The sequence below is a fragment of the Phoenix dactylifera genome, chromosome 15, assembly GCF_009389715.1.
Source record: "Phoenix dactylifera cultivar Barhee BC4 chromosome 15, palm_55x_up_171113_PBpolish2nd_filt_p, whole genome shotgun sequence".
Lineage (NCBI taxonomy): Eukaryota > Viridiplantae > Streptophyta > Magnoliopsida > Arecales > Arecaceae > Phoenix > Phoenix dactylifera.
In genome coordinates this window covers 8091064-8219881 of record NC_052406.1, presented here as the reverse complement: position 1 = coordinate 8219881, position 128818 = coordinate 8091064, and the positions used below count along the sequence as shown (strand labels likewise).

The 128818-nt window shown below is 40.1% G+C and overlaps 10 protein-coding genes, 1 long non-coding RNA gene and 3 pseudogenes across 12 annotated transcripts; 7 read left to right on the top strand and 7 right to left on the bottom strand.

Moving 5' to 3' along the window:
* Positions 1 to 1148: 1148 nt before the first annotated feature.
* Positions 1149 to 6025, bottom strand: LOC103714834 (pectinesterase-like). Its single transcript, XM_008802260.4, has 2 exons — positions 4104 to 6025; positions 1149 to 2048 (listed from the first exon to the last, which is right to left on the bottom strand). Exons 1-2 carry the CDS (start codon positions 5161 to 5163, stop codon positions 1351 to 1353), a joined length of 1758 nt encoding a protein of 585 aa, XP_008800482.2. The 5' UTR covers positions 5164 to 6025; the 3' UTR covers positions 1149 to 1350.
* Positions 6026 to 9513: 3488 nt separating this feature from the next.
* Positions 9514 to 10972, bottom strand: LOC120113280. Its single transcript, XR_005515163.1, has 2 exons — positions 10361 to 10972; positions 9514 to 9689 (listed from the first exon to the last, which is right to left on the bottom strand). It is a non-coding gene; the product is annotated as an uncharacterized LOC120113280 (long non-coding RNA).
* A 15654-nt stretch (positions 10973 to 26626) lies between these two features.
* On the bottom strand, positions 26627 to 28458 carry LOC103714833 (RING-H2 finger protein ATL3-like). The gene has a single exon (XM_008802259.4). It carries the CDS (start codon positions 27963 to 27965, stop codon positions 27039 to 27041), a length of 927 nt encoding a protein of 308 aa, XP_008800481.2. The 5' UTR covers positions 27966 to 28458; the 3' UTR covers positions 26627 to 27038.
* Positions 28459 to 31777: 3319 nt separating this feature from the next.
* LOC103714836 (GRF1-interacting factor 2-like) lies at positions 31778 to 43396 on the top strand. The gene is made up of 4 exons (XM_039134329.1): positions 31778 to 32201; positions 35379 to 35455; positions 42566 to 42650; positions 42732 to 43396. Exons 1-4 carry the CDS (start codon positions 32124 to 32126, stop codon positions 43143 to 43145), a joined length of 654 nt encoding a protein of 217 aa, XP_038990257.1. The 5' UTR covers positions 31778 to 32123; the 3' UTR covers positions 43146 to 43396.
* Positions 43397 to 48288: 4892 nt separating this feature from the next.
* On the top strand, positions 48289 to 60003 carry LOC103714837 (annotated as a pseudogene).
* A 1091-nt stretch (positions 60004 to 61094) lies between these two features.
* Positions 61095 to 63386, bottom strand: LOC103714862 (annotated as a pseudogene).
* Positions 63387 to 64376: 990 nt separating this feature from the next.
* LOC103714845 lies at positions 64377 to 69703 on the top strand. The gene is given in 4 exon segments (XM_039134489.1): positions 64377 to 64528; positions 67438 to 67676; positions 67679 to 68437; positions 69336 to 69703. Coding segments are annotated over 4 exon segments (1158 nt in total). The 3' UTR covers positions 69344 to 69703.
* A 560-nt stretch (positions 69704 to 70263) lies between these two features.
* On the top strand, positions 70264 to 71535 carry LOC103714846 (putative pentatricopeptide repeat-containing protein At1g74400). Its single transcript, XM_008802275.4, has one exon. The coding sequence runs from the start codon at positions 70264 to 70266 to the stop codon at positions 71533 to 71535; it is 1272 nt and encodes a 423-aa protein (XP_008800497.3).
* A 2200-nt stretch (positions 71536 to 73735) lies between these two features.
* Positions 73736 to 83808, top strand: LOC103714848 (annotated as a pseudogene).
* A 4779-nt stretch (positions 83809 to 88587) lies between these two features.
* Positions 88588 to 93149, bottom strand: LOC103714847 (fructose-bisphosphate aldolase-lysine N-methyltransferase, chloroplastic). The gene is given in 8 exon segments (XM_008802277.4): positions 88588 to 88919; positions 89907 to 90001; positions 90004 to 90310; positions 90490 to 90559; positions 90561 to 90610; positions 91735 to 91946; positions 92339 to 92367; positions 92563 to 93149. Coding segments are annotated over 8 exon segments (1551 nt in total). The 5' UTR covers positions 93135 to 93149; the 3' UTR covers positions 88588 to 88703.
* An 893-nt stretch (positions 93150 to 94042) lies between these two features.
* LOC103714849 (spliceosome-associated protein 130 A) lies at positions 94043 to 103494 on the top strand. The gene is given in 21 exon segments (XM_008802283.4): positions 94043 to 95981; positions 95983 to 96030; positions 96032 to 96258; positions 96260 to 96302; positions 96304 to 96376; positions 96379 to 96431; positions 96433 to 96465; positions 96467 to 96596; positions 96599 to 96705; positions 96708 to 96953; positions 96955 to 97026; positions 97028 to 97132; positions 97135 to 97260; positions 101857 to 101917; positions 101920 to 101981; positions 101983 to 102018; positions 102020 to 102058; positions 102060 to 102224; positions 102226 to 102315; positions 102317 to 102352; positions 103039 to 103494. Coding segments are annotated over 21 exon segments (3645 nt in total). The 5' UTR covers positions 94043 to 94226; the 3' UTR covers positions 103177 to 103494.
* A 463-nt stretch (positions 103495 to 103957) lies between these two features.
* Positions 103958 to 107383, top strand: LOC103714850. Its single transcript, XM_026807602.2, has 2 exons — positions 103958 to 106456; positions 107262 to 107383. Exon 1 carries the CDS (start codon positions 104308 to 104310, stop codon positions 105511 to 105513), a length of 1206 nt encoding a protein of 401 aa, XP_026663403.2. The 5' UTR covers positions 103958 to 104307; the 3' UTR covers positions 105514 to 106456; positions 107262 to 107383.
* Positions 107384 to 108683: 1300 nt separating this feature from the next.
* LOC103716376 (cystathionine gamma-synthase 1, chloroplastic-like) lies at positions 108684 to 116896 on the bottom strand. 2 transcript variants are annotated; one of them, XM_039134328.1, is made up of 12 exons: positions 116453 to 116896; positions 116287 to 116413; positions 115882 to 115985; positions 115733 to 115806; positions 115473 to 115641; positions 113250 to 113309; positions 112948 to 113151; positions 112775 to 112861; positions 111581 to 111688; positions 109731 to 109826; positions 109512 to 109630; positions 108684 to 109233 (listed from the first exon to the last, which is right to left on the bottom strand). In XM_039134328.1, the coding sequence occupies exons 1-12, from the start codon at positions 116780 to 116782 to the stop codon at positions 109110 to 109112; spliced, it is 1602 nt and encodes a 533-aa protein (XP_038990256.1). In that variant the 5' UTR covers positions 116783 to 116896; the 3' UTR covers positions 108684 to 109109. The 2 variants fall into 2 exon arrangements, with proteins under 2 accessions (XP_038990256.1, XP_038990255.1); XM_039134327.1 differs by having other exon boundaries at positions 116287 to 116896.
* A 2378-nt stretch (positions 116897 to 119274) lies between these two features.
* On the bottom strand, positions 119275 to 126941 carry LOC120113335 (peptidyl-prolyl cis-trans isomerase NIMA-interacting 4-like). Its single transcript, XM_039134488.1, has 4 exons — positions 126917 to 126941; positions 126126 to 126253; positions 120856 to 122331; positions 119275 to 120677 (listed from the first exon to the last, which is right to left on the bottom strand). Exons 1-3 carry the CDS (start codon positions 126939 to 126941, stop codon positions 122167 to 122169), a joined length of 318 nt encoding a protein of 105 aa, XP_038990416.1. The 3' UTR covers positions 119275 to 120677; positions 120856 to 122166.
* Between the last annotated feature and the right edge of the window lie 1877 nt (positions 126942 to 128818).

Below are 128818 nucleotides of genomic sequence, written 5' to 3'. Positions count from 1 at the left end.
TTGGGATAGTTGATCTTGTCATGATCTTATCTTTTACCGGGTGTCAATGAACCAACATAGCGTTTGACCAAGCGTGGAGCTCATCAAACCATCCAAATTATCTTATCTCATGTCGTGGTGTCAATACACCAATATAGGTTTTGACCGAGCGAGCACTCTAATTAAGGAATGTGACAACCCAATTATCCAAAGGTGTCGCTCATCCTCAAACACTAGCTTGAAACAAACTAATGTTCACTCGCGTGATGATCTTTCCAAAGTGCAATCACTTGATTGCCCTTTGAGATGGCGATCAAGTCTAATGATGCTGGATGATACGCGATTGCATAGGATGACACATCTCTCAAAGCAACTTAAGATATGATTGGGCAATACATTATGGTCTTTCATGCGAAAAACTTGACTCTACACCTTCAATATGGGAGACAATACGATTACTCCAAGGGGGACAAGTTTTGGAAGAATGGTTGTGGTCCCATTAATCATCTGATGGATGACTATGGGCTTTGGATGTGTATTTTCTCTCATTTATTTTAAATTTTTTATGATCAAATGGAATTTGTATAAATTGATAAATGTCATTGCCACCTTCAGTTAGTTCACCTTTTCTTTTTCTCCGTAAGAGCTCTGAAACTAGAAGATGCGCACATAATGAAGCAGGGTGCGTTTACAACATACCCTAAAATGTAGGGTACGTCTACCAAAAAAAAAGTAGGGTATGCTTACAAAAGGGATAAAATTAAGCAACATGTTGGTAATAACTGGTATTTTCTTTCCCAGAATATAATATCGATACTTCTGTAGACGAGTTATGACCATCCCACCCTAAAGCAAAGATTTTATTATAATATTCTTGCTACTCTGTAGGATTGAATGGAGTTTTTGTTTCTGAAATTCTCACATCAAAGATGCCCAAAACGGGCCACATTGGGCCTTGGACCGTCAACTGGGCCTTCTGCTCCGGGTTACGAGGAAAACCAGAAAAAATTCACATGACCGTCGTCGCAGAGGAAGAGGAAACGTCAAGGTAGCTGGATAAAGCACGGAAGGGACAACAGAACTACGAACCTGAGTTTAATTGTAACCGGCCGACATTGTCCACAAAAACTGAAAATAATTCTCACGGAGATTGAAGAAAGGGAAAAAAAAAAAAAAAACTGAAGTTGACTAACTACAACAGATGCAGGTCAGATCAATTCCAACCCGACTACAACCTGTTATACATACGATAGAACACCATAAAAAGGATATATAACGCTCTTAATTATTGTCATCAAAATGGCACGTAATAGATATATAGAAGAAAACGCTGGTACAGTGCATAGATAGATGAGACACCAACACAACCGATCAAGATGATAGACCCAGGGAGTAGGGAAATCCAGTGGAATCCAACCAATTCGAACCCCCGAGAAGGTTCCCGGGAGCGAACTGCTTTGCTTCTTGGACATCGGTTAAAACCCTGTATCCCTTCCACTTGACCCGGTCTGCCGTCCCGGCACCGGCACCGGTGTTCTTATACTCCCCGTAATACAATGTGTCGAGCCCGAAGGGTACGTTCCACTCGTGCCACCCGGCGGGATCGATCACATCGCTGATTTCCGACTCCATTATCACAGCCCTTGAGTATTCCTTCCATGGCCTCCCGAGGTACGACCGGAACGAGCTCTTAACAGGCTCGAGGTCGGGGGCGGCGGTGATGCGGGAGCGGTGGATGGCGATGCCGGTGGGTTCATTGGGGTCGTCGCGGCCATCAGCGGTGACCATGTTCTTTTGGTTGGCGTTGGGGCGGCGGACCTGGATGTCGCAGTCCTGGAGGACGGTGGCGGCGTTGCCGAAGATGAAGTCGACGGTGCCCTGGATGAGGCAGCTGCGGAAGAAGTGGCGGAGGGAGTGGAGGTAGAGGGTGTCCTGGTAGCCGATGATGTCGCAGTCGTAGAAGGCCGAGAGGTCGGAGCCCACGCGAAGGGCCACCGCCTGGTGCTTCGACGGTCCGGCCGTGTTCTGGATGCGGAGGCCGCGGGCTAGGAACCCTTCGCCCACCACGGCTGCATGGCCAATGCAACATATGAGAGATAAGGTCTAAAAGAACAATAAACAATAGGCAACCGCCATGTATGACTGGATTCAAGGTATGGATAGATATGGTGATAGCCATTCTCTCATCAGAGAGATTCATAGGCTGGCTCAGGAGATAGGTGGCTTGCAGGCAGCAGCCGCAGCACATGTGTTTTGAGAGGCAAACATGGCAGCAGACTAGGTCGCTTCCTTCATCGCCCGGCATTTCAGAGATTTTCTATGGACATCTATAGAAGACATTTTCTCTTCTTTGTACTTTTTATTTTTTCGTGATTTGGCACGATATACTTAAGTTAGAGCTATATAAATTGCCGCATTTACCACCAAAAAAAAAAACATGTTCTCTTATCATTCCTCAACCGCTAGAACAGCGAGGTGGGGTAGGAGGTCATGAGTGGGTGTCGGTGACTCGGGTGTTATAGAAAGCTAGTGAAGTAAGCATTTTTTAACATAACAACTATTTAATGATTTAATTGATAACAACTATTTATTTGATGTGGTTTAAGCATCCATGATGTAACGGGTGGATACTTGCTGCACATTATGAATCACTTATTTTCTTTTTTAAAAAAAAGAAACTTAGCTTTTAAATTTTTAGATGCATGCCTTAATTCCATTTGATGTTTAATCCATAGACAATCAACATGTTATATTTGGTCTCTATACAGTTAAGCATCCTTTTGTAGTAGATGATCATATTTATATTTTTTATATTATTATACAGCAGCATACTTGATCAAGCACTAAATGTAAAGTATCTATCAAAATTAAGAGACAGGAACTCAATCCACATCATGAGTCACCATTAATTGCGATCACTGCGTTGCGGCGTAATCAGCTTTCTTATATAATACACCGACTTCCCACACAAGAATGTAGGACTCGAAGCAGCGTGGCTTTGTCTTTTTTGAGGAAAAATTGGATAAGCAAACGGTTCGGCACAGCAACAATTTGTTGAGAGCTTTGGTATCAATATATTGCAGCGTTGCTTTGTCAAAAGTGGAATAGCTAATTCCTGGTGGTACGTACATTAAAGCTAACAATCTCTCCGGAAATCATGGACTCATGCAACCTAATCTGTTTCTCTCGTTCACTGTTGAGTTGACAAAGGCACAGCATCCCTATTTCTGATTGGGAGCTGATGACGAAAAGAAAAAAAACGGCCTCATTATATAATGAGGGGTAATGAGTAGTGCTTGTTAGCTGCAAATGCATTCAACATACACTGTTTATTATATTCTACGCCGTATAATGCCACAGATTCATGGCATCCTCTCGCAAAACAAGGGCTTGCTATTCTTCCTGAACTTTATTGCATGGTGATCAGCACTTTCTTCCAACCTTCTTTTACAGGGAACTTTTCTAGTTTCTACGGTTGATCCTGTGTAAGCGTAAGGCTTATACAAATGCTACTACGTAAAGCAAACAGTGAAATTGAGTCACGAGACAGAACTGACCTTGTGTCATGGTTGAAAAAAGGATTTAAACTTTTTGAAGAGAAGAAGACGCACCGTCACATGGAGGGATCCACAAAAACATATCGCGTAAAGAGCGGACAAGAAACGTGGAACACGACCGTATGCAAAAAAACAAACAGACCACCTTACATAGAAGACATCACCCGCCCCGAGTTTTCGCCTGCATGCTCACGTCCAGCCCCGGATCTTTAATGCATAGTTTAGCAATTGTTGGGAATTATTGACGTCTGATGCGACAAAACAAGTGCACTGGCACTGGCAGTACCACATCACACCCATTCTAGATCCATCATATTCTCAAATTCCACTGCCGGATCAACTCAATTAAATCGGTTTTTCCCTTCCCCTCTAACTCGGATGGGAAAAATTTTGCCCCCAAATTATCAAATGCAAGTTTGAAGATTCTATAATATGTATTTAATGGTATGGAGGGACTAATATAAGATCTAACGTTATGAAGGACTATGAACAAAATGTAAGAGACGTCAATCAAACGGAGAGATGGAAAAGAGGTAGATTAAAGCGATGGTTAGAGGAGTGACTGACCTAAGGTGGCGGAACGGAAGGTTGTGCTCCCATCCACGACGTTGCGGCTGCCGGTGATGATGGTGGTTTTCCTCCCCTCTCCGATGAACATCAAATTCGTCTTCTTCTTCGGCACCTCCACATTCTCTTCATACGTCCCCGCCGTTATTTGTATCACCCACCTCGTCTTGCTCTTTGCCGGCGCCGCAGCCACCGCCTCTCCCACTGTCTTATAATCCCCGCTCCCGTCCGGTGCCACCACCGCATTCGCTTTCACCTCCCCCGTGGCCTGCAGCAGCCGCCTCCTATCCTTCTTCTCCATCCAATCCGGGAACCCCTCCTCATCGATGTCGAAACCCAGCATCCGCCGTCCCCGGCCGTCCGCCGCCACGTCCGCAGCTGCAATGTCGGCGTCGATCATGTTCTTGATCATGGCGAGGGCGTTGCGGCACATGTGGGTCACGTGCGTGAGGCCGGAGAGGATCTCGCGGCGGAGGCGCCTCTCGACGTCCTCGTAGGAGAAGCCATCGGAACACGACTCCTGGTTGGTCATGGAGGCGCTGACCAGAATCTCAAGGTCGAGGGCATGCCGACGGAGGGGCTTGCCGGCGGGATAGGCCCGGAGGTCGGCGTCTGTGAGGCGGAGCTCGTCGAGTGATTCGTCGAACATCTCGAGGCAGTCATGGAGGGCAGTGCGCTCCCGCGTGGTGAGGTTGGCGTGGGACGCGGAGAGCCTTTCAACGTGGCGGAAGGAGCGCTGGATGGCGGTGATGGTGAGGTTGATGGAGGCGTGGATAACGTCCTTGGGTTTTGAGATGGTCTGGACCAGTGCCGGGTTGGCGGCGACGGCGGAGTAACAGAGGTCGGGGTAGCGAGCGGAGAGGCAGGAGGACCGGAGGATGGCATGGGAGACGGTGGCCTCGTGGGAGGTGACGGCGTGGCGGGCGAGGAGGGTGGAGGCCGTGGCAATGACGGCGGCAATGAGGAGGAAGGAGGTGACGAGGAGGAGGAGGAGCTTTCTCCTCTTCTTTGAGTTATCAAATTGGGAGGTAGTGGAATCGGAATTCTGGTGGCTTGTCATGCTGTGGTGTCTCCTTTGTAGAGAGGAGACTCGGGAATGGGAGGAATGCGAAGGAGAGAATGTGGCTATTTAAGCTGAGAGGAGGGTGTTGCTAATTGAGGACATAGATCCTTGGTTGTTGGGCAATCGGGGTTGTATCTTTCGCGAGAAAGAAGGGTTCGGCTTCTTTCGAGCGTATCCACCGCTGGATCACCCACCGCGCTCTTCCTCTGTCTCTGTCTCACGTCTGAAAACAATCACGTGTGCTAGTGCCTGTTCGCTTGGCTTTTCGACAGCGTCTGGAATCGCTGTGACGAGCAGTTGGTAACTCATATTCTCTTTCAACGCGGACCACGGCATCAGTGTCGCACATTGGACTTATCACATCCGGCCCGTCACGAATGGTTCGAGAAGAGCACTCAACCACCGAAATTTACGGTCCGGAGCCGTGCCCAAGGAGGGGCTTTGGCAGAGCCTCCACCTCCTGAGTTTTTTCAAAAAAAAATTTAATAATAGTATGAGCAAGAAGGAACAAGGTTTGTGAGTATAAGTCCTAACTCACATCTAATTGCTGCAGGCAGGAACCGGATCTTTAATACCACTATCTCAGGAGCTGAGTTGAGAGTGATCAGGGTAGAGAATGGTTATGTGAGATTATGCTTGCAGGTGGATTCATTCTTTTAAAAGATGACTCAGCTATCATAATAGGATGGATTCATTGGCATACCATGGCCACGGACAGACACTTTTTGCTCCAGAACATTTGGTAGTGTGCGAAAGATATTATACCACTTTCAAGGTGAGTCATATCTATCTCGAGGTAAATAAAATTGTGGACTATGTTGCATCTTTTTTTGCCAATTATTCTAGTGAAATATTGTGGATTGGGGATGCAGCCTTGTCACTCTTTCTGGGATATTTTATTTTCTAACTTCTGTGGATGTACTCATACTAGATTTTGATTCATCCGTCCTATTAAAAAAAATAGAAATAGAAATTCTATTCTTTCTTTTTTTTTAAATTTTCGAGAACGGAAAATATGTTTGAATTTTTTAAAAAAAATTTCAATGAGGGTTGACGATGTGGCTAATGACAAGGAAGAGGGAGGGAGGGAGGATGGGACCGGCGATATAGTCGAGGATGAGGGAGAGCTCGATTTTAGGAAGAGAGGCAGTCGATGGAATAGCAAAAAGAAAAAAAATGTGGAAATAGGGCCGGCGACATGACCAGAGATGAGGGATAGACCGACATTGGGTGGAGAGATAGCTAGCGAGGCTCAAGGAGCTGGTGTGCTTGGACGGCAGTGATGGGACTAAGGGCGAGATTAGGTAAAAGACTAGGGGTTAGAGGGAGAAAGGTGAAAACCCACCTTAAAAAAATATGGAAGCAAAATTTTTTTACTCACTTTTTCATGAAATAATGAAAATTGTTAAAAAAAATAAAAAAGCAGGATAACCAAACATATTTTTTTGGATTGGATTATGTATTCTATTTTTTTAAAAAAAGAAAAAAACCACCAAATAGGTCCTCAATCTTTTGTTTATTAGGTGACTTTTCTAAAAAACTTTTTTCACGGTCGATTTGCAAAAATTAGATTGGAATTTCTTACGGTCCGATTTGTATTTAATCTTTTTTAGACAAAATTACCCCTATGTATTTCTAACATCATGCTTTTTTGCATCGGTGCCCAAAAAAATATGGAGCATGATTCTTTTGTGGTGCGCAATTTGTACTGTAGAGAGTTGTGTAGGACTTGATGGCCGCCATCAGAAGATGGACGGCCATCAAACAAGATGACCTTATGTATCATATATGGCGCATCTTATTTGATGGCTATCCATCTTCTGATGATGGTCATTTATATGCTGCACAGCACTCTAAGATGCAAACAGTGCACTGTAGAGGATCCCAACTAAGGCATCCCAAATTATGGTTAGCTTCACATGGTGAGAAAGGCTCGGGAAAGAAGCGTTCCGGAAAGAAGCATCATCATTGTTGGAAGAAGTTGCAACAATGAGGCTTGCGGATCATGAGGATGTCATCCCTAGTGGCGACAAAGAGAAGGGTCGACTCGAGCCTTAGGTGACTGAGGCGGTCGCCTAAAGCCCCCAGCCCACGAAAGGCCCCGCTTTGCCCAGTGCCCATGAGCCCATCCCACTACTGCACAACTTTCACATCCGAAAGCTAGCAGGACAGTGAGCTACCACCTGGCTACACTGCTACAATGCGTTTCCGACAACAGACAGGCTACGAGGCTATAGGTGACTGAGGTGAGGTAACAGGCGGGCAGTGGCTATGAGCCTATGGTAATTGACAAACAACGGACATTTCCTCCCCCTTCTCTCCCTCCTTCTCTACCATTGCTTCTTTTTTTTTTGCCGAAGCTTCTTGGCTTCTTCAGTTCTCCTCTCCCCTCAGACTCTAGTGCTTCTTCAGTTCTTCAGCCCTTCCCTTCTAGGCCGCCCCTGCTCCGGAGTCTGGACCTCCTCTCCAGCTCATCTCGACTCCTCCGACCTCCGGCCTCCGCTCTGGAGTCTAATCCTCCTCGGCTTCTCTCGATCTCGTCAGCGGTCCATGGTCCCACCGTCCTCCAGCTTCAAGAAGCCTTATTGAGTGGCAGCTACGGCATAGAGATACGGTTTTTACTCCTTTGGTGTCGAAGAGATTGATGAGGTTTCTGCTCTCCTTTGTTCTTCCCTCTCTTCCCTTCATTTAGGTGTTTGAATCTTTATTCTTTATGCTTGATAAAGTTTTTGTAATACGAGCAGACTCCCTGTCTCGAGAATCCCCTGCTATGGAAAGTTCTTGATTTTTTTATTTGGTTGCCATTCTTTTGGTCGGTTCCTCGAGATTCCATCTGTTGTTTTATCCTCTGTTCCCTCTCATCTGTTCCTCAAGTTCTTGATTTTTTTTATCCTCTGCTGTTTTTCTTCTTTGTCGTGGGTCCCTTCAACCTGTCAATGAAATTATTGTAGCGTTGCTTCGGCCATTGTTTAATGTATAAATTATTATACTCCTTCTGTATCTTTGATTTTAAAATTTAGGTTGAGTGGGCAAACATCCCCTGATTCTAGTGCAAGATAGAATAAGGCGTGACCTGGATTGTTTAATGTATAAAGGAGCCTTTTTCCAGCTGGTGTCTGTTTTAATTGGTAAAACATTTGTCTTATTTGTAGTTCATGAATATTTACCTCTCCCCCGTAAGCACCTATTTTCCTTTTTCACTATCACCTTGTGTCATTCTGTCACTAGTGTCGTTTTGTGTCATTCTAGCTCTATAATAATTCTCATTTATATGCACCGTGTTCTGTTTTCTGTCCAGTTTGTGGTATACCCATATTCCTGAAAACTACCTTGCTGGGAGATACCTGCCCATTTGTTGATGTTTATTGTTTTGATCAATTTCAAGGTATGTTGATTTTATGTTCCCTTGAATCAGTTCTGATTGGGCATCCTTGTCATGTATGATATTGTGAGGACCCGTGCGGGCGTGTGTTTAGTCCCACATCGGTTATTCGCTGGGTAGATCTTGGGTATTTATACAGGATCAAGAAATCCAAATAATACCTTCCAGCTAACCATTTTGGGTGAGGTCTTGGGTTGTTACAAATGGTATCAGAGCGGACCTGGCCCATAACCTATGTGGACTAGGGAACATTGCAACACGGATCCATTGGGGCTGACCACGGGTCAATCGTGGTATTTGTGATTTGATTTGAATAGATATGAACCCTTAGCCTGACGAGGACGTCAGGACTTGAATGGAGGGAGTCTGTGAGGATCCGTGCGGGCGTATGTTTAGTCCCACATCGGTTATTTGCTGGGTAGATCTTGGGTACTTATACAGGATCAAGAAACTCAAATAATACATTACGGCTAGCCATTTTGGATGAGGTCCTGGATTGTTACAGATATCATTTTATATTATACTAAATTTGTTTTTACTTTGTATAATGTGTTTACAAGTATGTATGTGTTGGGGCCATAAAAAGTTGGATGTGGAAATTCCATTACGAGTTGTCAGAAGAAGGAATAACAAGCCAGGAAATTAACTGATGTTCAAAATCAAATCCTAGGATTTAAGCTGTGAAATTTGAATAAAATCAAATTGGCTATGATGTATGTAGTTAACTTTCCAGCTTTACTTTTTTCATCATTTAAAAAAAAAAAATCTTAGTGAGTTCGTTTTAGGCCTCCAAATATATTGAGCCGTCCTGACAAAAAGAAAAGAGGTGGATTAGAGAGAATGTCACGCCCCGAACCCGAACCTAGGCCCGGGACGCGCCAGACGCCGCACACCCGCACGGCGGACCGCACGGGCGTGCAAGGCTGAATAATCAGACACTCAAGTCACAACATCAGATCACAATATCAATACTAAAAATCTATCATTTATGATAATCAAATCAATAATTCAATTTCAAATGTCTCAAATAAAGTTGATAACATTTATTTACAAGATCAATTACTTATGACAAAATGAATCTAAATCTATCTATGTCCAGTGTCATAAGTCCTCTCCTCCCGAATCCCCCATCAATCATCTCCTGCAATTATGTCAAAAACAGGTATGAGCTACAACAGCTCAGTAGGTAACAACATGCATAAAGTCACGATAACATGTATTAAAGCATATGCAATGTAACTACAGATCATGTGCACAAAATAAATATGATGATCCGCAAACCAATCCGATACTCAAGTAATATATATATACCATCTCAGTCTATCACATCACGCATAACATAATCCACAGATCAAACCGCATGACTACGGCCACATCACCCAGTGGCATGGTCACACCGAAGTGTCAACACTCTGCTCCTAATGGAGCCCTGCACCGCAGTGCTGCACCCCAGGGTGCCCAATCTCTGCTCCTCAGAGCATGCTCCGCAGAGCCAAAACACCCCATAGTGCCGAAACTAGTTCCTCATACAAGTCGACAGGGCCAACGTTTCCACCCCATTGGCGGGAATCCTAGACAATAGTCACGCGGTCTCCAAAATCACATCCACAATTTCCAATAATCAAACTTAATATAAACATAAGTTTTCAAAACCAATATCTACATAATAGATTTTCAGATGATCGATTTCCAGTCAAAAACATGCTTCTAAATAATAATGATGCCAAGAATATAAAACATATCAATATGCTGGAAATAATCATACACATATGCATAATACATGTAAATCATACTTTGAGCAAGGTTACCTACCTGGGCTCGCTTAAAAATCCCTGCCACAGATATCACGAACCCCTGATTAAACATAAATATTAATTATTTAATTAATTAAGAAACATAATTTAAACTAATTCCAATCCCCTAAACTCCTAAGTTCATAGATCCAAGAATAAGTAAACTAGATCCCAAAAATCAGAATTCTTTAGACCCAAACCAATTGTGGCCCAACACAGATTAGGCCCAAATGAACCAAACCAGATTACAGGTCCAAATCAGATCTCGGGCCCAAACCAAACCAGCCCACAAATCCAATCAGACCCAACTCAGCCCAAAAACAGGTCCCTAGCCCAACCCAAACCAGGTCTGACCAGACCAGATTAGATTAAATCTTGACGAACCAGATTACACTCAAATCAGGCTAACCCCAATTTCTGACTCAGATCCAAACCATAACCCAAACCTATTCACTCAAATTCATATCAAACCCAATACAAGGATTAGGTGGAACCGGTTCATAATCTAAACCGGTTCATGGTCTGATCCCCACTTGAGGCACGGAAATCAAAGCAAGGACAAGCACCCAGCCGGAAGAAGAAGAAGAAGAAGAAGAAGAAAAAGAAGGAGAAGAGGAAGAAGAAGGAGAAGAAGAAGAAGAAAGGAAGAAGGGGAGGGGGGGGGGGTGGCTGGTGGCTCCGGTCGGCCCTCGGCGGCCGACCGTGGCCCTCGGCGGCGGCGCTCGGCCAGCCGCCGTCGGCCATCCCACCTTCACGGGTGGCGGAAGAGAAGAAGAAGAAGAGGAGAAGGAGAGGAAGAAAAAGAGGAAAGAGAGGGAGCTCGGGCTGGGAAGCCCGGCCCCCCGTTCGCCCATCTCCGGCCGAACCCGTTTCGGCCGGATTGACCCCGGCCGGCCACCGTCGGCCGGTCAAATCCCAAAAATAAAACTTCTGAAACAGGGGAATGGAACCCGGTTGGCATCCCTCATTTCTCTCCCCTTAAATCCCAAAAAAAAAAAAAAAATAGGTTACCTTTCTCACCTCTAGTCGTCGACGTGTGGTTCTCCGGCGGCGTTGGCGGCTCCGGCGGCGGCAGTGGCAGCTGCTCTCAAGGAAGGGGAAGAAGATGAAGGAAGGGAAAAACCCAATTTTTTGAGGGGTGGGCTCTCAGGGAAGAGAGAAAGAGAGAGAGATAGAGAGGGAGAGGGAAGAGGGGAAGAGGGAAGAGGGAAGAGGGAAGAGGTGGGGGGTGGTGTGCGGAGATCCCGCTGGCCGTTCGGCCGGCGGGTTCATCGTGGGAAGACCACGATGAATAGACTGAAGTCGGCATCCATTGCCGACTTCAGTTCATTGGGCCCAAGAACGGGCCTAATTTCTGGTCTTTACAGAGAAGATGTGGGATTTCAGAAGGGCAAGCATGGTCGGCGATCCAAGCACAGATGTAGTTGAATACAAGGCAATCATCCATCTTCTTCGCCCACCATCTAGGATTTCTTTTTTCCCATGAGCCCTACCATGCCTTTGCAACGAGGCCACTACTAATTTCTCTTGTAAGCCACTCGCACCGTGTCAAGCTTACATTGATTTTGGGCGCCATACACGTTTTGAGTACTATATATTGTTAGCAATATATCTCCTAACTAAATAAATAAATCTATAAATTCAATTAATAAAAAAAAATCTTAAAGGAAATAATATACATGCATATCATTCGGCATCCAAATAATTCTATTTTAATACAAAATAAATCTATTCTAGCACAAAGTAAATCTATGCATTTAATAAGTTTATATCATAGAATTTCAAATCCTACCAATCTACTAATATTAAATTAAAAATAAAGGTAGAAGAAAGTAGCCTGATTGAAAGCAGGTCGAAGCGCGTAGACGCTGTCCCAAAGAAGTATTTGCCCCCACGTACGGGTCACCCGGCAATCCTTCTCGGAGATACGACGACCCTACAACCTCTTCTTCGGCACGTCTCGGAAGAAGTCAAAGCGAACCCGATCGAACTTGCAGATCCAGCAAAGAACGGAATGAAAAGAACTAAATAAACTGAATAAAAATGTAAAAATAAAATTTGGAAGTGGCTAAGAGGGAGAAGAATTTTTTTCAGAATTTTTCCACTATTTTTCTGAAATTTTTCGTGCCTACAAAGAGATGAAATCAAGGGGTTTAAATAGGGGTTTTTACAGGGGCCGTTTGGTCATTTGCGGACGCGTTTTCAAACGCGTCCGTTTTCAAATGCGTAACGCCCGCTGGGCGTTACCTTTTTCTCAAACGCGCACGCGGCCCGAGATTTTGGCCGCGTGCGCATTTAAGTTTTTTTTCAACAATCCCCCACAAAAAAACTTAAATAATTTTAAAATCAAAATAAAATGCTGGATATCTTATATTATGTAATAGATGTAGGTACCTTTCGGTTTGAACCTTCACTTAGTGACAATTGATTACATCTGTGGAGCCAAGGTGGTCTTAACCTTGAACCTCGGTCCATGGCTCAGATTAAATCAACAACACACATAATATAGCCCGATCTGGGTTCTAAGCGGGTTGCGCTATTATGGCCATGCGCAGGTATCTATCATGTGCTTTTTAGGGAATCGCCCATTTTCCATAATCGCGGCCTCACGATTGCACATATAGGTGAGTCCTAATAAGGAAGCTAGCAAGGAAGCTCCTGCCTCTTGGGTCTCGGACTCATTAAGAGTTATACAAACGAACTCATCCTACCGCTTGCTTTTATGAGCACTAGCGCCATAGGGATGAGGAAAACATGAAATAGTGCTCCTCTTAGTCACACTCCGGTTTGTTTCTACCCATTGAACCTTTTAAGGTTGGGTTCCCACCGTGGTGATCTATCTTTATGGGCTAAGCCCCATCCCCCTCGACGACCCTAGAACCACTGTTCTAGATAAACCTTTTGTAAGCTGATCAGCCAAATTATTTTCTGATTTTACAAAATTCAAGGCAATAACATTATTTTTCAATTTATATCTCAATGATTTATGACGTACTTTTAAGTGCCTGTTCATTTTTACATTGGTATTTTCTTGGTTGCACTTATCTATTGCAGATTTACAGTCACAATGTAAGGAGACAGGTGGTAAAGGTGACTCATCTACAGGAAGGTCTATAAGTAGATCTCTGAGCCACTCAGCCTCAGTGCTAGTAGTGTCTAAAGCTATCAGTTCAGACTCCATGGTACTCCTAGATATTAAGGTTTGTTTGGTGGATTTCCAAGACACAGCAGCACCTCCTAGGAGAAAGACGTATCCTGTGGTGGATTTAACATCTATGGTATCGCTGATCCAGTTGGCATCACTATAGCCTTCTAGAACAGCAGGAAACCCACTAAAGTGCAAACTATAGGACTTGGTACCCTTAAGATACCTAAGAATTCTCTCTAATGCTGTCCAATGATCTCTATTTGGATTAACAGTATATCTACTAAGTCTATTTACAGCATATGCTATGTCTGGCCTAGTGTAGTTTGTTAGGAATCCTAGTGAGCCTATGATTTGAGCATATAGGCTTTGAAGGATAGGAGTTCCTAAGTTCTTCTTAAGATGTGTAGAGGGATCAAAGGGAGTAGAGACAGGCTGACAATCCGAATAATTAAATTTATTGAGTATCTTGTCAACATAATGACTTTGGGATAACTCAATTCCATTTGCACTTCTAATTATTTTGGTATTTAAAATTAAGTCAGCTTGTCCCAAGTCTTTCATATCAAACTTATGACTTAAAAATTGTTTTACTTCATCAATTATCTGAAGATCTGTCCCAAAGATCAGTATATCATCTACATAAAGGCACAAGATCACAAATTTGTGTCCAACTCTCTTATGATATACACATTCGTCTGTGCTATTGATTTCAAATCCAAATGTCATTATAGTTTCATCAAATTTCAAATGCCATTGCTTAGGTGCTTGTTTAAGACCATAAAGAGATCTGACTAGTCTGCAAACTTTATTTTCTTGGCCTGGGGTTTTAAATCCCTCTGGTTGGTCCATATAAATTTCTTCATTTAAGTCTCCATTTAGAAAAGCTGTCTTAACATCCATCTGATGAATCACTAATCTATGAATGGAGGCTAATGCTATAAGGACCCTAATAGTAGTTATCCTAGCTACAGGTGCATAAACATCAAAGAAATCTACCCCAGGTCTCTGAGTAAAGCCCTTGGCAACTAATCTAGCCTTAAATTTATCTACAGAGCCATCAGGCCTAAGTTTCTTCTTAAAGATCCATTTGCATCCTATTGTTTTACAACCAGGAGGAAGATCAGTCAATTCCCAAGTATGGTTTTGGATAATTGATTGCATCTCATTGTCCACAGCTTCTCTCCAAAAAGGTGAATCCAAAGATTTCATTGCGTCCTCAAAGGTAGTTGGAGAGTCTTCTATTAGGAAGGTATAAAAATCATCTCCAAATGTTTTCTCTATCCTGGATATTTTACTCCTCCTAGGTTCTGCTTCTACTTCTATTGTTCTTGTCCTTATTCTACTAGAGCTACTAGCTTTACCGCTATCTACTCTAGTCTTAAGTGGAAAGGTGTCTTCAAAATATGTTGCATCTCTGGCTTCTATGATAGTGTTGTTACTAATATCATTTATTTCTGAACTTATTACCAGAAATCTATTGGCATTACTATTGGCTGCATAACCTATGAATATGGCATCCACTGTTTTAGGGCCTATTTTCTTTCTCTTAAAATCAGGTATTTTTACTTTTGCCAAGCACCCCCACACTTTTAAATAGCTAAGATTAGGTTTTCTATGTTTCCAAACTTCATATGGGGTTAGATCATTATTTTTAGAGGGAATTCTATTAAGGATATAACAGGCTGAAACAAGAGCTTCCCCCCACAAATTTTCTGGTACTCCTGAGCTTATAAGCATGGAGTTCACCATATCCATTAAAGTCCTATTCTTCCTTTCTGCTACTCCATTTGATTGGGGAGAATAGGGTGCAGTCACTTCATGAATGATTCCATGATCTTCACAGAATTGAGTTATGTCATTTGATGTATATTCACCTCCCCGATCTGATCTAAGAATTTTAATTTTCTTTTCCTGTTGGTTCTCAGCTTCAATCTTAAAAATTTTAAATTTGCTGAGCACCTCATCCTTGGTTTTAATTAGGTAGATGTAACAGAACTTCGATAGATCATCTATAAATGTTACAAAGTATCTGTTACCTCCCCTAGAAGTTCTACCAGAGTCACAAACATCACTATGAATCAACTCTAATAGATCAGAATCCCTATTAACAGATTTAAAAGGCTTCCTAGGGAGTTTGGCTTCTACACAAGTTTGACATTTCTCATGGTTCTTGAGATCACTTTTTGGTATTAGATTTAGGTTCATAAGTTGCTTAATTGAATTATAATTTACATGACCTAATCTACCATGCCAAATAGAAGGAGGCTCTATATTCATAATCAAAGGATTTTCATTTATTGAAGGAGCTATTACATTCAATTTGAACAATCCTTCACTAAGGAATCCTTTTCCAATAAACATAACACCATGAGAAATTACAACCTTATTGGACTCAAAGACAAGACGAAAGCCTTGCTGGACAAGCAAAGAACCACTAATGAGGTTTCTCCTAACAACTGGAACATGTTGGACGCCGTGCAGTGACAGGACTTTTCCAGAGGTAAGCTTTAAGTCCACACGCCCTACTCCTAACACACGTGCCTCCGAGCTGTTTGCCATGATCACAGCTCCTCCACTTGAGATCTGGTAAGAAGAAAACCAGGAACGATCCGAACAAATATGAATACCAGCTCCGGTATCAATCCACCAATCTAGTGCTTGTAAAGTCATGTTAACTTCAGGAGTGAAGGAAACAGACCTGAAAACTGTCTCAGAGGAGCCAGCGCCGGAAGTCACCATGTTGACTTGAGCACTGGATGTGTGTGGACCCTTCTTCTTAGATTGAAGAGGTGCAGTCTTCTTATAGAAGCACTGTGGAGACAAATGGTTGGTCCGACCACACACATAACAGAAACGAGCACCACCTTCCTCTTTCTTCTTCTTCTGCTCCTGGGATTGAATAGGCTTCCCATTGTAGTGGTGGTTAGGGTTTCTAGGGTTGTAGGGTTTCTTCTTGAAATTCTTACGGAAGGGTCGGTTCTGATTTTTCTTAGGAGGAGCTTCTACATTATATGCATTATTTTTAGATCCAGTAGAGGTATTATTTCTGAGCCTATGCTGCTCTTCAATCCTAATGGAGTTTAAGACTTGGGTTAGGGTGAGAATTCCTTGGGTATGGCTCAGGGTCTTAGCAAAATCAGACCAGGAAGTAGGTAGTTTATCTATCAAACAGGCTACCTGGAATGATTCATCCAAATTGGTTCCATTAGCCCTAAGCTGGTGGATCAGGGTTTCAAATTCATGAATTTGGTCATTCATAGGCTTTGAGTCCACCATCCTAAACTTATTGAAATCGGAGGCCTTGAACCTCTTTACCCCAGCATCATCAAGACCATATTTGCTATCTAGGGTGTCCCAGAGTTCTTTGGCACTCTTGGCTGTGTAATAGATATCATACAGCCTCTCAGAAAGAGCACCTAGAATTCTATGGATACAATGATAATCTATCTCATCAGGTGTCCTAGAGGGTGTGCTAGTGGAGGCAGAATGTTCAGTGTTGGAAGAGGTAGTTGGGTTGGACCCGTTATCAACTTCGATCGTACTTTCACCTATGGCTGAGATTAACCCTAATGTGGTGAGCCAGAACCGCATTTGGTTCTGCCACCTCCTAAAGTTATGGCCATCAAATTTTTCAGGTTTGGCACTAAGATGGTCATTAGTGTTTGAGGCCATAGGATCAGGGTTACAGAATAGTGACAGAAACCTGATTGAAATCAAAAAAATCTATGTCAAAAGATTGCAGTAATATTTATATTGAACTTTGGATGTCTAATTGATATATCCAAAAAACTAATAGCCAGATCAGCTCCAGATCGGTGGTGGAGCACTAGGCTCACTTAAGTACCAGCCTTTCTTAGGCACGTATGCCTTTTTGACAAGCTTTTCTTAGACACTATTAGTTAGTGGATATAATCACTAGAAATCACACAAATTCAATATTTAAAATAACCTAAATGCAAATTTAAATTAGATATTGTGGATTAACTAATTTCAAAATTTTTCGTTTGAATTTTCCGAATTAGCAATGATTGATTACTAATTTAGTAGTAGCAAATCAATTATTTTAATTGAGATCTAAAATATCAATTTAATGAATTATATGTTAGATTTGAATTATTGCCTTATTGAAATAATTGATTACTAATTTTATGGCAAATCAATTATTGTAATTAAGATCTAAAATGTCAATTCAGCGAATTAAAATATTTATTCCTTTATTAGAATAATTTATTGAGATCTAATAAGTCAATTCAATAGATTAACTATTATGTATCAACCAATTTCCGAATTTCCCGTTTGAATGGGATCTGGAAATTACTCCTTGAGAAGTCCAAATGGAGGTATAATAAACCTCTTGGAGGTTAACCAAATTATTAACTCTTTAGAATAATTTATTATTGATGATGTGCTAGCAAAAACAATTATTGCAATTAAAATCTAATATGCCACAATTGTAATAAAGAATTTAATTAATTATATATTACTAACAAAAATAAATACTTCTTTGGATTGTTAGCAATATATCTCCTAACTAAATAAATAAATCTATAAATTCAATTAATAAAAAAAAATCTTAAAGGAAATAATATACATGCATATCATTCGGCATCCAAATAATTCTATTTTAATACAAAATAAATCTATTCTAGCACAAAGTAAATCTATCCATTTAATAAGTTTATATCATAGAATTTCAAATCCTACCAATCTACTAATATTAAATTAAAAATAAAGGTAGAAGAAAGTAGCCTGATTGAAAGCAGGTCGAAGCGCGTAGACGCTGTCCCAAAGAAGTATTTGCCCCCACGTACGGGTCACCCGGCAATCCTTCTCGGAGATACGACGACCCTACAACCTCTTCTTCGGCACGTCTCGGAAGAAGTCAAAGCGAATCCGATCGAACTTGCAGATCCAGCAAAGAACGGAATGAAAAGAACTAAATAAACTGAATAAAAATGTAAAAATAAAATTTGGAAGTGGCTAAGAGGGAGAAGAATTTTTTTCAGAATTTTTCCACTATTTTTCTGAAATTTTTCGTGCCTACAAAGAGATGAAATCAAGGGGTTTAAATAGGGGTTTTTACAGGGGCCGTTTGGTCATTTGCGGACACGTTTTCAAACGCGTCCGTTTTCAAATGCGTAACGCCCGCTGGGCGTTACCTTTTTCTCAAATGCGCACGCGGCCCGAGATTTTGGCCGCGTGCGCATTTAAGTTTTTTTTTCAACATATATCATGTAAGTACATTGTTAATTATTTATATGCAAGGACAATTTGGTTCAGCGAGGCTACGTATCGACCGGACTTCAAAAAATAGTCTGATTTTTTCTAGCAAAATTAATTATGAAGTTTCGACAAGACCCATCTTTTCTAGTTATTTATAATATAACTTTTTAATATTGTTGCTGGATTTGTTGCTAGAACTGTGGGTTCTAGCCTTCTAGGTTCCAGCCCTCTAACATCAAAATTTTAGCTGTCTCCTCTTTGAATGTTACATATTTTTTTCTCTTTAAAGCAAATTTAAGTTTTGAGTAAATTATAAAAAACTCTTTAAAATTAAGCATAAATTATATCATTCAATAGTATTAAAATATATACTTACCCTTCTTAAATTTTTTTTTATTCAATACTTTAACCAATAATTTAACAGAACGTTAGTCAAACCGTTAACTTTTAATGAGACTCAAATATAATATTAAAATTTTTTTAAAAATAGCTAAAATAATCTTACATGACATAACAACTACTTAAGAATATAATATATATATATATATATATCCTCCTTCTCACTCCTCACTCAAGAGTAATTTTGATTCTTCATATGAAGTAAATAGATTCACTAACGTTGTTAATTTAAATGAGGTAAGTATATGTTTATAAATTATTGGACATAAGTGTACCAAATGTAAATTTTAGAGAGCTTTTTTTTATAATTTACTCTTAATTTTGTAACTTTACATGCTGTTGCAAGTTCCAACATTTAAGTACACCTAAACATGTATAGCCAGTAATTATGGACAGTTAAGCCAGCAACTCTTAAATGAGTTGGTTGGCACTTGATCATTGCAAATGCGAGTAAACACCTCACCTAATTTAAGACCATTTCCTTATTTGAGCATCCAAAGATCAAATGTTCCTTGACCTGCAAAGGGTTTTGTTGCTGTATGACGACCTTAAAATGCGTCAATTTAAAAACACCTTTACCCTTCCAAATCCCATAACAGTATAAGTAGACTCTGGAGTTTAGTAGGTTTGCTACGACAAGAAAAAAAAAAAGAAGGAATACAACTCTCGCTGAAGGATCACACGCAAAAAAATAAAAGAAAACAAGTCAATACAGCTTCATTAAGAGAACAGTTTCCGATTTCGCTACCTTCAGGACTTGCACACGAGGATCCCAAAGAGATCCGCTTACACGGGCTTATAGGTCCGCATACGCGGCCATTATAAGTCCTATTCATTTCGTAGTTTAATAAGAAGCCAAACTCTACAAGATATAAAAGTTCTAACCAACTGATTTGTCTTTATAAAGCTAAAAAATTGACCTTCTTAACTCCTTGTAACTCACATCGTTTAATCTGCAAATGATACTAGTTCTACGCCTTAAGCTCCTTTGATGAAGCTAGCTTCAAGTTTGAAGCCTTCAACTCTACCTCAGTCTCATGTTCAAAGCTTTAATTAGCTCCAAGAACATGAGATCATTCCAAGGGATCATGCTCATCCCTCATGTCATGATTCCTTTAACTCGTATCAACCACTCGATGATTGGAAACCAAGCATGACTTAAGTGCACGTATGGAAAAATACAGAGGCAACGACAGGTAACAGGTAGTCTCTCGTTAGCATGCTGTGTTGAGGGGGTAGAGGTCCATGCTAGTTCCAAAAGAGTTCACTCCTTGGCTAGATTACGTAGCAGCCGGGGAGAGGGAGGCCGGGCCACGTTATGAAAGCCTCACATCACCATTTCTGAGAAGAGCAGCATTGAAGTCCTAGAGGTCAGTAACACTCGGGCCCCCTTCTTTCTTTGATCTGCACACCGTCTTCAATGGACCAAACAATGCCCACTGCAACATTTTCTTTGCCTTCAGAAGAAGCTAATTCTGATTCTATACAATCTGCATCTAACCCATCTAGGTAAGCAGAATATCAAAGAGGTAGTAAAGCGGTAAAAGAAGTTAACAGCATTGACCAACACCAGCTGTGAGGACCCGTGCGAGCATGTATTTCGTCCCACATCGGTTATTCACTAGATAGATCAAGGAATCTAAATAATACTTTTCGGCTAGCCATTTTGGGTAACGTCCTGAATTGTGACAGATAATATCAAAGCAGACCTGGCCTACAATCTGTGGACTAGGAGACACTGTAGCACGAATTTATTGGGGCTGACCAAGGGCCGATCGTGGTGTTTGTGTAGATTTGAATGGATTTTAACCCTTAGCCTGATGAGGACGTCATAGCTTAAATAGGGGGAGTATATGAGGACATGTGCGGGCGTATGTTTAGTCCCACATCGATTATTCGCTTGGTAGATATTGGGTACTTATACAGAATCAAGAAACCTAAATAATATCTTCTTGCTGACCATTTTGGGTGAGATCCAGAGTTGTGACACCAACCTCCCTCCTTTTTAGAGAAATTTACTTTTTCAGCAAGCCGGCTACTTCTCGAACTTTTCAGTAACGGGCAGCCAAGTCTTGATTTTGAAGGTTGAAGTGGTAGAGAGAAAGACCAAGGCAGGTGATTGGTAGGGAAGAGATTTGGCACCCCAAAATTGAGTCACATCTCAAGGCCTTCTCAAAATAACCCACCAGATGGACCCTCACAGTCACAGATTTGCTAAGGTTAATTTTCAGCCAACACTAATTCGAAACCAGGCACAATGAATTTGATGAACCTCAAATTAGCATCATCATCCTTGCAAAACACTATAGCATCATTTGCATGCTGAAGGTTGACAATTCCTTGATATTTTCTCAAACCGTCGGCTCCTTTAAGAGAATTGGACTCCAAAGCTCTCTTGAAATATTTGCCTGCACCATCAGCCACCAACACAAATAGATAGGGAGAGAGCAGATCTCCCTGCCTAAGCCCTCTCCTGCAATTAATCCATCCTCCAGGTATTCCATTTATCATGACTGTCATTCTTGCAGAGGGAAGGCAGATATGAAGCCAAGCTCTCCACTTATCACTAAAGCCTCTATTTCAGAAAGCTCCATCAAGAAATCCCAGCCGACCATGTCAAAAGCTTTCTCAAAATCAAGCTCATATAACACAGCATTCTTGTTTCCCTTTTTCCATTGATTGATGGTTTCATGAGCAAGAAGGAAACTACCCAGAATACCTCTATCAGAAATGAAAACATATGCACCTTTTCAAATGGTTGGCAGGTAACTTTTCACAATCAGAGCCCCTCTCTTGTTAGGGACTAGGGTGAATAAGAGAGGTCAATTCTAGCTAAGTTTGCACTCTCTTTATTATAATCAGAGAACTTCAGAATGTCAGGTTTTAAGGGCTCCCAAAATCTTTGAAAGAACAGTTGAGGGAAGCCATGAGGGCTTGAAGCCAATTGTTATCTGGTTCTGTGGTTTTCTTCTGTCGGTTTACAGATGCACCATATACAAATCGAGTTCGATTGCTCATCAATTGAAATCATGTGCAAACTACTTTCTAGCTATAACTCAAGTATAAATTTAGAAAAGGAAGTTTAATATTGTGACTGGTTATTATTCTTGAGAATTAGAACCTAGAAAGGTTAAAGACTCGCCAACAAGAATCCAGCAATCCTGAACAGTTGAACTCTCTGTGAATTAAAAGATAACAAATTGACCTGGGGGAAGTCCTCGTGTTGCAACCCTAAGCCAAAAAAATATGAATTATCAAAGTCATATGTACCTCTGCCCATGTCGAATGGCGACTTTTTATATTCTACTAAAGTTCTACATTTCAGTAGCATTGTTTTAAATGACATTTTAATTTGCTTGGTAGCAAGCCCGTGATACCAATTACTATACAATGCTCCTCAATATTCTTCTGGGTCAAAAGAAGGTTTTTCTTTTCCTAACAAAAAAGAGGGAAAAAGGAAGTTGCCAGATATTTTTGTGACAAGTCGGTTGCTTACCAACCTCTCTCCTGGGCAAAGGCTCAGCGGAAACGCAACATGAAAGGGAGACAAAATCCAGCTACGCAACATGAGTAACCATAACAATTGGCAGTCCCACTTGGAGGTGAAAAAATTAGTATTTTTTTTATATACTACAGAAGGCTCATACATTTTTAATATAAATACATTCAAAAAAGTCAAAAAATATTAAGTTTCAGAGTACTTTAGGCAATTTCCTCTCACCAACCCAAAGAGCTCCTCTAGAGTGGTCGGCCACGCAGACCCTCCAATTCTCAGCTTCATTGGCCTCTCTATAAACATCTTTCTTGAGGTCAATTCAAAGAAGAAAGAGAACCGCTGCAACTATCGGGTTTTGCTTGCGCTATCACAAAATTAAAAACAACAAATACCAAACTAAAAATAGTAACTGCAGGCAAAGAAATAGGCACAAACACAACCATTGGCAGCTACCAAAAACCCAATTTCCATAACATGGGCAAGCCCCTGACCGTAGGTGGGGCAACAGCAGCCGGGGAAAGAAAATCCTGCAAAAGTTTGAAGGAAAGGTGGAAATTTTTGAACGGAGGAAGAAAAGCAATAATATCTAGCTTGAGAGATGACGATATTACTGCATACCCGCATTAGCCTCTGTTGCTGGTGTTTTTCTTTAGAATGGCCTTGGAGCAATTTTCTCCGCCAATTTCGATCTCATGCTGTCCATCTCCTCTCTTTGTCCTGGAAAAGCTTCGGTTCATGGGGTCCATTGGATGGTGGGCATCTTCGAGTGGAAAAGGACTGCCTACCCTTCGAACGATGGGACCAGTTCGAAAAGTAACCTTTCCGACGTGAGACAATTCGCTTTGCCCACATATCAAGACATCTACGGCATCGTTTGCACCGCTCCATGCCAGATATTGACCGATTTCAGAGCCTGCATGCGTGCACCTGCACCGCTCAAACTCCTCTTCAATTTTATTTTCCATCCAAAATGCATCTGCAGAATTTGGAGACACCTGTATTATATGCTTAGGCTCACCACTCCCTATCAGATATGTCCGATTTCAGAGCCTGCACGTATGCACATGCGCCGCTCAGATCCTTCTTCGATTTTATTTTCCATCCAAAATGCATTTGTAAAATTTGGAAACATCCGTTTTATACATTCAGTCTCTAAATCGAGTCTAACACCGATGCGGAATTTTTCAATAGCTATCAAATAGAATGCATTGCAACGCAAAGAATCCGTGCTCGGACACTGTACCGTACCTCTGTGACTGCTTGAGACACTTCCTTCCATTCACCGTTCGTTTGGAGTGTCCGAGTTGTCATCTGCATGTCATATATAAAGTTACAAATAAAGAAGCTTGTACCCATTGTACGTATTGGTTCCACACAGACAAGACCCAAGATTGGCTGAGATGCCTGAGGGCCATGCTCTGTCTCCAGAAAAAGATCGTTACCAGAGACATTAAAAATCTTATCTTTTTCATTGAAATGGATCCGTCTTCCAGCTCAATGCTGCACAAGTCGTCCCACCTGTCTCAGTCATCATATTAGTTTGCGTAATGGATTTGATTTATTAAGACGTAAGGATTATAAAGCTGGTGTCATACTACAATCCTTTGGCTGCTGTAAGAATAAAGAAAAAGGCTTTATATGCGACATTGTGGACAGATGGTATCGAGTGTAAACGGGTAGATGCACAAGACAATGAACAGAAACCATTTTCCCGGACAAAAATCCAGTTCATGATGAACAAAAAGATTGAACAGAGACCATGAACTACTGAACTAGGTGTCAATCTTGTGCATCGTAGACTCATTGTGGATGAATGATAAATCGAATCATCTAAGAACAGTGATGGATCTAACCTTACGATATTTTACTTGTCAAGGAAGACCATGACATGCTGTAGATGTCACACCCTCTTCATGTCCAGCTGAGAGGAGCTGGCTGTGATCCTTGACGTAAGAGAGGCATGGCTGCGTGACATTGCCGGAGCCCTGCCCACTCTGTACTTTTCGGGTAGCTATTTTGGGTAAAGTTCTGAGTTATTATAAATGGTATCATATTGGACCCGGCCCGTAATCTTTGTGGAGTAGAGACACTACAACACGGATTCATTGGGGCTGACCACGGGCCAATCGTGGTGCTTATGATTAGGTTTGAATAGATTTGAACCCTTAGCTTGACGAGAACGTTAGGGCTTAAACAGAGGAGTATGTGAGGACCCGTGCGGGCGCTTCGCTAGGTAGATCTTGGGTACTTATGCAGAATCAAGAAACAAAAATAATAGATTTTGGCTAGCCATGTTGGGTGAGGTCCTGAATTGTTACAATAGATCTCTACATCAAACTATATGGCTATTGGAGTGGTGTCATATTTTACGTATCTTCAGTTCAGAAGAAGGTAAGATAGGTGCTATGCTATTGAGACATCCTCTTATCTCAATTTCATACATATCTTATGATGCATCCGGTTGGTCAGTGGATGACTGTTCTTCGGTAGCACAAAACATATTTCAACCCTTCATGAACTAAAGCTTCAAGATAAAATGATGCTGCTGCGAGAAATTTGAAAAGAGATTTGTTGGAGTATTTCAAAATTTCAAGCCTACCCTTCTTTTGTCTTGTGTACTTTATTTAATCCCATATTGAAAAGAGATGAAACTCAAATGGTCTTTATATAGTCTTCAACCTCTTTAACTTGGTGAAGTAAAGAAAGTATGTAGTCCACATGCGCACAAACCCAACCTCTTCCTCTTCTCTTCATACTCTTCTTTATTTTCTGTTTTTCCGAGCGATTATGGGTTGTTCGCTAGTCACTGCATCTGCGACATTACCTGCTACACCGAGATTCGGTCGGTGTCCGAGGGGCGCGATCTGATATGGATTTGGCAACAACATCAAACAACAAATCCAGTTCTAAAAAATCAGCACATGTTTGAATTCTTCTCAAGACTACATGCCAAAAGAGTATGGATTTTCTGAGAAATTTTTGGGTTCGGTGGAAAACTAAGAATGCAACGGAGGCTATCATCAGTCAAGAAAGCTCTAAGTCATCACCAAACTCCCATCCACATCAAAACTTATCTTCCGTAGCAAATACGGTTCATCGGCATGGATGGGAGCAAGAATGTAAAAATTGGACCACACAACCATATGGAAGGCCATCATCAGTCAAGGAAGCAAAGGACCCCATATTAGAAAGGTAGATGGCATCCGACCTCATCAACAATTCTTGTCAACAACAAAAACGAGAATCTAGGATAAGCATAGATAATCTTGGGCATGGCAAAACATTAATTCAACTTATTCTTGATTTCCATGCTCATCAGATAATCTTAAGGCTTGAAGACTGAAGCAGCACATCAATGCTCAAGCAGTGGAAAATCCAACTTTTTTTTATATTTTTTTGGTACAACGTCGACTTACACACAACAGGTATCGGTGCAGCCCATAAGATCAAGAAAGATAAGAGAATACAGAGGAGACAAAAATCCAACTTTCGCTAGGCTTGTATACATAATATCTAATCGTAACTCCAACGCAATCTCTTCCATTCCCTTCTAACGAACCATTTTTGGAATAATGCAGCATCAGCACCAACCAATCCCGGGGATATCCGAAAAGAGAAGTGAACCATTATAAGCAGTGAGTCGAACAATGTTAATACTCATTCCTTGTGTGCTTTGTGCTTTTGTGTCACTTTCATGTAGTGAGAGGTTTCAGTGCTCTGTTTGGTAGAGGCGTGTTGGAAAGTTACTCTCAAGCATGAAGCCAATAGTGAGAGAATAGCAAAACAAATTCTAGTGCGCTTCTTCAAGTGGTATCTACAAGCATCGCAACCAAGCAAAACAAGTCACTTGAGTTTTTAACAACAACACATCCTTCCAGACAAAACCATCTCAACAGCAAGAAAGATCAAGGGTATCATGCTCATTGTATCAATCAATGCAGCAAGTATATGAATCAGAATAACAGATAGTAAGAACAATAGCATGGATACTGAAAACCTGGCAAACAAAGAATCCAATATAAGACATTGTAATGATGGAATTAAATCAATTGATTTGAATATCCAAGATACATTTAAAGAAAATACATTTTCTCCCAAACTCCAAAAGCATCAATTGATTTGAATATCCAAGATACACTATAGACTCTCAACAGTGAGTGACTCTCTACGGACCATGAGATGGATTTCTGAATTGGATCTAATGAAAACTAATTCCTATCTGTACAAATTCTTTGGCAGACGAGCTTCTCAGTCTTCTTCATCTTGTCAAGCAAGCACAGGAAAAAATGATCTCTAATACTTCCCAAGCTACCACTTCATCTCAAGAGCCGAAATCCATGACTTTTCAAGCTGCTATCAATATTTTTGTTACTCCAGATTTTGTTCCACTCCAATAATTCTCGATTTCCAAAAGCAATTCATGAAACCTGTTTACGAACTCGTTGATGTTTTCGGAATCTGAAGATCACCACCTACTGTAACTCCAAGGCCTGCTACTCCCTGCTCAATATCACTTCCTCTGGGGCTGCAGGGAGAACCAATCCCGCAATTCCCTCGGCTCAACAGCCTTCTCAGCGATCTCAACCTCGCCGATGTTGGAGACTTAATCTCATCCAAGGGTAGCCTATTTAATGGCAGCGGCAAAACCGGAGATTGGTATCCCTCCATCACTCGTCTTGGTATCTCCATCACCAGCATCCCCTCAGGCTTCCCTGACGAAGTGCTGACAGAACTCGAACTCCCTTCGCAGGAGCCCGCCGCCACAGCCGCCCCCAATCCTCCAGTACTGACTTGCTCCTGGGATCCCCAGAACAGCACATTCGTCGGGAAAGTTGGCGACTCCGGCAACCGGCCATCCGCCAACGCCGCCTCCACCGGAGAAACTTCCGCCAATTCGACAGCAGAATCAGCACTCTCCGGCTTTACCTCGGCGACAAGCGGGCAGCGGCAGAGCGGGCAGGTGGAGTGAGAGTGTAACCACATATCAATGCACTCCAAATGGAAGCCATGCTTGCAATTGGGGAGCAACCGGGCCTCCTCACCCTCCGCCAGCTCCGAGAGGCAGACGGCGCACTCGAGGCCCTCCTTGAATTCCTCCGGCCGGAACACCAGGGAAGGCAGGGCTTTGACTGTGGCGGGATCGACAGTCCGCCGGGGGACCGCAGCTTCGTCGGCGAAGGCGGGGCGGGGGCGGCCAAAGGTGGGGTTGGCGCCCCAGTAGCGCTTGGCGCGGAGGTAGAAGAAGAAGACGAAGAGGAAGGCCATGAAGATGACTACCACCGCGGCCACCATGATCTCGGTGGTCACCGTCGGGGACAGCCCGCTGCTGCTCTTCGCTGCCTGCTCTGGCTGCGACATCGTCTTCGAAAAAATTGAATTTTGGATTCTTGGAAGAATTTGTATACTAAAAACTCTCCCTAACTCAAAAGAAAATGTACAGAAGTTATAGAGTGGGGAGGGGAGAGGAAGAGGGAGAAGGATGGGGAGGAGTTGGGTCTCTGAGGTTATATAAAGTGGGAGGAATAGTTAACTAGTACATGGAAATTTCGGGAAAGGAGAGGACGGTGTACTAAATTGAGATCGAAAGGGACAGAAATGGTGCGGTTTGTCCGAGATCGTTGTACGGGTCGGAGGATTGAAATGCTCGAAGGGCTGTCGCGGCTGATAAGAATGCGGCTTCTCTTGGAAGTATCTTTGGGACGGGCCTGAGGTTGCTATACCAACGGCGGCGCACTGCTTTCTGGAGAATCTGGGGACTGCACGGAGTCAAGATGGTTTCTGGTTTCAGCTGGACCTGGAAATTGAACGGGCAGCACCTGGTTCTAAATGGGATCCAGCCTTCCGATCTAAATGTGCCGAACAGCTGGCTTGAGTGCGGACCGACCCAATCATCTCTCGCCCCCATCATTCAATGTATGTGGGGGCAGCAGCGGTGACGTTGGGGATGGTGGCGGCGGCAATGAGGTACTAAAGATTAAAACGATGAAAATTAGGAGACAGACAATACCATACTTTTAATCCGAGATCGCAAGTCAGAAGTTTTAAAAATCGCTGCACATCCCTAGAAAATTTTCTTTTTTATAAACGTACAAAATATCTCATCATAATATCATAATCAGATAATAAAAATAATTTAAATAAAAATATTTCAATTTTAATTAAATAATAAAATTAAAAGTTTCGTAAAGCTAATAATATTTTAAAAATTTGCATCAACTTTAAAATAAAATCTAATCTAAACAAAGTTATTAAAATTTTGTCTCTAATCGCCTTCACATTAAAGTGCCACCGCGTAATCCTCAATAACAAGGTATTAAAATACCAACGTACAATATTTACTGACAGGGTATCGAAGTGCCCACATACAATCCATACTGGTAAGTTATCGAAGTGCCAGCATACAACTCCCACTGGCAGAGTATCTAAGTGCCAACGTACAATCCTCACTGGCAGAATATCTAAATGCCAACGTATAATCTCTACTAGTAGAGTATCGAAGTGCCAACGTACAACCCCCACTTGTAAGGATTCAAAATATAATTAGGCTGTGAGTCCAAATCTGATTCAATTCAAAACTTTTTTTTTCTCAAAACATATTTAATATTCCAAATCATAAGATGCGATATCAACATCAATCAAACACAATCTTTATCAAAACCAATACGTTTAACGAAGAATCATACAATATTCTAAAAAACATATAAATATTAAAACACCATGCATCAAATTCATAAATCAAGAATAATTTGATTCATAAAATATTTACAATTTATTGATAAATCTAGAAAATGGATTACATTACTTACCTTACGAATGCAGTCCAACTAATAGATCCAATTAATTCCAAAAATCCTTCTTAGAGACTAATATTCCAAAATTATATTTTTTATTAAAATTTTATTATAATTATTTTAAACATAGAAATTCTAAATTCCAACATTCTCACTGGCTGACCAAGCAGGAGTGCCGGACATCCCATTGTCTAATCAAGGTGATTTCATCGAATTATGCTCAGATTAGGGCACGGATGATTCAACAAAGATAAGAGGTGATCAAATATAACAGTGTTTGGCAAGGGCCAGGGTGGGGCTGGCTTGCCGCCCGACGACCCTAGATTCAGGACCATTCACCAAGGTCAATCCAAAAATCATTGAGAAGCAGGGTCCAACAACCCTAAAGAGAGAGTCCAAACAAAGAGATAAATAAGAGAGAGAAAGAATGGGGAAGAGAGAGAAAAGAGATAAAAGAAAGCTTCTCTCTAACCAATAAAGAGGAAGGAAGACGGTAGCTGCAGGTGGTGCTCGGGGTTAGGGACCCACGGTCGGCCATTGTGGATAGCGGTCGATGGCAACTAGCGATGAGGGAAAATCCTCCTAAAATAGGGGTTCCACTCCCTTATCTCAAGGAATCAATATGTCCCAGCAGTCGGAACTCCAACCAAGGCTATAAGCCACCACAAGAAACAACCGGAATCGAAAGAGAAAGAGATTAGTTTTCCGAAAATGGGGGAGGCATAGCATCTCCTTTTTTTCTCCAAATTCGACGATCACCGGTTAGAATCAAGGCTCTAAGGAGTTCAAAAGAAAGAGGAGAATGTAGATCAAACCCGAGACCTTACCTAATTTCCGGCGGTGAATGGCAGTGATAATAGCATTGATAGCAACTGGTGTTCAGAGAGAAAAAACAAAACAATCTTCAGCAAAGAGCTCTGTTCAGGCCTGGATCTCCAACGAGTGTGAGAGAAGAGTTAGGGAGAGTTTCTAAATAGAATTGGTCTTGACCGGAATCTGGCTTAGAGTCGGATTCTATTCAGTTATCTCGTGGAGGAAGAAGACTCTCATCGGAAGGCATGTGCATAACACATGCCGATTTTTTTTTTTTGGTCTGGCCAAAAGGACTGGGCCGGTCAAGTTGACCGGGCCCAGTTGACTGGGTCTTACAGACAAGTTGTTGTCTAGTCTCAAGTATCAGTGGGAGTCTAGGAGAGTGAAGTAACGCTACAATTGCCACCAAGGTAGTAGCCTGGTGGTAAGGGGGCGATAATTCTGCCCAAGTTGCCCGGGTTCGAAACGCGCGGGCGTCGATTAAATGAGGGGACCGGATGCCCTATGCCCGGCTGGCTTGTTGGCGGTTACGCTTTTCTTCCACTTGTACCATGGTGGCACTGGGGTAACGTACCCACACGTGAGGTGGTGAACCCAGTGGGGTGAGCCCACGGGTCGGGGAAGGCACGCGAAACCTGCGACCTGTATCGAACATTCCCTAGTTGAAGGAGGGCCTAGTAATGGGGCTGCTACGTGGGTGGGCTAATCCCTCCCTCTCCCCTCCTATTCATTTACCAAAAAAAAAAAAAAAAAGTAACGCTGCAAATTATCCCAGCTAAGCTTTGAGCTGCTTGGCTTGGCTGATAGAATTGATTAAGAGTTTAAGCTGGCATTAACCCAATTACTTGAGTTGGACTCCTTTTTTACCAACCAACTTCTTTAGTTTTTGGTACTTTCTGTTCGGGTTTTTTTTTGGGGGGCATTCTACTAACGAACTTTGAACGAATCTGTTATTGAATGAAGCCTGAGCTGCTCGTGGGGAAGTTGATTAGTCTGCATCCCTAGGAGCAAGGTATTTAAATCTTGATTATCTCGACCCACATAGCAATTAGGAAGATTCCAAGTTTACAAACTATGTTTTTTAAAAGTATGTATTGATATACTTGATAATATTTTAAAAATAAAGGACCCTCCAAAAACAAATAATAAATATTTAAAAACAATTAAGTGAAAATAGATTAGAGGAGATAAGATTTTTGAGGAAAACAGAAAGATTAATATAAATAAGGTTATATTCTACGAATTGAGAAAACTTAGGATGAAGGGAATGATCAACTTCTTGGGTGAAGTTAAAATCTTTGATGAAATTTTACATTTAAGTTGATTTTTTTTTTAAATTTCAATTATTTTTAAAATACATTTATAATTAATTACTAATTACATACTTACTTATGAATTTGACTCGGATTGTCCATATGATCCGGCTCAATTTGAAAGATGTTCGATCCGATCCGGTCCGATCCAAACATCTCCATAAGTTTATTTATTTATTTATTTATTTATTTTTTAAGAACCTGATATCGGCTTAGGAGGGCTGCACCGTTCCCATCTCGTCGGTTCTCGGTCCAGCTCCATGAATTCCATCTGCCCTTGACTCAGGCTTTAAAACAAGCGACCGCGTCGTCAACCGCACCTATTCAATTCATCGCTCGGACCAAAGAATCTTACTTGGTCTGCTCCTCTCTTCCCTTCTTCTCCATTCTCTCGACCTTTCTTCCCTTGTTCTGCCGCCATTTCTTTCTTTTCCCTTCTATCCCTCGATAAAGAAGACCTTCCATCCTTCCTCTAGGAAGATATCCTGGATATAGATACATAGAATAGCAAGGGAGAATAGGTATCAGAAAACAGAGAGAGAGAGAGAGAGAGAGAGAGAGAGAGAGAGAGAGAGAGAGAGAGAGAGGTGGGATAAAGCATGCAGCAACCTTCGCATCCGATGGCTCCCATGCCTCCGATGTCCGCCAAGAACATCACCACCGAACAGATTCAGAAGGTATTCCATTTATTCCTACCTCCCATTTCCCCTCCTCGACACTCCTATCTTCTTGATTTATTACGAATCCTTTTTTTTTTTTTTCTGCGTACGTGCCAGCTACCGCTAGGGGTTATGGTTTGATGCCCTCTCTTTGATTTTATTTTTCCTTTTTGATGATTTGAACCATATATTATGCTTATAAAATTAACTAGGGTTCGTGTTTGTACATATACCGCGTGGAATGATGTCGATTTTGTTGAGACTTTTATGCTTAATCGAGTCATTGGTTTTGTTAAAAATTATCTTAACTCCGATTGGTTTCTGATGAACTCGTACTGTCTGTGCCCAGGTCTTTTTTAATTGAATTGCTACTTGTCCTCGAGAAGTACATGTTTTAAATGGAAAATGAATGCCATACGTGCCCTGAGCATACTAGAAAAGGCCATGATTCAGGTTTCTTGATGAATTGCTGTGGCGAAATAGGCGTTTAGGCTCTGAAGCCACCTTTGATTTTTTTTTTTTATTTTTTTATTTTTTATTTTTTTGAAATCACCTTTGAAGTTTCAGTTACACTCTTGGGCACATGTTGCGGCCCTCTCAATTAAAAATGACTTGATGATTGTAGAATAGTTGATGCAGGGAATTAAGTTGGACATTTTAAACAGGGGAAGGATATTCCTTTTTTTTCATCAAACTGCCTTCTGGGAAAAGTGATAGAGAGACAAGAGAAGCCTGAATTTGGGGGATTACAGAAATACTGTACGAATACTTTTTATGTTCTGTACAAAAATACCCGTACCAAAACTTGTCATGTTTTTAGATTTTCGTGTTTCATGACTATTATTTTTAACCATTGGCAAAACCAACATGCCCAAACACCGAAATTTGCTTTATAATTGTAACATAGATAAGGAATGTTCAGATTTAGTAATGGATTGAATTACTTGAGTTACGGCTTGCTGTACTTTGGGATGTTATGACCTGTGTTGGTGGGGTAATCAAATTTGGGATAAAAGTAAGGGGGATGAATTATTTTTGATTGAAGGGGAATATACTTTAAAACCTTTGAGAAGTTCCAGGGGATAAAAATTTTATGCGGAAGGTTATTAAGATATATTTTGCTGGTTGACTGTCTCTAAACTGTGATATAACATATTTGAATTGCACAATTAGGCTCATAGCTGAAGAAACTTAATTATATGTATTGCAGATCCTAGACTTTGTTAAAAAGGGGCTTGGAACAATAGAGGTATATTAGAACCGTTGTGAAAAAAGAAAGGGTAATATGAACAGATTTGTTCTAATTTTGGATGTATAAGGTTCGATATGTAAAGTAAAAGAAAAGAAAGCAGACATAGGGAAATCACATGAAAAGAAAAGGTCCTATCTCCAAATGTTTATATAATCACCACTAATTTATTAATAACCTTAGAAGTTCGCAATCCCCAGCATCCATCCTAAGAAAGGATTTGGTCATCTCTTCGTTTGTGCTACTTTTGTTTCAAGGAAGGAGGGCTGGAGTAAAATGCGGATTCTAGCTTTACCTCATTCCAATTTTTGGTTTGTGCAACAACTAAATCATCACACCTTTGGAATTACCGTTCTCTTGAATAAAGGACATGTGATTCTGCTTGGGAGGGATGATAATTCTCATAGGAGTGAAAATGAATGACATTCTTGCTATGAACTAATTATTTATATTTGTTGTATAAAATGAAAATAAATAACATATTTGGTATAAATCACTTAGCGGCATCTTGGGTATAAAATAGAAATGAAAATTTTGTTAACATTTGAAATTAAAAGATGTTGCTCTATTAAGATGAATTGTGAAAATTGTAATGGCCGTTATAACATTATAATGACTGTTACATTGAAGTCCATTATAATAACAGAAGCCTCCAAAACAAGAGTGCAGATTAGGTCTGCTGCACAACAGAAATATCCACTACACCCCAATCTTGTCCATTGTCCTCCTTGAGATTTGTGTGTCATTGCAGCAGTTTGGGCCCCACGTGCTGCGCATGAATCACAGGATTGGGGTGTGGAAACACTATTTCCGCTATGCATTGGAACTAAACCACATCCCAAAGCAATTATGATGCTTGTTATTCTAAAATTTGATGCTATTCCTTGGTCAAGAATTTAGTAAAAATAATATAAAGTTAAATTTATTCTAAAATATAATTAGCTAGATTAAATGTTAGAACTGACTTATTATACCCTTTCCATTCAATCCTTCATTTTGTGCTCAAAAAATAGAATAAGAATGACAATTATGATTCCCTGTACTCCTTAACTGTTCCATTATGATTCCTATTTTTGTTTTATTTCATTCTCATGAACCAAATATAATGTTAGAGTGCAATAGCGATCGTAGATTTAAGAAAACTGTGATCTCTGGTATAAAAAACATCAGGTTGAGCATATGACTACCCCCCAAAAAAAAGGATAACCTACATCTGGATGCCCACCACCAGCACATCTTTCTCTTCCTGTTTGGCTTTTTCTTGTTTGCTCCTTCATATTCTTTCATTTTCTTTTTGGCATCTAACTTCCCTAAAACCTGAAATAGTTATTCAGTTCTAGTGCTGTGGTGACATGCCTTTATCATATTTACAACAGAAAATCCTACAAAAGTTTGTATTTTTTGATCCATTAGAATGGATTTTAAAATGTGAGCATTTGGTTAAGTTAGATTGTGAAAAACCACATATCGTATGAACCAAAATTAAGATGAAGTAGGCACTGATGATATCAGGACTAGTTGAAGCATTTGGTCAAATTATGCTACTTCTTTGTTTCTCTATTTCTTAAATTTTTATATAAGTGGGTAAGAGATATGGCCTCAAGTAAGAGGATGACTGAATTAAGATTTGTAATGGGCCCAAACAGTGGGTTGGCACTTGTTGGTTTTGGATATAGTTAATATATATGCGCTCTTTGATCTGTGTAACAATAATATAGTCCTTCTTCTCTAGATTCAATTAGTTAATGCCTATGTTAATTGTCATATTTTGTCTTCCTTCCTTCCATTAATAAAATCACGTCTTTCTGTTATGCCATTGTTGTTTTGCCCTGTATTATCATGCAATCAAATCTATCATGCGCTTAATCCCTGCATCCAATTGAAGTTGATCGGAGTGGGGAAGAAAAAATTTAGCCTAATCCACTACTGTTTTGTATTTGATGCAGTACCTGGATGAAAACAAGCAGCTGATTTTGGCAATCCTGGATAATCAAAATCTGGGGAAGCTAACAGAATGCGCTCAGTAAGTGATTGTTTAACACAATTTTACACTTGGAATGTTTTCAGCCTTAGACTAGTTTTTTTTCTCTCTCTCTCTTGCACACAAATACACAATCTTCTCATGAATCTCAATTTTTATCAAATCATGACTATATCTTTATATGATCATTGACAACCAAAATTTCAGTAAACTGAATTTTATAAATAATGTAACATGTAAGCATGCTTCACTATGGTGCTAGTCAGAATGAGATACAAACATCATAGATAGAGCTGGAATCGGATTGAATATCAGTATATCCATATCAGTGTCTATTTTTAGTTGAAGAATATGGATACGGATACAGATATGAATATTAATCAGATGCTAAAATTTATATCCATATTTGTTTTAGACAGATACAAAAACAAAGTGGATGTTGAAAGTACAAATAATAAATGGATATAAAAGAGATAGTTAAACTTTATGAACCACCAAATCGAAAATATTATTGTATGGAAGGTAAATTAAGTAAGGTACATGTTAATATTCTCATTTATTTTCCTTTAAAATTTATGAGAACTATATAAGACTAAATAGGATTGCAAATAGAATTGGATTATTCAAATAGACATGGAGATCGATTTTTCTTTGACGGATATGGACACGGATATGGATATTAGTCGGATGCTGAAATTTGTGTCCAAAAACGGATAGATTCAAATATAACATGGATATTATCTAGTCCATGTTTCACCCCTAACCACATAAAAATGTTATACATCAGTTCGTTGTTTTACATATTGCAACTTGGTTTAATACCTAAGATGAAAGCTGTTGCCTTTCCTTATTATTGGATGCTATGGTAGTTTCCAGGGCTTTTCTCATTTGTGGGAAGAAGTGTTACACATATTTTATGAGCCTTCTGTGTCAACAAGTTTCGGAACATACACTTTAAGTGCAATATCCACCTTACATATATAGCGAGATGATTGACTTAACAATAGCTTATCAATTTTTTCTTCCCATCTTTTATTTAATTTATTCAGATATTTGTTGATTAAATCCATGACTTCCTACAAGAGTCTATCAATTTATAATTGTACTGCCAGTAAAAGTCATCTTAAAGAAAAAAATGGAAGAAAAAGAGAAAGAAAGAAAAGGTTATATGGATCTCAAATGAGAAAGAAATAGATGAATTTAAACTATCGTCTTCCGTACTACTAATCATAAAAAGAATGGATCTTATAAAAGTTAGTATGGTAGAGTATGAGGTTGGAGGTCAAGCATAGGTTTATTTGAAGTTTTCTATTGGGCGGAAGAATATACTGAATAGGTAAATTTTAGTGTAGATGTGGAGCAAACTCACAATTTTGTGGGGATAATGATTGATTTTTGTTTAATGCTTGTCGCTAGAGCCAATTCATCAACTTTTTATACGCTTATTTTGGAAGACTTTTTTATGTGCTTATTTTGGTTTTGTTTAGGATCTTAGCTGTATGAAATCTAAGGTTTGAAACTTTTTAGTAAGGTTTAATCATCAGTTATCTCCTGCCTTCTCAGTTTGGCATGAAACATTTTATATGTATGCTTGAGAATGACAATATCGGATGTTTACTTTTTAATTGCTCGATTTGCTGTGGCATCCAGTGTTTGTTGCTTGATTCAATTAACTATTCTTTATTTCATACCAAGGATTAAAAATGTTCAAAGTGTTTGTCTTGAGAAGAGTGGATAAAGAAGTAGGTGAAGTTTCAAGCATAGAAGTCTGGGCTTGGAAGATATATCATGGTTAGTTGCAGAGATTGATTGAAAAGCTTTGGTAGTTTTTATTCAGATACTTTGTTTTCCTCTCTATCCTATTTCTACCTGTGTAGGAGATGAGAGGATCTCCTTCATTTTCTCCCTCTGTAATAACTGCAGTTTTCGGTTATACTATAAACTATTGGTGCTGTAATACAAAAAATGGATAAAGACTGGCTGGATAATTTAATTATCAAGGTGATGTGCAAGAAAATGGCCATTTTTATAATCATGAAGACTCACACATGTTGACAAATTGCTTTGAATTAGAGAACCTGCCACTATGTGGATATTCATATACCATTTAATACGATCTCAATCTGTTTTAGTAAAATATTGTAGAAATTAATCTTAAAACATGTTAGATTTTTTGAAAAAAATGACATGTAATTCAATCGAGTTAACCCTCACATTCCTGTCTCAACCCTTTCTTGGGAATAATTATCGTGAGTTTTTATAAGATGTTTAGAATTGGATGGGTCATTAAAAAGCACAACCTGTCTAATTTTGAGATACATTCCAGAAGATTAAGACAATTTGTTTTCATATATATCATTTCTTATTTGTGGTAGTGCCTTTTTTTTTTCCTAATTTTATTACCCAAGTATTTGCGATTTGATCATAATTTAGACTTCATATAAGATTCCCTGAGTTTTTGACTGCAATACCAATTATAGCCATCTGAAAGTTTTTGTTAGAAAAAGTAAAGGTTATATGGATCTTACATGGATGGCAATAATTGAATTTATACTATGTTTGAAGTGATCACTAAGTTGAGATTAAACGAGAAGATAGAATTTTAAGCTTAAAAAAATGTATTTAAAATTCTTTTTGTTTGGACAAGTATTTTCTGTGTCAAAATTAAATATTGCTATCTATGGTAGGCTACATATTTGGAAGTTAAGCTTGGGATGTGGGGTCAAATTTTCTTTTTGGAATTTATACACTAAAATTGAACCTCCGAAAACACGAGGTGAAGGTATATATTTTGGTGGTTGCTTTAAGACATGTTGATAATTGTGGCTTTAGAGACAGAAAAACTGAGCTCCCATATGGTCATGGAACAATGCAGCAGGACACCTTTAGACTAGCAAGACTGCTCAAGGATTTGACAAAGCCTGGACAAAAAAAAAAAATAGTGATCATTATGCATGCTAATTTATACAGAATAGTTAATAACCATAGTTACAAATTGATGTGTGGGAACAATTCAGCTAGATTCAAAAGATTGGACTTTAGGAGACACTGTGAAGATTCACCAAAGTCGGATAATAAATTAAATACCTAAATTTAAGAAACGAAAATAAAGAAATTTAGATAGCTGATATATTAGTTCATGTGAATACAAGCATGAGAGTGTCAAAACTATGAACCAAAACAAAAGCAACACCGCCGATACTAACATATATAACATCTTCAATATGTAACTTAAATGTTTCTTGAATTAGTTTTAGATAATGTGAATAAATCTACAACTGATGAATAATTAACTATTATAGGAAAAAATTGAGATAACATAAGAAAATTTAACAAATATCTTGGTTTCAATATGTAAGAATATCAGTTGTCTAAGAACCTGCTATTTTTGAGGAGGGGATGGCAGAGGTAGAGGTTGCAGAGTGGGTGGAGATGCTGGTTTGTCTGGCTGTTGGAGTATGCTCGACATGGCCAAGCAACTTCCCACAATGAGATCGTGCCACTCCTACTCAGTGGCAAACTTGGGCATGCTGGCCCAGTTCTTGTCAATCTTATCTTTTTTCCACTTGCTTTGACAATGAACCTTATCCAAGCTATTTATGATAAGGGTAAAACTTCATGTATAATTGTAGTGCAAAAAAATTCCATGGGCAAAAATCTTATTCTAGGCTTTCCCACATTAGGAAATCTCTTTAAAAAAAAAGTTTTATCCTTGGATAGGAGTGAAAAACAAGTCGCTTGTTATTCGTCCAAATCCATTTTCATATTCAATTTGGATTGGATTCAGATAGAAATTCTTGTATCTAATTGGATTTGGATATAGATTCGGATAGTACGTACAATTTTGCTGGATATCTGATACGGATACGAATATTCAGTTTGTTTTTTGAATCCGAATTTGGGTACAAATATTAAGGTTTATGACAATATTGACTTCTAATATATAGCTAATTTTTATTATACTTGTTCAAACTTGTTCACATTATAAAATATGGTCATTTCAAATATATTATGGTATTTCATATTTTAATAATTAATTATTTTCATAAAAAATTCAAATCTTCTTCCTTTTGACAAAAAATAAAAATGAATAATTTTATTTTTTTATTTTTTATAATATTTTGACGACCTTTTTGTTTAAAATATTCAAAAATCAATAATTTCAATATATTGCTATATTCATATTTTTTTAAAATATTTAAAAATAGATAATCCATGAATCTTTTTATTCATGCTACAATTAAAACATAATAATGGTATTGAATATAGAAAACTTTTAATACTTTATATTTTTTATTTAAATAGTTTTAAATTTTAATATATTTTTAATACAAATAGGGTAGGATCAGTGATCCAAACCCTTGGTCAAATTGGTCTATATGCAAGTTTAATAATTCCTTCTTAGACCACTACTTTGTTTATACATTGCTTGCAATCTTGATATGGATTTCTTACCCATCCTTTATGATTATATCATTTATATAGTTTAAATTATTGAATTATACTTGACATTTGATTTATATACGAATGATATCCAACTTATATTTGTGTTTGGATAAAGAAAATGTGGATATAACTAATATCCGACTTGTATCCAGATCGTTTAAAATAAATATGGATATACTTAATATCCGATTCGTCTCCGTATTTGTTTAGAACAAATATGGGTACTAATTTTGGTATATGTTTGTTATTCGTATCCATATTCGTATCCAATCCGTTTTCAGCCCTATCCTTGGAAGTTCCTAATTTGCATAGCATCAACTAGTAGATTCTTCAGATATGGATTTCTTGAAGGTGCCAAAGCCTCAACTAGGATATCTTGATAGGAAGCCTCCAACTAGGGATATCTTGAAAAATCAGGTTGGATTTGGGTCATATGTTTTCGTGTCCAACCCTATGGGTTATGTTAGATGACCTGAATGGATGTTGCCCACCCGTATCCAACTTTTAATTTTTAAAATTCCTAAAACCTCTACCTTTCACCCCATTGCCATATTTAGTTGTAGGTTGGATGTTCTGGCTATTTATTTGTAGGTTGAAGGTTTAACCAAGGTTGAACTATGTTCTTGTTGGCAATATTAGTAGTGGAAATTCACATTAATATTTACTTTTAGTTCTTTCCACTTGTTATCCATGCAACTATTAATTTTCCTTCTAAATATGTAATAAAGAGTGATCGATTTTTTCTTATCTTGCATTAGACCCAAATTGGGCTAGATATGACCTGGCCAAAATGATGCATTGGATCTAAAAAATTGTTCATTGACCCAACTCGACCTGGCCTGGTTGGTCAATGGGTTTGGTCTAAAATTGTTGCCCATAAAATAGGAGGAGCTAGGGGGTTCAAGTCGTAGTCATGCTTGCCCCAGTCCCATCCGGCCTAGTTGCAGGCCTCAACTGTGGTTAGGGCTGGAAGTGGGCCTGGCCGAGTTGGGCTATGCCCCTACCTGAACCTGGCCCGATTATTTTTTTCGGATTTCGTGTCGGGCTTAGGCCCGAAATTTTTTGGATAATCCAAGCCTAAGCCCGAGCTCGATTGGGCCGGCCTGAGTTACCCATTTGGGCCAAAATAGGTTCAGTCTGAATCCGATTGAAGTTTAATGTTTTATAAAAAAATGAGCTAGTTAAAAATTAGGTTCTCTCCTATAATACAAGTAAATGATACATGATACATTATCCTAAACGAAACTCATTTTAATTTTTTCTGTATTTTCTCATTATTCTCTCTAAATAACAACATGCAAAAATAAATTGATTCGGGCTTAAATTCGAGCTTTGCTTTGAACTCGGGCCGGGCCAGTGACATACCCGAGCCCAACCCGAAAAACAAATGGGTTCTACATTTAAGCCCAATTCCGGTTCGAACTCTTTCGGGCCTAGCCTAAAGCTGGCCCGGCCCGATGGGTTTCGAGCTAGATGGGCTTCAAGCCGGCTCGAGCCCATTTCCCTCCCTAACGATGGTGCTCATTTTGTTGGCAGTATGCCATCTTCTTTTCTCTTTGAATTAAATGAGACTTGTGTCTCCTCAGTCTTTTAAAGAAACCATCTGACTACTATAGGAATTGGTTCCATTTTGACAGGTCTAACATACTTAACTAATATATGTAAACACCACCTAGTCAAACTCAATCCAGACATTCGAAATTCCATCTTGAAGAGCCGGCTCAAGCCCTTCTTGGACACGAAGAAGCTCCTCCATATTTGTCTGCCCTCATAGTTCCTCGCAAGATCAATCCCAGCCTGCCTGGTGTCTTCATTTCACTGCAAACATTGCAGGCTCAAACCCATCTTGGACGGGAAGAAGCTCCACCATCTAAATATCTTACACATGATGCCAATTTAAGAAGGCTGAAGGCCCATATTTGTGTGCCGTTGTTCCTCAGAGTTGACTCCGGAGGGATGGAAGACTCAAGATGGAATGAAACCTATCGCCTTCAGAGAGAAAGATGTTTACCTATCCTCCCCTGCAACCAAATGTTCATTGGCTGGATTTGAAACCAATGAAGAGGAATCGGACCACCTTCTGACCCGACCTGATTACGTTTCGATCATGGTCGTTGGGCTTCCTTGATTGTCATATTTCAACTCACCCCTGGAAATTCTTTCATGAAAAATATATGGCAGGGCATTGCAATAAGACGACAAAGTCAATCCCTGCCCTCTTGGCAGCATTTTCATTTCACTGCAAAAATTTACTATCATGTTTCATCCAGTTGTCTAGCAGTCCATGTTTGGTGCTTGGTCGTCTTGAGCACCCTTATATTTTTGAAAGGGCTCTTATTTTATGCTTGTCGTCTATTTTAGCCTTGTATTTCTTTGTGCATGTATTATCTCTAAACTACTACTTTTATCATGATTAGGCTGCTGCTACATTTTGACTACACGGTGTTCCAAAGAAGACTAGGAAGATTCATGATATGATATGTCTCTGCCTCACGCGTGTGGTGATTCTCATGAGATATTATATGCTTGAGTCTTTTTATCCATGCATCTGAATCGACTAGGAGTGTTGTTTTCGGTTGATATAGATACCAGAATTGACTTATTTATAGAGAATGTTCTGCTTGAGAAACTATTCCAAGTTTGTTTTTCTTTTTTCTTCAATCTCTTAAAGTAAATGTGGATATGATGGTACGGGTCATGGAGCAGGTACCAAGCTCAACTTCAAAAGAATCTGCTGTATCTGGCTGCAATCGCAGATGCCCAACCACAGGCACCTACAGCTCGTCCTCAGGTTAGTTACAAAGCATGTGGTAGGAGTATAATATCTTTCACTGGTTCGTGTTTATCCTCTCATATACCTTTCTGCTAGCAGATGATGCCACATGGAACAATGCCACAAGGAGGCCATTACATGCAGCAGGGACCAATGTTCCCTCCCAGGGCTCCTTTGCAATTCAGTCCACAAATGCAGGAACAGCAGCTTCACCACCAACCACAAGTGCTGCCTTTTCCAGGGCATATGGGCATGAGACCTGGTGCCACCAATGGCATGCATGCCATGCATGCTGAGCCATCTCATGGCGGTAGCGCCGACCACCGGCCAGCTCCAAACTTAGCTGAGTTCCCACGGGGAATCAGCAATCCTAGCAGCTCAGTGGATGGCCGAGGAAGCAAGCAAGATGCAGGTGGTGCCGCCTCTGAACCTGCCGCTGCTGCTGATGACCAAAGGAACTTAGAGACAGGGAGAAACAGGGATGGCGAACCAAACTTAGCTGAAAAGGCCTGAAGATGCTAAAGACACCATGAGCTTTGAGCTCTGGAAAGATAGCTTTAAAAACACGGTATATATAACCAAATGATCAATCCAATGGTGACCTTTTCTGCCTCTTCTGATAAATGGTCGTAATTATGCGCTTGACTGATGTTTTTGGTTTTGAACCTTCAGTTGTCCAGGTTGGTCCTTTTGACTTTTATAAGTACTTGAATGGTATCGTGATGAATATCTTCTGTGATTTTATACATCTGTAGTTTTGTTGGCGACATGCTAATTATTCTACCAAAGTAACAGGTTAAGTTGATAACCAGCAGATGATCATAGTTGTTCATTTAGATTGTCAGGTTAAGTTGCAGTGGCGTTATCCAGTGATCCGGATATTGGATACACACTGCTGATAGGTTCTACAGTGATTCTTTTGAATTTCCAAGGGAAGATGCAAGCTTGTGAATCTCATGGTATTGTGGGATGTTAGGGGCAAAACGATGTAGCCGCAATCAGCTATGGCCGTGAATCCCTAATCAACGGATGGAAGCAACCATGAAAAAAACGGAATGACTTGGTCTAGTAGATGGTCTGGGGGCACACTCTGTTGCAGATGTGTGGTGGCACCTGGTGACTCATCACTCAAGGCGTTCATCCTTCCTGTACTGTGAAGTTTCATCTACTTTAATGCAATCCTTCCATTCTGGTGCGGGAGAACATGGGTAACCTATGGAATCATAATCCAAAGGGTTGAGGAACTCTTGTAGGTCTGCTGTGGATGAATTTCCATGATATTTTGGAGTCATCATTGGAGCTCCATATGAGGTGATGTCCAAAATCCTAATCATATATGTGGCGCTGAAGGTCTATGTTGTCAAGTGTTCAAGATTCGAGCTTTTTTTTTTAAAGCTAATTATTCTTAAAGTTTGTGGAAAACCTCCACAGGTATGCCCTCTGAAAGGAAAATGCAAGCACCAGGAGATGGCTCAGTCTGTTCAAGAGCTTCGGCTCTGACTTGGGTTCGAGTTATATTTTTCGTGCAAAAAAAATGATTAATCTTTTTTCGTGATGCGGACCATTAGATCTACACAGGTGTCGAAGCACTCCAAACTCTTTCGTTCGTTCATCCATCTGTCTAGAGCTATTGCATGATCCAATGGTGGATACATTTGTGTGGGCTAAGGTGAATCCTTCTTTGGTGTGAAAGATGCAACCCCTATCCATCTGGTTTGGATGGAGGTGAGCCTGGGCTTTTCAGAATAAGATTGGCGAGGCTGGGCGCTGGCGTGGATGGGGTAGGGTGAGTGCAGAAGAAGATGGGCACTGAGAGTTGAGCGAGAATAAAAATGTAGGGAAGATGTTTTACATGAAAAGCGATACTGGAGCAGCTCAGAAATCTTTTATTGAGTAGTGCAGCTCGGTAATCTCACTCAGCTAATGTGGAACGTTTCCGTTGATCCCTTTTGGACTAATATGAAATGAAAGAGGTCAGATGGTGGGAATAAGCCAAACATTGGCTTGATGGCTTCTCATCCTAATTTGTAGAGCCATATACCGAAGATTCTAAACACCATTCCAACCACAACACGGTCAACATGTTGGGATGTGACTGGAAAAGGAGGGCTGCGGGGATGTTGGGATGTTACCTGAAAAAGTTGTCCCCATTTTCCCAATTAGTTGAGCCAGAATGGCCCAGCTTTTTATCTCTCCTCTCTCATTCAGCTGAAACATTTCTTTTAATCACGGCTTACGATAACCCTGAAATAGGGTTACAACAGCCGTTATGTTGTTTTGGAATTTGAACTCCTGCCCATAGTATGCCGTACCAAATAATACCATTCATGTTATACTGTATCAATTTGGTATCGGTACTGGTACGGATGGCATACCGACGTTCGATATACTAAAAAAATATTTGTACCATACTATACTAATGCTATACTAATATGGCACCGATACAGCGAATGTTACTCTTGCCACATTAACATATATTAGAGACTTAAGTAACCGTCATTGTTTATTGGTATTTTTATAATAAGAACAGCATTTCTTAGGTGTCTAAGATTCAAAACTTTCGTACTATTTTTAAAATATGTACGCACGTTATGGTGTAATAACTTATAAAATTTATATTTATTTAATGAATTCACCATTAGGTGTGGTGTGCCAACAGGATTCAAGATGATCAGAGGAAGAGTCTTGCTTTCGGCCTAACATAATGATAGTTTTGGATAGATAACTTAGCTCCATGACAGAGGACAAAAATATGGGACACCAGAGGTCTTGGACTTGGTATACATTTCAATTTTTTTGCCTTGATGTTTAATTGAAGCAAAGAGTAATGTAGGACTCCTGACCTAAATAATTTGAGATGATGCTTGATTGGACTTAGATGATTCCTGTTGCTTTACGTGTTAACTATCTTAATGGAAAAGTGTCGATTAGATTGTCAAGGTCTAATCTTGAGCTGTTGGCTTGCAGCATGAGCTTAGTATGTCCCACTTGGGACCATGTGAGGTTGCCAAACTCCTGAAAGAATTCAAGTTTTGGGAACTAACGTGCAAGCAACTTCAGGCCGGTTTCCATCAGCAAAGTAATATTCCATACCCCACAAACATAAAATAATAATCTGCACTTCAACAGATAAAATAATAATCTAATAATCTGTGTGAACCCTCATGTGCTGGTGTCGACATACTACGATCTTATTAAAGTAAACATTTTTTTTTTATTTGTAAGCAAAAATTAGATGTGGGAAGTCAGGCGCCAAACTTGTGAGACAAAGATCTAAACAAATGAATTTAAATTATACCGAGCTTGTATGTAAAATAGAAAAAAAAACTTAACGAATGCTTGATGTTCGTATCATATTTAGAGTTAACAAGAGTTAACACGAGCTATTTGGTGCCTTCAAATCTTCAATAGCTTTTAATAGAAGTAGTAAGAGTTTTATTTATATAAATTTTAAAGAATTTAATAAAATTATAAAGAAGGATCTCATCTCTTTCCGTTTCTGTTTAAAGGCGTTATCAATTGAATCAATCTAACTTCTCTCCCGGCCACCCAACTTATCTGACAGCTACAATCCTCGCTAAGTCCCATTAGATAAAAAAAAAAAAAAAAAAAAAGAAGAGAAGACATTAATGCTTCTGTTTTGAGAATGGTACCATGAAGCTTCAGTAGAAACGATGGCTTTAAATACGGGCATTGCTGTAAAAATTCATTCTGAAAATAACTTGATAGATATATAATATAATATTTTGAAAATTAATCTTTCCAGTAAAAAAAATTATAATATTATCAAATAGATATAGAAATTATTACTAAATATACATAATAAAACCTACTGTCTATCCCGCAACAAATTCTTAAGATAAATTTATCTATTAAACTTTTCTTAAAAAATTCTACATGCAAATATTTTGTGAAAAATTAAGAAGCTCAAAATGTATTCATCTTCTGTGTCGCATAGATTGAAGGGATATCTATTTAAAGTAATAAATAAAATTTTAATTAGAAGATTTTTAAAAAAATTTAAAAGCTTATCATCTATTTAGTAAAAGTTTTTTCAAATAAATCTATCTACTAATCCTCATGTGAGTATTTCAGAAAAATTAAGAAGCTCCAAAATCTTCACCAACATTGCCAAATGTACATAGCAAATATTGCCAAGTGTACATAGTAAAAGTTTGCTATCTATCTAGCAAAAAATTATCAAGATAAAGAATTAATTAATGTTTTCTTAGAAAATTTCATATGTGTTATAGAAAAATTAAGAAGCTCCAAATACCTTCATCTTCCATGCTACACTGGTTAAAAAGATACCTATTTAGATTTTAGAGTGATAAATAGAACTTTAATTGGAGGACTCATAAAAAATTTTAAAAGCTTGCCATCTATTTAGCGAAAAATTCTTAAGATAAAGTCAACTACTAATTCATATGTAAGCATTTCAAAAAAGTCAAGAAGATCCAAATACCTTCATCTTCATGCCAAATAGATTGATAATCAGAATTTATTAAAAGACTTCTAAATTTTTTTAAAAGTCTGCCATCTTGCACTACTGTAATTATTCTTTTACAACTCAATTAAAACATACCAATGTTCATAAACTTTGTATAAGATGCACCAATTACCAAATCCCATGTAACATACTAGTCTATAGCTAGTATATACATATATTGAAATATTCTCCAATTTTTAATAGAAGAAGGGTATCACCTCATACAAAGTTGATGCTAGGCATACTTATTTTGGAAAAAAAATTAAATAACAGTTTCTCTCTGACAATATATAATTTTCTACCTTATTGATCAAATAGTAGAACCATTACCTTCTTTATGCACCAGCATTGCTTTACACTCAACATTTTTTTCTTTTAAATGACCATCCTCTTGGATTTGATGAATTATCATGCTAAATTCTTCTTTCAATTTGAGATGCCATCGTCTAAGTTTCCTTAAAGCATCTAGCACTCTTTTTTCATTATTTTTTGTAGCTTAGAGATCTTAACAATGGAAAATTAACACTTCAATTGACTTGTAGTAAATAATGCAAATCCTCTATTACTCATGTCATATTGCAACAAATACAATAATTCAGATTTTTCATTTTGAAAAGGAAATAAAGCAAGCATGGTGATCCCACTTGCTTGGTATTATAGATGGGAAGACTTGGAAGGCATGCTTGTCATGAAGTATTGTATTTTAAAAGGCCAGCTGGCACCAGATTACCTCCATATCTCAATCACCGTCAACGATTTCAGGGTCAACATTGGACCCTGAACGGTAGCAGATTCTGACGGTGGATCTAAGCCCACGTATAAATATTTTTATACGGACACCCGTACAAAAATTTCCGCACAGGCCCCAGTCACCGTAATGAGTCATGACCGGTGGATACGCTGACCTCCATACTGTGGGCGGTGGGCCGCACCCAACAAATCCCTGTATCGCATCCCATCTCCATCCAGTGCATCCACGCAATCCAACGGCTCTGATTCTCTCACCCCTAACGGCGTCAATGGTAGATTTTTTTCCTAAAATAGTTTTTTTTTCCTGAAAAATGTTGTTGTTGAAACTTATCCATCCCTTTCTCGGTCAATATCTAAGCTCTCGGTAAAGAAAGATTAGATTACAGAAAGCTTTTCTTAAGAAAATCCGAAGAAAGGCAAAAGAAACGGCCAAAATCTGACAATAATATAAGTTTGCCTTTTGGATTTGGTTGGATTCACTCGTCTCTCGCCGCTTGTATGATGCCAGCTAGCTTTCCTTCGTCTCTCGGTGAAATAAATATAAAGAAAGCCCAGTCATCGGAGCCTAAAAAGTAGAACGATAAAAAAAAAGCGACAGCTTTGATTCCAGCGGAGGCTCCGAGGAGGGAAGGAGGAAGAGAGGATGGCAAAGGAGGGTGTTAGAGAAAAGAGGATGGTAGGGATTTGGGCTGTTTTGGCCTGCATCTGGGTCTGGAATCCGAGCGTTGCCAATGGCGCCACGGACTCAGCTGACGGTGAGCTCCGCTTTAACATTCCTAGCAGCTTTTTTGCCCTCTTTTTGGTGATTTTCTTTGCTAGTTCCGAAGCGAAAGGCGTGTTTCTGTAGTGGGTACGAGGGAGGCACTGCATTTTGCTGTTCTGGTCGTTGAATCTATGGTCTTTTTTGGATGGGTGTTGTTTACTTTCGCTGTAGAAGATGGAAAATCTGCATTTTTTTATTTTTTTTTTGAACTGTATTTTTGGTGGCTTTTGAGCTGTTGAGGGCGGTTTTGTTTGGATTTAGAGAAAAAATCGGATATTTCTTTTGCCGGAGGTTTCGGCATTTGGGTTTTTGTTGAATTTTAAGGAAAAAATCGTTTTTCCTAATGTAGAGTTGTTTTTTTTAACGAAAATAGATATCTCTGAATCCTACCATCGCTTCGTGGCAAACAAGTCAGTGGCTTGATATAAAGAAGGTTTCTTTCTGTTGTCATCGTACTTTGGCTTTTTCACTGATCTTTTCTGCTTTTGAGGTTGGGAGGAGTGGATTGAATGATTTGATGATTTACTTCTGCAAACTATAAAGCAAAAGGGGAAAAAAGGAGATATTAGTTGATAAATTTATAGTATTTTTGTCAGTTTGATTTCAATTCGTCGATAAATTTATATTCCGCTATTATCTCTTACTATAACAAAACATAGCTTTCATGAATCTGATAGACGTGTGCTTTAACTGACTTGATCCATGGGGTGTTGGTATAACATTTAAATCTTAACTATTCTATATTCATATGTTTCTCTAATGTTCTTTGCAGTTTCTGCTCTCAATGTACTGTACAGCAGCCTGCAATCACCAGGCCAGCTGACAGGTTGGAACTCAAGTGGTGGTGATCCCTGTGAACAGTCATGGTTGGGTGTTACATGCTCTGGTTCAGCGGTTACAGCAATGTGAGATACATTGTTATGAGTTTTCTGAACCTTAGGTGCAATGTATTGCCTTGATGCTTTTTCTGATATATGTTTTATATTATGAACTCTATCAGCAAATTGTCTGGCTTGGAACTTTCCGGTTCATTGGGGTACCAGATGTCAAGCATGACTTCACTAACAGAGCTGTGAGTCCTCTAGTTCTTTCATGATGTATATACTATTGGATACCATAGAAATGGATGCTGGATTTTGATTTCATGAGACTGATGCAGTGACATGAGCAATAATAATCTTGGAGGTGGACAACAGATACCTTATAATCTTCCTCCAAATCTTGAGAGACTGTAAGTCATGCTAACTTTGTTGGTATCAGCGATTTGCTTTATTTCATGGTGACTGTCCATGAGAAATTTGATCTGCAGAAATCTTGCCGGAAATCAGTTCGCCGGAAATGTACCTTATTCAATTTCTCGGATTGTCCCACTAAAATATTTGTAAGTAGCCTTGCAAATATAATTATTTCATTTTAGCTTGCAATTATTTTCTTGCTTTTAACTAAGAAGTGTTGATATCTGTAGAAATCTTGGCCATAATCAACTGCAGGGCAACTTGAGTGACATGTTTGGGCAACTTACCAATCTCACCACAGTGTGAGTGTAAATTAAGCTCTCTTTCTTTTATCAAACTTATAAACTCCTCTTGGGATCTAGTTTACTTGCTATAGTATAAAAGAAACTACCATCGTTCTGCGGTTGAGGAAAGCCCAGCTCTCTTGGACAATCATCTATGGCACAATTGAGGACATGCACCAAATTCCTGCCAACCTTGTCCACATTCTTAACTGGATTGTGAATCATGAAAGTTATTTGCTGATCTCATAGTCATCATACCATATTAGCCTTGCATGTGTACACTGCTTTAAAACATTTGTGATAAATTTTGTGTCCTTCTAGCAAGGCATGCTATCCTAGATACTCATAAGTGAATGTCTTCACTTTTGAATATGCAAATGCTAGTTTCCCAAGTCTAATTCTCACCTATCTTTTTGCCCTTCCCTGCTTTCATTCATTAGTAAGTTGAAAACTTTATGATGCAGGGACCTCTCCTTCAATCTCTTACAGGTGACCTTCCAGAGAGCTTTAACTCCCTATCAAGTTTGACTACCTTGTAAGGCGAATAGCACAAAGCTCATGAATTAAATTTGATATTTAACACCACTTACAAATCTTACTACTAATGTCTATTTGCGATCCTGCAGATACTTGCAAAATAATCAGCTTACAGGTTCTATAAATGTCCTCGCCAATCTCCCTCTTGATGATTTGTAAGTAAATAATATTGTGCATAGAAAAAATATTTTGTGCATTATAAAGAAGAGCCTTATGTGCCCTTGCTTTCAGGAATGTTGCAAATAACCGCTTCACTGGATGGATTCCTGACAAGTTAAAGGCGATAACAATCTTCAGTGAGTACTTAATGGACCTTGATAGCATCATATAACCTGACAAGGATGATACTTTTGGAAAGCACTCACTTATCTTCTTTCACAGGACTGGTGGTAACTCATGGAGCTCAGGATCTGCACCTCCACCCCCACCATATACACCTCCTCCTCCAGGTCGACGAAGAAACCGTGGTCAACAATCTGGTGGCAGTAACAGTCCATCTGGTGGCGGTGGAAAAAGTTCTGGTATAGGTGCTGGAGGAATAGCTGGAATCATTATATCTATTTTTGTCATAGGTGGAATTATTGCATTTTTCTTGATGAGAAAACGAACACGAAAAATCTTCAAGGGAAGAAACCCTCGAAGAAGATCAGCCTTTCACCCCACTTGCTTCAAATGAGGTTAAAGGTATATCCCCTCCTCCCCTTCCAACACCCCACGACCTTCTTCTCAGTTTATATATGCTAGGGTAAGCTATCTTTATTTTCTTAACTATTGAATTTAGATAACACTGTATGATTAATCTTGCAATCACCATATTTTCACTTAGTTTCCTCATTATGTGTCTGGGTATGATACAAGAATGTAAACAATATTCTAATTAACAACTCAAATGAGTTCCTGAAATAGCTGTAGGGCAGAATCTCAGAAAAAAGTCATTTTGAGTTCAGAGTTCTCAATAAGATACATAATGCGATCCAGTTCATTGTTTATTAAAACAGGGTTCACCAATTTTGGATGAAAGTCTTGGCTCTAAATAAAAAAAGAGAGTGGATAATTGATGCTATTATGAAGAAATGTAAAGTAGGTTTTGGCAAGGTTGTTATGGTCTAAGGAGCATTATTTTGGTTTTTGTTGAGTTGAATTTGTGATGCTTCAGTTTGTTTCCTAAGTTCAGGGCTTTAGTTTGTCTGTCTGAGACCTGTTTATGTTAGTGGTTCTGTTGTTAGGTTATTTGTCTAATTGATGTCTTTTATGTATGTTCACCTTCTCATAGATTTATGTCCATGTATTTGGTGTTATTTGTATGGACTTTCTTTTTAAAATCTACCACATTTAGACCTTGGGATCCAGCACAACATGACATGGCACTCTTCTGCACTCCAAAAAATGAAGGATCTTGACTAGCTTGAACTCTTGAAATATTGATAGTTGGCACAACCTTTTTATCTGCAAATGAGCCTCAAGTCTTAATTGATTTAACTATTACACTGTATCTTATTATGAAAATTGTCTAGGATTTCGTGTCTCTCTATAGGCAAAAGGAAACTAGATTCACCAGTTGCTTAAAAAATCTGCACATATTTCCCCCTAAGACACTTAAAATCTTGCTAACCAGTTAGGTAACTTTATTATTTGCCTGTGCACACTTTGCACTAGCCTATCCTTGAATTGCAGTAGAAGCAAAAATATCATATGTATAATTAACGAGGACTTGCTGCCTTAATTCTGTCGTGTATCATATGAGCAGTGTCCATGGTGTTAACTCTATCATGGTTCTGCTTATATATAATAAGTCTTCTTTTATACCTTCATGTATTGCTCATAGTTCTGCTTCTAGCTAATCTGCTATCCCTGTTCTGCTATTGCAAATATATGTGGTTCTTCCTTAATCTCTGGCTATTCCCTGATGGCTTGGAAGTCATTGTGGTTCCAGGGTCTGTCTGTAATTGAGCTTAGACCATCCTTGACCTGGTGGTGCTTTTGTCATTTCATTTTGCGATATCGATCTTTCACCGTATATCCTTTGCTTTGTTGAGCTCCATAAAGTCTGCCTATTTCAGTAAATTCTTCTGAAGAATCGGCTGAGCCTTTCCCCATTCTTCTTGTACTTTTCATTCTTCCTCCTTCATATAGATTGCACGGTAAATGTTATTACCATTATTTATGCTCCAGTCTTTTCCCCCTCAAATGGAACCGCTCAGTCCAGATCCAAACTTGTCATTTTGGATGCCTCTGTACTCTTGAGTGGATACAGAGGGGAAATATTTAATGTTCGTTGGTAGTCTGGCAAAGGCCAAAGAGATATTCTTTGTCAGCAGTTGATAAGTTGTGTACATCTTGTAATTGTTATGTGCCTCCAATGAGCGTGATCATCCTCTATGGCATGATCTCTAATTTTGGATTATTGTGTGTACCATTTCTTTGTAAACTGTCTTATCCAAAAAAAATTTCTGCCAGTGCTCAGTCACACCCTTGTTTAGCAATCAGAGGTTCTGGGCTCGAGTCCTGGTTGGTGCTGCCCAAGTATGTGGACCTGGGAAATCTCTTTTCTATTATTCCATGCCATTCATCAAACTACTCATAAAATGTGGTCCTTCACTTTTAAGTTACTAGGGCAAGTAAATGGCGATCAACTTCGGCATTTTTGTAAAGTTTAATATGTATGACTTCTCTAAGCAATTCATTGGATCTACTTACACAACTTCAGGTTGTCAGACAAGAATATCTCTTGCTGCTTTTGGAGGCGATAGGTCCTCCAACATGTTCATAGTTGTTGTGACTTCCCTGCTTCAAAGATTATCCTCTCAATATGCATTTGCTGTGGTGTGGTCTAAATTTTTGATAGTGGCTCCACAATTTTAGGACTTGCTCCCTACTGGTGGATATGATGTACTTAATAGACTTCTTTGAGTTTTCAAGTGCAAAATCAACCCTCTTTTCGTCACAGTGTAGATTGTGGGTGAATTCAGAGCATCGACATATAGGACATATCAAATAAGTATTCTGTGTATCTTGTAGGTTTACATAAGCGGACTTGTTGTAGACACCAATGCAAGGCTGATTGAAAGTCCGGTTGCTAGACTTACGTACTTACCTTCTTGAACCAATAATTTTTAGACCTTTCAGCTGTCCTTGGTATAGATGTTTTTTGTTTTTCCTATAAGAGGATAGTTCAATGCAAATGATGATACCTGAATTCTCAGCCACTCGGATGGTCAAGCACTATCAAATAGGAAGTGCCTAGAGCTTTAGATGCTTTAAGTGTCATTGATTTTTTGTTTTTCCGTCTTTTCCTTAAATGTATAATTATAGTTTTAAGTTCTAGAGTGATATCGCATTTACAGACCACAGTTTTCACATAATCACTTGCTCAAGATGTTTCATATTCATTTACATTACTTAAGATTATTATTTTGTGCATGGATACATCTTCCCTTTTTTAAAGTTTATGTATCAGATAGCTTTAACACTGGACAGTTTTCTACTTTCATCAGTGTCTGGGAGACACTAAATGCATTTGAAGGAAGCAAGCTGAGCTGTTTAGCCACCAAAGTTTATCTGAACTTTATTGAATAAATGTTTGTTCCGAAGCATGTTCTGGTCTTTGAAACATTTCATGAATGGCAGACTCCACACGTGCAGTCATGGAAGGCCAGCTGTTAAATTGTCCTTGCTTGGATACGATGCTAATTAATTTGTTTAATAACTTCTTTCAAATTGCACCACTAGCTATGTCATTCCTGAAATTCTCTATGTTTGATTTGCTTATTTCATGTGAACAATCTGTTGCAGAGATGAAATCTATCCAAACATCCTATACTATCAACATAGCAACGTTGCCATCATCTGCTCCAGTTTAGCCCTTAAACCTCCTCCTATTGGATCGACACAAATCATTTTGATGAAGATGATTTCTCAACAAGCCTGTTGCGAAGAAAGCAAATACAGCACCCATAAAAGCAACTGTGTATTCGGTAGCTGATCTGCAGATGGCTACTGATAGTTTTAGTATAGATAATCTTATTGGTGAAGGCACTTTTGGACGTGTTTATAGGGCACAATTTAGTGATGGAAAGGTATGTATTTTACTTGAATTTTAAGCTTCTTACTTTCCCCCATTTTTGAGATATGGATAATTTACCGGGTCTTTTCTTTAATTTCTCCTTGTGCATTTTAAGTCTTTTATTTCAAAAGTAAGTAGTACACATGTTTCATATGAAGCCTATGTTTCCATAGATAACGAGACATTTTTTTGAAAGTTAAAAGAAATAATGTTCTATTAGGATTTTATCATTTGAACTAAATCATACTAGCACAACTATTAGCTTGTAACAGCATAAAATTCTACTGTATGACTGCAAATAGGGCAGAATATAATTGAGCAATGACCTCTCAAACAGTGTAAACTAGAACTTATTACCCAGAGAGCAAATTGCAGAAAAAAGAAATAGAAAGGCTTACACTGGTAATAAAAATGCCAGAATATTTTCTTTCTAGGGTCGACAATGTTGTATGACTGTTCACAACATTTTGTTAGGTAAAATCACTTATCTAAAACTTCAACAGCTGGTGGAAAAGCATCCTGGTTCACAAGAGAGAAGAGTTGTCTGGGTAAACAAATTTTCTGGTTATCTACAAAGAATCACTTCAAAATTCTCTTTAGCAAAGCAATTTATTGTCTTCTTAGCACAGAGAACTACATGCTTTGGCCATTTGAATTAAATACCTAGATGTGTTTGTGTTTGTTCGCAATAAGGATAGTAATAATTTTCCAAGGTGGCATTTCCTTGCCTGATCTCTTTTTTCTTTATTTTTTAAGTCAGCATACATATTAAGATTAATAAGAAAGTAGTCTTTAGGATGAACAATTTCTTCCTTTCATCCTTCCATTGATGGGTTTCTAGAATATTCGTAGTCAGTCTATTCTTCTATGTGCTGGTCATTTCTTCCAAATCTGAACAAAATTATTGCTAGTTATATATATATATATATATATATATATAATATATATATTATAGTAAATAATACTCTGAAAGGGGAAATAAGGGAACCAAATGATTGATCTCTGTCTGCATTTACCTAGTGATTGTTTTTTGTAGGTTTTGGCTGTGAAGAAAATAAATTCTTCAGCCTTGCTAAACCAATCAACTGAGAACTTCATTGAGCTGGTTCTCCAATATCTCACGATTACATCATCCCAAATTTAAACTGAGCTGGTGGGATACTGTTCTGAACATGGACAACACTTGCTGGTTTATGAGTTTCACAAGAATGGTTCGCTTCACGATCTCCTTCACCTCTTGGATGAATACAGTAAACCATTGTCTTGGAATAACCGAGTCAAGATTGCACTCGGTACTGCACGGGTATTAGAGTAAGTGGGATATTATTCTACATATTATCTTTAATTTTCTTTGTCCAAACCTTAAAACTTGTCGGCAGTAGATGATGATATAGTCCTGCAACCTATCTGCTATTTCATCAATGCAATTAAAACAAGTTTGGTTCCAGATGTAAAGAAAAAAGTTAATTTGAGATTTTTGTTTACGTTTATAAAGCAGCACTTTCTTATGATCAGTAAAACATGACAACATTTCTTTTCTTTGTTAAACTATATGTAGCCTTATGCCTCATCATCTCACAATTTTAAAATAGAAAAACTCATTTTGAAGGTTTCAGAAACCTTTAGTCTATTTGGAAGGTTATCATTTTCAGGACATTTTTAGTTCCTAATAAGTTGATTACCTTCTTTTAGGATTTATTAAACCTTTGATATGATTAATGCCTAAGCCTTTGTTCTGATCGGATTATCTTGAAGCACGCCAACTAATCAGTGCGATATTTCATCTCCGTTTTCAAGCAACTTGGTTTGTTATAAAATAGTGTTGATAGGTAAGATGTTTTATAAGCATTAACCTACCCTTGTGAGTATGCTATTTGATTCTTGCGGAACATGTGATATTTCTTTAATGGGATTATGATTGATACTTCATGCATTTAAATTGATTGCAATGCTGTCTTTGTAAAATTTAAGTATTTGGAGTGTCAATCATGTTTTCTTGGTGCCACATGATGTTCGCGAGCATATATGTTGTCTAGCAGTCATTTATATTTTTCAAAAATTTTATAGTTCATAAATTAGCTTTTTGGGTTGGGGAATTATTTGTGAATAATCATGATCTTCTAAAAATATGCCAACGTTCACGGACAGATTATTCACTACATGAAGTATCTCCATATTATTGATGGATAAATGTTATTATCATCGATTCTGTTACTGTTCCTAATTGTTTCCTTTTCAAGCTTTTTTTTTCCTGCATGAGTTTGTAGCTTTTGAATTATCAATATCTTTTCCCCTTTTTTTTTGATTTATGTGGCAATTCTGATGTGTGGTGAATACTCTTCCTTCTATTTTTGAAGTTATAGTTTCCTTCAATACTGAACTTATGGTGTTTATAATCATTTTATTACTTGCAATGTATTATCAGGTATCTGCATGAGGTGTGTTCTCCATCTGTTGTTCATAAAAATTTCAAGTCATCAAATATTCTGTTGGACATGGAACTCACTCCTTACCTTTCAGATTGTGGGCTTGCAAACCTCATCCCTGATGCAGAATTTCAGGTAAAGATCAGATTCACAGCACATCCACAAGTGGAATATAGAACCTTTTACTCCGGATTTCCTTTTTTCGGGTTGGTTTCAGTATAATTGGAATGCTGATGTTCATTCACACAATCTTTTATCCTTTCGATGATTAAGGTTTGTAAAAGTGAATGGAAACTAAAATGTTTTTCTTTCTAACATCATTTTGCCAATTTTATGTGTGCATGCATGTGTGGGAGACACAGAGGGCGGGGGGGGGGGGGGGGGGGGGGGGGGGGGGGGGGGGTCTGGTAAACAATTTTACAGGTATGTTTCTGGTGAATAGGGAAAAAGAAAAAAATTAATGGTGGCTAAATTCTATTATTTGATTTTTTAGGAGTACAAGGATTACCTTAGAAAAACCCTAACTTGAATTTTGGGGTGCAATTATTCTTTGTTATTTTATCAACCCCCACCATGAAAGGGCTTGGTAGATGAGAGTTAAAGCTATGGAGATAATCTGTCTGGTAGTATGTTTCTTGCCCCCTTCATCAGCATTTTTATTTTAGGATGTGGTTCGGCAGGCTTGGTCTCTGCTACTGTTATTATCTCTGGCCTCCCCCCTCTGTCTTCTTCTCCCTCTTCGTTCCGTTGTTTGGTGTGACTCGGGCCGGTACTTAAGGACCCGTGCGGGCGTGTGTTTAGTCCTGCATCGTTATTCGCTGGATAGATCTTGGGTATTATACAGGATCAAGGAACCCAAATAATACCTTCTGGCTAGCTATTTTGGGTGAGGTCCTGAGTTGTTACAATATATCAGAGCGGACCTGGCCCATAACCTATGTGGACTAGGGGACAACTGCAGCGCAGATCCATTGGGGTTGACCACAGGCTGATCGTATTGTTTGTGAATAGATTGAATGAATTTGAACCCTTAGCCTGATAAGAACGTCAGGGCTTGAACAGGGAGAGTATGTGAGGATCCGTGCGGGCGTATGTTTTAATCCACATCGGTTATTCGCTGGGTAGATCTTGTGTACTTATATAGGATCAAGGAATCCAAATAATACCCTTCGGCTAGCCATTTTGGGTGAGGTCTTGGGTTGTTATAGTACGGTATTGTGTAGATATCGTAACGAACCGGTAGCTGGCAGATATGACCCATGGTAACTAGTTCGGCGAGCCTTGCATTAGATTATCCATTATATGACTAATAGTTTGTAGAAAACTTACAAAGCTGCCTCATATGCACAAATTTGGGTTTGTTTGATGTGTTGGTCTCTTGGAGATCACAATTGAAAGCAAATTTATGTTGTCACCAATTGTGTGCCAACTCTTGGCACTTCCATATAAAAAGTTGTGAAGCCTTGGATAACTTCAAACGAAGCTAAAACCATTCTATAAAATAAATAGTTGTTCAGTCCAAGTGATTATTTATTGGATTTTACATTAATAAATATTTATACTTTCATATATAAAGCACAGATGTGTCCCTTGGTTCAAGTTTTAATTTTCCCATGTTGGGTTCTTCAGACACCAGAGACACCTGTTTTTTGTTTAGGTATTGAGATAATTAATGACCTATCTTGCTGTGACAGCCTTATGGGCCTGATTTACCATAGCCTAATTTTGGTAATACTGGATTGAGTTTTTATGAAGGTTTTTCCTAAATTTTTTAGTTAAATTCTGCAGGCATTAGATCTGACATGGGTTCTGGATACAGTGCCCCTGAGGTTGCCATGTCAGGCCAGTATACTCTGAAGAGTGATGTGTACAGTTTTGGAGTGGTCATGCTGGAGCTTTTGACTGGATGGAGCCTTTTGACAGGTATTCTTATCTGTTTTAGACTCCAGTCAAGATCCAAATGAAATAAAATATCTTATCGTTTTGTTTTTGATTGCTGTAACATCACTACAGCTCTAGGCTGCGATCTGAGCAGTCATTGGTTCGGTGGGCAACCCCTCAGCTCCATGACATCGATGCATTGGACAGGATGGGTTGATCCAGCCCTCAAGGGGCTATACCCTGCAAAGTCACTCTCACGATTTGCTGATGTTATTGCGCTCTGTGTTCAGGTAAATGTAGCACAGACTGGAAAAAAATAAATAATCTAATTCTTTTTTCTAGCAAGCATGGTGTAAAAATTCATTAATTTACTATTCTGATTATAAGGCACGCAACTGAGTACCAGTTCCACAACATTTTGAAACATTGCTTCATGTGTTAGACGTAATAAATTTAAAATGAAAGCCTAAATTTAATTGAAAGCCAGCATATCTGTCTGCACTGTTGTGTTACATAGGTTAGATAAAGTTTATTAATTTCTTAGCTTGGGATTTGGATCTTGACAGCCTGAGCCGGAGTTCAGACCACCCATGTCCGAGGTTGTGCAGGCTTTAGTTCGTCTGGTGCAGAGAGCCAACATGAGCAAGAGAATGCTCGGTGGAGACACACAAGAGACTGCTCGACGAGCTGACGATCCAGACACACCCGACGACATGTTCTAAGGCATGAGTTAGCTTGTTATGCTGTCAAATCTCTCAGATGGCGGCATATTTGTTTTCCTTGTACGTCTTTTTTTTTTTTTTTTCCTTGAAGGTAAGAAACCCTTCGTTTTAAATGTTTTGTATTTTTTTCCACAATGGCCTACTGTGTTTAAACCAGAATTCTTTGATTCGCCTGGTATTGAGAATAAGCAAATGGTCATTCTGATCAGAGTTCTGCATAAGTTTACATTTTTATTTTTGGTCAAAAGGAACTCAAACTAATGTTCAGAATGATAATTTTGTTCTAACATCTTGTACACCTTAATGGTGGTTAAAGGAAGCTCAAAAGGAATCCCCTAGTTCTGGTTGAGCGGACCGAGGGGCTGGCTGTGTTTTTTGACTTAGCAAGAGATGAAAGGCTGCCAATGGTGAATATGTTCTGACACTCAGGCGACGACTTGGCAGCACAAACCATTTGAGTCCAATGATGCCGTCAATTCATTGTGCTGCCCATGTCGCCACATCCTTTAGTCTGATGGATTTTCTTGTATTCTGAAGTTGGGAAACTAAAATGCCTGAAGAGGTGCTTCCCTAGATTTGTGTAGCTGATCACTTTCTTCTACAATTGAACTCTGAAGTCTTCATGAGTTTTTTGAAAATGTTGTGCAGTCAAAATCTCCATGCATATATTTGTTACATCTCAGAGGTTTTATATACTTATGTACATACTTAATACAAAAAAAATTAATATAATATATGCATACTAAAAAAAAAATAAATAATATTGACCGATATAGAATTACGCTAATAAAAAAAATAATACCGACTAATATATGCTGATATAACTCACATTAATAAAAAAAATAAAGCTAATACAAGTTGTTACGTGATTTTTAAAATTATGTATCTGAAAATTTTTAGAACATTTCATATGCTGATGTAACTGAAGAGTGCTCTTCAGATTGTAACCATGGCTTTCTAGGGGTATCGTAATCTTAAAAAATAAAAAATCTTAAAAAATAAAATAAGACGATGTTATTTCTAATTCTCAAGTTGCAGGATTCGTAATTCAGTAAATTGTCGTTAAATTCCAAGTTTCGAGATTGTTTGCTCTTCCCTCTTTTTTTTTTTTTTTTTTTTTTCTTTTTTTTCCCGGATTACGGATTGAAGCTTCGCTTCGAGAAGGTGAACTGATTTGGTGCATTTAACCGCACACGTCGCTGCGTTAACTTTCGATTCTTTCCAAAATGGTACATCAGTCCATCGACGACTGATCTCTCTGATCCTTACCTTAGAATGCCAGCCTAAACCATAGCATCCATTAGCCAGCTCGTAGAAGAAATCATCAAAAAGCTATTTCTGTTTCTTTGGAGATGAATTAATACAGAGCCACATAAAGGACGTGGCATGAAAGGAATGAAGGAACGAGAGCAGTAACAAAGAACTGTAGTAATTATAATTGTCTTCATCTGTGTCCTGGTAATTAGCTTAACGAAGAGCACCCGAGCTCCATGACAGCAGCAGCACCAAACCAATCAGCAATGGCCTCCAGGGACTCCCAGCTGAAACAGAGCCGGTGCCAGAAGTGACAGCCTCCTCATGCGTCCCGGTTTCGATCATGATCTCAAACTTGCAATTCGGCTGCGATGGGTCGGTGCGCGTGATCGTCGACAAAGTCGAGAAGTTGCATGCCCCCTTCTGCTGGCTCGCCTCCTGGTAGAACTGGTTGAATGCATAAGATATGTTGCTCCTCACGTCCAATCCGTTGCACCGACGACCCATAGCCGAGGCTCGTGCAGTCGCCATACGTGCAAGCGTAAGTAACAGCGTCGGAGATCTGCGGATCGCCGATGCTGGCCGCCGGGGACAGCACACACCACTGTCTGTCCAAATACTTCACTCCCTTGGCTTGCGTCAGATTCTGGCCATTTTCGAGCACCAGCGGGTACTTGGCGGTGCCGTCGTAGTAGAAGAGGCCCCAGTGGCGCTCGAAATTCCCCGGCAAGGTGCTCTTTTCGTCCTCGTCGATAAGCGCGAAGATGTAGACGTCCGGCGGCGTCATCGGCCGCTTCGGGGTGCCCTGGCGCTGTATAATGCGGTTGAGGAGCCCCTGGTTGAAGCGGCGCGCGTACTCGACGGTGGCGTGGGGGTCGCCGTCGGTCGGCCAGCCAATCTCGCCGACGATGACCGACATGTTGGCGAAGCCGTTCTCTCGAGGGTCCAGATGAGGGTGTCATAATTGGCGTCGAAGACGTTGCTGTAGGTAATGGGGCCGTCAACGACGGGGGAGGAGGTGCCGCCGAAGAAGGCGAAGTCGATGGGGAAGTGGGGGTCGGCGTAGAGGCTGAGGAAGGGGTAGATGTTGATGGTGAGGGGGCCGCCGTTGTCCTGGAGGAAGCGGACGATCCGGAGCATGAGGTTCGCGGATGTCGGAAGCGGAAGTCGCCTTCGAGGTGGAGGCCGCTCGGAGACTGGTAGACCGTCGGCGTTCAGCGGGATGGTCACCTTCACCTGACCTGCCTGAGCCCGGCCTTGATGAGGGCCGCCTGGACGTTTCTGCAGGGCTGGAAGGGTGGTCTGCTTAAACATTGCTTTTGTATGTCTTCAGGAAAGGCTCGTTGCCAACTGCAACAATATCTATGCGGACATGGTACCAGTAAGTTGCTGTTACAATTTTGTTTCCTCTGATTATCTTCACTAAAAGTTTTTCTAGTTTTTCTGAATCTTTTTTTTTTCCTTTCTTTTTTTCCATTGCCTGATGATTCTTGAAATTATTCCTGATGTCAGGATTTGCTGATGATGCACAACAATTGAAGTCCTAGCTAGTTCAATCACCCATCATCTAGGTGTTTGATCATTTTATGATGGATGATTGAACAGGGTAGAGCATATTGCAATTTACATGAGACATGCATAATTGAATATTGCTAAATGTTCGGGTTCATTATCTTGGTTAAAATATTTTCTCTAAGTTTGTCTTTGTTTCTACGAATTCTTTTTGAAGTTGGGATTGTTTGGAAAAGGCAGAAATTTCGTGATTGCATGGCCTAGGCTCATGCAAGGTTTGGTGGCATGTTCGTAACCTTATATCGGTGCCGTACTTTGAGATGAAGGCGATTACATTCTGCATCACCCACTGCTCGGCAATGGAAACGCTGCTGGCGAGCGGGGGCGAGGAAATCGTTCGGCAATGCCGAGCATGACCTCAATTCCAGACCTCCCAAGAGCCCGCAGAACCAGCGGAGAGGCTCGAACAGCTTCACCTTGTTGATTCCATTGTCTCTGAGCATCCTGACGGTGATGTCCGGAGGGAGGAGGTTGGAAGTCATGCCCCCCAGTTGCATCCCAGACCATCTACAATTGGTGCGCTATGAAATGAGTGGAGGAGGAAGAGCCAGAGGGAAAGAGCAGCGTGAAGACCCATTTGTTTGATGGTTGGTTTCCAGTCTAAGATTGGTCCTTCAAAAGTGGGCCTTGTTTTGGGGGCTGGCCTTTTTAAACTTTCTTTTGCGTCTGGAATCCGGAATAAACGTTGAGCAAAGTGGCTTTTAAATGGTGGTAGAGATTTGCCTGGGATGGAAAGGAATGACACCAGAGATCCAACAAGGAATTCGGTTCCTTGGAAAACCCAATTGGACTGGGCTTCGGAGGATCTTTTATGGTGGGTGAGAATTCGGTCGGAGGAAGCAAGGTATGAGTCGGTTGATGTCGCTTTAACCGGGGGCTATTGCCCCACCTTCGCCACGGCCACCTGCGATCATCGTTTTGGGGAAGTGGGTCCTGCGTTCCCATGACATTAGCACGAACATGTACATGCATCTTGTGCAGCTAGATGTGTGATATGCACGTAACATTATATCGGCTCATATTTATCACAATCCAAGTTTCTGCATCATGTCAAACTTGATCTATGGGGATCATCTATTATGCATTGATTCAACTAGTACATATGCCTTAAAGTAAAAACCATGGAAGTTGTTTTTTTTTTTAACAGAAAAATCAATGCTTGAAGTAAAACTTGCCGGAAAAAAAAAAAAAGAAAAGCATTTTGGCAAGTGTGATGGCGTGCTTGATTTTATAGGTTGCTGAGTGACAACCGGAATAGTCTAGCCTTTTTCTTAAATATTTGGGGTTCAGCATGATACCATTATGTACTTTTAGGTATAGTTTTACGAATATTGATGTTTAGATTTTTTTTGGTGAGAGAATATTGATGTTTATTTGATTTTGTGCCATCATGTAATTTTTTGTCCAATTTTGTAAAAAAGCTGGCATGTTATTTATTGGATGACTACTACACTTTTACCACCTATTAATATACATAAGTTTTGTTGAGGATGGGACAGCTCGGTAATATTCATTTTGGAGAGGCCTTGGATGCAGGCTGCCGAGGTTACCAATTCTTTTACTGCTGGAGAAATTGCCAATGGCTTGGGACACCTGAGGCTTTCTCTCTGCTTTCTGCAGCGATCCGGATGGTGTTTCTCACTTGGGAGCTCCACCTCCGAGTTTTGTCAAGATCAACTTTGACGACATATGATGGATGGCAGGTGCTAGAGCAGGTGTGAGTTTTATTATCCGGAGCCTGAATTAGAGGCATGGTGTTGTAGGCGGTATGCCGATTTTTGAGACATCGATACTTGGAGCAAAACTAAAGGAGCAGCTTTGGCTGGTATCACCATTGCGAGGAGAATCTCCAGAGCTAATTGTATTATTATCGAAGATGATTCGACTACGATTATTGGGTGGATTCAAGGGCAAGGCAAGGTCAGCTAGTGCCCACTTGCTCCTACATGACATCTGGAAAGTTTCAGGGAGTGTGTGTCTTAGATGGCAGAATATCTACAAAAAAAACTAATAAGGCGGCTAACTGGATTCTTTTTACGTATAGCCCCAGCGCCCAAGTGAGATCCTGTGGACTGATTCGGCTTCCATCCCACTTTTATTTTGAAATATTTTATTTTTTGACTTTATGAGATGTATTCATACTAAATTTCGTATGATCTATCCATACTACCAAAAAAAAAAAATGGTCAGCAAAAAATTTTGTTAGAAGTACAAACACATTTATTTAGTGGCCAACCAAAAAAAGGATAGAGTCTTCCATTTATATCTATTTCTGTCTTCCTATTTTGCTTGATTTTAGAACCTTCAGCCTAAACATTCTGTTTGAGCATTTAATTAATAAGATGCCTTAGGAGCTACCTAAAAATACTACTATTTTCTCTGCATGCTCCGGCAAATTTCTAGCTTTTACCCCTCCACCGAATGCTCCTCTCTCACGGTAAAAATCATGTGATGTGCGGTTATGCTTCGAATGCTTTGCCATAGATAGCATCAACTCGGTTTCCGTTCTTTGTCGGTGCACTTCTTTATATCTCCAATGCACAGGAAAGGATGCCGATGGGGAAGAAGCAGGCCCTAGCCTTTGTCCGGCCGATCATTCCGCTGGGCATCTTGCATTCACGTCAGTATCCAAGTCCAATACTATTCTATCACGTAGCAAGGAAATAAGGTAAAGCAGTGGAGGGTAGGGGAGAAAGAGATTGGGTGATAACATTGCTCATTCCACTCTTTTTTCATTCCATCCTTGGCCGCCACCTGCAGGACAGCCTCCGGCCGGGCAAGGGAAAAATAAAAAATTCCATCATGTAAAGACGTTTTCTGAGGCCTACCACTTTGGTTGGACCCGAAATGCGCGACTGTTGAGGGCAGAAGGTTCTCGGCCGGAGGATGGTGATGGATAAGAGCTGCTGCTTCAGGTCGGGAGGTCTCCTTCTATGCCGCTTTGTTTTCTCTTAGGATGGTCAGAGACATTTGGGGCACTTGCTGTGCTGTTTCAGCGCCCAGATTCGCTGTTGTTTCTTGGGTGCTCCTACCTCTTGGTCATCTTAAGGTGAACTCTGGTGACAGCGTAGTGATGGATGGAGGTTTAGAGGAGTTGGATTTGTTATCAGAGACCACCTTGGGAGACTGGTTGCAGCGGGTGGCTGGTGCACGCTAGGGCTCACTGTAGTTGGGGCAGAGCTGCTGGCAGCTTGGGAGGGTATATCTTATGCGAGGCGGATGCTCGGTGCCGGGCGGATGCACCTTGTGGGAGATTCATCTATAGTTATTGATTGGATCCAAGGTGCGGACAGGTATGAAGATAGTCATTCTCTTATTCGTGAGATTGCAGGTTGGCTATGGAGATGGACGAGTTTCAGATAGTTTATGTATTTCGAGGCGAACAGGAAAGCAGACTGGGTTGCTTCCTATGTTGCACGACATTTCGAGGAGCTCCGCTGGACATCCACAGTAGAGCCCCGCCCCTATTGTATTTTTTGTTTTCTTCTGACTTGGCAGGATGTACTCACGTTAGAGCTATATGAATTGCCGTTTTCACCCCCCCCTCCCCCCCCCCCCCCCCCCCCCCCCCCCCCCCCCCCCCCCCCCCCCCCCCCCCCCCCAACAAAAAAAAAGGAAAAAAAAAGAGACATTTTCTTGCTGCCTTGTCATATAAAAAACTGTTAAATTAACATTCATAATATGCTAGATGTTACTAACTTAAGTTATAACAAAAACAGAGTGAATAGACATGAAAGATCATAGAGGAATGTCTGCTAGATCCTGAAAGGATTTAGCTATAGGTTGTTTCTTTTGGTCCATGAATGAATTATGTTGATGTATGGATGGATGAAAATCCAGCTAAAGCCGATGAAAAGGAAGAGAGAGAATACAGAAGTGGCATCAAGATGGAAGACCCTGTATGAATTTCTGATAGCCAATAAAATGAACAGCTTAGTGATTATCCATGGCATTTTACTTGTGACTCCATGCTCAGGAATCATTAGGACTCAAGTACCTGGAGAGTTTCGAAGGCGACAAGCTATCCATTGAAATCATTCTTGAGACGATACTGGTGTATAATTTATTTTTCTCCCCTCATGGCAAAAGGGCCTCGCATTCTGATGCATATTTCTCAGAGTTATTTCATTACGTCCTAATAAGTAAGTTTGGTTCTTGAAGTTTGAATTCTTTGTAAGTGCAAGATCCTTTGTACAATTAATGGGATACCTTGCGAATCATGCATGTTCTTTGATTAGGGTAAACACCTTCGGATTGTGCTCTTGCCATGCTGCAGTACAAGATACGTTTTTTTAAATGAGTTTTTAAAAAATGATGAAGTTTTTTTTTTAAATTATTATTTTCCAAATGGACATGGAGAGGGATGTAGTTTTTTGACTTAGCTTTCTGTTATCTTGGATATGGAATGGTACACAAAATGCAATTGCAACGATCATCATTCAATCATGATGGCCTACAATTTTTAAATATCCAGTAGAAATGAAGCAAGTTAATGGTGCAGATAAATGGAATTGTGGTCTTGAGTAGGACATGCTTCTATCATGATGTGACTACAAATTTATGTTTAATATTACTTTTTAAAAAACTTGAAAATATGCTAGATTTGGCCACTGTAATGTTGAAAACAATAGATAGCCCTACAAATCTTGTGTTCAATCCAACCAGAAAAAAAAAATATTGGGACTGGCTGAGTTACAGAAAGGCTAAAAGAAAAATTAATTGAAAAAAAATTCTTGGCTAAGAAAAATTTTATTAAAAAATTAGACAAGAAAATAAACCACCCAGCGGCCCTGCCTTGTCCACATGGCTCAATGTTGACCTGGCTCAAGCCATCCTGATTTGTTTCAATACACGTGTCGATCACGTGGTTATGGCAATATCGAGAATCAAGCCAGATCCAAGGGCATTTCTCTTTTAGGGCCTTACAAATTCCTACTCTCCCTTTTGTTCCGGAATCCGGATCTGAAACATCCTCCCTACCGAGAGAGCAGCAGCAGTAACAATGGCGTCCTGGAGGGGAAGAGGAGCCGAGCCGAGGACGACTTCGACGAGTACGACCCCACACCCTATGCGGCGGTTACGACCTCGCCCTCACCTTCGGCCGCCCCCTCCCTCCCTCCGACGAGATATGCCACCCCCTCTCCTCCGCCGGTGGCGACGACGTCGACTACAACCGCCCCCACTACACCTCCGGATCCACTACCTCCGCCTACGGGACCGAGGCCGACTTGGGCGACCGCTACGGCCGCCCAAGCCCCCAGCCTGGCCTACGGCTTCCAGCCCCCGCAGGAGGAAGAGAGCGGCGGCTTCGGCGGTGGGTTCGGTGGCGGATTCGGTGGCGACCTCCGCCCCCAACCGCCGAGGCCCGAGTACGGGCATGGTGGCGGCGAGGGCGAGTACGGAATCGGGCAAGGGTTCGGGTTCGGCGGGGGGAAGGAGGAAGAGAAGGAGCCCCGTTACGGACGGCGCCCCAGCCTCAGGAGGAGGAATACGGATTCGGATCCGGGTACGGGAAGGATCGTCCGAAGCCGTATGGAGAGGAGGGAGGGCAGGGTTATGGATCTGGATCTGGAAGCAAGTATGGCGGCGGGGGTGGTACCGGAGAGGCGAGGAGGAAGCGTTTGGCGGCGGGATTGGCTACGGGAGGAGCGAGGAGTATGGGTATGGAGAGAAGCCGAGTTTACGAAAGGCCGAGCTATGGCGGAGATGAGGAGCGGACTGCGAGGTACGAGAGGCCGAGCTATGGCGGAATGAGGAGCGGACTGGGATGTACCAGAAGCCGAGCTATTATGCGAAGAGCAAGGGGAAGGACATGGCCGCCCCAAATATGTGAGTTCAAAAATTTTTCTTTTCCCCCTTTTTGTTACCTCTGTTCCTCTACGATGATTTATTTGTATCATCTTCTCTTTTCGTGAGTCATATGTTGCTGATGTGCGCACCTGCAGTTTGATGAATTGCTTGAATTTTTCTTGTTATGGTACAGTGAAATTAACTTAATTTTGTCGGGGAGTGATTGTTGGGTTATTCGCTTCTGTCAACCACGACAAAGGTGTTAATTTGGGAGTCCATTTTGGGGGGGATTGTGCATAAGAGGCATATACTATGTAGGGGGTATTATCTCGATCAAGTATATCTCCTAGTGGTGTTGACAATTTAATTGTAACATGACTGATTCACTGGCTTGCGGTGGGGAAAGGAGAACTCCATTCCCTGCTTGACTACATCGCTCAATTAGTAATGTAAAGCTGTTCCTTGGTATTTCACCACCTTGCAGCGAGGGCCTATTTTTGGTTGCATGATACGATTTTTCCTAGTTTTAATCTTGTCTTTTTTGACTCCTACCCCTCCAGAAGCATATTGATTTGAACATTTCAATCTTTACAAATGATTGTGAGAGCCATTTTGAATTATGTTAAACATGACGCAAGTTGCCAAGTGGTTAGTAAAGAGGGTGCACTCTTCGAAGGGAAAACCCCTTGATATCAAGTTGCTAATAACTGATTGTGAGAGCCATCGTGAATTATGTTAAACATGGTCAGCTAGCCAGTTTTTACTTAGCTTCCTTAGCCTTCTGCAAGTATTCAACAGTTGAGAGACCAAATGCACACCCTTACGTATAGATAGAGAACATATGAGACTGAATTAAATAAAAGGCTGTTTATTGGCCAGTCTTGGATTATTCTTTTTTTTTTCTGACTGTTTTTTTTCCTTGTTGGAATAATGGCAGGGCAATGACTCTGATGACGAGGAAAAGAAGCGCCATCATCACCATCACCACCACCACCGTCGCAACTATGATGATGACTAAACCATTTCCAGTACGACTATCTTGTATTGGTATGGCTTGATCCCTCACAAAAAACTAGTAGCTAAAATAAAGATGAGGGTGTGGTGTGTGTTCTCTGTGGTGTGTTCTGTTGGAAACTTTTCATTGCTCTTGCAGTGGCAGGTGGACTTCTGTGAAGAGCAATTCGTGCTTTGAATAAAGTGATTCAGTGTTGTTACGTTTGCTGTCATTACGTGGAAACTGAGTCATGAAACAATGCTGTTAGTTTGGAAATACTTTGTTTTGTAACATGGAATTATTGTCGGCAATTGTAGTCGGTAGAGCTGATTTGTTGGTGGTTGGCTGGTCCAGTTCCATGTAGACCTGTCTTCTTTTGCCTGATTGGTTCGAGGTGCCTTATAGCCATTTCTTTCCCTCCATTGCGAGCCAATTCATGATGATTGTGATTGTTTCCCCTCAAACCAGAGCACTCACTGTGGAAGTTCACCGGGGGGCAGAAGTTATATACACCACTATTACTAGGATTGCATAGAATTCGGGTATATGCATAGAATCCAAACATCATGTTTACTTCTGAATTTTGTTGGTTGCGGCCAGAATGAACCTTGATACCTGAGCCAATGAGACTATTTCGCTTAAGTGTGCCTGGATCTTTCCTCGTATTTGTTTAAATCAAGCAGCCTCCTGCCATAACTGTACAGCTGAAGGGCTACAAGTTTCGTGCTTCACTAAATTCAAGTGCCCCATCGCATACTGGATCCATATCTCTCGTGTTTGATGGCTCTGGAGGAGACCAGAGTCCCTTGCGAAAGATACCGAGGGAGCTGAAACGAACCACTTTCCTTCTGTTTTCATGAGGTTCAACGAGATGTTGACAGTTGTGCCACATATATCTCGCTTCCATTTTCGCGCAGGAAAGCGTGGGCTCAGCAGCGACTACCTCCAACGGAAAGGCAAATGGTTGCCCACGAAGAAGCCCCTCGAGCAATTTCGGCGTTTGCAGAGAAGAGGACCTTCCTCCATTGACAGCTATGCGCTCCTTCGTGTTCTCAGGGCACAGACCAAGGCATCGTCCCGAGTGGCAAGAACACAGCTCCACACGTTTGTCATAACTCTCGGCTTTGAGCCCGTCGTACATTTACAGACAGCTCTCATCGGCATGTACTCGGAGATGGGGAGCATAAAAGATGCGCACCGAGTGTTCGACGAAACGTCCTGCAGGACTGTGGTCTGTTGGACCGCCTTGATTTCAGCCTATGTGAACAACAGCAGGCCGGGCAAAGCTCTCGAGCTCTTTAGGCAAATGCAGTTGGAAAATGTAGAGCCGGATCGCATTACGATTACCATTGCTCTATCCGCCTGTGCAGATCTTGGAGCTCTGGATGCAGGGGAGTGGATCCACATGTATATCTACCGCCACCCGAGTATGGGACTCGGAGAGGACTTGATCCTCAGGAATGCCCTCATCAACATGTATGCAAAATGTGGCCGCATTCAAGCTGCTCGTCATCTGTTTGATAGTGCAAAGCAGAGGGATGTGACGACGTGGACATCCATGATCGTGGGCCTTGCCTTGCATGGGCGGGCGAATGAGGCTTTGATGCTCTTTGCTGAGATGAAAGAAAGCATAAGCAGCGAATCCAATGGATGTCGTGTTAGTCCTAACCATGTCACCTTTGTCGGAGTGCTAATGGCATGTAGCCATGCAGGGTTGGTCAGCGAAGGACGATTTCACTGGGAGAACATGCAGAGGGATTACAATCTGAGGCCTCGGCTTGCTCATTACGGATGCATGGTTGATTTGTTCTGTCGAGCTGGGCTTCTGGAGGATGCTTATGCCTTCATCAAGGGAATGCCAGTGCAGCGCAATGCCGTAATATGGCGTACTCTGCTTGCTGCTTCTTGTCTCCATGGCAATGTCAGCCTTGGAGCTCTTGCTCGCCGTAGACTGCTCGAGCTGGAGCCTGACTATGCCGGTGATGATGTTACCTTGTCCAATGTGTATGCAGCTGCTGGGTTGTGGGATGAGAAGCAAGATGTCAGGAAAAGAATGAAGCGACAGAGAGATCCTGGCTGCAGTTTGATTGAAGTAGGAAGTAGGACACATGAGTTTGTTGCTGCAGATAGGAGACACCCTTAGGGAAAAAGGAATGCAAGAAGTTCTTCAAAGCATTGTCGAGAACTCCAGAGCTTTGGTGCATGTTCCGGACGCTGACATTGCTGTAGACTGAATGGAGAAAAGGATGAATAATTCACAAGGTCTTGAATTGGCAAGCTTGCCTATTATGTTGTTATTGCTTCTAATCAATATCGCATTTAGGGATGTGTCTCGAGACTACAAGATCATGTCACCTGGAATTAGCTTAACAACAAGCACCATTCTACCTCATCGGAAAGGTTCTTTTTTTCAAATCAATATTGGACCTTGGACATATAATAGTTCCGAATCGAATCTCTTTAGAAAGAGGATCTTTTGTCTCATGGTAGCCTGCTCCAGTCCCCTTACGAAACTTTCGTTATTGGGTTAGCCATGTTCCTTTCTCAAATCAATATTGGACCTTGGACATATAATAGTTCCGAATCGAATCTCTTTAGAAAGAGGATCTTTTGTCTCATGGTAGCCTGCTCCAGTCCCCTTACGAAACTTTCGTTATTGGGTTAGCCATACACTTCAAATAATACAAGTCTCGGATAAAAATCTACAACGCACTAGAACGCCCTTGTTGACGATCCTTTACTTGGACAACATTTAGGGTCCTCGAACAGTGTGACATCTCACACCGAGTAAATTCTTAACCCTTCCTCTTCTTACTAATACTACGGAGTATTCTTGTAAATAAGGGCCAATACCAGGTATATAAGAAAACGCCCTTAGTTCAGTTCGATAGAATGCGGGTCTCCAAAACCCGATGTCGTAGGTTCAAATCTTGCATAGTGTGATTCAGTTTATGTTATGTCGAATCACAATAAAAAAAAACTTAACAAAAAAAAAGTTTAATTGAAACTTGAATTTGACCTCCCGCGGGGAAAAGGTCAATCAAAAAAAATAAATGTTACTTAATCAAAGGTCCAACTGATCATCACATTTGTATTATAAATATGCAGTTACGAATAAACCTGCCAAAGTAATAGGAATTAGATCTAAGATGATTCTAAATAGAAAAACTTCAATCATTTCGGTTTTTTGAGGGGATAAAAAGATGGGTAAGATCTATCCCTAATTATTAATCTGAATTATCCGTGAATTAGACCTAAGACGATTCCAAATAGAAAAACTTCAATCATTTTGGTTTTTTGACCGGAGATCAATAATGGAAAACAAAACCAAGTCGCATACTGGAGACGAAGTTAGACATACCATATATGTTATTTTTTCCACTTTCCTCAATACTAGCTGAAATCATACTAAATCATGCCAAGAAGCATTGCATTAGCGAGACACCACATCCACTACAAGTCTAGACCCTGATATCTCTTACACAGCTCAAGTCTTCACTCTGAATGTCAAAGAGAAAGACGCAGGATTTCAGGATTATCCTGAGAAAGTATAGTATCTAGCCCGAACCTAACTAGAGAGTCTTAGTTGACCCAAAGTCAACCAATAGGACTTAAAAAAAAAAATTAGGCAGAAATTATCTCCTTCAATCCAAGATGCAGGCGGTTTGAACATGCGTAGCTTCATCAGTCGGGTGATTAATCACCCTCCTGCTAGCAGGGTGAAGGGATTGGATTGCAGTTTGATTCACTTCATTTTGTAGGGTGCGTTCACACAAATCTACACAAGATTGCTACAGTTTTATTTAGTTTAGAGTAGAACCAGTTGAAACTTGGTATATCTGATACTCTATGCAATATAAGTTTAGTTGATATGTAGTTAATTCATATACCCATAAAGAGCGCAGACAATGAAAAAGAGTGAAAACTACACCTTTGCATTCTATGGCCAAGTAGATCCACCGGTGCAAGATAGATTTTACCTGGGTACGGAGCCTATTGTTCTATCGTAATTTGTTCCCTTTTCATAATATCATTAGCATTTTTGTGGAAATGACCAACTTTATTCTCATATTTGTTAATATAGGCCAAACTTGTGTCCTTTTTCAAAAAATTTTCTTTGTAGGCTTGCATTTATCCGTCATGTCCAATAATGAATGGGCATGCGAAAAATACCCTTATAAGCAATGAAAAATTAACAAGAAAAAATGTTTAAAAAAAGTTCAAAACAGATAATTCCTGTAAAAACAGTATTTTAGAAATGTAAAATAAATATGATTTTTTTGTTTTTTTTCAATCTGATGCAAGATTAAGGCACCATCTTCTAAGCCCCCAATGGCCAATAAAACAAAAAGACGACTAGGTACCAAGAGAAGCGTGCAATAGACGAGCGGCTGTCTTCCTCTTTTCCAGACACCCCCTCGTCCCGCCTCAACCCCTCTCTTCTCTCTTAACACCCTCAGACTCTCTCTCGCGCGCGCGCGAAAACAAGGCCCTAGGAGGAAGGGAGGGAGGGATCATGCTATATGGTCCCTCTGATCTAAAAATCTAGGGTTCGGAGATTAAAATTCTCTTGTATAGGGCCCGTTCTTTTCCCTCCTCCTCCTCTTCCTCTTGATGGAGGTGGTGGCGGGAGGGCGCTGCAGCTGTAGCAGCTTCCTCGAGAATGGACAGGGCGTCTGTGTTGCCTGCGGCCGGTCCCGCCAGATCCTGAGCACGGCCACGTCCTTCCCCGCGCCAATTTCGATCGCCGACCGAGGTGATGGAGGGGATGGCATGGCCGAGAGGGGCGCGTCTTTGTACTTGCCGCGGTTGCTCGTCGGGGCGCTTTCCGGGGTCCTCACCGGGCTTTTCGCGCTGGGGTACTCTCACCTACTATCCTTTTTCCCTTACTTAATTCTATCAATTCTGCTATCCCGGGCTTTGCTTAGATTCTTGATCATGTTCGTGGATCTTGATTCTACTGTAGCTCTTCAGTTGCATGTTTCCCTTTTTCCTTTCGAACTGCCTGTTTTTTTTATTCTTTTAGGCTGAATTCCTTCGCGGAAATGGATTAATTTCGGTTCGTCATACCAAATATCAAATGCCAAACTCCAACGAGACTAAAAGCTTAAACCTGAGTGATAATCGCATGATGCAAGGATGACCAGAGGAAAAGTTTTGATGGCGAGTTTAAGCTTGTAAAAAGGATGACAGATTTGTTGAAGCATGCTCATACAAATTGTGATCATATTCGCGTTCTTTGGGCAGCTGAAAAAACTGATTGGGAACTGAAACAGTTGAGGATTCATAGGATGCGGCTTCGACTACAGGTGTCATATAGGTAGTGTAAGAGCTTTGAGACGGGAAATAAAAGTGGAGTAGTGCTGCAAGGTCGTTAGTGGAACAAACTTGGATCTCATCTGAAGTTCCTAGGCAAGTGAATGTGACAACTAGGGATTTTACGAAAACTTAAAATGCTTAGGCTTCTTGATGCTTTGTGCATAACTCAACTTGAAACTTATCGAAGAGAATCCAGGATGTGAATTCAGAGAAATGATGAGCTTACAACGAAAAGAAAAGAAATTTGGGAAGCTGAAATCTAAAGATCTAGGGAGTGGATGATTCTCGCTATTGTCTGTTTAAAAAATAAAAATATTATTTCTTCACTTCTGTCTGTGACTGGTAGAGATTGGAGCAGAGAACATGATACTTTTAGGAAAATTTGAATTGGTTGCACTCAATTTTGGGAACAGAAATTGAAGATATTTGTTATCAATTTTGACCGAGGCAAAAGTTCAAGATTTTGGAAGGTAATAATGGATTTCTGGTGTTTTCTCCCTCCTCTTCCACAAATGGGTCCCAGTGATTACATGTAAGGTGTAATCACTGATCAAATCTGTTCACAACCAAGCTTGAAGACTGACATAAAGTAGGGTGGTAAAGCGGCAAGGACCGAGTTAATCAAAGTGATTCTACCCACACAAGCTAAGGAATTTACTTTTCCATGAAGCTAGCCTGGAGCTTACTCTTTCAAGTAGTGGCATCCAAGATTGTCTTAGAGCTTCTTGTGTCATTGAGAGGTAGGTCGAGGTATGCAAAGGGAAAGGATCTTCTTTTCAATTTAACAGTGTGGCCAAATACTTTGCTTCCTCATCATCTATATTCATGCAAATCATTGAACTCTTGACAGACTTGAGGCTAGCCCGAACCCAAGCAAACAGCTTTAGTTGCAACAATGTTATCTTCTTCTTTTTTCAGGCATAGAAAAGAAGGTGTCATCTACAAAATGGAGACTTCTCAAGTTTGAAAAAACAAGGTTTAGAATCAATACCTTTGGTAAGTCCCTTCATGCCAGCAAGTTTAAGAATTCTGTATAACACATCAGAGACAAGGATAAAGAGGTTCGGTGATAGGGGGTCGCCTTATCTCAAACCAAGTTTGCAATTGATCCACTTACTCGGGGTGCCATTTGCAAGTACAACAATAGAAGAAGAGGAAAGAAGTAGCTCAATCCATATAATCCATTTATTTGGAAACCCTTCCCTCTAAGAGTAGCATTAAGAAATTTCCAATTCACTTACTCCAAGGCTTTTTTGAAAAAAACAATGAAAATATTGTAACCATACTTCAGGGGATCCCATCCGTGACAAGGGAGAAGGCATTTCAGGGCACTTTGAACTCGGCTTGGAGTGGAAAGAGGCGTACCGCTTTTCCTTGGAGAAGCATGGACAGCAGCGGCAGTCTGCAGCTCCCGATATCTTTCGATGCGAGTTTACCCCACATCAAGGAAAAATGTTAAGAGACTCGAGTCTCCCATGGATGAGCAAGATATTGTCAGACTCCATTCTCTTACCACGGCTAGCCCTGCACATCCTAGATGAATGTTCAAAACCCTACAAACAGAGCATAGCAGGTTGTTTCTACATTCTCTGTTGAATGGCGTAGCTCCCTAAATTTGAAGCAGGCTCCAGGTTTGAACAAGGGTATCTGTTTCCGGAATGAAGCTCACCTACTTCGGGTCAAGGTAGGAGGGTTTGGAATGAGCCTGTTTAAATTGCTTCACTAAGGAACCAGGAGCGTTTAAGGAAGAATGGGATCTCCTTAGCTATGAAGAAAAGACAAATCTATGGTGTCCATTGAAAGCTAGACCTGGCTGCTTGCCTAAGACTCCATCTTGGCGAGCAATGAAGACGAGGCGGAGGTGGTCGGCCATGAATGTGCTTGACCTCATGACGGCCAGCTCCGACGATCAACCTCTCTTCCTCCCAAGAAAGGGTTTTCTAGGGGGAATATCTCTTCGTCGAGGGGAGGGGCCCCCCACTCTTAGAGGGAATCCGAAGACTGCCAGTTTGTACCTTTCCCAATACCGAGGGGCACCCGGTTGACCCCCATCGCTAGAAATCTACCACCGGTCATTCTGCCCCCGTCTCTTCTTACCATTGATGATTGGAATTTACTGTTACCATCCATCTCAAACTGTAGTATGATTCTCTCAATGTGGCTACTTGTGCATACAACATGCATGTCTGTGCATGCACATGCACGTGCTATTGTAATTTAGACTTCTATTACATTTGTATTCAGTTCATTTATCCAATTTCAATTGTATTTGCTATTTTCTATAGTTTCAGGAAAAGTAGGTCAGATATTTTCTGTTGATTTTATAATAACCTAGGACCTCACCCAAAATGGCTAGCCAGAAGATATTATTTGGGTTTCTTAGTCCCTGTATAAGTACCCAAGATCTCTTCGGTGAATAACCGATGTGGGACTAAACATACACCCGCACGGGTCCTCACAGACTCTCCATGTTTAAGCCCTAACGTCCTCGTGAGGCTAAGAGTTCAAATCCATTCAAATCTAATCATATGCACCATGATAGGCCCGTGGTCAACCTCTATTAACTCGTGCTGCAGTATCCCCTAGTCCACATAGGCTATGAGCCGAGTCCACTGTGATACCATTTGTAATAACCCAGGACTTCATCCAAAATGGCTAGCCGGAAGGTATTATTTGGGTTCCTTAGTCCTGTATAAGTATCCAAGATCTCCTCGGCGAATAATCGATGTGGAACTAAACACACGCCCGCATGGGTTCTCACAAGTTTTTACTCTTATGGTTGTTCTTTTAGTTTGTTTTTAAGTCTTATTCTTGGAAAGTTATTTTCTCGTAGTCCTACTTTATGTTTATGTTGGGCTACAAATGTTTTTAACTCATTCAGATCGTGTCTTGAAAAGATTATGATGATTTTCTATGTGGGATTCTTTAGAGATGCAAATGTTGTAGAGGGTATAATTGGTTTTTGGTGATGAATGAAAGACAGTAGATTTCTGCTATCTTTTCCCATCTGTTTCTTATCGTTTCTTCTTTGGGCATAAGTAGCGACTCTATAGTGTACATATTATTGGCCTTGGATAATAAACATCAATACTGAGCAAATTTTTGTGCCGAAATCTGAACTAAAAGTACAGATTTCATCAATCATGTTAGTTCATGTTAGTTCTGAAATTTATTTCTGATCCGCAAAATATATGGATTTGACCTTTGAATTGGATCCTGCATCACATGTACACATGCATGCATGCATGCAAAAGTATGCACACGTATGAAATAGAAAAAAGTAGTTTCAAAGAAAATAGCTGTTACAATTCAATAATAATGCCCATACTTGATAAGGTGAGGTCTTGAAGTATGTCACTTCGACTATAGTTGTCACTAGAGTTAAGTACATAAATCTACTATCCTTGTCACCAGAGGAGTAACTTATTCTGTATTAGATCTGGTTTCCACTTATCCAACCTATGATTCTGATTTAATTGGGCATAAAGATCTTATGCGTGGTTTGCATTTCAAAGTCAATAGTAGAAGCTGTGAGGGGCTCATGAGTACTGATAAAGCACCTTAGGACTTTTGCTTCATAATGGATTTGATGGTTGCTTACACTCTTGATTATTGTTGGAAGGAGGGAGTTCACTAATTATGATTATTAATTTAGTGAATTTTGGCCAGCCTGGATTGTATATAATTGTTCACAGCTAAAGCAATATTATGATGCTATATAATTGATGTCATTATTATGAGGAGATCTATAATTGCTTTTGCAGTGGTGCTTCTAATCTTGTAACATACGTTGACCAAAACATGCAGCTGGAGCTCTCACTGGAGCAGTTACTGGTGCATTGGCAGGACGGACTTCTGACAGTGGTGTCCTTCGTGGAGCTGGGTTAGGAGCTGTTGCTGGAGCTGTCCTCTCTGTTGAAGTTTTAGAGGCTTCTCGTGCCTACTGGTGCTCAGAGCGATCTGGTTCCCGGAATACATCATCCATGGTTTGTACAAAACATGCTACTCTTTCATTAGAGTTTTGGCAGGATAAATTGTATGTGCTGTTATCTTATGTAAAATGGTATCCATGACTGCATATCTTGGTTAATAAGTTGAAGTTATTTGGGCACTTCATTTTTTCATTTTAAGATTTTAATAGTGATGCCTGGATACTTCTCATCCAGGAGGTTATTCTCCATGGCACATCATTTTAATTTATCCTTTTATTAAATTACAAGTCTGCAAACAAGTCTCATGTAGTGTTCCCTCTGACAAGTTGCTGCTTGATCGAGTTTGAATTTGTTCATTTATCCAATGTTATGATCCTATTATTTTTCTTTTTTAATTTTTTTAAAATATAAAACTAAAAGCGAATGTTACATGGAGCCTTCTGTAGTAGAGGAATATTGACATGTACCATTTGGAATAACTCCAAAGATTAAAAACATAATTTGCTTGATTTATGTGCTGAAAGTTGCCAAGACTCAAATGCCATAAGGATATATTATCTTGTTGGGAATGATTTGGAGCTTTGGTGTAGGTGAGAAAGATGAGAGAATGGAGGTTGGAAGAACCCTTCTAAGTAGTACTGCAATCTAATTGACAGTTAAAGTAACTGAACAAGTCAAATCTTCTTTCTAAACCTTCTTCAGTTTGGCAGCTGGATTTTGTGCCCTCAGGATCTAAGTTGCATCTATCTGAATGCTACTTTCATGTATCATATGTTCCATAACATAGTTGCCAACCTAATATAGTTGTACATACCATCACCAGTCTAGATCAGTACGTAGCAGTCAAATCAGTCATACCATTGTGCACCACAGATTTATGCTATAGCTCATGCACAAATATATTACTACAGCTGAAGATTGGCCTGGCTCTCCTGAAGTCCCATGTAGAATGGCTCAAATTTTATGGTTTTCATTCCTTTTGTTATATGGCAGATGTACTTCTTATGGCTATGATTGAAATATTTGGCTTAGTTGTTAATTTGTAAAATTCTCAGATAAAAATAGGGCATGCCACTATTCGAAGTTGCCTAAAATTTCACCCTTTTTTCTTTTCTCAGGGCAGATTTTTGTAGAGGAGCTCCTTCGTGGTCGGTTTGTACATGAACAATTTGTACCTGCAACGTTCATGGCATACCGCTGGCAGGTCAGTTTGTGATGTTTTAGTACAATCTTTGCTCGTTTCCTTGATCATCACCCAACAGTCAACATTGAAATTTTGGACAAGAGGAATTAGTCTAGGTTTCTGGCTTCGTATCTCTGGGCTGTGAACCTCTGATGAATATGCAAGCTTAGGAAAATTATTTCCTGCAAGTTCTTGATTGACTCTGGGTGCTAAAATAGAAAAGTGAAATATTTTATGCTTCACTCTGTAATTTCTGATAGTAGACATTACTTTCTCTCATGGGTTGTTATTGTTTGAACATGGTGCTTTGACAAGAAAAAGAATATGACATGCTTCCAAGATTTAGCAAGACAAAAACTTGCAGCGGGTGCATGTATAATGAAGAGACAAGAAAACATTACTTTTGGTCATTGCCTGGAGGCTGACATGTTACGTTACTGTTTTGTTTGCATCTAGTTCTGGTTGTTTGCTGATAGAGTGTGGGACTCATGTCATGTGGCACTATAAAGAAGGCAGTTTGTGTAACTTTGCCTAAAGTCATCTTCAGGGGCAAGAAAAATGTATAATCTATGCTGAATTGAATGCTAACATTCATGTAAATAGATTTTTAGCCATCATCAATAGTTATCGTACCTTTGCCCATATTTGTTTCCAACCTGAAGCTTTTTGCTGATTTTTTTACTTTTAATTTTATTCTTAATATATGTTTACTTCATGAAACCAGCAACGTGTAAGTACGCGCAGTAGTTATCTTGAATTTTATGATGCTATCAGCTGAGAGCTTGGAGTTGTGATCTACAACGATAAGCAGAAGAAAATGCTTCATTTGGTGCCAAAAAACCTCCATCTAGTAATTGTACTCTTTGTATGTCTGTCGGCTATTATCAAGTTTTCTTAGGAGTCACAATTTCATCAAAATGTGATGGAGGAGGGACATTCTTTGTCATAATTCTGCTGTATTGGCAGACCCACAAGGTTACCTGATACCTTGGTTTTGCTTGTTTTGGATTCAAAATTTGTAATTCACAATTTGCTTTAGTGAATTAAATTTTCTAAGAGTAGGATGAGAAAAAAATCATTTTTATTTGATTTCTAGGAATTTGCATTCAATTCTATTTTGGTTTATGAAAATTTTTGTTGATCCAATTGGTTTGTATTTGTTTAAACATGTATGAAGTAAATGACAAAAATTGAAGCTTTTTAGAAAAATTAGGAGAAGCTGTACGGGAAAAATTACTGTATCTAGAATTAATTGAAATGAACATTATGTAGAATTTTCTAATTTGCTCATTTTCTGTACTAGATGAACTGGATTGTCAACTGGTTCGGTTCATACCAATTTGCTGTTTGCTTCTAATTTTATCAATTAGCCAATTAGGTGACTATTCTTGTCCTTAAGATGCATGCCAAACACTTCGGATTGCAGCTTGGTTATTGGGCTCTAGTGTTTTGGAGATAAAATGTCTAATTCCATTCTTTGTGTTTATTCTGTTTTTCTGGACCACTGATTTTGTCTATAATCATCGTAAATATAAAAGATTGGATTAAGCTTGTCCAATGAAGATGACCTTTAGTGCTTATCTGCGCATAGGTTGTGTACTTATGTGAATATTGCTTAAGGGTTGTGATTTTTTGCATAGTGTTTGGTTTATATAAAAAAGGGCAGATAACTTCTTTCCTTTCTCATTCCATGGAAAGTATAAACTTCATCAGCAAACCCTACCATTATCAGTTTATCATTTTTAATTTGTTTCTGAGTTTACCGGGGGCTTGTTATCATGAACTATTGAATATTGTTAATAGTTCCTGGAATAACTCTTTGTTTTCGCATTATGCTTTTTGATGGGCTATATTCAGGCTCAATTGGGCCAAAATTCTGCCTTTTTGGGAAAATTTTGATTTATTATTTATTTTGTTCCAAAAAAAAATGATTTATGTTTAAGATTATCTATTTATGCTAAGCATACAGGTTAAACATCTCAGACCTAGGCCAGATGAAGATGTATGATATCTTTGGAGAGGTTGCATCAAAAGGTCTATCAGGGGAATCACTAAAGAAGTTACCATGTCATGTCGTCACTGATGAAAAAATGAGATGGCTGTGGAGAAATTATATGTTGCACGATTTGTCTGCAGGTACTTCCATTTTATCAGATGGCAAAACCCATTTTCTATATGGTTTCTCCTTTTTCTTTTTTATTGCATGTTCTTTTTATGCATTTAATATTTATGGTCGTTCATTGGTTCATCCAAGTTGGCGTTGCTTTCATGTATGACTGTAATTTTTTATTGCATTGACTCGTTCTTTTTCCTTTCTCCAGGAATATTGTGTTGATGGGTCAGTCTTGTCAATAACAGAGTTTTATGCGCTTAGTTTGTGCTCTGAAACTTGTGATCAAACTTGCTGCAATTTAACAATACTAGGTGTACTGGTGAAAACATAGGCATGCCTTCTGCAACCCCTCCTTGCTTTAAGTTTTCTGTCTCCTGACTTTCTGCACCTTCTCATGTCCATTATTGTCCACACCATTTATTGGGTTGATTATCGTTCAGGATCATTAGATAATAAACCCCGCAAAGCAATTTTTCAGTCAAATGGGAGGTCAACGAGTTGCCACCCTTCTATCTGTTGATAATCAGCTAACATATGTTTTGTATGAGCACTGGGCAGAAATAGTCAAGACAACTAATTGAACATAATAAATGAATTCATTTGTTTCATTGCTTCATCCATGTGAAACGTACCGAGGACGATAGAGATTCCACACACAGTGCAGGTAAAATCAGGTGGTGTTCAACATGTATATGTACCAGAATCTTGTATGGTCACATTAGAACATCCCTTTTTCACTTAAAAAAATAGATAATTAGTAATGAATATGATCCCTCAATTCTCTTTCTTTACCGATATTTGGTCATCAACCACAGGAGACTCTTGATTATGATTTCAGGTTAGATATTTCTGAATAAAAAGTTGGAAAGCATATAGGTAGTTTTAAGTGATCAATTGCACACTGAACTCTGATACGGTGAACCACTCTGCCAGGTTTCGTAAGAATTTTCTTTCAACGTTTATAATTCAAGACTGCATATTCTCTCCCTTCTCCAGAATTCGTTATTCGTTCAAGCGACATCTGAATCTCGGAGCCATGTTAATTTTACCATTCAAAGTGTAAGGTGGATACCCTGCTAATTTTTACACCTAAGATTTTATTACCATAGAGTTCATTGTCTACTCGGCATTTTTTTGTTCTTCAAATCTCCCAATATGTCAAGGCTATGATTTGTATGGCTGCTGAGACATTGTGACTGAGGATACCGCGAGGGAGGTTGCCTCTGTGCTCCCATACATTTCACTTGTCATGGTGTGACAAATGGCTCGTCGGCATGGCTCTTGCCCTGTTATTAGGCAGGATGTGTAGTCACCGATTTATATACCGGAAATGATGTATTCGCCATCTTCTCTTGTGCATCCAAGATGATGCCCGGTTGTTCCAGTCATCTGGTGTGTTGCTGCGTACAGACATCCCCTTGTCCTGTAAAGATATATGTAAAAGAGTACTGCTTGGCGTACCCTGAATCATCACCAAATTGCGTTTTGTGCACCACACACAGGGTAGGTGGTTCATGAAGGGCTTTATTGCTCATTCTACCCGTAGCAGTTCGCAGAATAAACTGGATTCCGGTATCTTAAGGGGTGCACAAAGCATCTTCCTATGTAAAATATCCATCCATCATCTATGCAGTTGTAGATAAGGAGAGTTAACCTGTATACTGTGGGATCCTTTTCTTCTCTTAAACCTTGTGGTAGATTTTTTACTGCTATTGTCATAAGATCTTGAACTCTACCATCTTGGTGACCGCTGGTTGCAGCTATTGGTGTTTAATTGCACCAGCACAGATAGACAGCAAAATGGTGGCAACTGTAGAAAGATGCACTGCTGCGCTTGTTTCCGTCTCGTTCATAAAAACTATAATTTTTACGTGTGAACCGGAGACAGCATTATGTCGTGATACTGTTTGTTTCATCTTCTTCCCCCAAACAAGCATGAAGTGCAGGTCTGTCGCATTTTCATGATCTCATCCGAGCCGGCCGGAAGGCAGGGCTCAGAAATCACTGCATACCGGATTCTGCATCGATGTGGCATCTGAAAAATAAAAATTCCTTTACTTGCGTATGGACTTGCTATCAGCTTAATCATCCATGTCCATGGTTCATCAAAAATAAGAGCGATGCTAGTCCGTATAAGATCTTGATTTCCTCTCTCTCATATAATCCATAGTTCACTCCTGGGATCTCATAAAAAAGATGAGTATGCTGATGGTGGTAATTTAATTTGTTTGATTCAGGCATGAAGCAAGCATTTGACTTGGAATAAAGTCTTATGCTTAACAAATATTATTTAAACAAGCATGAACCAAGAATGGCTGTGATGGTCAAAAGAGGGTGTCACATACTGTTTCATGGCATGAACATATCATTTGTATTTATTTTTGACTTTTCTTTTGTAGACCATAGGATGCTTACCTGGTGCTCGCTAAATTCGTCCCAATTGCAGAAGTTACCGTGGTTTGTATGGACTTCGACATGCAATCGACCATGTTCAAAGTGAGAGAATTGTTCTAGGGGGGATTCATCACTATGGTTTCGTGGATCAAGGAGCATGATTCTTTAATGCACCTGGTCTTGAGAAGTATCAAAGTGTTAGTTCAGGGATGTGGAATTTTTCTTGTTCTCAAGTCCATGGAGAGGCTAGGCAAGTGGTGGACTATCTTGCGAACGTTGCTTGTTCTTCTGTTTTTTTTTTTTTAGATGCAACGGCGTCCCACTACATTTGACCATGAGTATGCTCAGAATAGTTACAGTACAGAACACGCCTCTAGTGTCAGCGACACGTGCTCTAAGACCCCCCATGAGATGGCTCCAAAGTGGTGTGCTGCAAAGGAGGCAACCCAGTCCGCCGCATTATTTGTCTCCCAAAGCACATGTAAAACTCGAAAGGAATCAAACTTCTTCCATAAGATGGCAATATCAGAGGGTGTAAATCTATCCACTGCTTGTTCTTCTCAACAGGAATAATTTTGGATTGAAGATTTTTCTTCTCGTCTAGCTTATCGTCTTCGAGCAAATGCTATAGATGTTTCTTTTATTCGGTTGCATGATTATAGCACTCCTTGTAACCCCCCAAAAGAAGTTATTTAGAAAATATAGCTAAATTCTTAACACAAAAGAAAATTAAATCCAAACAAAAGTTATTTAGGAAAATATAGTTAAATTCTTAAAGTTATTTCTTGCAATGATTTTACATGGAACTTTTAGTGTCTTCAGCTTAATTCTTCAGTTATTCTTTCTTTTAATACAAGCTGGTCCACATTTCTTTTGGTTCATGTTTGATGTAGCACCATCCCGAATTGGCATCTCCTTCAAAACTCTTCTGGAAGAGAAAAAACTCAATCTTCCGATGGTTTGCAATCCGTTATCTTGGGAATTCAACTGAAGAGTCACCAACAATGTTAACGGATCTTTCAGGGGGTTTAGTGATTCATCCTAAGGTTTATAGGTTCATTGTGTTGCTTTTTGAAGATATCTTCATTGTAAAGTAAGTCAGATATGGGATTTATTTTGGCAAACAACCTCTCAAGTTTGAAGTAAAATATATAGCAAACCACAACCTAGGTCGATTAGTTGATTATTTGCATGTGAAATAATTACCAAAGAATCTATATCATGTATATGATTACGAGTTCTGCAAATAATATTCACAACCAGCACAGGAGTAATTTATTAAAATAAACCAAAGACTCACCAATATGAAGACCATAAGTCTTGTTCTGCGGCGAGTGTAAAAAACAAGCAAGAACCGATATCAAAGATGAGATGAAAATCGGATAACTAAAGGAATATAAAGTGCAAGAAAAGCAGAAAATGAAAAATGAAGAAAATAAAACAAAGGTGAAAGGAAGATTATTTCCCATACGAAAAGAAGGGTGCATGCATAGTCCTTCATGTTTTGCAGAGAGAATGGGCTATCATGAGTTCATGACAACACCAGCTTTCCTATCTAACGCATCCAAAGCAGGGGAGTAGCAACAGGAAGGTAGATAAAAGGGCAGCAGGCTTCTTTCTGTAAGATCTCAATATCTATAGCCCTCTTTTTAATCTTGCAAACTCTTTGAGTAGAGCTTTAGCTTTCCTTGAGTAGTAGTAAGAGAAAGAAGAGTTATATTGCATCGTTTCATCTATTATTTGGTATTAGTATAAACTTTAGGAGGTAGCAATGTATCTTTGAGGGTTGCCACATTGCTTACTATAGTGGCGAGTAATACCATCCAAGATTTTAAGTCTCGGCATTGGACTTGTGTCAATAGCTTACTAGCACATACAATATGGTACAATATAACCCTATACATTTTTACAATATTAGTCCTTGCAACACTTGTATCATATATTGGTACAATAATTTAGTGAGCCCCTAGCCAAGGTTCACCAGATCAATACTGGGTTCGTACCTGCCAGCGCTACTGGTTCAATATGATTATGTACCGAACTGAGGTGTACCAAAAATGAAGGATTGGGAGAGAGGAGGGGAGTGAGGAGAAAATGCTAACCCTAACCCTAGAAGGAGGAGAATCGGGGATTTTTTTTTTTTTTTTTGTGTGTGTGGGGGGGGGGGGGGGGGGACAAAGGAGAGAAAGAGGGAGAGGGAGAGGGAGAGGAGGGAGATAGAGAGAGAGGTGTACGGGGCATCGACATTGATTGAAGACATCGATATCAGGTATTGATGGATCCTCTAGCAATAGTATGGTGGGCTTCGAATCTCCGGTTCATGGTGGAAGGAGTGAGGGCGAACAAAGCCATGAATGGGTCCCGAGGGGAGGAACTGACCAAACTATCTCAATTCTTGGCTGGTTCAGTTTGGTCTGGTTTTGACCCACTTGGTTCGGTTTGGTATAGTGAACCCTGCCTCATACTATACCAATATTGTACCGGGTTAGTATGGCATGCATTGTATATTTGTATCAGCTAGTATAAGTTGATACTTGAAAAATAGAAGCTAACGTTAGGTGATTGTTTACACAATGGATTATCTGATCAATCTGCTATCTCCTTTTGTGAGTGTTTTAAAGTAAGAAAGCATGGTTGATGGTGAATTTTGAAATATTGGAGGAGTTGCATATCCCATATTCCTATTATTTTTGGAATATGAAAAAACGCTTTTTACTAGATTCTATCATCCAAACTTCTAGGAATTAGCAGCCCCCCATGATCTCTCGAACTATTTTTATATGCTTCTTCCATGACAACTTTTCTTGTGGGCACATATTGCAGGTATCCGCCTCCAAGCATCCAAAACAGCCCTTAGGCTCAGATTTTGTGCTGGGAAAAGAACCTGCACTAAATCCATTGCTTTCTAAAGTTCTTGCCTATATTCTCGCATCGGCATGCTGTGCTTGTTCAGATATGCGTATCTATGGGGCGAGAGAAAGAGATGAACTCTCAGGCTAAGGACTGTAAGGTTTGTGTCCTCTTACACCAGACGAGACTGCACTAGTTTTAAAGGCTTTCGCTTCAGGTACAATAATCAGATCTACATTGCTTCAGGTGAGATATATGCAGCAATCGGAGACACAGCATTACGAGTTGCGTTCCAAAACTTGTAAGGTCTTTTCTACCACATAATGCGAGCTTCTATTTTTGTATCTATGTTCTTTGGTTTTGAACAACAAACATAAGGTTTTAGGATTCTGAATATCATTTTTGCTATTATTCGCAATATTCAGTTCCTCTGCTGCTTTCACCTTCTTCCATGCCCTACCCCATTCATGGGCATTCAGCATTGTGTTTAATAGATGATTGTAATATTTTTCATTTTCAGGTAAGAAAGGAGATGCTACTTGACCCAGAGGATCTGCATCAATTTCAGAGTAACTCGTCCCAATGGCTACTTTGGATTACATGGTTTCTATAGCTAGTGATGTTTTCATACCCACGCATGATGGGAACATGGGGAAGCTGTTGAAGCCACTGCAGGTTAGATTACCTACATTGATCATGCCGATATCCAGTGTCCTGCAAGTTCTAACCTCTTCATTTTTAGGAGAATGTCACTGGTGGTTGATGCAAGCTAATGCTTTTGATGTTTTGGTAGGTATCTTGGATTCAAGAAAAGTATTTTTCTGGACCGCAGAAAATTAGTCCAGCTTGTTGATTGCATGAAATAGAGCTTTCCTGGGATGATTTTGTGTCTGCTCTTAGACAGGCTCGTGAGGGGAGATCTGGACAGCCAGCCTGCCGGAAAGTGGTAATAGACAAGCCAAAGGAGGAAGATTACTTCTATGCAAACCCTCATGGTTGGGGTGTGAAGATAATGAAATTGCCAATTTTGTTACAAGGGTCTTGTATCAAATTCTAAAACACAAACGCCATCTTATGTGCACTGGGTCATCTTCACCTACTCGGGCTCGTCAGCTACTGGTAGTTGTCTCTCCATGATGCATCTTACCCTTGAGAAAAAATTCAGATCTTTTACCAATCTCATCACCATTACTTGTTCAGCTGGAATACCACCCACGCACAGTAAGTTACAAGAAACCGTGAGCCCAGCTCAATCATTAGGGATTTTTAGGTTCCGAAAAATCTCTGTTTGGATCACTGAAGGATGAGCCTAAATAATTGCAGTCTATCATGTGTCTGGGTTGCTAGATTGATTCTGTTGATGGACTTTTTTTTTTTTTTTTGATTTTATGCATGAGAAAAAGGTTCTGTGAAAATGGATCTTCATTTCTGAAATACCGAGGCACACACACGAGTCTATTAAATGCAGCCTTGAAGGGCCTCTAAACTCAGATTACTGAAAGCATAATACAGACATCAACCTACTTGGATTCCCAAAAGATTATTTCACCTTGCTCCCCAACTAACCCCAGGTCCTTGAGCCTCCTCTCCTGGTAGTACTCCAGCCCATCCAACTCCAGCTCCCTCTCTCGGAATATATCATCAATCTGCTTAAGTACTTTCTTCTCACCTGCTCTTACAGCAACTGCAATTTGAAGTCTGGAATCCAGATTACCCTCTTCCATAAGTTTTTCATCCTGCAGATCATATTCATATGCTGAATCATTTATTGTACATGCAAACATGATTTAAGAACAAGCACATCATAGATGAATTGAAGTGATCGTGAATTCTTTGCATATGGGAAAGAAAAACCTAGTATCAGAAGCATTTAGATTTTAGTTTGCTATGTTCATAAGCATGACCGTAAGGTTATATTAGTCTTCTTAGGATTAGCTTAATGAATCCTGCTTTGGGAAATCTTCCTATCATTGCTATATTTTTGGCACATTAGAGCTTCAAAAATTCACAAAAAGGAGTTAAATTAGGCTTGAACTTTCGACATATAAAAAAGAACAAACAAAAAGATAACATGAAGTTACAAGTACTATATTAACTTCAATTAAATTTTTAGAAGTCGCGGTTGATGTAATATAATATTTGGAAGGATAAAGTTAGCAACTAGCATACAGTGTGGAAGAACTTGCAGTGTTGTAGAGTGTCGTGATGGAAACTGATAAAAACTTTAATGGCCATGTACAACAATGGGCAGATCATGCACATGGATCTAAAAAGAAAATGGGGAAAGATTTAACCTGCATGGTAATTGTAAAGGCTGCATGACTACAAAGGGTCAAATAACCAAGATCTGGTGTGCTCAGCTGTGAGTTTCAAGTATGGATATCAAACTAATTGTATGAAGTATTGAACAAGCTGGCACTCCATCCTTTTCAGGTTTCAAGAAATGGATAAGCTTGATCCTGACCAAAGTTCAGCCAGGTTCAGCAAAAGCAAAGCCAAATTCAAAAAAATCCAAAATATAATTATTACATAGGCTATTAGTTCAGCTGCATATTTTTTAGGTCATCATCATGTTCTTCATGAAACAGAAACCATATAAACTTGGGTAAAGTAGTTAGTTATTCAAGTCATGGCTAATCACTTGTCAGATGAACTTAGTAAAATGGTCTCTGTAACTTAATCGAATAGTTTTGAAGCCAACACTGAAAGAGACACAAGTATACCTCTTCTATGGTAGTGTCATAGGCAGACAAGGCAGATTTGCAAGCATCTCTAACAACTCGGCATATTGTTTCCTCATTGGCACGACTCACAGGCATTCAAGGTGACCCCAAACTGAATTCCTAAAAATTGATTCTAGAAGAAATGCATCTGTTCCCCCAAGAGCTACCATCCGAAGATATGGGAGCATTGCTGGAGGGAGAGGAGAACCCAGGATGACGTCAAAGTAAGCAGTCTCCCCTAAACCATTTGTTTCAGCAATATCCAACTTGTCTCCATAAAATGGATCTGATTCTGTAATTTCTAGTGTCAAAGTATACACCTCCCTCTCTGGCCTTGACTCAATGAAGCCGTAGTCAAGTGCCAATTCAGAATTGCTCTTTGCCCGATCATATTGAATATACACCTGCCAATAGTTTAATTGTTAAGACAGATACAACTTGGACAGTGCGTGTGTTTTTCACCACAACCACTAGGTTCAGCTACATAGCTACTTATCTTACCATAAAGACAAACTGATAGGATTTTGGTCTCAAAATGACTAAAGGGGAAAAATGAAATTGTGCACTGATAGAGAGACTTCACCTGCTCACCAGCCTTAACAGAAATTGGTGTTCGCAAAGAGAATATGAGTTCCCTTGAGAAAAACCCTTTCTTTTATCTCCCAAAAAGAGTCTTCTGAAGTTATGCTAGAACTATGGTTGATCTAATTGCAAACAGCCAAAACAAAAAGTCAAAACTAAATATTTTCCATTGACAAAAGGCAGAACACCAGCAAAACATACATAACGATTAACATGGCAGTTCTTTGCAACAAAAAGCTTGATTTCCTTGCAAATAAGAAATTGATATAATAATATGAGCAATCCTTCTTTTCCTGAAAGCTACTGAATTTGTTGAGCAGACAAGCATGTCCAGATGGAACAAAAAAATTATGGAAAAATCTATTTTCATCTTAAAGATATTTCTAGCCTGTTTTATATAATTTTTTGCATGTACTTTAATTTGATGTAGATCGATTCAGTAGATACTAACAGTTGTAGCACTAATGGCACAGCAGTAATATAGATTTTTCAGTATGATAAATTAACAGTATAGGAGCATCAAACATAAATTATAACAATAGATAATGTAGAAACAAGGGAGTATGGTTATGCCAACATGATTTAAGCTACCTAAATCTTGGTTCAAAGAAATTTTCAAATTATAGAAGTTTTAGGATATTGAAATTATTAGAATGAGCCTTGGCACAACGATAAGGTTACTCCATTATGATCCGGAGGTCATGGGTTAGAAAGGCTGCATCTTGACCCTCCCAGATCCCTCACTAGTGGGACCTCATGCATTGGGCTTTTTAGAAGTTTCAGGGTATATATGTCTCCACCTTACAAATTAATATCTTGGATATAAAAATGTAACTAATGGGCATGGTTATTTCTCAGTAATCTCAAAATCTTGGACAAAATTTCAAATTCTATAACTTCCACCGAAGAATAGATGAAGTTTTGTTTAACAAAGTTATAGCACATCAAAAGTTTCAATTTTGGGGTATTTAAACATGTAGTTCAGCAATTCTTTGTGCCAGATGAAAAAATTGGTTCTTGCACATCATATTAGAAATGACTATATTTGGATAACATAAGGATCTATATACTTTGAGAAAATAATGGAGTTAGTTATAAATTTTGGTCCAGCGATGCTTTGAGACTATGCCAAGGTTGTGGTTGGCTGCATTTTTTTTTTGTTTGTTCTTTCAAGCCTGTTTTGGCTACCAAAACGAAAAAGAAAACAAAAGAAAAAGAAAAGGAAAAGAAACTACGAAGATCTTACAAGGTCAGCCAGCGGTATTAGAGCAAGATTTTCGCCGCGAAGGTGTGGAAATACCCTTGATCTGAGTATTCCGAAAGCCCACAGGAAATCATTGGATGTTATGGTTGAGGGGAAGAGATGTTTGTTTGGAAGTATGACATCATCCTCAACTTTGATGAACTCACTCTGCACGAATTCCTTGACACCCATTATTGTGCTCAGTAATTGGGTTCCTGCAAAAGAAATCTTCTCAATTTACAACATAAAGATTGAACCAAAAATAGAGATGTGGTGCAAGATTACATGAATAACCATGCTTAAAGAAAAAGAGAGGGCATGCACACATGCTATACACGAAATGTTACTAACAAATAGGTTTTTAGGCTCCCTTAGGTGTTCAAGGAAGCCTTGTTAATACATACAAGGGAGCATATAACTAAGGATTGGAGCTTTCTAATAGTGCAAAAGATGATACAATAATAAACAAATTACCATTCTTTTATCATGCGCCCTGGTGGATAAAAGAGCAGAGAAGAGAACATACACATGATGCACCATCTTGTTAACCGTTCTGGAATGATTAGCATTCTACATACACTGTAAAGACTTGTTTTTGATTAATTACCTTGTATCTCCGAAAGCTCCTCCTCTGACCTGCACTGGAAATATCGAATGGCGCTTAAAATCAGCACATACCGAATCACCAAACAAGCAATGTGACTTCCAGGCAAAAATTCATTTTTTTTTCATTTTTTTAATGATAACGAGGAAAAAATTCAAACTGCGCAGCTAATAGCACCAGTTGCGGCGCAGCTTTGAGGAATTATGGGAGCGGTCATGAAGTCTCACCAGAAGATGGGAGAATCGGTGGCGAGCGGAAGGATGTCGAGATAGGGGCGCCATGAAGAAGCCGAGCCCAAGGCCTTCTCCCTGAGGAGGAAGAGAGCAATGGCGATCCAGGATTTGAGGCCTCCGCAGACGCGCCCGACGTCGGAGGCGGCGACGGTGTCGGGGTTGATCCACAGCTTCTTGGGGACCTCCACCACCACCTCGTTCTTGGTGATGTCCCGCTGGGCAACAAGGCCTAGGCCTTCGGGGACGAATTCCGGCTTCACTGACGGTGGGGAAGAGGAGGAATTCACCACTCCCTCGTCGGACAGCCACCGCCAGAAGTCACGGACGGCTGATTTGGAAGGGATGGCGACGGCGAGTTGTCGAGATTGAGAGAGGGCAGTGATTCTTCTGGTGGTGGTGGTGGTGGTGGTGAAAATAGATAGGGGATGGGGGTTGGAGATGGCGCATGAGAGGGAGGGAGGGAAGAGGAGACGGGGTAACGCCAACATCTCTTGCCGCTGCGGGTGGAAGGAGAACGGGAGCCTTGGTGACCGTTGGTTTCTCGCAGCAGGCGTGGATATATACATCGCCACTCTCTCTCTCTCTCTCTCTCTCTCCAAGTCGGATAAATTATACGGTAAATTACTTTCTCATCCCTCTAAAGATATTATATCCTACCAGCATGGATGCATCAAATAAAATTAGATAAAAAAATGAAAAAAGAATGGAGCGGACTAATAACTTTCACAAATCCAATTAAAATGTTGTGCAGCAGATGAGGCGATTCAATCTGTTGCGATGTTGGCTTGCGATAAGCATAAATAATCTGAAAAGTCATACAATCCTCGGACATATTTGATTCGTGTGGGTGCTCATCTCCGGCTCTCATGTGGCTCTAAATCCATCTGATTATAGTAGCCGAGTCATCTTCTAGATGGATGCGCTCAGCTCCTAATCTGACCTGCACATAAGTAATCCCTCCATTGGAATCAGTTTAGAGTTGGCGTCTTTAATCACCAAAATCAGCATCTCCTCAATCTTTCTCATCAAATACACTCATATTGGAGTTCACCTTGAAAAGCATAGAGCGGAGATCTTAGAAGATAAAAATCATCTAAGTCACTTCAAGAACTAAATGGAGGCCCTAGATATTTCTAGCTGTCCTAGGCTGTCTCAGTCTGAATAAACTCCTATGCTAAATAAAATCTCTAGCAGCTACCGTATTCTAGCATTCATTTCTAACCATGTGTGATATGCAACATAGGTGGCAACAATAGTTACAGATACCGTAGTCGGATTGGATCTCTTCAAGCAATCAAAAAGAATGCAAATAGATTGGAGACTATAATAATTTTTTTTTCTCTTGCTTTTTTTAAGTGCACCGTTAAAACAGGAGTGTCTACATGAAAGTCCACGGTCTGATGTAATGTAATCACAGCCGTTGTTGCCTTTTACTGCTGTGTCTCACGTATAAAAAATGATCAGGCCCGAGGCTCCGCTCCGCCTTCACTTCGGAGTTCTCCTTTTAGCTCCCCATCCGTCAAAGAAGGGCCAAAACCCTAACCCTAAACCCCTCATCCTCGATTCCCTTCCTTTCTCTCCCTCTCTTCTTCCCTTCGAGCTCTCTAGATTTTGGCCACTCTCCGGCGGCCGTATCGTCGGCGGCGGAGGCGGAAGAGATGTATCTTTACAGCCTGACGCTCCAGCGGGCGACCGGTGTGGTGTGCGCCATCAATGGGAGCTTCGTCGGCGGAAGGACCCAGGAGATCGTGGTGGCCCGTGGAAAGACCCTGGATCTCCTCCGCCCCGACGAATCCGGCAAGATCCAGACCCTCCACTCCGTCGAGGTCTTCGGCGCCATCCGCTCCCTCGCCCAGTTCCGTCTCACCGGATCCCAGAAGGACTACGTCGTTGTCGGCTCTGACTCCGGCCGCATCGTCATCCTCGAGTACAGCAAGGAGAGGAATTCCTTCGATAAGGTCCACCAGGAGACCTTCGGCAAGTCCGGTTGCCGCCGCATCGTCCCAGGACAGTACCTCGCCGTCGACCCGAAGGGCCGCGCCGTCATGATCGCCGCCTGCGAGAAGCAGAAGCTCGTCTACGTCCTCAACCGCGATACTGCTGCCCGCCTCACCATCTCCTCACCCCTCGAGGCCCACAAGTCCCACACCATCACCTATTCAATTACCGGCGTCGACTGCGGCTTCGACAACCCCATCTTTGCTGCCATCGAGCTCGACTACTCCGAGGCTGACCAGGATTCCACCGGCCAGGCCGCTGCCGAGGCCCAGAAGCACCTCACCTTCTATGAGCTCGACCTCGGCCTCAACCATGTCTCCCGCAAGTGGACCGAGCCCATAGACAACGGCGCCAACCTCCTTGTCACTGTCCCTGGCGGTGGCGATGGCCCCAGTGGCGTCCTTGTCTGTGCTGAGAACTTTGTTATCTACAAGAACCAGGGTCACCCCGATGTCCGTGCTGTTATCCCTCGCCGGGCTGACCTTCCTGCTGAACGTGGCGTCCTGATTGTTTCAGCCGCCACCCACCGCCAGAAATCTATGTTCTTCTTCCTCCTTCAGACTGAATATGGCGATATCTTCAAGGTCATTCTCAACCATGAGGGCGACCGTGTCACCGAGCTCAGGATCAAATACTTTGACACCATTCCTGTCACGTCCTCCATGTGCGTCCTCAAGTCAGGGTTGCTATTTGCTGCATCAGAGTTCGGGAACCATGCGCTGTACCATTTCCGGGCCATTGGGGATGGGGATGATGTAGAGGCCTCATCTGCCACGCTGATGGAGACTGATGAGGGCTTTCAACCAGTGTTCTTCAATCCCCGGAGATTGAAGAATTTGATCAGAATCGATCACATTGAGAGCCTCATGCCCATCATGGACATGAAGGTGCTGAACCTGTTCGAGGAGGAGACCCCACAGGTATTCACTCTCTGCGGCAGGGGGCCACGCTCATCTCTGCGAATCCTGAGACCTGGGCTGGCAGTCAGTGAGATGGCCGTGTCACAGCTTCCAGGTGTGCCAAATGCAGTGTGGACAGTGAAGAAGAATGTGAATGATGAGTTTGATGCTTACATTGTTGTGTCCTTCGCAAATGCAACTCTGGTGCTTTCTATCGGTGAGACTGTTGAAGAAGTCAGTGATAGTGGGTTCGTCGACACCACCCCTTCGCTTGCAGTCTCATTGCTTGGTGATGATTCTCTGATGCAAGTCCATCCCAATGGAATCAGGCACATCAGGGAGGATGGGCGTATCAATGAGTGGAAAACACCCGGGAAGAAGACCATCGTGAAGGTCGGGTCGAACAGGCTCCAGGTTGTGATTGCTCTGAGTGGAGGGGAGCTTATATACTTTGAGATGGATATGACGGGCCAGTTGATGGAGGTGGAGAAGCATGAGATGCCCGGTGATGTAGCCTTGTCTGGATATTGCCCAGTTTCCTGAAGGCAAGCAGAGGTCCCGTTTCCCTTGCAGTTGGTTCATATGATAACACAATTCGGATTCTGTCATTGGATCCTGATGACTGTATGCAGATCTTGAGTGTCCAGAGTGTGTCATCACCTCCTGAATCCCTTCTGCTTCTTGAAGTTCAGGCTTCTACTGGAGGAGAGGATGGTGCTGATCATCCAGCTAGTGTCTTTCTGAATGCTGGCTTGCAGAATGGTGTTTCTTTTCCGACTGTGTTGATATGGTTACGGTCAGCTCTCAGATACAAGGTCGCGTTTCTTGGGCCTGAGAGCCCCCAAGCCTCTTCTCTGCTAGAGTAAGGGGCCGTCAGGCAATGCTTTGCTTGTCCAGTCGGCCCTGGCTTGGGTAATAGATCAGGGACATTTCTTGTTAACACCTCTTTCATATGAAACACTAGAATAATGCTGCATCATTTGCTTCGGATCAGTGTGCTTGAAGGTGTCGTTGCAGTTGCTGGAGATGCTCTGAGGGTCTTCACAATTGAGCGGCTGGGAGAGACATTTCAATGAAACAGTCATCCTTTACGATACACTCCAAGGAAGTTTGTGCTACAGCCTCAGCGAAAAACTTAATTATCATTGAAAGTGATCACGGAGCATTCACTGCAAGAAAGAGCGTGAAGCCGGCAAGGAAGGAATGCTTGGAAGCAGCTCAAGTGGGTGAAAATGGAAACCAAACAATGGGGATCAGATGGAGAATGGTGCTCATGCGGTGATGATGATGAGGAATCCTCTTTCTGATGAACAATATGGTTACCCAAAGGCAGAGGCAGATAGGTTGGGTGTCCTTGCATCAGGGTTCTTGATCCAAGAACAGGGAATAACGACTTGCCTGTTGGAGCTGCAGGATAATGAGGCTGCATTTAGTGTCTGTACTGTGAACTTCCACGATAAGGAGTATGGGACTCTTTTGGCTGTTGGTAACGGCAAAGGGATTGCAGTTCTGGCCCAAGAGGAGTCTTGCTGCTGGTTTCATTCACATATATAAGTTTGTGGGATGAAGGAAAATCTCTTGAGCTTGTCCATAAGACACAAGTAGAAGGAGTTCCTCTTGCATTATGTCAGTTTCCCAAGGGAGACTACCTTGCTGGGATTGGGACCGGTACTTCAGATTGTATGATCTGGGTAGGAGGAGATTGCTTAGGAAGTGTGAGAACAAGCTCTTCCCCAATACGATTATCTCCATTCATACATACCGAGATAGAATTTATGTTGGAGATATGCAAGAGGTATGGGCTTGCTCTGTTTCTATATTCTTGGTAATTTAACTTGTTTAGAGTTAGGAGATCGTATTGGCACAGATGGTGATGAACGAGTTTAGCACAATTGCACATGGTAATGGCATTGGCATAATTCTTGTTTTGTTTGCTGCCATTTTCTTGTTGCTTCAATATTGAACAATCTAAAAATTTGACTTTTTATCATTTCCTTGTTCATTACTAAAATTCTGTGCATAAAAACATGATTGGAAGTGTAAGTCCTCCTTTCTGTCCCAAGCAATATGACATTTTAGGTTTTCTGAGAATTGTTACTTTGTGTCAAAGCCAAGGAATATACTACAAAGGTTTTATAGTGTTTGGCAAGGAACAATAAAATGAATCACGTAAACCAAATGGATGCAGGTTTGAGGGGCTGACTTTCTCAATTTAGCTATCAAAGTTGCTTGGTAAAGATAGAATTATATTTGTTTGGTGATTGAAGGTGAATGAGTCAAGTTTTATATTTCGATATTTAAATGCCATGTTGGTCCAATTTGGTCAAAGGCATTTCCTTCTCCCAATGCTCAAATTCTGTGCATAAAACATGACTGGAAATTTAAATGCTTCTTTCTTTTTCAAACAAACTTAACTTTTTAGTTTTTGCTGAAAATGGTAATCTTGTGTGCAAGCAAAAATGTATATTGCAATAAGTTTTCTGGTGTGTCGAAGAACAATGAAATGGATATGTAAATTAAAAGGTCTGCAGGTTGATAAGGGCTGAATTTCTAAACTAGCTAGTATCATGGAGCTAGGTTGCTATTATTTTCTTGTATAGAAGTTGGTTTGGCAGTGATTATAATTGAATTTGTTTGGTGACTCAGTGAATTGTGTCGGTTTTGTGTTTCATTATGGTTACAGATGTTTGTCCCAGTTTGTCCAACCATGAAAATAAGATTTTTGGATACATCATGATGAGTATTTAATTAAAAGGGAATGAGAAATATCTTTGGTGGCCATGAGTCTAGAACCTAAATCGGTAAAAATATGACTTGATTAATTTACCAGTAGCCTAAATGTTTCATGTATGAAAATGATTTTCCTTGATCAGGGGATGCTTAGCTTATGTCAACCTAAATAGCCATCATCTCATTCATGGCATTAATAAAGAAAAAAGGCAAAGTAACTTACCACCCATTATCATTGTCATGTTAGACCATTGCAAGGAAACGAGAATACCTATGATGTGAGGTCGCCCCATGAGTTTGACGAAGTGAGCAAGATTATCAGTTATGAAGGATTCGAGATTTGTTTATGTTATCATGAGGTTTCATGTGATAGTTATTCATCTGGGCTTCTGGATGAATGAATGTCGACTGACCACATTATTAAACCATTATAAGTAGATCTTGTGACTTGTCCGTATGTGAATTGATTTGTCTTGCTGGAAGCAAGATCATGTTCCGAAATCTTTAACAAGTTTGACTTAAAAATAAATTGTATGGATTTAGGCCTGCTGTAGCCAAATTAGGTTATGTAGGTTAACAACAACGTTTTGTGTAGCCTCTGATTCTGACTCTTTTGCCAGCATGCTTTCTGTTCGTAGCGCTGGCAATTATCTATCCATCTATTGTAAGTAGTTGCTTCCACCACTTTAATTATACATGATGGACATATACTTGATTCTCATGATTTTCAGATATTGTCAAACAAGTGCTTCATATCTCATTCAAGTTCTCATTTGGAAGGTTAGATATAGATAATGCTATGCAAATGAGATGGAGCATGTTTGGCAACATAAGCAAACACAAATAGCGTTAGGGTGCTAGAGAGTAATAGACAAATAAAAGAGCATAAACATAAAGCTTCTTATTTCTGGGTTTTCAAAATATGACAGAGATCACATGATGTAATCTGTAGAATAATTAGAATTTGCAGGCTCGAATCTGGATCTTATTATCTTATATTGAGGAGTGAACTATATTGATAGGATTAATTTTGATCTTGATACAGAAAACCGTATTATAAGAGTAGATGATCTTTATAAGGCGATCTGAGATGATTATGGATCCACCCGCGCGCGCGGGGGGGGGGGGGGGGGGGGGGGGAGGGGGGGGGGGGGGGGGGGGGGGGGGGGGGGGGGGGGGGGGGGGGGGGGGGACGAGCAGAAGATTTTGAATCAAGCTGTGGAACATTTGCTTCAGATCTGTTTTTCATCAAGTATGGCTGCAAAAAGGTCTGCAGAGGAAAGGAGTAATGAGAAGTTGGGAACAAAGGGATTATCCAGAGCTCCCCATACACCCTCTTTCAATTGGTGCTCAAATTCTATCTATTAGGTGCAGCCATCCCATTTTCATGATCAGCAAGGTGCTGATTCTATTGAATTTAGAATGACAAAAAAAATTGTTACTATTTCCTACCTGTTGGAAAAAAATACATAAATAGAATGAAAAATAAGTAAATCAACTATTGATTTTGGTCTTTAAGGACTTTTAAGTACAGAAATAGAATGAAAAAAAGCAAAATCAACGAAACAAATCACTATTCCTACCTGTCAGAAATAAAAACAAGTGAAATATATATTATCAAATTCAGGAATGGCTGATTCCTCTGATATCACACATGACAATTATGGAAACCTCACTTAAAACTATGAGAAAAACCATCTAAATGTTACGCAAACAACCAAGCTTGTATACTAAACAGGGCTTCTCTGAGTCGTAATAAGCGCTTCGATTCAAACACAGTTCGTTTGCTAAATTCCCAACCATTTCTTTCCTTTCTTAGCTTGGCTTTTTGGTGGTAAAACTTGATTATCGATCCTTATTTCTTTGCAATTGTACCTCCAACCATCTTTGGTGAGCCAGTGTATCCCTTTCACTAAAGATGGGATACATATTGGAACATTTTCTTCATCGATCTCAAGCTTTTTGTTTTTTTGTCCGTATCTGTGTTCGTCTTGATGTCAAGTGGATATGTGTTTTCTCGAGTATTGTCTTCTGTAGTACAATCAAAATACTATGATTCTTCTTAACATGATGTTTGTAGCATCATGAGAATGACATCTCAGAGCATGTGATTCTTGACTTCCCAATAAAGAAGGAAAGCAGGCATTGATGCTTCAGGTGATTCAGTCATGACCCATCCTAACTGATATGGAGTCACGTTTATGTGCCATTCATCAAAATTTAGCTTTTCCACTGTTTTTTTTGATATGAAAGTTCTTGGGGCTGCTTCCATGAACAATCACCTTGACCAACTTTCTTTATGAGTCACCATTTGTTTATAAGATACTGGTGCACTTCTAGTCTGTCCTTTTGCTTAGCAAATCATTATAAACTTTTTAACAAGAAGAGCTTCTTTTCTCACTGACCATTCACCCCATGAATTGTGTTCTTTTTTGTAATTTTTAAGATGCCCGATCATGCTTTCAGAATCAGCACAAATGTGCCTTATTGTTTACAAGTAGAAATATACTGAGATAGATTGTTTGAGGTCTTATCTCCATTTGTCAATAACTATCTGTCCTTCACAGTGCTCAATGTTGATTTTTTTGAACTTTTAACCGATCCAAAGGCGTAGCATGTGATGGAGGGGTTGAATTTTCGCATGCAATCCTTCAATATGAACATCTTCTTGGTGTCTGCAATAAGAGGGTCAAGCTTGGCACTTATGCCTATGGTAAAATATCTATATGATTTGGTGGGATTTTCAGTCATTTGATGGGATCTAAAGTGGTCACAATTTGTGGGCTTCAGTTGTGATGTTATCTATTTTCTTCCAGAAGTGAACTGTATTGATTGAATTCATTTCATTGGATAAACAGAGCAATCAATGCATACATATGTATGTACGTACATGCATAGACAAGCTTCTATGTGATATTAAATATGTATTTTCGTTCAATTTACTATCACCAACTTTTTGTAGTTAGTATTTCTTATGGTATGCATTGCAATGTGGCTCTTTGCGTTTCTATAAACGAATACATTTTTTCTTCATTAAATTTTGACCCTGCCTCATTTCTCTAAACTGTTTAATAGTCTACTAGAACCCTGGAAAGTTGCTTCTTGATTGCGTAAGTGTGCAGATTGCTTTGTATGTTATTCTATGCAACAATGGACCTTCAAGGTGTTATGTAATTTGGGGATATCGAGAAATTTGTTGCCATTTAAGGAGTTGAGAATGCCTGGTTGACAGCAGCTTCGCAGTCTATAAAGTAAACCTCCACAGGTGGGACGTAGCTTATTGGTATTTGAAGTATTCTCAACGACAGTAAATACTGATGCAAACCACAGAGTATGCAGAATCATTTTTTGGATGTGCCGCTATTTGTTAGTGATCTTAGGGGTAAACATTAAGTTAATTTTTTCCCATCACCATCCAGCCTTATCCCAACAACCTGGTGTCGACTTTGTGGATCCTTACTTATAAAGCATTTCTATTTAGGGATTGAGTTAATTTTTATTGGACTTGTAATATTACTTTGTATGCTTGTGCATGTGTATGTATGTTTGTTCATGAATTATTTTAAATATCTATTCATGTGTTATTCTGTTATGCAGATTATTTGTCTGAAACTTCTTCATGTTGCTAATTACATCAGCATGTTGGGTTTTTTTTTTGCAGTCTTTCCATTATTGCAAGTACAGACGGGACGAAAACCAACTGTATATATTTGCAGATGATTGTGTCCCAGGTGGCTTACTGCATCGCACCACATAGATTTTGACACCATGGCGGGGGCAGACAAGTTTTGGGAATGTGTACTTTGTCAGACTGCCGCAAGATGTTGTCAGATGAGATTGAAGAAGATCCAACAGGAGGCAAGAATAAAGTGGGAGCAGGGGAAGTTGAATGGTGCTCCCAACAAAGTGGAAGAGATTGTGCAGTTTCACGTAGGTGACGTAGTCGCATGCTTGCAGAAAGCCTCACTAATACCTGGAGGGGGGGAATGCGCAATATATGGGACTGTAATGGGCAGTTTAGGAGCGTTACTTTGCATTCACCTCCAGGGAAGATGTGGATTTCTTCTCTCATCTAGAAATGCACATGAGGCAAGAACATCCACCATTGTGTGGTAGGGATTCACATGGCCTTCAGATCTGCTTATTTCCCAGTCAAGGTGAGTTCTCTTCCAACTTGTAATTACTGTTTTTATTTATTTGTGCCTTAGAACACCACCCTACTATATTTTTTTTAGTAGCTTCATTCTGGGTACTCGTCATTTTATGTTGGTCCTATATGTTCTTATAATGGGAGATATTTACCTCAAGTAGATGAAATAGCAGTTCCCAGCCTGCCATGATTGCGATAGTTAATAAAAGAAACACGGTGTAACTGAACCACACAAAGTTCTTCAGAGGTTTAGTACTCAGGATAGTACTTCTATGGGCCCCTTTTTCACTAGGAACATTAGGACAGCCATCTATGTTCCTTTAATTTCAAGTAATCGTTTGGAGAAGGAACTGTTAAGATGCACCATGACTACTATAATTTGATGCTATTTTCACTCATTGTGGATGGTAAAAGTGCTTCAACATGACACTAGTGACACTTCTCAGATTGATCATTCCCTGAATGCACATCAACATGCTGCAGCATCTCATTGCGATTACTTTTTAGGGGGAAAAGGATCTTTCGTCCGAACATAAGCTACTATTTGTTCCGTTAACAATTTCTTGGAAGTCGCATATCTATAGGTGGTGCGGTAAAATTACGATGTATCATGCATGTAGTTGGATGCACTTGTTCTCTCTTCCCCGTCAGGCCTCAACTGACAGTTGCCTATATGATTCAATGATTCTGCAGGACGTAATTGACGGTGATCTCTGCGAGCAGTTCCCAACCCTTCCTCCTGATCTGCAAAGAAAGATTGCTGATGAACTGGATCGGACCCCAGGAGAAATACTGAAGAAACTCGAAGAATTCAGAAATAAAATCATTTGAGAAGGCATTAATAATGAATGTAGCAGAAACCATGTACCTCCGCCTATGTGCTGTGTGCTCCTTACTGCATTAGTTTATCTGGAGCATTGCATCTATCAATGAGGTTAACAGCTGGATCTGATTTTACAGTCAGTGCTGCGCCATGACTGAAGTCTGTGTTTAAGGGTTTTTGTTTTTTCTTAAGGTCGCTTTGTGTATGAGGTATTAAGTATTAACCAAACATCCCACTATGTTTATAGTTATTGATACTTGGTAACCTTAACCTGAGAAGAATTGTCTTCATGTCATCTTCATTTGAGTTGCGCTTTTATCTCTTCCCTTTCCTCTTGAAGTACTGATTTTCATTTCCAATGACCATCAAATCATCAATCAAGTGTTCCATGACTTGCCCGAGTGTAAATATGAAAACTCTCGAGTTTACTGTTCAAATCCTGAGATATATGTTTTTACTGATGATCAGGTGCTGAAGAAAATTGTTCCTACAACAAATTGAGCTGGACAAGTTGTCAGAAAAATAGAAGCCTCATATTAGAGGAAGAAATGATGATGGTGGTAAGAGGGAGGTTCACTGCACTATCTCCTATCTATGTGTTAAATTCTTGACTTTCATTGCTGATTAATCAGCAAATTACCCAAGGACAATTAAATGATCCTAATATACATTTGAAAATAAAATATGATGTGTATATCCCCTTTTGATCCTGCATTTTTCATAGATATATTTTCATAGGAATATATTTAGAGTGCAATGAGGAAAATAAAATGTTGCAGATTTTAAATGACCTTTTCATCATGAGCATTGTAGCTGCATGCCTTTAACAAGCTGCAGATAGCTGCAAAACTTGAGAGAATTAGTGCGATAGAAATGTTCTCCCGCGTAGTAGCCTCTACCTTTATGGAGAATGTTCGAGCCCGTGCGAGCCCGTGCGATCATTTGGTTGAAAATAAGGCCCGTTCCACTGGGCTACCACCTCTGGGGCTTGGGGCTTGGGGCTAGGTTTGATACATACGTACATCAAGAAATCAAGAAAAAAACCTAGGTTCCGACGAAGGCACCGAGGCTCGCTCCAAGATCCAAACCCTTTACCATCGCCGAAGGCCGAAGGAAAGAAAAATCCAGAATCCACGAGGATGGGGTCGACGCTGGCGAAGCCCTCCCTCCGTCCTCCGTTTCGCCACCTCGCTGGCGCCGTCTCCACGACCCCCTGTGCCCCATCCCTCTCTTCTTCTTCGTTACCGTTTCCTTCGCCGCCGCCCTTCATGGCGGACTACCTGGTGGACCGGCTCGGCTACCCAAAAGAGCAGGCTCTCGCCTACTCTAAGACCCTTCTCCGCATCACCTCCCCGGAGAAGCCCGACGCCGTCCTCGACTTCCTCCGCCGCCGCGCCGGCCTCTCCCTCCCCCAGCTCCGCCGTTTCGTCCGCTGCCGCCCCGCCATCCTCAACGCCGACGTCCCCTCCAACCTCCTCCCCAAGCTCTCCCTCTTCCATTCCCTCCTCTCCCACGCCCACGCCTCCCCCGACGTCCCGCCCCCCAAGAAGCTAGCCGCCCTCGTCTCCACCTGCGCCCCCGCCTTCGGCTACAGCGCCGCCGCCCGCCTCGCCCCTGCTCTCGATCTCCTCCGCTCCCTCTTCTCCGGCGATAACCGCAAGGTCGCCTCCGCCCTCCGCCGCTGCCCCCGCCTCCTTACCAACGACCCCAAGAAGGTACTCGCCCGCAACCTCGCCGTCCTCCGCCGCGGCGGCCTCGACGCCGCCGCCCTCGTCGAGAAGGCCCCCATCGTCCTCATCCTCAGCCCTGAACAGCTGGACTCGGCATTCCGAATCGTGGAAAAGGAATTGAACATCGACAATGCCTCTGTCGCCGGCTATTTCGATGCTGTTTACCTGGCAACCTCCTTGTCCGAGACGGCCTTCAAGAACAAGCTGGGAATGCTCAGGAGCTACGGATTCAGTAATGCCGAGCTGCTCACCTTGATCAGAAGGGCTTCTCTCTTCTTCCGGCTCACCGATGAGCACATGAAGAAAAAGCTGGAGTTCTTCATTCACACTGTTGGCTACACTCCGCAGTCACTGCTGTTGAACACCTGGCAGCTGCTCTTCAGCCTGGAGACTAGGATTTTGCCAAGATATGAGCTGCTGCGGGGCCTCCAATCAAGAAAATTACTCCGAGGAAATCTCAATTTTGCAAAGGCATTTGTCATGCCTCGAGAAAGATTCAATGAAGAGTATGCCTACAAGTTCAAGGATGGCGACGGCTCTGATCTTGTCGAGTCCTACATGAACAGCCCAGCATTTGGCAAGTCAACCCCTGAGGATGATTCTGGTTCCATTTAGGAGTAGTAACTGAGATGAGTGTACGAGTTGATGGTGTATATGTCTCCATAGTCGTTCTGCTGGTGTTTGAGGAGAGTAGCTCAAGCTCTAGTTAATATCTAAGCTGAAGCCTGGAAGGACTTCAAGTGTCGAACATATTTCTTGGTACCATCTAAGACTTTAGTTTACTGGTTTTCAGAATGCAACTTATGATATTTTTTACTCCTTTGTCTAACAAGAAAATTTTTTAGCTTAGGAGATTAGAAAAGTTCTCATCCCCAGTTTGGATATATCTATATATATGTTATTCTGAACTTCATTTCTTAGAAAACAAAGGGATGGTATACAGAGATTGCATTTGGATACCATACCAACAACATTATGCTCGTTACAGCTATTATGAAGGTACTTTCCCATTTATCTTTTAGTTTTTTTTATATATCTAGATCAGTGTCTATTTGGTAGTACATTAGTACATGCTAGATGGTAAGATGTTCATTTAGTAGCTTGTCACTATTTTTTTTATGTTTGAAGCGGCAGGATGCACAAATTTCAAGTAAGACAAGCTTGAAAACTATATTTGTTGTTATCATATTTTGGTTTTACAATTTAGGTGAATATCCTAGGATCAAGCAATTTGCTTTCTTATACATGCATACAAAACATGGGAGAAATGTGTACAGCACGTTCAAAATAGTGCTACTTGTTACTTCTTTTTTTTTTTCTCTTTTTTTCTCTCTTATCTTTGATACTGGAGGTTCTTAGATTTGAGATTGGACTTTAGGTGTGCAGTTGGAAAAGAAATTTCGATAGATGTAAAGGCTATTTGGTGGGGTGGCTATGACTCTTCTATGTGTTATCGGAAGGTGTATGATAACGTTTGGTTTGGATGCTATGCCAAGCATATATTTGGGTTGATGGAGGAACTATATGAAGATGGAACCTCTTTTTACTCATCTAGGAGGTAAGAGGTGGACAACTTGATGAACTGAGTTTGGTATTGTTTGTTAAATCACCAAATTGAAGATGTTGGTACGTTGTCTAGAAACATTGCTTTTTCTTCCACCTCTTGAACTTTAGGCCTTTGAATATATCATTATCTTTGGAGAGATGTTATTTTTTGATGATCGCATGAGTAACGAAGCAGTTTTAATTATTTCATAGAAGATGAGTGATTCTTTATCATGTCATGGATTTTACATGACTCTTTGGTGCAGATGCTAATGGAGGCTAGAGTTTCAGTACCTTTTTCTAAAGACTTGAAGGAATTATTGATTGTAGGATTTAATGTCCCTTGCTTGAATTTAAAGTTTTGTTTTTTTATGCAAATTAGTGTCAGGTGAAAGAAATTTCCAATTTTGATGGTGATAAGATTTTGAACTTTATGATTGCTACCATCTAATATTTTTATATCTGGAGATTGTAGTCATCCTGGTACTCTGCCAAGACCAAGATGGACGCAGATCCAAGTTTGTCTCACCTCTTATATGGAATGTTTGGGCAAAACATGAAATGACTGATATCTTGAGATTTGGCTAAAATTTTAGGAACTGGGAAATTGGAACTCCACTAATATAGTAGGAACAAGATTAATTCCCATTTAATATATTGATTTGAATAAGTAACAATTAGAAAATTAATTTGAACTGCAGAAGACTGATTAGAAATATTTTGATATCATATTGGTTGATATATCGGTATACACCAGTTTACATTGTTGCAGATAATATGAGCCAAGATATTAATTATATCATATTGGCTTGTGGCAGGTACCAATACCAACCGAAATATCACTTGACATGACAAGCTCGCTACATTTCTATTTGAGGCAAGGATGTGAACATAAGAAGTGTTTTGTCATCTCTGTGATCCATCTTCTTGCCTTTCAAAATTCTCAATTGAGATGGAGGAAGATTTGTCTCCTCGAGTAGTCTTCCTCAACTTGGGAAATCTAGGCAACGGCTCCTAACATATTTCTTTTTTTTTTTTTCCGATAAAGAGATTTTGACTGGTAGGTTTAAGAAGGTGTTAGAGAACTTGATTAGTAAATTTTAGTGGAAGGGACAATTTGACGTAGCGGGAAAAGGAAGGAGCAATTTGATCTACGAGGCTATGCTTCGAAGATCAACACACAAATAGAAAAAAAATTAGATTGAAGAATTCTTCCCTTGGTGAAAGAAATTTTTTCTAAAAGAATTTTATTAATATCTTAAAAGATACTTTTACAATGTATTATGCACATATTTATTGGACATGTTGTCTTAACCCTAATTCGGGCATTAAACTCGATAAAGAATTATGCTCAAAATAGAACTCTACAATAAATTAAAAAAAATAGAATTATTTTATTATAAATATGAAAAATTAGCTAAAATTTGATATTGTCCCTAATGAAAATTTTATAAAAAAATATGCTAAAAGTCTTTGAACTATGCTTACTATAGTCTTCGTCTGCAAATCTGCCGGTTTTTTCGATGCTTAGCATGATCTAATTGGTCATAGTACCTATTGGCTACATCTTATGCTGCGTCACAATTTATATTGAATGATTTCTTATTTGCTTTGGAAATCCTTCATTGTACTTATGCTTGAGGTGAGCGGGATGGTATGCGAGCATTGGTACGGAGCCTTGTTACGAAGTTGATTTGTCTTGCCTCTGATTCATCCTAAGATTTTTGCTTTTCTGGTTAATGGTACAACTAGATAGGTTTTGGTTACAACTTGGCTAGGTTTTTTATGTTAATAGTTGAAGGGTTGTGTAATTGTTCTGAAGTCAGCGAAGGACCTCGCCAGCACAACCTTATTTTCTTTGTTTGCTTTAGAACGTCATGTTTGTCCAATATAATCTTTAGTACTTTGCCGAGATGAGAATTTTATCTATTTCTTTAAATGATTGGAGATTAAATTTGTAAGCCATACAAATGATGGATGATTGAAAGATTGAGTGGACAATCTCCGAGTGCTTGCTAGAGAACCAAGACCATCTTGGTGTTTCTTCTTGCAAAAGGGCGGGGATTGGTTTTTGGGAGCCAATAATGGGGCATTTCATTTATAGAGGCACCACTTACTCAAGTATCCAGCAGGCCCATCTGTGTCAATGCTATTGTCCTGTGAATGCTCAATATTAAATTAGACTTACCATGAAATATGCTTATATGGGCAATCAAAATAAGAAAGGCTTAGAAGAGGAGTTTATTAAAAGAATAATATTAAATTAACTTACTGCTTAATCATAGGTCTGTTCAAGCCTTCAACTAGCCTTGTGAGGAGTGGACACTTTTCTCAATGGCCACCATTAGAAGATGGATGGTCATTAAACAAAACAGTTTATAAGCACCACTACACAGCATGCATTATTTGATGGCCGTTCATCGAAGGCTAAGTGCAGCAGGCGCAACGCAAAAGATCCTAGTTGCCAAAACTTCATGGCCAGGAATTTTAATAAGTCGAACTCCCACCAACTAAAAACTCGATTGATGACAAATGTGACAAATCAAATTACCAGCACATCCATGTCAAACTGATAAGTCGCATCAGCCAGATGGGCATTAAAACAAAATACAAACGTTGCCTCAGATCAGGTCCTGAACAGAAAGGCAGGTGATATTGTTGCAGAACTAGATGCTTTCAAGGGCCTGAATGATATCAGCTTTCAGGTCCTCAAAGTCCTCAACTCCAAAACTGAACCTGATCAGGTTGTCCTTGATACCATACGTGACTCTCTCTGATGCACTTAGATCCCTGCACCACAAAGAACAAAAAACAAATCAGAATGCCTGTATTAAGAAAATATAATAATATTTTTTCCCATCACACCAAATGTTGAGTTATTTTCTCGATCAAAATCCTAGACCTGCTGAACTAGTGAGATTTTTTTTTTTTTAAGAGGGGTTATTGGGCGGGTTGGTTTAGATGTTAGACGTCAATACCCTTTAAGATATGATATTAAATTGCATAGTTCAACGCATGGTAAGGTGGTTCTTGTTATTAATTGGGTAAATTGAAAGGGGCAATAGTACCAGTAAGACATGATGGCTGGCTGGTCTACAATACTCTCACAGCCTCCAAAGGAAGGTGCAATGTAAGGTATTTTTAAAGAATCAACAAACTTCATCGTAGTCCTCAGGTCTCCGGCTACCTGCACCGCCAATATAACCACACACAAAAGAAAAAGGATTAAGGTAAAGAATGTGGCTGTGATTTTTTACAATCAAGGTATATAGGGGTGATAAACGCACCTCAAAACTAACCACACCACCAAAACCAGTCATTTGTTGTTTGGCAATGTGATGCTCCGGATGACTAGGCAGACCAGGATAATAGACACGTATAATCTGGCAAAGCGCCCAGTCAGATATGACACAAGTATAAATTATGTAAATGCAGCAGCAATGCTAAATTAGCATGAAACAATATACTATTTTGAGTCATCCATATAATTAATAAAACATGAAATACTGGCACCCAATAACAATACAATAATAGATCAATTTGAAATTTTGAGGATCTTTGAATTTGAAAACATCTCCAGTGAAGTTGCTAGCAGCAATACAATTTATATTGACAAGAATCTAAAGATGGAGATAATGGGGACATAGCCTCCTGACTTGTATAGAGTAATCATCAGCTAATTCAGAATTCATTCATCAGAATTTGACTTGTAAGGAAGATTCTTGACGAAGAAACTAGAAGTAATATTTATCAGATCATGTGCGTCACAAGAATCTATAATATTAATCCAATCAGACATTTTTCTTCAGCTTCAATTCTAGCAAAACTTTTCTTTTTCTTTTTTTTTTTTGCTCCACAAAACTTTTCTTTCTCATGTGCAAAAGACAGAAGTAACAACAACCCACACAATTATATAATCATACATCATAGCACAATGATAAAAAAGTCACTTGACGGGCTGTCATCTGTGTTCCATTATTTGTTCCTAGATGGTATTTTCAGCTGGTATACTAAGCACTGCTTATACTGGAAAGAAATTTAGGTTTTGACCATGAAATCAGCAGTCTTGGAGAAGGGGAAAAATCAAATACTCATAAGATATACACAGCAAATAAGAGAAAATTATCAAAATGATAAAATGTATTATAATTCTCCAGACATTGCATGAGGGCATGGAAGCCAAAATTTCTAACACTGAAACAAGGAAGAGAATGGTGGTCGGGGGAGATAAGATGCTCATTAGTTCATGGCTACCTGCATAACATATGGCTAAGGACAATGGTCACGAAATAGGTTATGATTTATGCATTCTGACACAGCAATAAGTGTCTGGATCACTTAATTTTACAAGCATTTATTTGGTGCCTCTTTATTTATTTTGAGGCAACATTATCTGTTCGTATTGTATGCAACACTTAAAGGAGCAGAGATAGAAGTTGGCCATGAAATCAGTTGTCTTGGGGGAGAGAAATGATCAAATACCTATATATAAGCTGCTGAGGAAAAATTATACAAATAACTGAGTAACATCATTCACTAGGCATCGCACAAGGAGATGAAGGTCAAAATTCCTTAACAGTAACACTGATTCAAGAAACGATTAGGGTTACTTCTTAAACTCATGGTTATCTTCAACATTCATGGCTAAGGAAATCAGTTGCAAGGTAGGGCTTTGAGATATGTCTTGGAAAGAGCATAAAATTACAACTCAATGCAAATACAGGAGCCTTGCATACTAGCAAGCTTCAAAATAGAAAAAGAAAAATAACAAACTATAGAATGTCAAAAATATCTCAAAGACATAAAGAACGACATTATGAAAAATCTTATGAATAATTAGAGAAAATCTGCAAAAACTGATACACATGTATCCTGATGTTGAGACGAAATTAAAACAAAAAAAAAAAAAAATTGAAGGAAAAATTGATAACAAATCCAAATTTCCTTGCAGTAAAATACAGGTGCATGCAGAGGATGGATCGTTTTTGTTCCATGTATTGCTATTTTTTATAGTAAATCTTCATGCAGGTCCAAAATTATCTCATGAATTAATCAAAATTTGGATCAACTCCTGCTAACAAGCTATAAAAAACTTCTAGAATGACAAAAATAGCAAAAAAGGAAAAGCCAACAGTACCTTAGGATGTTCCTCTAAAAACTGGGCCATCCTTAATGCGGTATGATTCTGTTGCTGTACACGAAGATGCAACGTCTTCATACCTCGAAGGATCATATAAGCAGCATTCTGGAAAGGAGAAGCCAAGATAACAGAAGTTAATTAGCAAACAGTCTCAAGGTTCCAGCAGTACGAAATAAACTATTAGACCATAAAGTCATGCCTCCTGACAAACACACTTTAACATGTCACATTCAAGAGTTTGATGCCAACAACACCAGTAATGCATGTTGCATAACCAAGGTTTTAAGTCTCGGCGGGATGGGGCGTCCCGACTGTCCCATCCCATTTCTATGAGAACACAAGACCAGGACGTGGCCAAAACCCATCCATCTGGGGAGAGAAGAAGAAAGAGGAAGAGGAAAGAAAGGAAGGAAAGATGAAGAAAATGAAAAAGTACAAGGAAAGAAGAAGGAAATAAAGGAAGGGAGAAGAAAAAGAAAGGAAGGAAAGAAAGAGGGAAGAAAGGAAAGAAACAGAAGGAGAAAAAGAAAAAAAAAGGGAAGGGATAAGATAAAAAAGAAAAAGGAAAGGAAAGAAAGAAAGAAAGGTAGAAGAAAAGGAAAGGAAAGGAAGGAAGGAAAGAAGAAAAAGAAAAAAATAAAGAAATAAAGGAAAAAAGAAGGGGAGAGAGATGGAGGATGTCTACCGAGATGCATAACCGAAACTACCGCCGGGTTGGGGCGGGCAGCAGGGCATCCCATTCCATGGAGAAACTGGAAAACCCCTATCCCACAGGATTTAAAACCTCGGCATTGACCCAATTTGGAATATTCCCCCAACAAAGAGATTATCCAGTTCGGAATATATGTAGAGGAGGATCCTTGGGTGAGTTGTCCACATAAAATATGAGTCACATATGACTAATTTCAAGAAATTTAAGGATAGAAGCCAGTGGAAGGCAATATTTTGTATCATGCAATTTTTGTGCTTAAAGTTATCTTTTTTTTTAAAAAAAAAAAAACAACTACCTGCTATAAAAGCCCCACGTGGGAATTGATTTGTCAGATTTAAAATTACATAGGTTCACTTAAGCTATACTAACACCCATTTTCGCACCTGCCTCTACTTTCCACATACATGATGGCAGAATACATGAAACAAATATATTTATTAAGCTATTTTATAAGCCCGCTGCCTACCATGTTTACTTACAGGATTGAGAACACCACCAATGACATGATGATACTTGCGAATCTTTGAAATCAGTTCCTCTGAACCACTAATGCAACCTCCAAGAACCTGAATAAGTTATTCCAGAATATGAGAAAGTGCAAAAGAGCGAAGAACTCAACAGACATACAAAATGAAATGCTCCATTAACTCACATCATTGTGACCAGCAATGAATTTAGTGGCAGAATGCAAAACAACATCAGCCCCTAAAGTCAAGGCCTTTTGATTGAAAGGTGGTGCAAAGGTACCATCTATGCAAACCAGTGCTCCTTTGCTGTGGCAAAGTTTTGAAACCAACTCGATATCAACGCAACGAAGGAATGGATTAGTTGGAGATTCCGTGAAGAAAAGAGATACCTGTGTAAAAATGATGTATTAGCTTAGTGCAACCATAGAAATGAAAAATAACATATAAAAGAGAGATTGTAAACCAGCAAGCAACACTATTCACAAACATTATTCTGATCCAGAGCACTTCTCAAGGCATCCATATCAGCAGGATCAATCACAGTTGCCTGCATTTTGAAGATATGAAGTATTAGAAAAATACATGATAACAAATGGGTTAAAAAAAAAGTTAGACTTGTACAATATATAAACAAAACTATACATAGAAGCTGTTTAATTTGTCTAAGATTGCTTTTTTAAACTCAGAGTGATTTTAGGAAATAAATGAATGCATTGGATTGGATACAGAAAGAACGCAATTACATACTCGTACGTAAGATGAAAATTTTGGCTATACAATTCATATTTTAAATAAAAATTCTATTCAGCATAGGCACAAGACAATTTTCTTACTACTGCTGGCATCCAAAGATATAAGCCAGGTTAACCATTTTAACTTCTTTATCTGAAAGTGCAAGGTAATGAAAAGCATGGTTTTAAACCATGGAATGCATATTTGTATATGGGTGTCAGGAAATTTAACTAAATTAGTTATTAAATTATTGGATCAGGCATTCCATATCCGAACTGACAAATTAGATCATCAGGTCTGATTTTGTAATCCATAAATAAATAGAGTACACAATTCTAAAACTAAATAAATATAGAGCACACATAATAAATAGCTGATGAAAAGGAAGAGAGGAATATGAGCCAGCCAACAGGTAACATTAGCCATAAGCAAAAGTGCAAAATGCAAAAATTGAATATTACAAGTACAGCAGTCAGCTGAAAAGTGAAAACACATTTTCCAATCCTTCAATCACCAACTCTAAAACCAGCCATCAGAAATGACAACGAGCGAATGCAATAGAGTAAGCAAAAACCAAATATATAATGAGTTGAAAAACATAACTTAGACGCTAAGGTATGTTAAAAACATACTGTCTACATCTGAGTGCAAGGGCACACATTATATTTATTAGCGTCAAGACAGGTAAAACACACACATTGTGCCTACAGCTATTAATACTGAATCTAGTATGAATATACAGATTCAACATATAGAGTACATAACATATGATGTAGGTAGCACTAGTTGGACGCCTATGTCCATCTTGAAAGATAATCCATGTCAACATATATCTGCACGCTGGATATGCATCAAACTTTTTATATGTGTATCGAATCTCGGATTGTGGATAACTCAGACAGGTGGAATGTCAGATTCTTCCATTACTGAGTCTGATGTAGTTCTCAGACAAGTCACAAGACAACTGAAAGTAGGCTCTGGTGATTCATGGAGTTTATTTAAGGACGAAGGCATTAAGAACTTTGCAAACTGTTGCATGACATTGTGCTTCAGCTAGGTTTAGGCTCCTGATTAGGAGCATGTTCTTTGACAACCAATAATAAATAAAAATAGCACATGATCAATGTCAAAATTCATGATATATACGAGTGATCACTTGCTAAAGCCAGTAAATCATCACTTTTTTTTTTACTTTCATCACACATTCTTTAACATACTTGTGACCACTTTTTTGCATATGAAATCAAGAGTGACATCATCATGGTTATAGGAGTCAACTAAGTTCTAATAAGCAAGAAATAACATTGAAGAAGCACTTGCCAATTGCATGAAACAAGTTAATAAATATTACATTTTCACATTTTCCATTCTACAACATCAAACAATTAATTATACAATTTCATATTAGTTATAATTTAATTTAAAATATTTTTCCCTTATGTATCCATGTAATCATGTTATTTGCTCTTGCCAAGCCACATACTACTTATTAACATATACTCTCATATCCATGTCCATGCAAGACTGGATATATATTGCAAATATGTGTTGTTTCCATTGCAAGAGTAGTCAAATGAAACCCATAGTTGTATGTTTTCGTAGTCATTGCTTCAGATCTTATTTACTGGTCAATACAGTCATGCAGTCTCCACTACAGTATACTCTTGCTATTACAGATTGCCGATTAGAGAATTAATTAACCTGCAGGCTGCAGAATCCGGCAAATCACATCAACCGACATCATCTTACATTCTTATTGATATACTTATGCATGACCATTCAAAGTACATGATTCCAGAGCTTATGTAACACTGCAAGTCTATGCCACATGGGAATTCTGGCAATGAGAAAACCGCAGGACTGGGACATCATGACACTGTCCCAGCTCCTGGGATATAAAAGAGGACCAGTTCTACATCCAACAATTCATATGGTAGTATACATAGAACAGTAGTAATCATAGAAGATATAAAATTACCAAAATCCCCATCTTCGGAAGCTCATTCTGGATGAATATCCTTGTCTTCCTGTAACAATCAGTAGTTGTAATGATATGTCCACCAGCAGGAACCAGTGCGGTGAGCATAGCAACACTAGCGTACATGCCCGATGACACGAATAAGGTAGATTCAGCTTTCTCTAACGCACTGCTCCAGCAAAGAAATGACATTAAGTTACTCTAGAGAAGTAAAAGGTGCAAGCCAAAGAAACCACATGCAAAGAAAAGGTATCCCATACCTCATCTTCTCCTCCAAAGCCTCTGTGGTTGGGTTTCCGTATCGGCCATACTCAAAACTCGAATGCCTCCCCTCCTGTAAGGGATTCATAAAGAACACCTTATTTTTCAAGAAACTCCGGTAGCTGTCTCCAAGAAATCAATCACGCACCTTGAAATCGATCAGCTCGTTGGAATTCTTGAACCAGTAAGCAGAGGTGTTAACAACAGGGGTGGTGATCGCATCCGTGGTTATAACACGCCCTAATCTCTCGCCTGCACAGATCAAGATCCTGAGATGAAATGTAAATCACAGGATCCATCTCCAAGAAAGAAAGAAGGAAAACCGGGATTTGCTTGCTAAAAATCACTTTTAATATCAAACTGAAGGGGAAAAAAGGAATAAGTAACAAGATAAAAACAACAAAAGAAAAACTCTTTTCAGCGACAGAAAAAAAAAAAGAAATAAACCACCAAGATTTGCTTGATTTGAAGGATGAAATAAAAAGGGCCAGGGAAAACATCGAAAAATAACTTTCTTTATGAATAAAAAGGGAAAAAGGAGAGGACGGGCTACCGGCATGAACTGCCAGGCTCCCGTCGGAGCTCAGCAACGCTGCAATTGCGGCGGCCTTGGAATCGGCTGCCCGGATCTGCGACGGATCACTAGTACCGTCACCACCGACGAGAGTGGGGACGTCTGCCTCAGCTGGGATCGCGACCGTCGCTGCGCATGCATCTGCCTCAGCTGGGATCGCGACCGTCGCCGCGGCATCCGCAGCGGCGGAGGCGGAGAGTGGGGTTTCCGGGAGGGCAGAGTTGTTGGACCACGAAGCGGCGACGATCTGGGCGACGCCGATGTTGCTGCAGTTGCGGCGGGCCTTAGTGCTGAGCTGCCGGACGAAGTTTGGGGGGAAGCGGAGGATGAGGCCGGAGGCCCGGCAGCGGGGAGAGAGGAGACGGGAGGAGGCGGCGGCGGGAATCTCCAGGCGGGGGAGGGCACCGGAGTCGCCACGGCAGTCCGATGCGGCGGGGAAGAGCTTCGGGAGGCAGCAGCCGGAGGAGACCGCCATCGTCGGGGTAGCGAAGAGAGGAGAAGGCAGCGGCGGCAAAGGAAAGCGAAATCCCTACCTCACCTCTCCTCTTCAAAAAGGAACCGAATGAAACAGGAAACGAAAAAATAGGGGCAGGTGAAGAGAACGGGTTCCTTTAGCAAAAAAAAAAAAAAGAGAGAGAACGGGTTCGGGTTGTATCTTCCGCGCAAAAGAATGATGGATCTTCTTTCGCGACATCATCCGTTGGATCGCAGTCCGCACAGCATTCATCAGTCTTCACGGATATCTCAAAGCGAAGATTACGCGATCCATCAGTAGATTCGCTGAATCCTTCTTTCGAGCCAAAGATACAACCCTTACTCGAAGAGAATACGGTCGGTGCAACAGCAAGGCATGGCGACGGGGTCGGCGGGCCCCAGCGTTTCTCGGATCCCGTACGATCGGATGGCAGCCAGGTTATTTGTTAGTAATTTGGAATTGAATAGATTAATTCAAGGTTGCAGGCGCAACAGAATGTTTGAGGAAACATATGACAAATCTACATTTAGGCTCGAAAAAGAAAATTTAAGTAAATTTATTTTTTTTCGGTTAGAAAAACAATTTTTTCTTGGACGCCTTAAAAGCTGATGGGAAAAAAAAAGATTGTGGAACTAGGCCATTACTTCCACGTATGTGGCCCAAGTTCGAAACTCACGGACGTCGATTAAATTATGAAAATCGGATGTTTTCTGCCCGAACACGTAGGATGGAAGGGTTTATTGGTTCGCTGATAGCCTCGGTGGTGCCAGATGTGACCTATTCATACGGAGGATTCGTGCTGGTGCTTAGAGGGGTAACCAAATCGGACCCACAGATGAGGAAGATATGAGTAAAAACGGCTGGCGTGCGCAACACATGATCAGGTCTGCCCGTATCGAACATTCTTCTGGTAGGATAGGAGCTGCTACGTGGAGGTGTGCTTGTCTCTTCCTCTTTCTCCTCCTTCCCCTTTCACAAGCCAATATATATATATATATATATATATATATATATATATATATATATTTCAGAAAAGTTGCAAATCATTTATTGCCAGCTTGATTTATATGCAGATATGAAATTAGAGAAAAAAATAATAGATTAATAATATGATGCGCTCTCTCTCTCTCTCTCATTCATTTTTATAGCATTGTTATGGTATGAGGGCAATTCATAGAGATCATGAAATATCAGTGTGATTGAGGGAAAAGTGGTAAAAGAATGCGAGCAGAGCATATTTGTTGAAACTGTTAATGTTGGCTGACAGTTTTGGGTTAGTACTTATATTTCATTTTATTCAAGTAATTTTCTACATTTTACAAAGTTTACTTATATAGATTAATAGAGCTAGGTTACTTGCACACATCAATATGTCTATAGCACTATATGTCAACAAACTTCATGTTTTAATCCAAAATCATTACCATATGATGTAAATAAATATTAATCTATCTCTCTTTTATTTTTCAAGATGGCTGCGTAGCTATCTTGTGGGGGGGAATTTTTTTTTTCTCATTAATATTTTATAATGTTGCTTTCGAGGATTCAGCCATGACATGAGAAAATATAAAAAAAACATTATGTCTTCTTTTTTTGTGGAGGCAGCTCCCAAGGACAGCTCCGTATCCATATCTCTATGATGTATAACTAGAAAGATTATTTAGCTCATGAGATATACAAAGTCTCTTCAGCAGACATGCTCTTCTTTTTCATACATGCCCATTATTTTTCAGAAAACTACACATGTGATATATTTTTTTGGATAATGTGCATGCACTTCAACGATTGGGTAACCAAGTTGTTTTCTCACCCAAGAAAGAGATAAATTGCTTATCTTGCTTAGTGGGTAGAGTGTAGGGCTCTATCACTTGGTGGGTTGAGCAGTTGAACTCCATTGCAGGCTAATTTTGACAACTCTATCCTGAATGATGTGAAGAGGAGAGGGGCCGGTTTTGTCATCAGGGGCTCGAGTTTGAGTGTGGTGGCAGCGGGGGGGTGTCCGCTCTTCGACACCTCGTTTCTAGGCGCAGAGTTATGGGCGGCTTAGATGGAATTGCATTATGCGCGATATGTGCTTCAGGCAACTTCCATCTTCTTGGAGGGAGATTCGGCCACGGTGATCAGCTGGGTCCGAAGGGGCCCGAATAGTGATGGAGGAGTTTATCCCTTGCTCCGTGATATTTGGTTGATGGTGAGAGAGACTGTCACATTTCAAGCTGTGCATGTATATCGTGAGGCTAATGGGGCAGCGGACTGGGTGGCGGCATTTGTAGCGCGCACTCAGAAGGCGCCTTATGGGTTGGAGAGGATGAGATGCCTAGTGTATTCCGGAACCTTTTGTTTGCCGATTCTACTGAGTGTATCCATATCCGTATTGTATGATACGTCTGTTTCAGCCAAAAAAAAAAAAAAAAAAAAACTCCATTACAGGTTAACTCTAACTGGATATTAAAAAATCAATGAGTTATTTGTTAGTCAAATCTTAAGCCATTCCCAAACCAGACAGTTCATGCACTTAGTCTAGGTCTCAAAGAAAGAGTGTGTGTTTTAATTATCTTTCTCATTAAAAAACACTTGTTTGACTCCTTAAGAGCGAGGTCATGATATTAATCATCTGAAAGTGGATAGATTAATTAGTCAAGAATGAACGATGGAGTAGGAACCAAGTACTACCATCAAAGACCAAAACAAAGTAAACGTAAATGCAGCAGGATGCGGATCTCTTCTTGCCAACCAGGGATGCTTTGGTGCTCTCTAGCCAACTTGGGATGTGGATGGAGACTGATCCATAAAGATAGCACTAGTGGAGAGAAGTTGTCCCACATCGAGAGCCAAAAAGCTGAAGTAATACATGAACGAGAGCCGTTTAGGCCCCACTCGGTTTTTGAAGGTTACGTAGAAAAGACAGCGAAGGGAAGTGGATCTCTCAGCCAACTTGCCAAGGAGGGGAATGCCGGGTCAAATAGCAAGACCTCCTCCCTCAGTCGGTCAGGGGGGGCCCTTTTTGGCGTCCTGAATGATCGCAATCCATGCGTTTGGTCGGAAAACATTTTGGCTGCTACCTATCGCCATCTCCCACCATCCATGGCCGACTTCACAGCAACTTAAACAAAGTCCCTGGATTTAGGATAATCAGCCCAATCCGAACAACCCAAAATTTTCTACAGTGCGATTTTTGCACCGTAAAGTTACTGTATCACCATGGATAGCTTCCACATCATCTATCTCGGGCGGCTTTTCTTCATCACATATTCACTTGATGAATGAGAGACAGGCTTGGCAGCTATGAGCTATCCATGGTGGTACAGCATTATGAGATACAACAGTCTCACATAACAGAGGATCCACTCTCCTCAGCATGCACCCATAGCTTCAGAACAGAAGATGCTAGAATATTTTGTTAATACAAAAATGCTTGTGCTTCCGGGCAAAATCACAGAACATCCCAAATCTTCTGAAAAAATCTGCATAAGCATGAATGAATAACTTCGAATCTGCATAAACCTTTCTAAATATAATTACCATGTAAACTAGCAAGTCAAAACTAGGAAGGATGAGAAGGAAAAAAAGAGAAAAACATACAGTATTGTTCAGAAATTGTTCAGACTATTTCACTGCACCCACAAGGGCTACGCTTTTCATTTTGGCTAAGCCAAGGCACAGCAGCACAACATGGACACCTTAATCTATATTGGCTCCTAAAAAGTCTATATATTGATTTATTGATGCTGCACAATTCAAATCATGGCATGGTTTAGAGACCCGGGAGGAACCGTGCGAAACACTGGCCAGGACAAAAAAAGATCACTCACCTGGGCCATGAATTTCTCGAGCATTCCTTGCTTCTCCATCTCGTTGCTTGTCGGGAGGCCCTGAATTTCTGTCGATGGTCAAACTGGGAAAAGGAGGAAAATAAAATGAAGTTTAGCCTATGAAAAGCCTGCTGGTTCTCAAGGATAGACATCTTTTTATTATGTAGGAGACATACTGATACAACCTACATATGCAATCAGCATAGCAAGACATAATAAATCTCAAGCAAAAAAAGTTTGGACCAGAGGAGGGAAGTTTACCATCATTTTCTTCACAGTTTTCCAAGTTTCAGGATCCAAATCAGACATAGCTGACCTTATGAATCTGTAAAATATAGTCCTAGAGGCGGGCAACGATTGGATATCTGCTCATAGCATAGCTGAGATGTTCCAGCATTATACTTATCTCTTGTACAAAACCAAGGTGAAAAAAAGAAAGAGGAATGAGAGCTAATTCTCAGACCAACTCCATTCGACTATTAATGAACCAGAAATTTTCAGGTTGAAACTTGACTAAGCCAACACAGATCATCGTACCTCAATCTCATGAAATAAATAATGGCCATACAATGTCTGCTACATGCAGGGGAGTAGAGGGGAGACAGTTTAGAAGACAAGTGAGCCTGACTGCCTAAGAGGGGATTATTGTGATTCAAAGTCGCCGTATTGGTATGTACCACCCACCCTGGGCATACTGTACTGTTCTGCTACTGAACCAAGACTTGGTATTCCTCACTGACACCATAATGTGTGTAAGAGATACTGAACCAGCATGACACCGGTAAGGGGTCCGGCATCGAGACGGTGAAACTTGATTCCCACTTTAAGCTGGCCTAACTATGCAACCAAACCTGGTGTGAGAGCTTCAATTATATTTTGTTACCAAACAAAATTATCAACCTTTCTCCATGCTACCTATATCCTCCGAGATGCAGTAGTCGATCCATGGAGATGCGGAACAATAATCTTAAAATCTGCCAAATGTTTTGAACATGACCAGAATCACTCTGAATATATTCAAATATGAATTTCTGACTACACGTCACCATGTTTTACACAGCACCTAACAAGACATAGGGTTTATCGGAAAGCACATTACATATAATTTAACAAGAAAACTCTCCAGAAAGCCACACAGCATTAATATGTAGCCTCATCTTTTCTTTCTACCAGGTCTTGAGAATAAAAGACATGCTGCTTTCCATCAGCATATGTTCTTGTGATTTCTGAACAGAACTTCTGAAGGTCATGACCAAAGATATGATTAATTTTTCCTTCCTTCGCACAGGATAATATGGTATCCATGCCTGCAGTGCTTTTCCATATGACGAGTGTTAGTTAAAGCAAGAAGTTACAAATTAAACATCAGCATAATATTTAATAACCAGTGACATGTCTTGACCATTGGATTTCTGATATATCGGACTTTGATGGGAAATCCAGTTCCAATCAGTGTCTTTGATAGACAGACAGCAAGGACAAGTCAATCTATAGACTCCATGTAAAGAGAGCCTTGCAACATTGAGGTTGGTCTGCATAAACCAATACATATACAAGGTTGGATGTGAAATATCAGAACAAGAAGTGTGCAAATATACGTTGATTTGAATCACTGGTAGCTCCAACCGGTGTACTACATGCAAGTTCCTGAAAAGGACCGGCCATTTCCCCCCTTGGAAACCATCCGAGATCTCCACCTTTCTTTCCTGAGGGGCATTCAGAGCACTCAGCTGCTATCTAAAACGGACACAGTCACTGAAACTTTAGTAGTATGTAGAGCAAGCAACTAGTGTTTTTCACAAATATATCATGATAAGAGCAAGCAAGCAAGCAACTAGTAGTATATAGACATAGCTGCCATTTGCCATTGTATCATGCAGAACAGACACAAAATGGAAACACAAAGCATTCCACTTTATTGTGTTTAATATGCATGAATCCATACAGCGTACAAGCACACGTACTATTTACTTGGATAATATTCAAGTCTATGTAGGGTCTTAGATATTTATTTTACCACTTAAATAAGAGTTGAAGACTCCCGTTTTAAGTAGGGAATTTTCCCCCATAAAAAAATATGCTAACCAATAATTATATTCCAATGAGAATTTCAATTAAAAATATTATTTTAATTTTGTTGTAGTGAATCGGTAGAAAACAGGATTCCTTCAAGAGATTGATTGGTAACTATCGTTCTAAGCTTAATTTCAGCTTACACCAAAGTTTAGACCTTCATTCAATTCCCTGAGGAACAACAAAATTTTTTCCATACCTATGCATTAATATCCCCAGACAAGAATATGGCACCATAGCTTTGAAGGGTCAAATTTAGATTGAAAGCCGCAAAAGAACCATCTCAACCACCCAACGCTATGAATTTCCTGACTTAACTAGCATGTAATTTAATTAAGCTCAAGCAAAACTGAGGCCCCAATTTGGGTCATGATTGAAATCTAAAATGGTAATCCATATGGATCAAAGAGTTTGAGGTGCACCCAAAATTAGTCTCATAATATGACTTAACTAGTGTCACGCCCCGAACCCGGGGACCGAGGCGCGAGCAGACGCCGCGCACCTACAGGGCGGACCCCGCGGCACGCAAGGCAGATACATCAGATCAACTATCAATAACTAATTAAAAATAACTTCCAATTTTCAAATCAAATGTCCATATATACATAAGTCAAAAGAGAAAGTCAATATCCACTAGCTAAATACATCATGATCACTCCATCCCGTAATCCCCATATTCATATATCATCACCTGTAAAAATGTAAATAGTAGGAGTGAGCTAACAGCTCAGTAGGCAACATAATGCAGTAAAGTCATCATATAACATGTCGTCATGCATATAAAAAGCAACTAAACTCATGAATCCAAAAATTCACACGATAATCCGTAAACCCGATCCGAGACTCAAAATAACTCAACCGCATGACTACAGCCACATCACCCAGTGGCATGGTTACACCGAAGTGCCAATACAACTCTCCGAAGAGCCGCTCCACTGAGCCAACGCACCACTGTGCCGCACCCCCTGGTGCCAAACTCACGCTCCACCGAGCCGCTCCGAAGAGCAAAACGCACCCCTGTGCCGCCACTATTCTATCACCGGTGGTCGCGGTGTCGGAACTAGTTCCTCAGTACAAGTCGACAGGGCCAACGTATCATCCCATTGGCGGGGTCTAGACTATAGTCACGCGGATTTTAAAAATCAATAACTCAACTTTCCACATGGTAAATTTCCAAATCAAAATCAAGATCATACTCCCAATAGTAAAGCACATAACAGTTTATGAAATTAAATATTAAATTCTAATTCTAACACATAATACCAATAATAAATTAACAGTTTATAAATTAAATACTTAATTCAAATTCTAACACATAATGCCAATAATAAATCATAACATCAACATATGCAAGATACATGTTAAAATTCTACTTTAAAGCAATAGGTCACCTACCTGGGCTTGCTTAAAAATTTCTGCCACAGATATCACGAACCCCTGATTAAAACACAAACTTTAATTATTTAATTAACTAAGAAATATAATTTAAACTATTTCTAATCCCTTAAACCCTTAAGTTCATAGATCCAAGAATGGGCCCCTAAGATCAGACATAGACCCTAAGAACAGGTAAACCAAAATCCCAAAATCAGAACCCCTTAAACCCACAGCCAATTGTGGCCCAAAACAGATTGGGCCCAATTGAACCAAACCAGATTACAGGTCCAGATTAGATCTCAGGCCCAAACCAAACTAGCACACAGATCCAATCGGATTCAACTCAAACTCAATCCATCCTACTGATCACTGGTTCAATTAGACCATAACAAAACCCATTCATTCAACTCGGATCAAACCTCATTCACGGCATAGATGAAACCGGTTCACAGTTTGAACCTGCCCAATTGAACCAAACCAGATTACAGGTCCAGATCAGATCTCAGGCCCAAACCAAACTAGCCCACAGATCCAATCGGATTCAACTCAAACTCAATCCATCCTACTGATCACTGGTTCAATTAGACCATAACAAAACCCATTCATTCAACTCGGATCAAACCTCATTCACGGCATAGATGAAACTGGTTCACAGTTTGAACCCGATCCAAGTCCGGTTCACAATTCAGGCACGGAATTCGATGCAAGGGGAAACACCCAAAGTTCATTTGTGTCTGGTTTGAGACAACAACAGGGCACGGAAAACGATGCAAGGAAAGCACCCAGCCGGAAGAAGAAGAAGAAGAGAAGAAGAAGAAGAAGAAGAAAAAGAAGGAGAAGAGGAAGAAGAAGGAGAAGAAGAAGAAGAAAGGAAGAAGGAGGGGGGGGGGGGGGGTGGCTGGTGGTTCCGGTCGGCCCTCGGCGGCCGACCGTGGCCCTCGGCGGCGGCGCTCGGCCAGCCGCCGTCGGTCACCCCACGGTCACAGGCGACGGAAGGGAAGAAGAAGAGAAGAAGGAGAGAGAGAGAGGAAGAAAAGGGAGGAAAGAGAGGGAGACCGGGGCTGGAAGCCCGGCCCCCGTTCACCCACCTCCGGCCGAACCCATTTCGGCCGGATTGACCCCGGCCGGCCACCGTCGGCCGGCCAAACATCACAAAAAAAATTCTTCCGAAACAGGGGAAGGTAAAACCGAATGACTCCCCATCTTTTCCTCCCCTTAAATCCATAAAAAAAAAAATAGATGGTTGTCTTCCTCACCTCCGGTCGTCGACGAATGTTTCCCCGGCGGCGATGGCGGCTCCGGCGACGACGGGGCTCCGGCGACCTTCTCAAAAGAGGGAAAAAAAAAAGAGAGGAAGGGATGGGTTCTCAGAGAAAAGAGAAAGGGAGAGAGAGAGAGAGAGAGGGGAAGAGGGAAGAGGGAAGAGGGAAGAGGGGGGGGGGGGTGTGCGGAGATCCCGCTGGCCGTTCGGCCGGCGTGGTCATCGTGGTCACCCCCACGATGACCCAACTGAAGTCGGCATCCCTTGCCGACTTCAGTTTGTTGGGCCCTAGGATGGGCCCAATTCAGGTCTTCACAACTAGTTCGAGATTCATTTCAAGGGAATAATAAAGATTGGAAACCCGAAACAACATGACAGACAACTTGTAAAGCCTGCCAAGTTTATCAAGCTTTCCCGGGATGCTATCATGGTACAAGTTGATTAATCACTCAATCACGATTTAACTAATTCTTCCTGTTTAGTAGGTTCAGTCTCTTGAGATTAAAACAAGTGGAACCAAGTAAAGACATTTAAAAAACTTCAAGTTTCGGTCTCCACCAGTATGTAAATTATTGCAATATCAAAAATTAAAAACTTTCTCTCATGCATTTCGAGCATCTGGTTTTAAAAATAATAAAATTAGAGAATTTGATACTAATGTATTTTGAATAAAGGAAGAAACTAGATACAGCAGAGTTTTCTAAAAAGTAGTAATGGAACACCAGTCAAACAAAGAGAAAAAGGAGATGCTGTGCGGGATAAGAAGAAAGCAGGAGTGAGAGAGAAGCAGATTCACATTCAGTGGATGGCAAGAGATTACTTTTGCAAACTCAGCCGGCGGGACTTTGTCTCCATTGTTTAGCCAACCATCCTGCAGCTTCTTGTATGCTTCATTGATCTTGCCTTGCTTTTCACATAAGATATGCCTTGCTGGAGGGGAAAGAATGGCTTAAATATATGCAGCAAAAAATTGGGTCGCTAGATACCTACTATATGATATTCCAATATGCAATAGTATAAAGATTTGTTTGATTGCTATCCATTCAGATTACAAGAGATTTTTTTTTAAAAAAAAATTGAGATATAAGCTTAATTATCAACTCGAACAAAGATGGCAGAAGGCATAACAAACATAGAAATTAACCTATTTCTTGAATTCAAGTGGCCAATAGCTAAAGCATAATCATTATCATAACCCAATAACCAAGTGATGGTTCCTATTGTTCCGCATCATGTAGCTCAGCATGATAGACGAGTGTGCATCAAAATTCATAACTGACTCATGTAGGACCATCTGCATTTATTTATTGCCCTGCACTGCATTAACATGGTAATAGACCACCATGCAGGTCGATGGCAGTATATGTCTTCCAGATTGATACAAGTTGGCATATGGTCAAACTGAAAAAAGTATCATTGCCATCCTGAACCGTCTCCAAATCCAATAGCAGACAAAAATAGAGTAGCATCAACCTCATGTGGCAGTAGACATTATTTTTTTTATAAAATTTGGTGCATTGTATCAAGCACTGAAAAGTCTTACGTACTGCTTTATGCTCTATCCTACCAGAAAATCCATGGTTTTTTCCATTTAGAGGCTTTATCACATACCTATCTTCCAAGTTTTCCTACGCATTGTTTCATAATTTGCATATCTTCCGCATTAATTAAACTCTGTGACAGGCAGACATGGATGTGTCCTAAATTGCCAAACTTTCCTATTTTCACTAGGTGCACATGAACAAACTAATGATCCTATTCCAGCTAGATGAAATTGATTTCAATCTAATTTTAATTGGAAAATAGTTTTTTCATTAGCCAGCAACATCTTCCATGTAAAAGCTAAAGGTCAAAAGGTGAGAAAGCATCCATAAACTATATAACCACCTTGTAAATGTTAACCTCCTTTTATGATATTTCCAGGCCCCGGATAATGGATTCAATCATCAAAGAAAATCCATGTGATTATGGATAACCAAAATCATAAACACCAACCCTTCTTCCTCAACTATCCCAGGGACATCATAAAATAATACCTGCAACTCCTACTTTTACCACTTCGCTCATGTGTTTTATATTTTCTATGGCATACATTCAGCAACAGAAGCTAAGATCTGTGAATGTATGATCCTTTTACTTGTTCAAACGCTTTGACCATGATATATATCTATATGGATATTAGGATTTTAATTCTAAAAAATTTGATTGCAAATGGAATTGGTTTTGTTTTATGAGTATCAAAACTTATAATGAGATTATTTATTAAAAAAACATGCAGGGTGCAAATATATCTTTTGCACCTGGTATCACATTTTTAAGCTCTTCATTGCATGAAGTGGAATCAGAAACTATAGTCAGAGTAAGTAATAGGGATGAGGGAACATGATCTGAAGAAAAGAAGAAGGATTTATACAAATTGATCCTTGTAAAATTCAAAATGATTGCTATAATTAAGAAATTATCTGATATCACGCGTCTAAGCTCTTAGTTGCATTAAGTAGAATCAGAAACTATAGTCAAGAGTATGCATAGGGATGAGGGAAATGATGCCAAGAAGAGAAGAAGGATTATATAAACTGATCCTTTGTGAAATTCAAAATGATTGCCATAACAAATTATTGTCTTATTGAGTGCAAGATTAAGTTCAAATCTTGCATATGATTAGATAACACAGTTATCCAGGCAATAAGGCATGAGTGGCACAGGAAGTTATCATTTTGTCATATGCAAAGTGTTCTCAAGGCAAGTGTGCATGTGCTACTTGCAATAGAAACAAAGGTATATGTATATATTCATGTTGAGGCTGGTATAGTAAAGAATTATAGCTTCTTAACCTGGTGACTGAGACATTAACTTTTCATTCCAATGGGGGGAGTGCATGGAATTTGAATTTCTACAAAGAAGCACCTAAACCACACAATTTAATCATTTAAATATCAAGTGATGCTCCTTTCTCTTATTATTTTCTGGTAAGAGCTCCAGAAACCTTTAAAGTATTATTCTCAATACCTACAGTCAGGGATACTTTTGATTGAAGAATTATTAACAACCTACGAACATTTGAGATATGGAGAATCGTATGCATCTCGTAACAAAGTTTGGATAATTTCTAATTGGATCAATCTAGAGGAGTGACAGAAGCAAGAACATTGGATCTTGAATGTTGTCTGAGTATTTTATTTGATTTGCATATTTAAATCAGTTTCTTCTGACATTAAATGTTAAGACAGAAAAGAAATCTTCAGATGATACTGCAGGACCAAATACTCCAAAACTTACTTTGTTATATTTCTTTTGTTTCTAATATTCAGCTAAACCACTGAGAAGAGGAGAGAAGGATGCTGTAGATATCAGCAGTTTTTAGAAAAGAATCGAGAAGAAGGAAACAAGCGAGCATACAGTTTGCTACCAAGACTGCTATACTGTCAAACATATCCACCTAAACCTCAGATATTATGAGAAATTTCATTATGTTTCTGCCTAGCAAACGAATTGGCCGATACTTATAAGATG

Coding starts and splice junctions, on each gene's coding strand:
- LOC120113335 (XM_039134488.1), bottom strand. CDS start 126,941: ATGCGTAGGAAAACTTGGAAGATAG. Junction 126,254..126,916: donor TAGGAAAACTTGGAAGATAG/GTATGTGATAAA, acceptor CATATATTTAAG/CCATTCTTTCCCCTCCAGCA. Junction 122,332..126,125: donor CGCCGGCTGAGTTTGCAAAA/GTAATCTCTTGC, acceptor TGTCCGTTTTAG/ATAGCAGCTGAGTGCTCTGA.
- LOC103714836 (XM_039134329.1), top strand. CDS start 32,124: ATGCAGCAACCTTCGCATCCGATGGCTCCCATGCCTCCGATGTCCGCC. Junction 32,202..35,378: donor CCACCGAACAGATTCAGAAG/GTATTCCATTTA, acceptor TATTTGATGCAG/TACCTGGATGAAAACAAGCA. Junction 35,456..42,565: donor AAGCTAACAGAATGCGCTCA/GTAAGTGATTGT, acceptor GTCATGGAGCAG/GTACCAAGCTCAACTTCAAA.
- LOC103714846 (XM_008802275.4), top strand. CDS start 70,264: ATGTTGACAGTTGTGCCACATATATCTCGCTTCCATTTTCGCGCAGGA.
- LOC103716376 (XM_039134327.1), bottom strand. CDS start 116,782: ATGGCGGTCTCCTCCGGCTGCTGCCTCCCGAAGCTCTTCCCCGCCGCA. Junction 115,807..115,881: donor ACGAGCTGATCGATTTCAAG/GTGCGTGATTGA, acceptor AATCCCTTACAG/GAGGGGAGGCATTCGAGTTT. Junction 112,862..112,947: donor TCATTGCTGGTCACAATGAT/GTGAGTTAATGG, acceptor TAACTTATTCAG/GTTCTTGGAGGTTGCATTAG.
- LOC103714833 (XM_008802259.4), bottom strand. CDS start 27,965: ATGTCGCAGCCAGAGCAGGCAGCGAAGAGCAGCAGCGGGCTGTCCCCG.
- LOC103714834 (XM_008802260.4), bottom strand. CDS start 5,163: ATGACAAGCCACCAGAATTCCGATTCCACTACCTCCCAATTTGATAAC. Junction 2,049..4,103: donor CTTCCGTTCCGCCACCTTAG/GTCAGTCACTCC, acceptor TTGGCCATGCAG/CCGTGGTGGGCGAAGGGTTC.
- LOC103714850 (XM_026807602.2), top strand. CDS start 104,308: ATGGGGTCGACGCTGGCGAAGCCCTCCCTCCGTCCTCCGTTTCGCCAC.